At 43.0% G+C, this 123,031-nt stretch overlaps 14 protein-coding genes and 2 non-coding genes across 20 annotated transcripts; 8 read left to right on the top strand and 8 right to left on the bottom strand.

Annotated features, from left to right (window-relative positions):
* Positions 3,278 to 4,794, bottom strand: LOC8054408. The gene has a single exon (XM_021454497.1). The coding sequence runs from the start codon at positions 4,766 to 4,768 to the stop codon at positions 3,416 to 3,418; it is 1,353 nt and encodes a 450-aa protein (XP_021310172.1). The 5' UTR covers positions 4,769 to 4,794; the 3' UTR covers positions 3,278 to 3,415.
* On the bottom strand, positions 7,583 to 11,471 carry LOC110432901 (protein transport protein SEC13 homolog B-like). Its single transcript, XM_021454054.1, has 2 exons — positions 11,223 to 11,471; positions 7,583 to 8,751 (listed from the first exon to the last, which is right to left on the bottom strand). Exon 2 carries the CDS (start codon positions 8,710 to 8,712, stop codon positions 7,813 to 7,815), a length of 900 nt encoding a protein of 299 aa, XP_021309729.1. The 5' UTR covers positions 8,713 to 8,751; positions 11,223 to 11,471; the 3' UTR covers positions 7,583 to 7,812.
* On the top strand, positions 13,263 to 14,963 carry LOC110432601. The gene is made up of 5 exons (XM_021453361.1): positions 13,263 to 13,342; positions 13,439 to 13,507; positions 13,655 to 14,147; positions 14,660 to 14,759; positions 14,850 to 14,963. The coding sequence occupies exons 1-5, from the start codon at positions 13,288 to 13,290 to the stop codon at positions 14,961 to 14,963; spliced, it is 831 nt and encodes a 276-aa protein (XP_021309036.1). The 5' UTR covers positions 13,263 to 13,287.
* Positions 21,207 to 26,445, bottom strand: LOC8081806. Of its 2 annotated transcripts, none has more exons than XM_021454680.1 (6): positions 25,678 to 26,445; positions 24,689 to 24,903; positions 22,591 to 22,768; positions 22,427 to 22,512; positions 21,885 to 21,976; positions 21,207 to 21,762 (listed from the first exon to the last, which is right to left on the bottom strand). In XM_021454680.1, exons 1-6 carry the CDS (start codon positions 26,146 to 26,148, stop codon positions 21,503 to 21,505), a joined length of 1,302 nt encoding a protein of 433 aa, XP_021310355.1. In that variant the 5' UTR covers positions 26,149 to 26,445; the 3' UTR covers positions 21,207 to 21,502. The 2 variants fall into 2 exon arrangements, with proteins under 2 accessions (XP_021310355.1, XP_002461754.2); XM_002461709.2 differs by having other exon boundaries at positions 22,591 to 22,813; positions 25,678 to 26,441.
* Positions 36,200 to 38,219, bottom strand: LOC8081807 (9-beta-pimara-7,15-diene oxidase). Its single transcript, XM_002461710.2, has 2 exons — positions 37,223 to 38,219; positions 36,200 to 37,107 (listed from the first exon to the last, which is right to left on the bottom strand). Exons 1-2 carry the CDS (start codon positions 38,147 to 38,149, stop codon positions 36,451 to 36,453), a joined length of 1,584 nt encoding a protein of 527 aa, XP_002461755.1. The 5' UTR covers positions 38,150 to 38,219; the 3' UTR covers positions 36,200 to 36,450.
* Positions 61,075 to 62,271, top strand: LOC8054410 (pectinesterase inhibitor). Its single transcript, XM_002459570.2, has one exon. It carries the CDS (start codon positions 61,198 to 61,200, stop codon positions 61,963 to 61,965), a length of 768 nt encoding a protein of 255 aa, XP_002459615.1. The 5' UTR covers positions 61,075 to 61,197; the 3' UTR covers positions 61,966 to 62,271.
* Positions 65,726 to 67,182, top strand: LOC8054411 (nischarin). The gene has a single exon (XM_021453046.1). The coding sequence runs from the start codon at positions 65,799 to 65,801 to the stop codon at positions 66,744 to 66,746; it is 948 nt and encodes a 315-aa protein (XP_021308721.1). The 5' UTR covers positions 65,726 to 65,798; the 3' UTR covers positions 66,747 to 67,182.
* On the bottom strand, positions 69,243 to 71,078 carry LOC8054412 (isoflavone 3'-hydroxylase). Its single transcript, XM_002461713.2, has 2 exons — positions 70,095 to 71,078; positions 69,243 to 70,002 (listed from the first exon to the last, which is right to left on the bottom strand). Exons 1-2 carry the CDS (start codon positions 71,049 to 71,051, stop codon positions 69,361 to 69,363), a joined length of 1,599 nt encoding a protein of 532 aa, XP_002461758.1. The 5' UTR covers positions 71,052 to 71,078; the 3' UTR covers positions 69,243 to 69,360.
* Positions 71,149 to 72,794, top strand: LOC8081811 (epoxide hydrolase A). The gene is made up of 2 exons (XM_002459572.2): positions 71,149 to 72,299; positions 72,371 to 72,794. Exons 1-2 carry the CDS (start codon positions 71,569 to 71,571, stop codon positions 72,615 to 72,617), a joined length of 978 nt encoding a protein of 325 aa, XP_002459617.1. The 5' UTR covers positions 71,149 to 71,568; the 3' UTR covers positions 72,618 to 72,794.
* LOC8054413 (putative S-adenosyl-L-methionine-dependent methyltransferase MSMEG_1480/MSMEI_1444) lies at positions 78,948 to 83,403 on the top strand. 2 transcript variants are annotated; one of them, XM_002459573.2, is made up of 7 exons: positions 78,953 to 79,313; positions 80,292 to 80,467; positions 80,542 to 80,662; positions 81,209 to 81,333; positions 81,560 to 81,688; positions 81,772 to 81,942; positions 82,931 to 83,403. In XM_002459573.2, exons 1-7 carry the CDS (start codon positions 79,046 to 79,048, stop codon positions 83,000 to 83,002), a joined length of 1,062 nt encoding a protein of 353 aa, XP_002459618.1. In that variant the 5' UTR covers positions 78,953 to 79,045; the 3' UTR covers positions 83,003 to 83,403. The 2 variants fall into 2 exon arrangements, with proteins under 2 accessions (XP_021308044.1, XP_002459618.1); XM_021452369.1 differs by lacking the exon at positions 81,560 to 81,688 and having other exon boundaries at positions 78,948 to 79,313.
* TRNAE-CUC lies at positions 83,443 to 83,515 on the bottom strand. Its single transcript has one exon. It is a non-coding gene; the product is annotated as a tRNA-Glu (tRNA).
* On the top strand, positions 86,826 to 99,413 carry LOC8054414 (MLO-like protein 1). Its single transcript, XM_021453362.1, has 14 exons — positions 86,826 to 86,978; positions 87,233 to 87,290; positions 87,403 to 87,617; positions 92,700 to 92,816; positions 92,895 to 92,946; positions 93,050 to 93,141; positions 93,244 to 93,318; positions 93,422 to 93,510; positions 93,611 to 93,660; positions 93,859 to 93,899; positions 94,095 to 94,304; positions 95,484 to 95,551; positions 95,672 to 95,702; positions 99,243 to 99,413. The coding sequence occupies exons 1-14, from the start codon at positions 86,826 to 86,828 to the stop codon at positions 99,411 to 99,413; spliced, it is 1,422 nt and encodes a 473-aa protein (XP_021309037.1).
* LOC110432414 lies at positions 88,471 to 91,354 on the bottom strand. 3 transcript variants are annotated; one of them, XR_002449869.1, is made up of 5 exons: positions 90,840 to 91,354; positions 90,440 to 90,478; positions 89,778 to 89,861; positions 89,456 to 89,499; positions 88,484 to 88,838 (listed from the first exon to the last, which is right to left on the bottom strand). XR_002449869.1 is itself a non-coding variant. In XM_021452795.1 (4 exons), the coding sequence occupies exons 1-4, from the start codon at positions 91,221 to 91,223 to the stop codon at positions 88,817 to 88,819; spliced, it is 489 nt and encodes a 162-aa protein (XP_021308470.1). In that variant the 5' UTR covers positions 91,224 to 91,354; the 3' UTR covers positions 88,471 to 88,816. The 3 variants fall into 3 exon arrangements, 1 of the variants encoding a protein (XP_021308470.1); XR_002449868.1 differs by having other exon boundaries at positions 90,440 to 90,528; XM_021452795.1 differs by lacking the exon at positions 89,778 to 89,861 and having other exon boundaries at positions 88,471 to 88,838.
* Positions 108,558 to 110,946, top strand: LOC8054415 (protein NRT1/ PTR FAMILY 7.3; the record flags this gene model as incomplete). Its single annotated transcript, XM_002459575.2, has 4 exons — positions 108,558 to 108,654; positions 108,781 to 108,998; positions 109,119 to 109,696; positions 109,797 to 110,946. Coding segments are annotated over 4 exons (1,791 nt in total), but the record flags the coding sequence as incomplete, so codon positions are not given.
* Positions 114,932 to 115,004, top strand: TRNAE-CUC. Its single transcript has one exon. It is a non-coding gene; the product is annotated as a tRNA-Glu (tRNA).
* On the bottom strand, positions 117,011 to 120,310 carry LOC8054416 (pentatricopeptide repeat-containing protein At3g06920). The gene has a single exon (XM_021454659.1). The coding sequence runs from the start codon at positions 120,217 to 120,219 to the stop codon at positions 117,562 to 117,564; it is 2,658 nt and encodes an 885-aa protein (XP_021310334.1). The 5' UTR covers positions 120,220 to 120,310; the 3' UTR covers positions 117,011 to 117,561.

A 123,031-nucleotide genomic window follows, 5' to 3' on the forward strand; every position in this document is an offset into this window, starting at 1 on the left:
GTAGCACTTTCGTTTTTATTTGACAATTATTATCTAATCATGGACTAACCAGACTCAAAATATTTGTCTCGTAAATTACAGGTGAACTGTGCAATTAGTTATCTTTTTTATCTATATTTAGTGCTCCATGTATTTGCCGCAAGATTTGATGTGACGAAGAATCTTGAAAAATTTTGAAAACTAAACAAGGCCTTAGTCCATGATTGGACAATAATTAACAAATAAAAATGAAAATGCTAGTGAAAATCCAAAAATTTTAGAAACTAAACAAAGCCTTTTCTTAACGAACGGAGAATTATTAGTGATAATATTAATAAAGAAAGGCTCAGACTACCAAACGATGATCTCAAAAACAAGTTACAGGTGCAAACAACAACATGACGACTAAAACAACTTTGCAACAAGAGCACACACTAACAAAGTTACGATAGCACCAACCCCAACAAAGTGAAGCCAACCTCTAACGAAAAATCCCCGTCAACAGGTCCTAGAAAGCACGGCCTTTTAAACCCAAGGTTTAAGAAGGTCTATTAGGGCCTTGTTTAGTTCCCAGAAAATTTTACAAAATTTTTCACATTCTCCATCACATCGAATCTTTAGACGCATGCATGAAGTATTAGATATAGACGAAAATAAAAACTAATTGCACAGTTTAGTCGGAATTGACGAGACGAATCTTTTGAGTCTAGTTAGTCTATAATTGAACAATATTTGTCAAATACAAACGAAAGTGTTACAGTGTCCATTTTCCAAAATTTTTGGAACTAAACAAGGCCTAGTAACAATTCTCGTAGATGGTCTGTATAGTCAAACGTGGTTTTTTTTTCTGTTAAGGGCACATGCTACCATTCTCCTACCTATTAGATTTTTATTGAAAAGTGTGTAAACACACATCTCAATGCAGTTTCGTATTAAGATGTGTGTTTGCAAACTTTTCAATGAGAATCCAATGGATAGAAGAGTTAGAGCATATGCCCTCAAAGGCAAAAAAAACTTTACCCTGCGTAGTCTTGAATTGCTCTTTTGTTGAACTTCTCGTCCTTTCTAACAACACCCAAATCTTTAGACCACTCGGTCGAGCAAAGACGGGCATCACCTTTGATGAAGTAACGATGTGTCATAGGACTTATGCCTAAATCTTAGATAGCTTCCTTCTCATTAGATGTGTCCTCCACCAGAACATTCTTAATGAACATGACTGCCTAGGACTTATGCCTAAATCTTAGATAGCTTCCTTCTCATTAGATGTGTCCTCCACCAGAACATCCTTGATGAACATGACTGCCTATTGGACCATCTGATCCGTTAACTGAACAAAGGTGGTCTTTGAAGGCATTTTGATGATATGCTCTATGACCATCTTTTGGTGGATACCTGTGTCGCACATCTTTGTAGCCACCTCACGAAAAATAGAATCATTCTTTGTATTAATTTGTATCTTCTTGTTACCTAGCCACCTTGTCTGATGCTTCCTACTAGAACCCATTGCAGCCACCCGAGGAGAATCCTCCCCCTGTTGCTCCTAGGTAAGCACCACCCACTCCTTTAGTAGGAGCTTGCCATATCTATGGTCATTTGTCCCGACATCGTGCACCAGTCTTCCCCGCCTTGAGCTGCTTTGTTAAGTCCTCAATCGTGAGCTCCTCTATACCGAGCAGAGTCGAGGGCAATCTGTGCATACTTGGACGACACTGCACATATATAGATTCTTGGCTCCTTGATTGTGTCGCCAAGAGCGACGAGTTGGGATATTAGCAATTCATACACAACACGAAGTCCACAATCACCGCAACATCTCATGGAATGTGATGGACTTGCACTCCCGCTTGTCGCGCCTTCGCCCTACACATGAGGTTGGAGTCGACCCACATGGTGCTAAGGCTATCTGAAGCCAGCTTCGCGGTATCCTTGCTTTTCAGGTCCAGACGTATATACTCGGATAAAGAATAGCCTCCATCACGTGCCGATTCAAAACCTTGTATATGGTGCCGGTTTCCACCACGCGCTATGTGCCTTGAGCTTGGAAGATCACCTTTAGGAGCACCACCCACTCACTATAGTTTGTGTGTCTGAGCATTTTGGTATGACATATATGTTCCCAACCTCCCTTGTCATCCTCTACACCATGATTGATTGGCGCATATCTTGCTTCTAAAAAAGTCAAACATTTTTAAGTTTAAATAGTAATATTGAAAATAGTATCAATATTGTATCTCTAAATAAGTTTATTATAAAAAATAAATTCTATGCTCAATCTAATGATTAAGAGCGGGCGCATGATAGAGGTGGAAGGAGGGATTTGTAAAAGTGTGATTAAGAGCGGGCGGTTAAGTGCAAAATTACCCAATCTCTCCGCGCCTCTTAGATCAACATCCTGTGGTCCAGATTAGAGTTTTCACAGTTTGCACTAGATCCGTTGCCCATTATGAATACTAACACTAATACATAGTTATATTATATGTTTTGATCAAACTTTTAAAAATTAACTCTCCAAAAAGTGAGACATACATTACTTTGTGAAAGAGAGAGTATGAGAAAGGGATATGTTTTACAATGAAAAAAAGGTCAAAAACATCAAGGACAAATAATTCAAAAATAAATTAAAAGAACAGACGCTCCATTAGAGCATCTCCAACCATTATACATTTGAAGTTATGCATTTTAGGCAAATTGTAAACCCCCAAATAAAAATGGCAAGACTAAAATCGGGTGATCTCCAACCGTTATGCAAAATGCCAAGTCCATCATCTTTTTTTTTTCTTGGAAATTTTGTTTCGCGGCACTCCTTCCCGCGCGGCCAATCGATCCCGCGCCAAACAGCCCGCCGTCGTCTCCCGTTCACCAATTCCCACGCCAAACAGCCGCGTAGTACCGATAGTGAGCTGCGCTGTTCGTCGTACCGATCGCAGTACCGATCTCCCGTTCAGTCGTTCACCGTACCAGTTCGTCGTTTGTTGGTCATCAGTTCGTCGTCGTATAGGTTCGCCCCTTGGCTCCAGTAACGATCTCCATCAGGTCCAGAAACGCGCGCGTGAAGCTGGCGAAGGAGGACGCGCGATGCTTCTCCTATCGCGTGAAGTGGTGGCGGCGTGAAGGGAAACCGCGCGAAGAGAAGAAAAAAGCCCGCGAGGTGGAACCGAGAATCCCGTGATCTCTATTTGCATAGCGGGACTCCTTTGGCATATATGCCAAGTTTCCCCCTCCAAATGCATAGCTATGTAAAATGCATAGTCCAAATGCATAACGATTGGAGGGGTTTTTTTTGGAGTTTTATGCATTTTGGTAAATGCCAAGTCCATTTGCATAATGGTTGGAGTTGCTCTTATTTATAGAAAAGATTGCACACTCTCTGACGTACGTGTGAACCGCAATCGCAAGAGACACCATCATCTGTCCGTAACCTGCAACTCTCAAATCAAACGCTTGAGTAGGGATGAAGATAACATCGGGTGATTTGTCTGTCCAACACTTTCTTGAACTGCATCGTCGTCGTCGACTCGATGTCGCTCATGAAGACACCATCATCTGTCCATACAAAGATGGCATTGCTCTCCTCGTCGAACCCGCTTATCCCTAGTGGTAATGGCAGTGGCAGCAGCATCGTCGTCTGCGCATGCTCCTCCAACTTCACTGGAAGAACCTTCTCCAGCTGAACTGTCCTGCACAGCACCCATTTCTTCGCAGCAGCAGCATCGTCGTCGTCGTCGTCGTCGTCGCTAAGCTCTGCCTCCCTCTCCCAGAACTCGATGCTACGCCGAGACAAAACGGCCAGACAAAAGCGGCGGCCATGGCCATCGCCGTCGCCAGCTGCCGGCAGGATCCAAGACCTGAAATCCAGATTGATCCACGGCACCTGCACGTCTGGTCGGCCTGGAGGCACGTCCGGCGGACGCGGCCGTTGCTCGATCATGGAGAGCCTCCGTCTTCCCAGATCGAAGCGGACGATCTCGCCGTCGAAGAGAAACCAGTAGATGGCGTTGCCGACAAGGCTGCTAGGTTGAAGCAGCGGGATCACAGGAGACGGAGGAACCACGGCGGCGTCGGAATCGGAACTGGCCCAGGCGCCTGACTCCGACGAGTAAACGGAGGCGGTCAGTCTAGTCTCGTAGTCATGGGCGAGCAGCGCGACGACGAGGAACGCGCGGCGGTCGGCGCCGCCGCCCGCGACAGAGACCACCGTCGAGGCGACGAGGTACGCTCCCTCGTGCTGTAGGATGCCGACGCGGCGGCGGCTCCGGTGCCCGGTGGTCACGGGGTCGACCACTATGAACTCGCTGGCGAACTCCTCCTCGCCGCCTCGGCAGCAGAGGACGAGCCCGTGGCGGCAGCAGTGTACTCCCCAGTGGTATTGGAAGTCGGGCTCGCCGCACCACCGGTCCCGCCAGAAGCGGGAGGGCGGGAGCCGGTCCGGCGGCTCCTGGGTAGGGAAGAAGAGGCCGCTGCGCATGATGAAGCCGTGGAGCGGAGGCGTCCGGCGGTGGAACGCGCGGAATCGGCGGACGAACCGCGGGTCGGTGACGAGGCGGCGCCAGCGCTTGCACACGAGGCCCACGCGCGGGAGCGTCGAGGGCTGCGGTGGGAGACGGAGGAGGAACTCCGCCAGAAGGTCGTCGTCCTCCAGCGCCGGCGCCGGCGACGCCGAGGTGGGCTGGAGCTGGAGGCGTTTCATCGAGTGGGATTGGGATTTGGGCCGCCCGCGTGGGCCAATAAATACAAGTTCGCTCCTCCGTGTTTGTATGAAGCTTCCACAGCAAGCTAATCCAGCCATTTTTCATCGTGCAGCTTCCACGGCAAGCTAATCAGAAAACACAAACTAGACGACGGCTACGACCTTCCCCCGAGCATCGTTTTTAATATCTCTAGGCCTTGTTTAGTTTACCCCGAAAAGCAAAAACTTTTCAAGATTCTCCGTCATATCAAATCTTGCAACACATGCATGAAGCATTAGATATAGATAAAAATAAAAACTAATTGCACAGTTTGCCTGTAAATCACGAGATGAATCTTTTGAGCCTATTTAATCCATAATTGAATAATATTTGTCAAATAAAAACGAAAATGCTACGGTGCTAAAATCCGAAAAAATTTCGGAACTAAACAAGGCCCTACTATAATTCACCAATTAAAACTATATTAGGGCCTTGTTTAGTTCACACCGAAAACTAAAAAGTTTTCAAGATTTCCTGTCACATCGAATCTTTCAACACATGCGTGAAACATTAAATATAGACGAAAATAAAAACTAATTATACAGTTTACCTGTAAATCACGAGATGAATCTTTTGATTCTAGTTAGTCCATAATTGGACAATATTTGCCACAAACAAACGAAAGTGCTATATACCGAAATTCAAAAACTTTTCGAAACTAAACAAGGCCTAGAGATACATTTAAGATTGAGACAGCTCAACCATTATGCACCAAAGAACCAAAGAAATTGTAGCCATAATTTTGACACCATTAAAATCAATGGTTGGTGATGCTCTCTCAAAGTCTTCAACTTTAATCTAAAGGTCAGGGTTATTTGGATCATGTCAGGCTTCAACGCACACAGCACTGCCCCGCATGCCCCTCAATCCCTCGCACGTCGCACCCCATCTGCGGCCACGGATCGAATCCCAGCGCCTCGCAATAAAACAATTTATAACTGAGGCCTTGTTTACTTCTTTAAAAATTTTGCAAAATTTTTCAGTTTCTCCGTCACATCGAATCTTTAGACGTATGCATGGAGTATTAAATATAGATGAAAATAAAGACTAATTACACAGTTTGGTCGGAATTGACGAGACGAATCTTTTGAATCTAGTTAGTCCATAATTGAACAATATTTATCAAATACAAACGAAAGTGCTACTATTCCTATTTTGCAAAATTTTTTGAAACTAAACAAGGCCTGAGTATATACTACGCCCCAAAACAAAGAAAAAAAAACAAAAACAAAAAACGCCACCACCACGAGTCCACGACCATGAACCACGCGCTCCCTACTGACGAAAACGCTGGCTCCATCTTCCCAGTGGCCAAGCCCGTGTTTAGTTTCCAAATAATTTAAAGATTCTTCATCACATCGAATCTTACGGTTCATGCATAGAGTATTAAGGCCTTGTTCAGTTTGGAAAATTTTTTGGTTTTCGCTACTGTAGCACTTTCGTTTGTTTGTGACAAATATTGTCCAATCATAGACTAACTAGACTCAAAAGATTCATCTTGCGAATTACAGGTAAACTGTGTAATTAGTATTTGTTTTTGTCTACATTTAATATTTCATACATGTGTTACAAGATTCGATGTGACGGTGAATCTTGAAATTTTTTGGAAACTAAACAAGGCCTAAATATAGATAAAAATAAAAACTAATTGCACAGTTTGTCGTAAATCACGAGATGAATCTTTTAAACTTAATTAATCCATAATTAGATAATATTTATAAAATAAAAATGAAAATGCTGCCGTACCAGAAAAACCCCAAAATTTTAGGAACTGAACAAGGCCCAAGTGTTCGGAGATGCAAACAGGAAGCGCACTTGCTAACACAAGTCATCGTCCAATGAGCGCATTTGCTAACACAAGTCATCGTCCAAAGGGGGACCGTGGCACCGGCCACACCAGAAAACCCCTACGGTCCCCAGTTTACAGCTATGAACCTGATGAACACACTTAGGCCTTGTTTAGATCCAAAAACTTTTTGGATTTTGATACTGTAGCATTTTCGTTTTTATTTTACAAATATTGTCTAATCATGGAGCAAGTAGGCTTAAAAGATTCGTCTCGTGATTTACAGAGAAACTGTGCAATTAGTTATCTTTTTTTATCTCTATTTAATGTTCCATGCATATGCCGCAAGATTCGATGTGATGGAGAATCTTGTAAAGTTTTGGGTGCATCTAAACAAGGTCTAAGGCCTTGTTTAGTTCACCCCGAAATCCAAAAAGTTTTCAAGATTTCCCGTCACATCGAATCTTGCGACACATGCATGAAGCATTAAATATAAACAAAAACAAAAACTAATTACACAGTTTGTCTGTAAATCGTGAGACGAATCTTTTGATCCTAGTTAGTTTATAATTGGACAATATTTGTCAAATAAAAACGAAAATGCTACAGTAGCGAATTCTGAAATTTTTTTCGGAACTAAACAAGGCCTAAAACTCACCAAGATTCAGGTGCAACTATACAATAACCGCAGCACAAAGCCACAAACGGCATAAAAATTGCTACAATGCTTTAACAGAAAGCATTGCTTGTAGCAGCTCTGACATTCCACCTGTAGCAAAAAGGAAGTTGAGTGTACATACAGAACTGACCAGGTAAACCAATTGTTTACTTCCACTCAAAAACCCAAAAATTTTCAAGATTCCCCGTCACATCGAATCTTTAGACACATACATGAAGTAATATTAAACATAGACAAAAATAAAAACTAATTGCACAGTTTGGTTGAAATTTACGAGACAAATCTTTTGAGTCTAGTTAATCTATAGCTAGACAATAATTACCACAAACAAACGAAAGTGTTACAATGTCACGAAGTTTTTTCAACAAGAAACAAGGCCCAATCAGAAATTGTCATTCTAAAGCGCACTGGGTCCATCCAACAGTAATTGCTTATCAGAAAGTACTAGAATAAGTGAATTCAGTGTTTATCAGAACACAATGGTAAACTTTGTCTTTATCAAAACATTGATCTGCAGGAAGCACTAGTAAAACACACTGGCAAATTGTCTTTATCGAGACACTAGTAAAACACAATGGCAAACTTTATCTTTATCGGAACATGGATCTACAAGAAACTCAGAAACCTTGACCAGCAACCTATGGTTCAACCTTCATCACCTCCTCCCATTGCCCATCTGACCCTTCCTTCCAGAGGGTTATGTTGTTCTCACCAGCGGCTATGGACAATATGTTCCCAGTCAAGGACCAGGACACCCTCCAGACAGGGGCACCAAAGTCACGCATGAGCTTTCCCTCCCACTTGTCTCCATCCTTTGCCTTGGTCCAGATGACAACCTTCCCGTCTTGTGAACCGCTGGCAATGGTAGACTTGGCCAATCCCAAAACTGGTGCCCACGCGACATCCCTCACACAATCCGTGTGCATGTCAGAGATAAGAGCACCCTCCAGCTTCCAGCTACCATCGTTGAATCCCCAGACCTTAACGACAGAGTCAAACCCTCCTGAGACGAGCTTGTAAACAAGCTCCCCTGCACCAGCTAGTGAAGCTGTTGCAGGAGCCCAGGATATGGCAGTCGCACCAACAGGATGTGCTCGCTCAATGGTTGAAGTATCCCAACCCCCGTCGGCTCGCATCGTCAAGATGGATATTCTGCCACCAGAAGATGCACATGCAAGGCACAGGCCAACCTCATATGGAGCCCAAGCAATGGAGTTGACAGATGCCTTTTGGTCACTGAACACATGGGCTTGAGACCAATTGCCCCGTGCATCCTCCTTCCAAATAATGACACGACCATCATAACTGCAGGATGCAAGGATAGCACCATACTTTGGATGGGCCCAAGCAACACGCCACACAGGACCACAGTGGCCACTAAGCGTTGCAAGGACCTGGGATGGGGCATTTGCTGCACCAATGTTGACGATCTTCACGGTAGAGTCTGAGGAAGCAGTGGCAAGGCGCTTGCCATAGTAGTCAATGGCAGAATCATGGACAATGTCCTTGTGATCCAACTCTATCTTCTTTGATGACATGTTTCTAAACTGAACTATGCTGCTGCCTTGTTCACAAGTCTGCATGCAATTAAATTAAATCATCAGTATAAATTCAAAAGCATAACTTGTTAAACTGACAATTGGACAAATTAAATCACAATTGCATGAAGGATAGGGAGCTTGGTGCTAACATCAGTAACAAATTTCTAGTCTAGTTTAAATAAATAAGCAAGCTTAGCATCAACTCTGAAAACCAGCAAATACTGCTATCAGGAAAAAAAAATGTTCATGAACCATGACCTAATAACATAAACCTTGAGTGAAATAAATAATTTATCAGATATAGAAAGATCCTGTGAAAATGCAATTCACATGAAAAAAGGGGTTCTGAAGCTGCTTTTGTCAATACAAATAAACAGGTTTTTTGGAATAATCTACCATAAGCTAGCCTCGTACACAATATGTAGAGATAGCATGGGATCAAGAAGTGGCACCATGATGAGCTAAAATAAGACTAAGAGACCTTGCACAGTTGAACATCAAAATATCAAATGTAAGCATGTTCAGGGCAACACAACAAACACAAAACAATTGGATAGGTTGGAGTGACAGAAGTAGCTTCCTTTCACAACTGTAGCAACATTACGTTAAAAAAAACAACTGTAACAACATCAAAACAACAAATTAATGATTGCATATTTAGCACTTTCCTCTTTTTGTTTCATACCTCACTAGATCCTACAGCAGGGCAAAGCAGAGCGGGGACATTGCTTGTGTTAAACAGAAACATGAACAGTATGATTGGATCCTTATGAAGTCTAAAGTTGAAACATTCAATAGCAAGGTGAGGCGTTTTGAAGAACCAATACAAATTATCATGCATGGAAAACAAGCTTTCGCACAGCCTATCCGCACAAGGTGGCCAGCAGGATCTAAACAAGCAATCATGGTTGCTATCAACCAGACTGTTCGGCTATGGCTCAACACCCAATGAGTTGTTACTGATCACATATATGAGGCTATTAATGTTTGCCATGTTCCATGCAACAAACTTTTGGTCCCCCATAATTCCTTGAAGAGGTAGATTCTATTGTCTAACATGAAGTTGGGGTTAGGATTACTGGGGATTGGGGAATAACTAAAAACTACAAATAGGCTGTAGAGCTCATACTGCAGTTCAATATTTTCATGTTATTAGGTGTAACCAACAGATCACCTTGTTCCTTCCTAATCCTACATAACCCCTATTGTCGGGTCTCCTTTACCCAGGTAACCAAGCATGGTAAACTGAAACCCCAAGCAGAAGCAATGACAAAACAAACATGTCGCTATTTCATGATCATTGTCCAGCTTACTTAGAGCAAATTTACAAAAATAAAATCACAAGTATAATTGTCCTAATCTTGACTGTAAGGGATATACATCTCAGACACATACTGTCAAGTTCACAAATTGTACTGCATATGCTGAATCAGGTAAGTTTACAATTGCATGCAACATTCAAGATGCACCTGTGTCGTTGCTTTTTTTGTCTAACGTTTTTAAAATGTACAAAACTCCAACTGAATAATGTACTATGAACTAGCAAGTACCTACACGAGGAGAGATATATGATTTTCAAGCTTTGCTATTTTATACAACCACTAAACAATCAATCCTGTCATATAGTTAGAAACATTTACCACTAAACCATTAATGATGTGGCCTGTACATCAGGACCTGATCAGTACCCTCAAGAACTCATGTAGGAGTAGATGAGATGAACTCTTGAAAAAACTTGATAGAGTACTAGTAGCACCTAACAAGGAATAGTCATGGATGGACTTGTAAATGGGTGAATCTTCAGTTATCCATAAAGTTGACTACTACTACTCACACATCGAAGTTTTTTTCCGCTGCGCTTCACAATTCCTCTTTCCCCCAAACTGATTTATGCTTCACAATTCGGGACTATAGTTGCTTTGATGTGCAAGTAACTATAATTGAGAGTGGGTGGACTTTGGTATATTTTCCTCTTCATTCAGAAATTCATGTTTCTTCAGGAACCAATAACTCGTGTTTATAATCTCGCTGGTTCCAGGTGCTAGGGCCTCCTTACCTTGTATAGGAGGATGCTGATGCTGAGGGACAGCAGCAGCACCGAGGATGAGGGAGAGCGTCGCCGGTATGGGAGATGGACAGAGAGAGGGCCAAGGCCGCCCGCCGAGATCCAGATGCGGTCGCCTCTTCTGCCGCTGTCCCTCCGTGACTCCGATCCAAATACCGTGCCGTCAACCGAACGCACGCTAAGGCCACTGACAACCAGATGGCGGACTCAACGTGACGAACAAGGGTTTCAACCCCCCACAAATCATCATGAAAACTAAACCCACACCAGCGCAAACAGAACTAATCCACACAAGCGCAAACAGAGTGCTGAAGATCAGATCAGATCAGATCCTCCCCACCACAGTACGATTCCTCTATCTAGGGTTCTGCAGCCGCAAGGAGAAGATCCCACAGAAGGAAACGAACAAGCAGTCAGTCACGGAAGGGTAGCGATTCCATACCAGCAGAGGGAAGGAGACGAGGTCAGAACGGCGGATCTCCGCCGCTCGCCGACACGGAGGGAGGACGCCAGAGGGTGCCTGCCTGAGACGAGGTGGAAAGCTCCCTCCCCGCCGCTCGCCGGCACGGAGGGACGAGGACGCCGGTGGGCGTTGGCGTGAGATGCGAGAGAGGTGGGGGAGCGGTGGCCGGATCGGGGAGATCAACGCGGAGGAGGGGGTGCGGCGTGCGGGCCGAGAGCCTGCGTACAAAGGATGAGGACGGCGGGCTCGATCGGCCGACTACTCAACTGGGTTGGGCTGAGCCGGATGTACCATGGGCCAGGGCCAGGGATGGATTGGAATTTGGAAATATCCTCACCGTACAAATACAAGCACATTTTCTAAATATAAAAACTACAAGCCTCACAAAACTTATACTTGATCAATCAATTTTAGAAGCACCATGTGTCATCGTAAAATGAAATATAAGAATCGCAAAGATAAACAACTATAATACCGGATAGTAGACACGAACACTAATACTCTCTTTGTCTCTAAAAGAATAGATTCCTACCGTTCTCTTAAGTCAATAATTTTAAACTTTGACTAAATTTTTAGAAAATTAAAGTTAAGATTTATATATCAAATTAGTATTATTAGATTTATCATAGAATATTTTTTATAAGGTACTCATTTTATGACATAGATGATGTTATTCTTTTTATTAAAGTTAGTCAAACTCTAAAAAAATGACTGACATGAATTATAGAAATTGATTTATTTGGAGACAGAGGGAGTATATTGCGTTCTTCCTAAAAATAATATAATACGGTGATAGGCACAATGTTTGTAACTTCATACTAACAATAGTACATTGCCTTTCAAAATGGGTGGAAAACGCTATGTTCCTACAGTATCTACACACCCTAAAATTAAAAGCACAACAACACAGAAAAATGGCTTATCCTAGGAGCTCTCAATTTATAGAGATAGGGGGAAAATGACCTCAACCTTAGCACTTGAGCCTTTTGGGTTGGGATCATCAAATTTCCAATTCTCCCTATCTCTCGACATAGTGATATGTATTCCTCCTTAATCATTGATCTCATCCTTTATCTTGCTTTGTATACAATCTCTCCTTTGTCATCTGCTAAACAAAAAGGCATATACAGATAGAGTTGTTTGCAACAAAGATATTCATTGTGAGGAGTATATTACCACTGATTCACATATGAGACATGATATATGATGTTTTGAATCGAGTTCAAACTCCCCCTTTGTCATCCATTTCCATGATTTTATCATGATGTTGATGGATTGTATTTTTTGTGTTCATATGTAGATGTATGGTGTCCCCATGGAGTGTCCATGTTATTGCCTAGTGATGGCTGATGATGTGATATGGGATGTCACCTGATGAGGCTCTATCCTGATCTAGGATCCTTGTAGCACACGGCAAGTCAACATGTCTCTGAGTCTTAGACTAGTTTAAATTGGTATTAGGTGACATTGCTATGGTTTTTGCTATGTGGTGGCATGGCCTGCATGTCATCTCATTCGTATGATATCCTTGTGTTCATCTTTCGTCCAATAGGAGCATATCTAATATTGATGCCTAGGTATTTTTTAGAACAACTTCAACAAAACAATATGTATATATTAGATACTCCCTCCATATACAAAAAGAAGGTCGTTTAGAACATGATTTAGCATACCAAGGAGTGATTAATTATGGTGAAGTTTTTTCTGTTTGCCCCTAATAAATACAGATTCACGTGCATCCTTTTCGAAAAAGTTTCACAGACCAACTGGCTAGCACCTTGAGGTGGGAAGCTGGCGAGCAACGTTCGACTCCCCTGGACACTTTTCGCTGTGGAGCCTGAGCGCGTATATTTACGTTGTTGGCGCCTTTTTTCGGCTGTAGGAGGTTCTGGCGCTTTTTTTTCTTTTTTTTCGGCTGGCGGTGCAGAAGTTTGGGCTACCAAAGGAGTATTTATGCGCTTGCATACTGCTCCCGTCCGTGCATTTGCTTCTTGCATGCTGACCTTGCTGCTTTTCTTCTAATCCTTCCACTCCGCTAAACACAATGGCAACGGCGGCGTTTGATCTCAACGAAGAACCTCCGTTGGAGCATGACAACGGTATTGCTATCTGTTCTTTTCTTGTCCATTTATTTGCTATACGGTGCTATCTCTTTCTCTCAATCGTTTCTCATATCAGAAGGACTATTGTCACAGGATTTGATTTAAACCTGCCGTTAGATGAATTTGGTGCAGTCGACTTTGATTATCTACAAAACCATGCTGGTATGTAGCCGTTATTTATTCCATGTCTGTTTGTTTATCCATGATATTTCTTCTATATTATTTAATTTTTTCCATGTATTTTGCTATATATAGAACATGCCTTGAGTAATAGAAGATTTATGTTTGTTTTTTTTTCACTATAAATAGATCCTGCTCCCGTGCAACCAAACCAACGAAGGAAAGACATGTCCGAAGAAGTCAGAAAGCAAGTTTATCAAACTTTGTTGTTAAGAAGCAAGAATGGGAAGCTAGGCAAGTCAGATACAAAAGTTGTGGCTGCTCAGTTTGGTGTACATCTTCGTCAAGTTCAGCGCCTGTGGAAGCAAGGTAAAACAGCACTTGCAAATAACATTCCGGTTGATGTTGGTAGTCGTAAGAAGGGAACAGTTGGCCGTAAGCCATCTATGTCTACTGCTGATTTGGAAGTTTTGCGTAGCATTCCTTACAAAGAAAGAATGACCATTGAAGATGTGTGTGCTAAACTTAACATGAGCAAATGGGCTATTCAAAGGTATTTGAAAAAAGGATTTCTTAGGCGCCACTCTAGTAGCATCAAACCGTATCTCACGCAAGCTAACAAGAAGGCTAGATTAAAGTGGTGTGTTGAAATGGTGAAGAGGGATTTGCTAGCCGACCCAAGGTTCAAAGATTTGTATGGCTTTGTGTTCATTGATGAAAAGTGGTTCTATCTCTATCAAAAATCTGAAAAATATTATTTACTACCCGATGAAGATGAGCCCCATCGGACTTGTAAGAACAAGAACTACATCCCTAGGCTTATGTTCTTGTGTGTTGTTGCTCGGCCAAGGTTTAGGAATGGGAATTGTACATTTGATGGTAGGATTGGTTGTTTTCCACTTGTTCGGTATGAACCGACTATGAGAGGTAATGGGTGAACCGGACGTGTCCGTGGAGACTTGGTTATGAAGCCCATAACTTCGATCACAAGAGATGTGATTAGAGATTTCATGATCAACAAAGTGTTACCTGCCATCCGAGCCAAATGGCCAAGAGAAGATGTGAGCAAACCAATCTTCATTCAACAAGATAATGCACCTACGCATTTGAAATTGGATGACCCGGATTTTTGTGAGGCCGCTAAGCAAGAAGGATTTGATATTCGCCTAATTTGTCAACCACCAAATTCTCCAGATTTCAACATCTTGACTTGGGTTTTTTTCGAGCTATTCAAGCAATTCAATACAAGAAGAATGAAAAATCAATAGAAGCTCTAGTCCCAACGGTACAACAGGTAATTTGATCAAATCGTTCACACATGTTTCATTGTCTCATCAACTACAAAAGTGCTCGTTCATTCATTTGTTCCACATTTGTTTTGTAGGCATTCATAGAGTACTCGGCACACAAAACTAATCGAATATTTGTAACACTGCAAAGTGTTTACATTGAAGCTATGAAGGTGAAAGGATGCAACAAGTTCAAAATTCCTCACTGAAAGCCCTAGTTTGGTTTTGGATAATTGATGAAACCCTAGTACTAACCTCTATGCTAAGTGTGTGTAGACTTAATGAGGTTGGTACATGCCAAGTGATGGAGCAAGTGATGATCATGGTGATGATGGTGATGACCACAAGATGATCAAGTGCTCAACTTTGAAAAGAAGAAAGAGAAAAACAAAACCCTATGGAGATCAAGGCAAAGGTATTACTTAGGGTTTTGGCTTTGGTGATCAAGACACCATAGAGGGTGTGATCACATTTAGGATAGATAGTCGTACTATAAAGAGGGGAATTCTTTGGCTAAGCGGTTATCAAGTGCCACTAGGTGTCATTGTTCATGTGCATGCATTTAGAACCTAGTGAGCTAACTTAACTCCTTCAAAGAAAATGATTGTGAAAATGCTAACACACGTGCACTTGTTGGTACACACGTTGTGGTGTTGGCACACTTTGAGAAGGAGGTGGAGTTTGAAGGGTAAAGAGAGGATTCGGCGCTTTTCGAGAAAATGAAGTGCATATTTTCTATTGCGCCGGTGGGAAAATTGGAGGAGTCGCGGGAGTGTTTCTCGCTAAGAAACACTCACCGGACGCTGGCTTCTGGAGCACCGGACGCTGCGTCTGAGCGTCCGGTGCAGACAGTGCCTGGCCCAGCTAGGGTAAGGCACCGGACGACAGGCACCGGACGCAGGCCTGTGCGTCCGGTGGTTAGCGTCCGGTGTGCGGGCGTTTTGCGACCCTCTCTGCGCATGGGTCCGGTGAGCACCGGACGCTACCGGTGCTTAGCGTCCGGTGACCCGCAGGTTTGCGGATCTCTCTGCGCATGAGTCCGGTGTGCATTGCTCAGCGTCCGGTGCACTGCAGATGACCGTTAGATTCTGACACGAGAGTTTCAAAAGGCGACACGTGGCTGACGTTGGAGCACCGGACGCAGGTGTTGAGCATCCGGTGCCCCTTTAAGAGCGTCCGGTGACCCCGAGTTTTGCCCAGTAAAAGAGCCAACGGCTCTATTTGTTTGAGGAGCTATATATACATGTTTGGCCAGCTTAGGGCTCACTCTCTTGGCATTCTAACATACTTGACATCCTTGTGAGCCTAAGCAAACACCTCTCACTCATCTCCTTCATAGATTATACATCTTTGTGAGATTGGGAGTGATTCCAAGTGCATTTGCTTGAGTGATTGCATCTAGTGGCACTTGGGGATCGATTTGGCTACGGTTTTCTTGTTACTCTTGGTGGTTGCCGCCACCTAGACGGCTTGGAGCAGCGGAGGAGCTTTGGCACGAGTTGGTGATTGTTCGTGGCCATCTTCCGGTGATTGTGAGAGGTCTTGTACCTTCCCCGGCGGAGAGCCAAAAGGTAACTCTAGTAAAGTGCTCGTGTCATTGAGCTACCTCACTTGTGGGTAGGTTCTTGTGGTGTCCTAGTGTGGACGAGGTTTGTGCTACACCTCTTAGCCACCGAACCACCAAGTGTTGGTCGACACAACGGGGACGTAGCGTGCCGGCAAGCACGTGAACCTCGGGAGAAAAATTGTGTGTCTCCATTGTGATTGTTCATTGGATTTCTCCCGGTGATTGGACTTCATATTATTGATTGGTTCATCCCCTCTACGCGGCGGTATAAAGTTTAAACCTTCTCTTTTACATTCCCGCAAACTAGAGTAGCTTACTTACTTGTATAGAAACTTTAGGTAGCTTTCTAGTGTAAGTAGTAACATAGCTCTTGTGTGCCTAGTGATTATATCAACTAGAATTGTTGGATAGGTGGCTTGCAAACACCCCATTAGAGCTAGAGCAAAAAGCTTCGCTTTGTTATTTACTAACCTCTTGCTCTAGTGTTTTTGTAGAATTTTTAAGTAGGCTATTCACCCCCCCCTCTAGCCATATTAGGACCTTTCACTCACATGGGTAAAAATACACTAGAAAGAGAAGACCGACTGCCAGATTCTCTCCCTTGTGAACCATCTTCGCTTCATGAAGCCAAAGCTACTCTTGCTGCACCAAATAATTAGAGTAATGCTAGTTAGCTTAATTAGTAGAGATATCCTTGTAAAAGTTAATGAGAACTCAAGCTTTTTATCTTACTGTTGGTTTGGCGTCGTCCTCTTTCGCGATGGCTGCGGCTTTGGCGTCGTCCTCCTTCACGGCTGCTGCAGCTTTGGCGTCGGCCTTCGCAGTTGCTAGCTCGTTGAGCATGTTGATCACGTGTTCAGGTAACACGATAGAATTTCCACGCACCACGAGATTGTTCAGATCGGGAATGAAAAGCTCGCAGTCGAACTCGTCTTGGTCGTACAGCCAGGCACCGATTCTATACTCTCTGTGGACGAGACCGCAGCGAGAACATGGCCAAAACAGCGAGTGCGCACGATCCCATGATTCGCGGTTCTCATGAACGCGATGACAGCGAGGGCATAGAAAAGCTCCCGGCGGCAAGGTTTCCGGCACCATCTCAGAGTCCGTCGCGACGAAGTCCGGCACCATCTCCGAGTCCAGCACGATGGAGTCCGGCACCTCTTGCGATGTGATGGAGTCTGGCACAGACTCGAACAGTGAATCTGGGGCGATCTCCCTGGCCGGCGAGCGGCGCGGCGAGCATGAGCACGAGCGGCTCGAGCGAGATGAAGCCATGCACGCGACGGACCGGCGAGCGCGAGTGGCGGCGCGGCGAGCACGCCGGCGAGCACGCTAGGTTGGAGCCTGGCGAGTTAGCGGCGAGTACTATCGATCGAGAGCGAGGACTGTCGAGTGGAGCTGTGATGCGAGCAGCGCTTCGAGTCCTTTTAACAAAGCGAACAGGCAACGACTGGGCAAGTGGGCGGCGTAGATGACAATCGAGGCGAGTAATTAACTGGCATGCGATAATCGAAGAGGCCGGGGCAAAGAAGTCCAAATCACCAGCTATGGCTCCACGACGTCGTTTTTTCCGCAAACTGCCGAAGTGGCTAGTAAGTATACATTATATGTTAGGTGTGCTTTGTTTTATTCATTTTTTGTCATTCACTTATCAAAACCCATAGCACACCACACTCCATCAGGCCTCATGCATTTAAGTTGTCATTCACCCATCGCCTAATAGAAACTCAAGGCTTCATGTACATCCATAGCTCCTCCTTCGCCCTTGGTCCTCTCCTCTTTCGAATCTCAATTCCCAACAAGGGCATAGCCACATAAAACTTAGACGCCACCACACCAGATGGCAGGCATGCAACCGATAGTCAAAAAAATCATGGCTCAAGAGGATTTGTCATGTCCTACACAAGGGTGCCCATGCGCTAGGTGAGGCTGGGCCGCTAGGGTGCACCAACCACAATGCATCTCATTGCTCGATTCTACTCGGTGCCTCACCTGTCCCATTAGACATCATGTTTGACGTTCGAGCACCACTTTGCCCGTGAAGACATAACCTATTATATGACTCACCTGTCATGACTCAACATAACCTGTCATAGGACTCTATGAGGTCAGAACGGCGGATCTCCGCCGCTCGCCGACACGGAGGGAGGACGCCAGAGGGTGCCTTCCTGAGACGAGGTGGAAAGCTCCCTCCCCGCCGCTCGCCGGCACGAAGGGACGAGGACGCCGGTGGGCGTTGGCGTGAGATGCGAGAGAGGTGGGGGAGCGGTGGCCGGATCGGGGAGATCAACGCGGGGGAGGGGGTGCGGCGTGCGGGCCGAGAGCGGAGAGCCTACGTACAAAGGATGAGGACGGCGGGCTCGATCGGCCGACTACTCAACTGGGTTGGGCTGAGCCGGATGTACCATGGGCCAGGGCCAGGGATGGATTGGAAATATCCTCACCGTACAAATACAAGCACACATTTATTTCTAGATGAAAACTACAAGCCTCACAAAACTTATACTTGATCAATCAATTTTAGAAGCACCATGTGTCATCATAAAATGAAATATACGAATCGCAAAGATAAACAACTATAATACCGGATAGTAGACGCGAACACTAATACTCCCTTTGTCTCTAAAAAAAAATTAGATTCCTACCATTGTCTTATGTCAAAATTTTTAAACTTTGACTAAATTTTTAGAAAATCAAAATTAAGATTTATAGTATCAAATTAGTATTATTAGATTTACCATAGAATATTTTTTCATAAGGTGCTCATTTTATGACATAGATGTTATTCGTTTTTATTAAAGTTAGTCAAACTTTAAAAAAAATGACCGACATGAATTATAGAAATTGATTTATTTAGAGACAGAGGGAGTATATTGTGTTCTTCCTAAAAATAATATAATATGGTGATAGGCATAATGTCTGTAACTTCATACCTTTCAAAATGGGTGGAAAACACTATGTTCCTACAATATCTACACACCCTAAAATTAAAGCACAACGACACAGAAAAATGGCCTATCCTAGGAGTTTTCAATTTATAGAGATAGGGGGAAAATGACCTCAACCTTAGCACTTGAGCCTTTTGGTTTTGATTGTGCTCCCCCTATGTCCATGGAATCATCAAATTTCCAATTCTCCCTATCTCTGGACATAGTGATATGTATTCCTCCTTAATCATGATCTCATCCTCTATCTTGCTTTGTATACAATCTCTCCTTTGTCATCTGCTAATCAAAAAGGCATATACAAAGAGAGTTGTTTGCAACAAAGATATTCATTCTGAGGAGTATATTACCACTAATTCACATATGAGACATGATATAGGATGTTTTGAATTGAGTTCAAACTCCCCCTTTGTCATCCATTTCCATGATTTTATCATGATGTTGATGGATTGTATTTTTTGTGTTCATATGTAGATGTATGGTGTCCCCATGGAGTGTCCATGTTTTTTTTTTGAAACTAGTGATGGCTGATGATGTGATATGGGATGTCACCTGATGAGGCTCTATCCTGATCTAGGATCCTTGTAGCACACGACAAGTCAACATGTCTTTGAGTCATATCTCATCTTTATCAATTAGGTTATGCCCATCTTTATCAATCAGGTTATGCCTTTCTTGGTGATATATAGGGTCTATATCTTTAGCAGGCTTATGCCAAAACATTTTGAAAACTAGGTAGAACCTAAGCAAAGGAGCGGGTGGAGGGGCCATATCAAAACATGACTATCGTATCTCAGTTACCAATTTTGGCCCCTTAGACTAGTTTAAATTGGTATTAGGTGACATTGTTATGGTTTTTGCTATGAGGTGGCATGGCCTGCATGTCATCTCATTCGTATGATATCCTTTTGTTCATCTTTCGTCCAATAGGGGCAGATCTAATATTGATGCCTAGGTATTTTTTAGAACAACTTCAACAAAACAATATGTAGTATATATTAGATAAGTATACATTATATGTTAGATGTGCTTTGTTTTATTTATTTTTTGTCATTCACTTATCGAAACCCATAGCACACCACACTCCATCAGGCCTCATGCATTTAAGTTGTCATTCACCCATCGCCTAATAGAAACTCAAGGCTTCATATACATCCATAGCTCCTCCTTTGCCCTTGGTCCTCTCCTCTTTCGAATCTCCATTCCCAACAAGGGCATAGCCACATAAAACTTAGACGCCACCACACCAGATGGCAGGCATGCAACCGATAGTAAAAAATCATGGCTCAAGAGGATTCGTCATGTCCTACACAAGGGTGCCCATGCGCTAGGTGAGGCTGGGCCGCTAGGGTGCACCAACCACAATGCAGCTCATTGCTCGATTCTACTCGGTGCCTCACCTGTCCCATTAGACATCATGTTCGACGTTCGAGCACCACTTTGCCCGTGAAGACATAACCTATTATATGACTCACCTGTCATGACTCAACATAACCTTGTCATAGGACTCTATGAGGGTGCCAACCCCCAGCTTGGTTTCACCTTAGATGGCACCAGAACATGCTGGTTTCACCTTAGATGGGATCAGAACCAAATGGATTTGATAGTCGGCACCAATTTTAGACAGTATGGATTTGATAGCCGGCACCAATTTTAGACAGTATCCAAATGTTTGAGTAAATTACGCAAGAGTTGGGAGAGAGTACTCACTCCTTGCTTCCACTTTCCAAGATACGAGCTTTGGAAATGGAGGGTGCCCACACGATTTAACGTAAAATGACATCTATAACCACCGTAAAAATCTTCATTTTTGTCGCTAGATTTTGCAAGAGCCTCAGAGGTCACCTTTCGAGGAACAGAAATACAGAAACTAATCATCGCTCTAATAGCACCAAATATTCTGGGTCTTAGATGAAAACATTTAACACAAGGTGAAATTGAATGATGAGCAATGTGTTCTCAGGTCTATAAGTTTAAAAAATTTATAACCATCAGTTTCTGTTTTACAGATCTCCATAATGTTTACTCTCAAAAGTTTACCTACATCAAAAGAATTATTGCAGAAGTTACAAATTAGCTGTCTGGCTTGAACTACTGAACCATACCAAAAAAGTTCAGAGAAGCGCTATGTTACGCGATCAACAACATAGTGTTACAGGTAGCCCGGCTCAGCCAACAACATATAACATACTAATAATAAAGACAATTTACAGCGAGATGCAGCCATCTCGTGTCATCTCAATGCTGTGTTGTAGTGGGTGAGAAAGAATCGGAAGTCTGGATGGTACACTTGGCGATGGCGTAGCCAGTCATCTGCTGTCTGCATCAACGAAGCTGCAAGCTGCTGCTCCTCAGGCCTATTTGAGGACCAAATAGAGCTCTTCAATTTGTATGATGCCAGTCCAAAGACGGGCAATGTTAGTTTACCAGCGGCGTTCATACAGCAATTAAGGCCCCCAAAACTGGGGCATGCTGGTGTGCTGGGATCCGTATCTGTGAAAAAGGAATCTAGCTATCAAATGAACTGAAGAATGGAAGCTCATACAGCAACAAAGAATGAGGGGAGTTTATCTGGTGCAAGAAAAGACTAGATACCAGCAAAAGATGGAACATACCCTTGGAAGGTGTTGATAAGTAATGAAATGTCAAGAAACATGCATCCAAATCCTTGAGTGTTGGTCCAGTTGGGATTCTATAGATAGGGTACCTGCAATTGTGTAGAGTCATAGCAAAACTTCAGTTACAGTACTGCTCTAAAACTTTTACAAAAGTTATTTAACTGAAATTTAGCAAGTACCCCTTTGTAATCAGTCAATATGAAGTGCACCCTCTATTTGAACCACAGTACAAGGATGACAATTCTTGTTATATAGAAACTTATAAGCACTAGTAACTAATAACAAGCACAACAACTGTGACATGAGGTCTCACAAAACTGTTGGCAGTGCAATGAACACAAATTAATTTGGTATCATAAAGTTGAGAATTAGTTATGTAAACACTTAAAATGGTAAAGTTGGAAGTTTGCCCTATAAGAAATGGAATAGTCAAAAGATTAGACATCAACCAAAAAGGAGCAGCACACTTCAGAGATGCTACCACTCAAAAGATTGCACTGTAAATGATGTCAGAGAATCCAAGAGCATTATAGACATACCATGCAACAGACATCCAACTGGTTGGCAGGAGGTCACAACTTCTGAATGTCTTCAAATCTGGAAATTTACTTGCAAGAACTGATACCTGAATTGAAATTTAGAGTAAAGTGTCAACAAATAACGTGTCTAGTCATTTCATTTGACATATGAAATAAAGGCTTGCCTTGTCTGTTAAAGGCTCTCTACCAAATGGTGGATCCGTCTCAAGATATTCAAAAATTGGACGAGTTGATGGTGAGTGCATTTCATCACCATCCCTTTGAAAGCCACCGTCCAATCGACATGTTGCTTCCCCGGTTGAGCTTCTTAATCGGTCAGCATCAGTTTCACTGCTACCTTCACTGCTAGTATCCATAGATTCCCCATCACTTTCCTCCCAAGGATGCCTTAATTAAGCGAGAAAATTAACTAAGACAGTGTTACGAGCTATGAAAACTGCAGAACCAAGAAAAGAACAACCATAATGGGAAAAAAAGCCTTTAGACAATCCATGCTGATTTCTTTGAGTTTTGATGCTTATTTTGATGTCCTTATGTAGAACTAGGTTCCACGCAATGAACAATACACAGCTAAAAGACTTGCAAATCCTAGTGACCTGTGGGTTGTAAGGCTACAACAAAACACACAGCTACAAATCATACAGGTAAAATAAACTAGATTTCTCAAAGTTCTAGAAAAGGTGCTGTTTGCATTATTAGGAAATATCAAGAGTCAGCAAAAGGACTAAGTTACATCCCCTCTTTCTGCTCTAGGCTCCAATAATGTGATAATTCAATCAACTCATGTACAATGGATGAGTGACTGTCAAATCCAATGACAACTTACCTCTTTAGAAAAAGTGTCATCTATCCTGATGGTAGTTTCTATAAGTACACTTTCATCCCCACTGAAGTAATAAGACATTAAGACATATCCTAAAGAACACATTTATTCATGGGCAATCTAAAGCTAACCCAATAAACGGAACAACAAAATGCCTAAGTGGTTTTGGGTAGAAGAGGAGGTTCCTTGCTCCCATTGCATTGTTCTTACAATGATTTTAGTCCTAGAATCATGTTGGACAACCAAGTTAAACATGATATGATCAATCGAGTTCAAGAAAAGTAAGATCAGATGAGCAACAGATCAATCAACCACAACTGAATTAATCCAAGGAACTCCTCAATACAAGAAGGGTCTCATGAGTCAAGGAAGAATAATATCAAAACCAGATTCACGACCACATACAGAAAGTGAATAGATGAGTTGCATCTCAGTATTCAATTTCCATTGGCAATTTAACCAGATGAAAGACTCTTATACTGAGCAGTCGAATTTCATGGAGCGTCACACACATGAATAACAAACAAAAAGATGTATTGGCAACTATGAAATAACCTGACTACAAAATCACTTGGGAGACAAACCAGGGAAAAGCTGTACACATTCTTTTTAGATCAAATATTTACTCCCTCAAGTGCTCAATAGACAATATGCAGTTTTATATTACATTACATGGAATCAGAAAAACAAAGCTTAGTTAGTGTCATTCATCAACAGGATTTTCTAGACTCAATCAGAAAGGAAAGGATTTTCTAAACTGAAACCATTTTTTATTGTTCAATAAGTATAAGGGCCTGTTTGGATCCGCTGCTCTAAACTTTAGAGCTGAAGTCCCAAACAAGTGATCTAAAGCTAGCTCTAAACTTTAGCCCACCTCACATTAGAGCTTTAGAGTTCAAAACTGAGCTAAAGTGCTCTAACATTTTTAGATCTCCATTTAAAATCCAATAGGCCAATCGATCTGCTGCCTACCAGAAGGCCCTATCCTGTCACATCAGAATACCTTTTTAATAGCTGAAATGCGAACAGTAGAAGAAAATAAAATTTTACCAACCCTCTGATATTAAACTCTAGTCACAAAAAAACTGAAGCATTCAAATTTCCTGGACTTTCTTAAGCAAGTTAATCCTTTGTATGATGCAAAATTTTGAGATGTAAATGAATCTAAACAGAATGGAATATTTTGGTTGTCAAGATGGTCAAAAGGTAACAGCACAATGCATACAAGCCATAAGAAAATGCAGTCTCCTCGCTACAGAATACAGATAAAAAAGCAATGCATGAAGGTTCAAGTTCATAACTAATTTCAAGGATTCAGAAGCCATGAGATTATTTCCTTCCGTTTCACATTTATAAAGAAGGCTATTGAAGAACAGAAAATTGTATCTGACAAAAAATAAAGAACATAAAACAAATGTTGATCTTATACACTATCTTACCTGGTCCTTGATGAAAGCTTTGAAGGGTCCACATACAGCTGTATACCAGAAAGGTACGGCACATAATACTGAATCACAGATTCACTTCCACTTAAGACAAGGGGGACACCAGCCCCGTAAAAGCTCCACTCCTTGAAAGCCTCCCAGAGATCTCCAAGGCAGAAATATGGTCGAGAATTCGTAACATCAGCAATCCTCCATCCCCTCATGCTGGTCTGGATAAATGCATCATCATTTATCATAAAACAAATCAAACCGAGGAAAAAAGAACTCAAAAGCAACATATTCAATAAATCTCACAAAAAAACTCCGTTTTCTATGATGAATATAAATTGTCCCTCTCCTGGAAGCAGGACTGCTGGCCTGACCATAAAATAAGGCTACTGATTATATTCTTTTTGGCACTAAGTGCTTCCCAACTGGCTTGCCCAGGGAAAGAACCTAGGTTGGCTGACTCACATGACTGCAACATCAACATTGGGAACTCATCCCAACCTTTGAGCTAACAGTTCTTTGTTTGAAGAAAAGGGTTTCTACATCAGTGCAGTTGATATTGATCGCTCTAGCAACACTTTCCAATTGTGTACTAGGTAAAAAACTTTTTAAAAAAATCACCAACAGTAACACACTCATGCAGCACAGATATATAAAACAAGTTGGCATAAATATATGAAAAAATGGAATATTCTCTAATCTAATTCTCCAATCGTTGATGTGTAACTTGGCACTAGAGAAAAGCAAAGTTTCTTCACAGCTACGGGTCCCAAACTTTCCCCAATCACAATGATTGACAGCAGCAATACGAATTTGGCACCACCAGTCGAAAATCTAACAATCAGCAGCAGTTTTCGCCGCAATGATTCTAGCAGCCATAGACGTTTCGTCGCAGTCAAACCAAGCACCGACGCGCAACGCAACCGGTGCAAGGAAAGCCAGGCACGCAACTTAAAATTCCACCGAAAGAGGAACAAGAATCTGCGGAGCCAGACCTTGGGCAAGTAGTGCACGGGCACAGATGGCGTGGTGGAGCTGAGGAACCTGTCGAGATTCCCCGCCTCATCCAGCGCCGCCGCGGGGGGAGCGGCGGTGACCGCATCCGCCGCCTTGGCGGTGGAGGCCGGCGGCGGCGCGGACACGGGCCGCGGCTTGGAGGGCGCGTCGGCGGCCCGCCTCTCGGGCTCGTTGACCGGGGCGGGCGTGGGCGTCTCGGCCGGTGGCGTCTTCTGCTGCCTGGCGGCGGCGGCGGCGGCGGCCCTGGGCGTGAGCGTCCCCGCCGCTGTTGACGGGGACGACGGACGCTGCTGCCCCTGCCCCTGGGCCAGGCCCTTGAGCCGCTGCAGCTGCTCCTCCTGCTGCTGGCGGCGCACGTGGGGCGGGCTGTAGAACCGGTCGACGACGCCACCACCGACGCCGCGCGAGGAGGAGGAGGAGGAGGAGGAGGCGCCGGATGGGCCGGCCATGGCGGAGGGGCGGCGGAGGTGGGGCTAGGGTTTATTGCTCCCGTGGCGCGGGGGCCGGGGGCGGAGACCGCGAGGAGAGGGGACGGGAGGGGAGGGGCGGGCACGGGCAGGCGGGGTAGGGTTTTGGTGGGCGCTATTTTGGGGGGGGCGGCGGGAAGATCTGGAAGTGGAGGAGGCGCCGTCGTGGCGGGCGACAGCAGCAGCGAACCAAGGAGAGGGAGGAGCCGAGAGAGAGAGAGAGAGAGAGAGAGAGAGAGAGGTTTCCGTTCCGTTTGCCGGTTGGGTTTCCACTTCGCGTCGCGTCTCCTCTCTCTCCTGCTACTCCCGTTCCGTTCCGTTGCAGTTCTCTGGTCTGGTTGGTTGATTCCCTCCGTGCAGTGCACACCGGTCTGCCCGTGTGTGTGTGTCTATTGTCTTGTCTCCGGATCTCAGCTTTCGGCTCTGCTGCTACGGGCACCCAGCAAAGTTGCATCTACGGGCACTCGGTTTTTGATAAAGTGTCACCGATTTTATTTTTCTTAAGGCCTGTTTAGATTGGGAACGAAAATTTTTTTGGTTGTCACATCGGATGTGTCGGAAGGATGTCGGGAGGGGTTTTTAGAAACTAATAAAAAAACAAATTACATAACTCGTCAGGAAACTGCAAGACAAATTTATTAAGCATAATTAATCTGTCATTAGCATATGTGGGTTACTGTAGCACTTAAGGCTAATCATGGAGTAACTAGGCTTAAAAGATTCGTCTCGCGATTCTTAACTAAACTGTGTAATTAGTTTATTTTTTTATCTACATTTAATGTTCCATGCATGTGTCCAAAGATTCGATGGGATGGATGAAAAAATTTTGGGTAGGGAACTGAACAGGGCCTAGGCCTTGGTTAGTAAAATTTTCGCGACACTGTAGCACTTTTGTTTTTTTGGTAATTATTGTCTAACTATGGACTAACTAGGCTTAAAAGATTCGTCTCGGCAATTTTGACCAAACTGTGTAATTAATTTTTATTTTCGTTTATATTTTAATACTCCATGCATGCGTCTAAAGATTCGATGTGACAGGGAATCTTGAAAATTTTTGAGTTTTTGGGTGAAACTAAACAAGGCCTCGAAACCCATGTAAAGTAAAAGAAAACTAAAAATTGAGACTATCAAATGTTTAGTTTGAGAAATCTAATCATTCTAGATGAGATGATGCATCATGAATCCATTACTCAAATTTAGTCGAATAACTTTATTCTCTATACTACTACTAACTATTACTTATCTTTTAAGAAATGAGATGATGACATATCAACTTATTCTGTTCCACGACTTAGAGAGAAAGATGGTAGACCAGCTCATTCTGCAAACAAACACCCTATAAGTTTCCGGTAAAGTAACTTTTTCCTTTCTCAAGCAACCGAGCATGCGAAAAGCAGTGTAACATTCACTACTAACTTTTACCAAGTTAACAAATTAAGCTGTGAGCTCAATATATACTTTGATGCTCTTCTATGCTGGATTCTAATAAACATAAAAATAAAATAGGGCTATTTTTAAACGACCTAGTGCGTATTTCTTGATAAGCATCCTCATCCTAATTATCACATCATAAAACCTTATTTGCAGAACTAAATGTTGAGAGTTGCAAGGTTCGGCATTGGATTCAGGGTTTATTTGATCTATTTTCGTAGCTAACCACGCTAAGCAGTGGCGTGCCGCAAGTGAGGTGGACAAATTGTCCGCCACACTTTTGGCGAACTACAAAGCAAACATCAACTACAACATTGCAGCACTTTGGAAGTTAGCGTGGCGAGTTTTGAATACGATCCAAATGTGCCCTTAATGATTCCATGATTCTAAAATGGTACTCCCTCCGTTCCAAAAATATAGGGAGAAATATAAAGATTTATGTCATAAAATAGGTACACTATGAAAATATAACTAACAAAGAATCTAATGATACTTGGTTGGTACCAAAAATGTTATTATTTTGCTATATAAATTTGGTCAAACTTGAAAAACTTTGACTCTCCAAGATTCTTGGAATGACTTATAATTTGGGACGGAGGGAGTACCATTTTTTTCATGCTAGTAGTGATAATATAAATAAATAGCACATCGTGATTTCATGAGTAGTTTAATTTAGCCAAGATTTCACGAGTAGTTTTTTAGAGATTGGCCGTTTTACATATCTCAATTATTTATTTTAGTTTATTTCACGGTATTTAAGACTATCTTCAACAACTCAAACCAAAACTTGCCATGTCCAACAACCAACGCAAAAAAGAATAGCCCTCGATTTTGGCCTGCATCGATGCTGAGCCAAGCTCTGCCAACCGCTACTTACCGCACCGGCGGTGCGCGTGTCCTCTCCCCAACGTCGGTGTGGTCCCCTTGCCCACTAGCTCCATGCGTCCTCCTTCCCAGCTACTCATCCTTCACCGGTGCTCGCGGTGCCCTCTTCTCTTATAGTCATGTGCGGGCGGGTCCGGTTGATTGGGCGTGGCGGCAACCCTTTCCCACGCGGGTTCGGCCATGACGTCCGCTCGTCTCCCCTGTCAGAGCCAGCTACGTCGCCTCTCCTATCCTCTCCAGCTACCGCATCGATGTGAATTCTCTCATGGTCTGGCGATCGTGCGATTCGCCCAACGAGAATGACCTCCACGACGGCGACATTGACCCGAGCGCACAACCAACACGATCGCGCTCGTTCATCATGAGGTTGTGATCCGGCACCCGTCGCATCTCAGGTGGGTAGGCCTTCTCCTCCACGACGCTTGAGATTTGGGTCTAGAAGAGAGAGACGACGCTTCCTTTGTGTTCTCTCTTTCCTTCAACGCAAAATAGGTTCTTTGTATTGCCTACTCTCTTTGACATGTTTTTTTTTTTCTATGAACCACATATTTTGGGTATGGGTAGCATGATGCCTAGCTTGTTAGAGACACTCTAATTCTGGTACTTGGAACTTGAGACCACAACATTCAGTTTCAATCACTTTGTTTTCCGGCTTAAACATTTTGTTGGTTTCATTATTGGTTATCGGATAATTATATTGACCTGTATCGGTCAAAGAACAATTGAGCAGGTGTTGACATGTAATACGAATATAAATAAATTGTCAGATCGGGGCCGAGTACTGCCAACACTTGGAAGGAAAAATGATGAAATTGCTGGGAGTAGATAGAGGATAAGGTCTCCAGCCGGGCGATAACCCATAGCAGGCCATAGTGGCTGGAGAGCCTTTTTTTTTTTCTCCTCCGATCTCCAAGGCAAAGCGAGTAAAGATTATCTCATAATCTGGCATGACCCATCCACGCGACGTGGCCGTCCACGCTGTCTGCTCCTGATCCTGATCGAACGGCGCTGAGGGCCGCCCCCTCCCTCGCGTGCGGAATTTTTCTACTGGGGCGTGGCGGATATTCACCGGGGCAGCGGCCGGCAACTGCTTTGTGCGGTTGTGTGCCGGTGCCCTCGCTCCCAAGTCCCAACCGAAGTTGGTCCTCACTGAAAAGTGGATCCCATGCTATGGGTGCACCGTGCACGCCATGCAGTTTGGACGGTGTGGACCTCCCGCGTGACGCACGCACGTGCCGCCGGCGACAGTCAGACAGCCACCCGTACGGACCCCCCCGGCCGGTCGCGGTGAAATGTTCCATCCAGGTCCGCGCGGGCGACTGGTAAGTGGGCCCCACCGGACAGGAACAGATTGGATCTGGGTCAACTGAGCTGCTGACCGGACCCGTTCCGCGTCGACAGTCAACGATGAGGAGTTTGGGCTGTTTAGGGCCCCCAGCTTCCGATTGACTGGGCTCAGAGGAAACACACGGCCCACAAAGCTAAAAGTACGTGCCCATTAGTATTTAGCACGTATGTCATTGCCGTATAAAAATAAAAAATATTTATTCCTAAAAAATCCGTTTTAAAGTAGCGCTACATACTATGCTGTAGTAAGTATCATCACCGAGGCAAAAAAATTTCGCGACACTTTAGTACTTTTATTTGTTTGTGATAATTATTATTTAACTATAGACTAACTAGACTCAAAAGATTCGTCTCGTAAATTCCGACCAAATTGTGTAATTAGTTTTTATTTTTATTTATATATTTATATATAATACTCTATGCATGCGTCTAAAGATTCGATGTGACGGGGAGTTTTAAAAAATTTTATGTTTTTGGAATGGAAATAAATAAGGGCCTCGTTTAGTTCACCCAAAAACCAAAAAGTTTTCAAAATTTCCCATCACATCGAATTTTTCGGCACATGCATAAAGCATTAAATATAGACAAAAATAAAAACTAATTGCACAATTTACCTGTAAATCGCGAGACGAATCTTTTGATCCTAGTTAGTTCATAATTGGAAAATATTTGCCACAAACAAACGAAAGTGCTAAACTAGCGAAATCCAAACTCTTTTCGTATCTAAACAAGACCAAGCCCATCATCATCAAACAAAACAACAACAACAGCAGCAGCAACAAAAAATGTTCAAAAACAGGCCTACAGTAAGCTGATAAGCTGAAGCAAAAACCATTAGGCATCTACTGCTCGACATCTTGGCTATCGGATGGCCGCTTGTTAAGGGAACAAAGACAAATAAACGCTAAGATCAGCTCCAGTGTTGGCCATAAGCCCATAATCGAACCGTGGGAAAAAAAAAATGCGAGCCAAGCAAGGCCATGTTTAGTTGCCAAAAAATTTTACAAAATATTTCAGCCCGTCACATCGAATCTTTAGACGTATGCATGGAGTATTAAATATAAATAAAAATAAAAACTAATTACACAATTTGGTCGAAATTGACGGGACGAATCTTTTGAGCCTAGTTAGTCCATAATTAAACAATATTTATCAAATACAAACGAAAATGCTACCGTGTTGATTTTCCAAAACTTTTTGGAACTAAACAAGGCCCAAAGGTAAAATTGCACTGTGTAGATGGTTCGTACCAGAGGAAGAAAATAAATATTTCCTTTGATGAAGAAAATAAACTCGTGAAAATTATCAGTTTAAACCCTAGATAATATGTTTTCATATTTTCCTTTGAGTCTAAAGTTCTAATAAAATTTGACGTTATCGACCGTCAACATGTATCATGAGCAGACCCTTCCCAGCCAGCTAAGACATAAGTGAATTTGAGATCAAAGTCCACAACAATCATGACATTCTGTGTGGGCTCCTTTTTCCTACCCCTGAAAGCTTGCTGCATGTTCCTAGTAACTCTAGCAAGCACATGAGTGCTATCAATGGCACCAATGCAGTCCTATAAACTATACCAGTGAGATACAAGTGCATCCAATGAATATTAACAAATAATGAACCCAAGGTAAATAATTACCTTTAAATATGGATTCCATCTAGGGCTCCCAAGGATCTTTGGAGGAGTGGCTGTGCTAGGTGGCCTAATCACCTCTTTCCAAAGCTAACCAATAGCATTCAACACCACATAAAAATGCTTGTGCACTGTCTCTATGGATCTCCTAAAAGAGTGCCTTACCACCCTAAACCTTTGGTTGTGACCAACCACATGGAGGAACATGGCTACTTGTTCCTTAACAGACACCCCCTCCCTATCTGTCACCAACGACCTCTACCTAAGCACATCACAGAGAGTAAAAAAGGTGCTCTTCTCATCCTAAGCCAAGGGGTTAAGGGGTCAGGTCAGTATCAGATTCTGAACTTTTCCTTTTAAGCCTAGTGCTTACAAAAAACACCATCACAATTGTCATATCAGCAGCCTGCCTACGCATCATGTCACGACGCAAAGAGGGATTCATCTACATGAATGACAGATAAGAACAGTTTAGCTAATCATACCCTGCTATGCATCAACATGCTTGCAACATGAATCAAGAACAATATGAAATGTACATGGCTACAAAATAAAGGCCTCCCAGTGCACACTAAAGACTACATCATCGACCATAGATTGCAACTGACAAATCAACCAAACAGATCACAACTCACACATAGCATCTCACACACCTAAAAAAATAGCAGCTCACATATCTACCCTAAATAGAGCAGATACACAAGTAAAAAATCGACTTGAAAGCAAACCCTCGCAGATTGAACATCATACAATATAACACAAAAGATATCAGATTTCACCTTCGCCTCGGGGTCCTTTCACCAGAGAGGAAGAAGATTTGGAAGTAGAGGTTGCAGATCGGACCAGAGAGGAAGTAGAGATTGCAGATCAGATGGAGAGGAAGAAGAACGTGACGAAGAGGAAGAAGACCACCACCTCAGAGTACCCGCAGCAGCACACCAGCACACACAACCAACGGCAAAGGAGCTCACCACCGGCCGCCGGAGGACACCACCAACACCACGCAGAAACCCGCCGCCACCGGTCACTCACGAGAAAGAAGTGGATTGAGCTAGGAGAGGAGAAGGAACGGATTAAGATCATGGTGGGTCTTCGGTATAGAGGAGGGAAATAGGGAGAGTGTGAAATAGCGCTAGGACGTTTCACCTTCCCACGTGAGCCCGCCGCGGCCACCCCGAGCCCCGCCATCCGCGCTCAAAATCGCCAACCGAGCCCCGCGCGCAGCCGACCTCTAGGGAAACAAAATCTAGTGGCGTCGCTCGGAAGCCAGGCGGAGAGAGGATTTTAGTCCCTCCAAGCCTGGCTGCACACTGGGCTAAGTGCGCAAACACACGCACTTGCAGTCTACGGGCGCAAAGCCCAGCCGAGCCACCCTCACAAACACGCCCCTTGCATGTGCAGCGCGCCCTACGTAGCACCACAGGGTGTGCACATAGTACATGCGCCTATCCCTCTAGGGATGAACATCAGCTTCTTTGGGTGTCATGCCACTTGCCGTACTTCTCGGCCATGCCGCATGGCCTGCCCCTGGCTCACTCGTTTGCACGCCGCTTGGCTCATGCATTGCCTCACCCCGCCACCTTGCCAACGTGCTGCCACAATCGGACCCACCCCGAAGCCGTGGACTCGTCAGAAGCCTAACTTGGGTTCTCAATTTCTGATGCGGGTGGGGTGAGCAGGAAAGAGATAAGGATAAGGGACAATCTTGTCTTTTCTCCTCCTTTTCCATGGGGTTTTCTTTTTTGAAAATAATGTTTATTTCACCCTTAACTAAAGGACACCAAGACCTTGTTTAGTTCCGAAAAGTGAAAAGATTTCGGTACCGTAGCACTTTCGTTTGTTTGTGACAAATATTATCCAATCATAGACTAACTAGGATCAAAAGATTCGTCTCGTGATTTACAGCTAAACTGTGTAATTAGTTTTTATTTTCGTCTATATTTAATGTTTCATGCATATGACACAAGATTTGATGTGACGGGGAATCTTGAAATTTTTTTGGTTTTCAGAGTGAACTAAACAAGGCCCAAAACCAGGGGAAACAAAGGTTTCATTTCAAAATTGCAAGAACAAAATATTAAATTGCTAGACAAGGACAATAATATTGTTCTTCCTAATAAGTTTATTTATAGTGAAAATTACATCAACAAATTAGTGGTGTAAATATTTATCTGTTAGATTAGAAAAGGATCAATGCTTTAGAAAACCATAATAAAATAATTATTATTTACTTTTTTTTGGTTACAAGAAAAAAATGGAAGGTACTCCATTTCCTTTTATATATAAGAGATAAAAGAAAAAAAGTCCGATAGAAAAAACGGATGCAGGCAAAAAAAATGCCGAAGCTTTTATGTTTAAAAGAAAAAAATAAATGAAGATATTTGTTTCGTTCTTGCTCAAAAGGGGTCATTTTAACAAAAAGACACTTTACTAAATCAGAATTGCGGTGGAGATGCCAATTGTTGTTTTTGCAACAAGGAAACAATCCAACACTTTTTTTTATTATTGTCATGTGTTCAAGTTACATTTGGTTTACAATTACCAACTAATATTTCTGATTTTTAGGAGGCATGGTTGCAACAAGTAGACAATAACAGTCTCAAGATTGTGTGGGAGAAAGTACAATTTTTTTGGTCAATTTGGCTGTGCAAAAATGACATGATCTTTGACAACAAAAGATTACATACTTACTAGTAGGTTATTTTGATGAGCACTCATTGGATGCGCTTATGGGCCATTCCTCAGAAAATGTGCGACGTACCGACTTTGAGATGTGCATGTCGAATATTAGAGACGGTGGCAATGGAGATTTTTGGCAAAGAATGGATGGTTATCTTCTAATAGACTTCATGTTTAGTTGGCGGCTATTGTTTTCTATGTCGCTCTTTGAGAGCATGTTGTTTTTAGTCTATGTAAGTATTTTTAATAATGAATGATCGTGTGCATAAGGTTTTCGAAAGAAATGACAATGTGATACTAAAATAAATTCTATTTTTTCCAAAAAAAAAAGCTCCACGAGCCGATGCGTAGGTTAGTGGCAGCGAACTCTATTCTTTTTTGGCTTTCTTTAAATCATATGGTTCGATGTGATATTGGAGCTGCCCTAAGATAATCTCTAACATTGAAGATATAATAATTGCAGTCTACTATAATGCTCTATATGTCAGGCCATCCGCGGGAGACGAAGGTCTTGTTTAAATCCAGGGTAGTCCGGTAGAAACCACAATTTCCATAAAAACCTACGCAAACTATGGTAAAAATATTATCTAAATTTATCAAAAAAATCACACATGTAGATGATATAGATGATACACAATATTATAAAATATCTTATCTAAACTCGAGTTCTTTTGTGAGATATAAAAATAATAAATTTCTAACAAATTTTATGGACAACTTTCTGGCTTGAAATTTGTTATTTTTGTATCTCACAAACAATTCGAGTTTAGACAAGACATTTTACAAGGTTGTGTATCATCATATCATCTACATGTGTGATTTTTTTTTATGAATTTAGACGACTTTTTTCCGTGGTTTGCACGGGTTTCCAGGAAAGTTGTGGTTTCCACCAGATATATAAAATATTGAGTGTCACATCGGCTGTAACATCAAGGCGTCACATGGAAATATTCAAATAGTAAAAATAAAACAAATTACAGAAGTCCTCAGTACTTCACGAGACAAATTTATTAAGCCTAATTAATCTATTATTAGAACATGTTTACTATAGTTTTACTGTAGCACCACATTGTAAAATCATGGACTGATTAGGTTTAAAAGATTCGTCTCGTAAAATAGTTATAATATGTGTAATAAGTTATTTTTTTAATCTATATTTAATACCCTATGCATGTATCAGAGGGCAGAACTAAATAAGGCTGGTTTCGGCAGCTAACCTCATGTCTTGGTTATTATATAATAATTGTCAAACATATGTTCAGTTCAACCATGGTTGTAATTTTATGAGTGAGCATCAACTGCACAATTTTCATTCCGAAATAATTTTCCATCAAGTTCGGAAGTGCAACTCGGGCCAGTTGCATCTAGTAGAGCATGCATGTATCTACCAATCCAGTACCGAAACTGTACTTCGTGACGGTCGGGCAACATCACGACCGCCCGACTCCCACACCTGCACTCGACCCCGTGCTTCCCGGTGACCCTGTGCCCACGACGAGCTCCTCCCTCTCTCCCCTCTGGTGGCGGCGGTGCTGGCAAGGTAGGCCTCTTTCTCCTCCTCCCGGATCTGTGAGCATTGAAGACGAATACAACAATGACGATGGCTAGGTCGCCAGAGAAGGAGAAGAAACCAACTCTAGTGGCTATAGAAGGGCCCGACCAGGGAAGGCATGTAGGCTAGACGGTGGTGGAAAAGAGGTCGAGCGGTTTAGGGGCCCTGGCGGCATGGTACTGGTGGTCGGGCCAGGGAGGGGCGCGGGCGCCATAGCCATAGCTGGAGCTCGGTGTTGCGGGCGAGCATGACCATGGCAGAGCTCTGGTGAGAGAGGGGAGGGGAAGAAGGCGGGTTCCATGGCTGGGGGTGACGACGAGGAGGAGGAAGGCGAGGTCGAGGACGACGCGGGATGTTCGAGGCAGGGCGGTGGGGGTGAGAACGAGACGTAGGAAGCAACCGATGCGGGGAGGAAGCGCGTGACCCGTCACAACTTAACTTCCTCCAATTTAGTGTATATAGTTATGTGTCTATAAAACATAGGGAACAAACAGAGCTGAAGTGTAGTGTCGACTCTTTTTTATTTAATTTAACAAACAAACATTACCATTTTGTTTACACCAGCAAATTATGTTACAATGCCATTCCCACATAGAGAGACATCCAAACGAAAAGAGAACACGTGCATGCATCATCTCCTGTCATTTTTCACACAACTGCAACGCCAACATATGTGACAATGCACTTCGCACTGAAACCTTTGAATGCTTTGTTTCCCACAACACATGCATGAAACGGACAAGACCACTGTTGAATTTTAGACGGGAACGACGACATCACGCGGAGTCGCCACAAGGTGCAGCTGGTTGCGTCTCTTGGCCGTCGCTCCAAATACCGTCTCCATGTCGAGCTCCTCCGGCGGCATCATCGTCTTCCCCCCCGGCAGGCTCCAGTCGAAGTAGTAGAGTAGCCTCGCCACGACGAGCTCCAGCGTGGCCATCCCGAAGGCGGAGCCAGGGCACATCCTCCTCCCGCTGCCGAACGGCAGGTACTGGAACTCCTCGGTGCCCTTGTAGTCGGCGGCGGCGGCGGCGACGCTGCTGGTCTCGAACCTCGTCGGCCTGAACTCCTCGGCGTCGTCGCCCCAGTACTCGGGGCTTCTCGCCATCGCCCACGCGTTGATCACCACCCTGCAGCCTTGGGCGACCTCGAAGCCGCCGATGTCGCAGGTGTTCCGGCAGATGCGGGGCAGGAGGAGGGGAACGGATGGGTGAAGCCTCAGTGTCTCCTTGATCACCAGCCTCGTGTAGTGTAGCCCGTCCATGTGAGACTCGTGATGCTGTGGGATGATGTTGTTGAAGGCTGTCTGAACCTCAGCTTGTGCCTTCGCCATGGCCTCTGGATGTCTGATTAGCTCCGACATGACCCACTCGGCAGCGGACGAAATTGTCTCTGTCCCTGCTATGAATAAATCCTACACATGCACAATTTGATAGAAAAACAAACAGCCATCAAAATGATATATATATAGATCAGGTACCCCCTATGTTTGCTGCTTGGAGAAAAAACCGAGCAGGACTTAGACTTACCACTATGATGGCCTTGATGTTTGCGTTGCCGAAGGGGAAGGCCAACTCGTGGTTGTCCCGGACCCTCAGCATGATGCTCAGAAGGTTATCTCCTGCAGCTGCCGACTCGTCCTTCCGCTTCCACCTCGCCTCGCACTCGTCGATGATCTTGTCGAACAGCTCATCGAGCTGCCGGTGCGCCCTCCACAGCCGGCGTCTCGTCCCGGTGAGGACGTCGACGAACCCCAGCGACGGGAAGAGGTCCGAGACGCAGAAACCCAAGCTGTGGCTCAGCGCCACGGCGACCGCCGACAGGAACTGCTCCTTGCGCTCGGCGCTGCAGCCGTCGCCGAAGGTCGCCAGCCCCGTGATGGAGTTGGTGCACGACACGAGCATCCCGCCGAGGTTCCCAGCAGCTTCCTTGTCGCCGGCGTTGGCGGCGGCGCGGATCTGCGCGACCAGGGACATGGTCTCGCCGTCCCTGACGGGGGCCAGCTGCCTGACCTTGCGCGCGCTGAGGAGCTCCACCACGCAGAGCTTGCGCAGCTCGCGCCAGTAGTCGCCGTAGGGCGCGAAGGCGAGGTCCAGGTTGCCGTAGCAGAAGATCTCCGAGGACACGAGGCTCGGCCGCGACGCGAAGCTGAGGTCGTTGCGCTGGAGAACCTCCTGCGCCGCGGCCGGCGAGGAGACCACCACGGTGTCCACCTGCCCCAGCCGCAGGAGCATCACCGGCCCGTGCCTCGCGGCGAGGTCACGGAGCGCGGCCTGTGGCTGCGAGGTGGCCATGTGGTGGATGCTGCCCACCAAGGGGAACGACCATGGACCCGGCGGCCGCCTCTTCTTGGAGCTGGAGTTGCTTCTCAGGGTCAGGGATGATAACAGGATCAGCAGTAGTGGAACGAGGAACAGCAAGACGGTCAGGGCGGAGGTTCCGCTGATCTGCTCCATGATTGCTGAATAGGAGGATCACACAAACTGTGGCGTTTCTTGGAGAAGAACAATAAAACGGCCAAGTCGTCACAAGGGCAGGTAGCATATATCTCCGATCATCTCGTAGCCGTCCTAGTTGACACTCGTATAAACAAAGTCACAGACGCAGAACTATACTGAAATAATACTAGATGCGTACTCCTCCACTGTGTGATTAAAAAAAAAGAGAGTTGGCTTCCTCTAACCTACGTATCGGGCTTGTGGGAGTTCAATTTTTTAAGAAAAAAAAGTAATTTCATTAGTCTTTGCGTAAGTTATGCACTCAGTGTCTCAGTCATTCATTATTAAAGAAAAGCACATCGAGACTAAAAACAACTTGCTCTCAAAGAGCGACATTAAAAAAAATAGCCACTAACTAAACATCCAAGTCTATTAAGTACTCCTTTCATTTCAGCGGCGAAGGCATGAATATTTTGTAGGTGTAGCGGATTTATAAAGGTTAAAAAAAAACATGTATATATAACTATCAATTATGAAAGGATAGAATTTTAGTTTCTGAAAGATAGTGTTTATAGAATTCTAATTTCTGATTTTTAAAAATACATTTCTATCACATGTCTCTTCTTTTTGGTTGCCATCTACAGTTGAAGTAGTTGTAGACCTGCAGCCTGCAGGCTGTATGGCTTATGGTGCTACCACTGGCGTGGCAGAGTGGCCGCGTCGAACTCGTGAGTTGCGCCGCCGTCTGCCGACCACCGCCTTGAGTTCTCGGCTTCTCGCTGGCGCCACCGTCGGCACGCCACGCGTTGATCGATGAGATCAGAATAGAGAATACTCCTCCGTCCACGAAAGAGTCAATTTCTAGAGTTTTCCTAAGTCAAACTTTTTAAACTTTGACCAAATTTCTAGAAAAAAATGTTAAGATTTATGGTATCAAATTAGTATCATTAGATTCATCATAAAATATATTTTTATATAATATGCATTTTATATTATATATGTTGTTATTCTTTTCTATAAAATTAGTTAAATTTTAAAAAATTTGACTAACACGAATCATAGGAATTGATTCTTGGACAGAGGTAAAGGAGTACGAAGAGAAGAGACGACGCGAGGAGGCTTCAAATTTGAACCGCCTTCCCTTGGTGCCTTCTGCTAAATTGGTAATCGACGCCACGAGGCCGGAGGCCCAACTCATCATCAAGCGGAGGCGAAGCCCATCAGGCCTATTAGCTTCCCTCCGTAGTGTATGTGTATGTGTATGTATGACGCCGGCCTATTTTCTTTCCTCCGTAGTGTATGTATGACCATATATACACGTATGTATTTCAAATAACATATACTAGTGTATATATATATATATATATATATATATATATATATATATATTCAGTTTTCTTAGGTATATGGCGGCCTTGCCTAGCCACATACTTGCCTCCGCCACTGTCTGTCCTATAAAAGAAAACGTTATGAGATCCATGCAAGTTAAACTTTTAACTTTAACTAATTTTGTAGCAAACACATGTAATATTTATATCTTTAATAAGTTTACTATAAAATTATATTTAACTTTTATCTAATTATACTAATTATATAATATAACTATTAATATTTTTAGTATATATAAGTTTTTAAAAAATGATTTCTTGCGAGAATGATTTCTATTTTAGGACAGAAGAAGTAGTAAAGAATATTTTTTTTGACAATATAAATAGGGCTATTGTCATATTTGGGGAGCTTGAGAAAAACAGAGGAGGAGCTCTGTTCGTTCCCTCTGTTTTACTCAATAGTGGCAGTTTATGGCTACTTGGTGTCTAGGACTCGGGAGGCTTCAAAAATTTGGAGAAACCCATCTGCCCTAGGTGCTTCAAGGTTAGTATATTGATCTTCACTTCATTTTAATTAGGTTTAGTTCCATTCCATGGCGACTAATCTTGAAGGAGACAATTTACAAATGAGTGTAATTTCCTTGTTGCAGACATATATGAAAATTGATTACATCAAGATCTAGCACATATATCATCTTCATTTCATTTATATGGTGTAGTGATTAGAGAACACAACTTGCTGGAGAGTGCTGGACTATCCAGTGCTCAAAGGAGACAAGAAGTGGGGTTCCGGTGACACCGACTACTTCTTGAGATGTACATGCTATATGGTCTGATGCTTATAAATGTTTTCATGCCAGATCATCCTATGAGTACAATCAAATTGAGTTGTTGGAGAAACAACTTGTTTGAGTGGCCGAGGCTATATACTCCATTGGTTGGATTTTTCAAGGCAATTAACACTTTACATGGCATAGAAGGCACCCAAGAGGTAAAAGTGAATACCAATGCAATTAGCACAAGATTAAGGAGTGATTAGTGCTAGTTTAGGGGAGATGTAGGGAGAGAGAGAGAGAGAGTTTCTATGTGATTAGCTGAGACAAGGATCAAGGAGTGATCCAACCATGTACTCAGTAATCTTGGTGCTTACTAGTACCTTGGTCGCACTTTCTTATGAACTATCCAATTCAATGTGGATTGTAGCCTAACTAGAGATAACCTTATGCGCTCGCGACTGCTCATAGGACTCGAAAGTCTTTAGTAGCCCAGCGCCACTACCGCTTGTCCTTCTTTCTCCTCTGCCTCACCGTCCTTGCTGGCAGCAAGAAGAGGCAGACCCGGTCCTCCACATAGTCCCCATATTTGTTTTATCAGAGGCGGTTATATTGCCACAACTGTCCTTGAAGAAAACATCTTTAAGAACCATTGAATTGTAGCAACCACCCCTGCTAATAAATTTTTAGGGATAGTTCATGTATTGTGACCGCCCCTGAAAAAGTATTTTTAAAGGCGGTTATTGTAATGGAACCGCCCCTAAAAAGTCATTTTCAGAGATGGTTTGCCTACCTCAACTGCCCCTGAAAATGCATTATCAAAGGCAGTTCTCCTAAGGCAACCGCCTCTGAACATAGCATTATTAGAGATGTTTCTCCTAATGGAACTGCTCCTAAAATGTATTTTCAGGAGCAGTAAGAAGCTCGAGATGCCAATCTTCACTGTCAGTGGCATTGCAGCGGCTATTCTAACCGCCTTGAAAACCTGTTTTAGCTGTCACTAAAGAAGATTCCTGTAGTATGTAAGTTTTAGTTTTTTCCATTAGTTATAGCTATTTTAAGTTTTAATTTGTTTCCCTCTAGTTATAGCTGTATGGTGGTGTCTCCTTGTTGAACATCATCGCTGCTCTAGGCACCGCTTGCGTCATCTTTAACCTGAACTGGTCGTCCTCAACGACAATGATGATAAGGGCTTCAATAAATTGAATGGGTAACAACTTGTTCTAGAAAAATTGGTTTAGACCGGTTTTGTCTAAAATGTGCTATAACGGTTAGTTTTTATGGCAGAGCTATTTATGCCCTCTCCCACAACCCTTGGAGGGTTGCTGATGCTTCCCAAACTTCTCTAACATTAGAAAAGCATTATGAGAGCTCCTAATTCACCCTTTTTGAATTTTGAGTGTTATTTGTCGTATCCATTGAATTGAAGAGCTATATTTGAGCTTTTTTGTGAGCTTGTGTGAGCAATAGAGAGCTGAGCAAAGTCTTGAGCACATTGTGATAGTGTCAAATTCTTGGAGAATCGCTCATAGATGGATAGGCATTGCCGACGAGTAGCCAAGTTTTTGGAGTGCCACAACAAGTTTGTGCGGACTGTGATCTTGCCCCCGAAGAGAAAAGATCATCTAGTGGAGCACACAAAGAGGTTGAAAGAAATCCAGATAGAGTTGAAAGAAATCCGGACATGTTATGTTTTAGGTACATAAAAGGAAGCATCACCATATACATTTGACTCTTCATTTATAGAGCATGGATTACAACATAAACAAAAAATGTAGAAATTGAATGCATACACTCTATGAACCACAAAGTGGTTTAAACCAATGCTAGTCCACATACAACTAGTGACAATAGTACAATCCTCCTAAACATAACAGTTTGATTAAAGCTATTACATATATATATCCATATGTTTGCTTGTAGCTTGTAACTGAGATATATGTGAAAATAAAACTTGTTGTGTGATCACCTAGATCATTTAGGACTTGGAGATTTATTCAACATTGTCAGCTGTTCTCGTATGTTTGGATCGAGGTTCACTTGACATATCTTGAAATCAGAATTTATATAAGCTATGGACATCCGTTCCTTAGACTCATATATAAGTATGAGCCATGAACTTGGACCATATAGAGAACATAGAGTATTATGAAAGGGGTATTGCGGGGCACAAAATAAAGATGGATAGAGAAAATCCTTTTCTTCTCTTTCACGCACGTGCACGACTGCACTGCTGGGGCCATTGGGAAACTTTTGATTTGTGTAGTTACCCTATGCTTCATAAAAGGATGCATCATGAGTTTATCCTATGAATTTTTGGTGAAATCAACTCATTTGCTATATATATATATACTAATTACTGCATTAGCTTATGCGAGGAATAAAGTGGTGATGGATCAACTTATTTCATTCCACAAATCAAATTCAAAAAGAAAGGAGTGAAACATCGATGGATCACCTTTTTTCTTGAAATCAAACACACCATGGCAAGTTAAAAATAGGGGAAATTGATAGAAAGATGTGCCAAGATGTCGGTGTCGAGTCAAAGCCTGAAGCTTCTTGTAGCTAAATGTGGCTGGCGGCCTAGGGAGTTTTTTTTACAACAAACAAATTTATTGATTAGCAACAACGTGCTGCGAGTATAGTTACATCATTTAGGTCTACAGATTGCAGAGCTTGAACAACAGAGCATTGTGAGAAACAATGTTCAAAAGAGCAAAGAGTCTCTAAGTGGGAGGCTTGAGAGTTTAGTGCTTGGCTCGCTAGCACGTTTGCCGTTGTATTATGGTTCCTGCTTATCTTGAATACTTGAGATGACATAGTTCTGGTGTGGCTGAGAAAGGTTTGAGTGAATGGCTTAATCCTCCAGTCGGGTGGTGTGGAACAATCTACTTTGGTGAGGAACTACACTAGTTGTTCACAATCTGATAGGAAGCTATAGCCATTGATATTCAATCTGTGTATGACTATGACTGCAAGTGCAAGGCTTGCCGCCTCAGCCATAAGCACAGAGGTGCATGTCACCATTCTAGATTTGATGTAGATAGTCTGAACATGTTGTGCCTGGGGATTTAGAATGAAAATGCCAAGTCCAGCCATCCTTGGCTGTGGATCAGATTGATCTGGTGTAATAGATGCATCAAAATAGCATCTAGTGCCTTGTAAAAGAGCTGGTATGGCAATGTTGTACCTATTCCTCATGTGTATCTGAATGAAGGAAAAAGTCATACCTGATGGAGCATGCACTGGATGTAGTGGATGTTGAGAGTGTTGAGAATTCATTTGGATAGTGTCTCTATGCTGGGAAGTATCTACTTCCTGATTTGATGTCCCTGCATTTGATCTTTGCAAACCTTGGCTTGTAAGGGTGAGACTAGTTGCAGCAGCCCTGTTCGACATGGTTGAAGCCTATGGTAGAATTGCTTGGATGTGAGTATTTATATGAGCAGCTACTGCATTATGTACCTGCATCGGGGTTAAAATTTTGTGGTGAAAAAGTCTATCATTTCTAGCCTTCCAGATGTACCAGAAGGTTACTAAAGTTCTGCAAAAAAGGTTACCAGAAGTTTAAGTGGAAATGAGACTTTGTATGATTAACTGGATACCATCTTGTTGTTGAGGGAGATTATCAGTTGGTATTGGAGGAGAGAAGGAGGACCATACCACTCGTGGGAGGTGACAATGAAAGAAAAGGTGGGCATCATCTTCAATAGCACCACAAGCACAACAATGTTCATCAATGTGATTGGAATACCTAGCAGTTCTATCAGCAGTGGATATAGCTCAACGAATGAGTCGCTAGGTGAAGGCTTTAATAAGTGATGGAAATTCCTTGGTTTTCCAAGCACGCCTCAGGATATGATTGGTATGTGGGAGGATGCTCCTAGAACCTTGTTGGGGTAGTTGGATGTAGTTTTGAGTACCTAGATGCCTATAGATTTCCTTCGTGGTGCAGATGCCATTCTTGGCAGGAGTCCAATGAAGGGTATCTTGCTGAGGGGAAGGAACAGGTCGAACTGAGGTGATGGCCTGTACTACTTCATTATCAAAGGTATTGGTCAAAAGATGTAGATTCCAAGTTTGAGAATTGGGGAACTAGAGGTCAGAGATAGTGGTTGACGGAGGATTAGTCGTGACTGGTAGAAAGAGATGATCATGGATGAATTCCCAAATTAGGCACCATGGAGTGGACCAGATTGAGTTACCTGCATGTATCTGAAAAATGATGGTGTTGCATAGTTCTTTCTTGACCTGCATGATAGAAGACCAGAAAATGGACCTTGGTCCAGAAGTGTTAGTTGTCCAAAAGGAGGAGTTGTGAAAGTATTTAGCTTTGAGAATAGCACTAAGAAGAGGATTCTTGTTATTAGCAATGTCATAGGTTGTATGAATAATAAGACTCCTGTTCACTGTGTAGAGGTCCATGTTTCCTAAACCTCCATTGTCTTTGCTTTGGCAGATATCCTCCCATGCATTGTCTTTGCTTTGGCAGATATCCTCCCATGATCTAAATGCAATAGGGGAGGTAGGGTTGTCCTCCTATACTCCTGTCCACTGGAACCTTCTGATTATCGCTGTTATCTGCTCTACAAAAGTCTTAGAGAAAAGGACCATGGACATGTAGTAAACAGGAATAAAGGACAGGACAGATTGAATGTAAGTGAGTCTCCCTACATGGTTAAGTTTGTTGGCCTTTACAAAAGTTAGCTATGCGTTGAATTTATTAATGATAAATTCATAAGCTTTGTTCCTATCATTATGGTTGAAAATGATAGGGGGACCAAGGTGCATGGTGTTGTTAAGAGATCAAGAACATGGAAAATGTTTTTAACAGAGTTTCTCACATTTGTAGGGACATTCCTGCTAAAAGTAATAGTTGATTTATGTAAATTAGGTACCTGACTTGATCTATTGTAGAAATTGTTGAGGATGGTATTGATGGTAGTAGCTTCCTGTTTCGTTACTTGTCCACATAGGATGAGATTGTCTGCAAAAAGAAGTGAGTATAGAGGAGGGTAACCAGGCCCCAAAGTATCCCCGGTTAAGTTAGAGTTATGTAACTCATGTTGGAGGGAGATGGATAGTTCATTGGTAGCAACCACAAAAAGGTAAGGCGATAAGGGGCATCCTTGGCGAACACCACAGTTAGGGAAGAGACTTTCAGAGGCCTCACCATTGACAAGGATGGAGAAGGTCGGTGTAGAGATGCAAGCATGGATTAGACGAATGAAGTGGTTGTGGAGCCCAAGACGGCGGAGAGTAGAAGCTATGAAATTCCACTCGAGTCGATCAAATGCTTTGGCTAAATCAAGTTTGAGAAGAAAAGCCTGTTGTTGCCAATTCTTTAGAGTGAAAGAGTGAATGATTTCCAGCGTGACAACGATGTTAGAAGAGATATGTCTGATTTTAATAAAAGCTGCCTGAGAATGATCAATGAAATGAGGAAGGTGAGGTTTGAGCCTGTCAGCAAGGGATTTTGAGATAATTTTGTAAACTACATTGTATAGACTAATAGGCCTAAAGTCCTAAGGAGTAATGGGCTGCATTTTTTTTGGTATTAACGTGATAAAAGTTTGGTTAATCTCTGGTTGCATGAAGGCTATGGTATAGAAATCAGTTACCAGAGCATGGACGTCTTTGGAAATCTATGGCCAAACATTTTTATAGAATGCTGTGTTGAGGCCATCAGGTCCTGAGGAGGCATTTCTTCTCATGTTCTTGACAATATTGTGGAGTTCTTGTACTGACAGTAGTGATGTAGTGTAGAGGATTGTTTCTTGTCTTGCCGATACTTGTTGTATATCAATATGATTTTCTGGGGGGGGGTCGAGCTGAGGTATCATCATCTAGGTACCTGCAAGAGGTTGTTGGGAGGAAGTAGCATTAACATTAGTGAGATTAGGAGTGTGAGAAGAGAAGATATTTTGGAAATAAGCTAATAGGGTAGCCATTAATTGTTCCTAGGTGGTTGAGTCGGTGCCATCTGAATTTTAGAGGTAGGTGATCCTATTCTTTCTTGTTCTCTTGGCTATTGCTTGGTGGAAGTAGGAGGTGTTACGATCCCCATGTACAACCTAGATCTTTTTTGCCCTCTGTTGGTGGTATTCCTCATCTTTGGCAGTAGTTAATGGTGTTGCTCAGTGAGTTGCACTTGGAGATTGAAGTCCTGGTACTGAGGAGGTTTGGTTTGCTCTTGTAGTAGTTGATCCTCTACAGTAGCTAATTGATTAGTGAGCCTTGGCTTTGTCCTGCGACATTTTCGCAGATCAGAAGCTAGATATTTGGTTTTTTGATAGAACGGTCTACTTATAGATCGCTGCCAGCTGTTCTTTGCCACTAGTTCATATTCTTGTTCGATGAGCCACCAATTTTCAAAACAACAAGGTTTGTTAGTTTGTTGCCTAGTAGAATTGAGAATTGTGAGAATGGGTGCATGGTCGCTGTGAAGCATCAACAAAGATACACCGTCGTCCAAGGATAGGTAGTGCACCACTCGGCATTGGCCAGGCTACTATCGAGGTGCTGGAAGGTTGGCTCGATAGTGAAACGCTTGTTGGTCCTAGTGTATGCCGAGCCACTGTAGCCAAAATCAATGAAACCACACTGCTTGACCTAATCACAAAAAGCATTAATACGCCTAAGATCAGGCCTACCAGGACCTAATTTTTCATTAGCATTCATTATATCATTCATGTCTCCCATACAAAATATAGGCAAGCTTCCTTTAGTAACAACGAAATCAAGCACTTGCGACCAAATGGTAGATGTGTTGTGGTGATGAGGATCACCATAGATATAAACTAGTCCAAACTGGTTGTCAAGATTATTATTACACAAGGCAAAAATATAGTTAGGAGACTGGTCAACTATGTTAGTATTAACATCTTGTTTCCCAATTAACCAAAGGCCTCTAGACTGGCCTTGTGCCGGAATAACAGTAGCATCAACAACATTAAATTGAGTAATGAAAGAAGTATGAGAAATGGATGAGTTTCGTGTTTCAGAGATGAAGCAAACCTGGGCTTTGGTGGATGTGAGTAGGCGGGTGAGGTGCGCCATTTTAGAGTTGCGTAGGGATCCACCCGATCCCCGACAGTTCCAGGCAAGGAATGTCATGGTGCCTGTGACGCCCTTGCAGCTATCGTCAAAGCCTGTTGTAGTTCGTAGTCATGCAATTAGTGAGGAAGGCTGCGGGGCAGTGTCCCAACTCCACCATCGTCGCCACCCTGCCTTGGATTTGGAACGTGGTTCGCAGATCCGCCGGCGCTACATTGTGAGGCGGAAGCAAACCAATTGCTAACCAGGGAACGGAGGAGCAATGACAAATCCAGCCAAAGAAGAGAAGACCAACTCTAAGGAGGAAGAGTATGGGTTGGATTTGGAGCTGGATGCAAGCAAGTTGGTAGATCAAGTTGATTTAGCGGAAGGAACTGATACCGCGTAGATCAAATGCAGATTGGTACACGGGACATGGATCAGAAGGATTGGGATAGATTATAGTGAGGGGAATCGAGGATTTGGGAGGATTGAGTGATCATAGAGAGATAACTTATGACATATCGCCCAGTACTACTCAAAGCTTCCACCGAACGACGTCCGCGACCTAGGGAGTTGGGGCTGTGCTGTCCACGACACGTGTGGGTGTCTGATCGATCTGATCCATCCACCCACAGGCCACAGTCTCCTTTAGGCCTTGTTTAGTTCTCAAAGGGTGTGTTTGGTTGGGTCTCCTAGGCTAGCTTTCGGTTTAGCTGGGCCAACATTGGATTGTTTGGTTGGCTGGCCAGCCTACTTAGCCAGGCTCTAGGAAGCCAAAAGTGCACCCCTTGCCAGGCCCAGATTGAATCACCAGGTTGATGTTTCTTTTGGAGCCAGGCTACGCTCAGCCTTCTTCGTGTGTCTCCTCACCGCCCCAACTCCGCCCTACTCGGCCTCTCCATCCTATCCCTCCTCCTCCACCGCCGCTCTCCTCCACGCGTGCCCCTTTTCCCCCATCGTCGCACATGACGCAGGCAGAGTCCGAGCAGGAGGTGGCGCTGTCGCCCCCAAACTCCCCCCAACTTCGCCTTCTCCTCCCCCACATCCCATGGTGCCCGCCGCGACCGTCACCGGTGCCGAGGACTCTAACCGTTTCGCATCACATGCCATCCACCCACAGAAGCTGCAGGAGCTCGCAGCGCTCCGCTCCTCCTCGAGAGGCGGCGATGGCGGTGGCCGCCCCTTCTTTGTGGCCTTCTGCGTCGTTGTCATGCCGCTCTTCGCCGTGGCACGCCGGTCCACTAGATCCAACCATGTTGCTCGCTTCCCATCCCGGTGACTGGACGAGGATGACGAGGAGGATGTGGCAGTGATGGTGGTGGCGGAGGCCCTAGATGTTCTCTCCCTCACTCTCCCCACCGTCAAGCCCAATAGGGGGCGCCCGCGCCACATGGAAGGTGGCGGAGGCCCTAGATCTCCCATTCACCGCCTCCTGCCTCCGCTCCGCTGGCGCTCCCACCGCCGCCGCAAGCGTGCTGCATGGTCAGCCACACCACTGTCGGTGTCCCCGCCCTTACCGCACGCGCCGTCGCACCACCACGTGCTGGCACCGGTGCGCAGCAGCCCCAAGCCCCCAACCACTATCCTACTTCGTGACAGTGAGGAGGAGGAAAACTAGGTGACCTCCATGCTCACCTTGCTCGAGGAAATATCTGAAAGAGGGTAATCCTACCAATTAAGAGAAGAGGTAACTCTATCTCAAGAAATTAGGCAACCAAACATACTCTAAGGCTAGCCAGACTGATATAGTACATGCAACCAAACAAGTTGGCTAGCTAGGGACAGGCTTGTACTAGCCAGACTTAGTTTGGCTAGCCAGGCTTATCTAGGAAATGAACCAAACACACCCAAAAGGTTTTGCTAAAATTTTAGATTCTTCATCATATCGAATCTTGCGGCACATACATAGAGTATCAAATATAGAAAAAAATAAAAACTAATTATACAGTTTATCTATAATTTGTGAGACGAATCTTTTGAGCCTAGTTATTCCATAATTGGATAATATTTATCAAATACAAACGAAAGCGCTACAGTATTCAAAATCCTAAAATTTGGACAACTGAACAAGGCCTAGTTGGAGAGTGAAAAAATTTGGGTGTCACATTGGATGTTTCATAAGATGTTGGAAGGAGTATTTGAATACTAATAAAAAAATAAATTACATAGCTCATATGGAACCTGTGAGATGAATTTATTAAGCCTAATTAATCCGTCATTAGCAGTTATGGCTAATTATAGACTAATTAGACTCAAGAGATGACAATTACTGTGTACTACTAGCTAGTTTTCTAGTATGAATTTAGGTAAAGATGGCAATGGGTACTTAATACCTGAATCCGATGGATTTTTCTGTATTAGGGTAAGTGTAGGGTCGAGATGGCGAACTAGAGGGGGGGTGAATAGTCCTTTCTAAAAAACTTAACACGCCGGCTAACCGAAACAAATGCGGAATCGAAACTATCGGTCTAGCCAAGACTACACCCCTCTATCTAAGTTCTCTAGCACCTTGTAAAAGATCCTAAACAAGCAAACAAGGTGCTACCTTAGCAAGAGCTCGCCTAACCAATTCTAGGAGCAAGGTCACACAAACCTATGCCACTAGTACTTTGCAAAACGGGGAGCTCCTACACAACTAGTAAGCAAAAGCACAAAGCTCCTAAGCTCACTAGCAATGCTCAATAACAAGGCAACCAATGCCAAATTAGAGAGCGCAAATTACTTAGCTACACAAACTAAGCAATGTGACTAACAAGGTTACACAAACCAAATTAGTCACGCAAGGAGAACTACTTCTAGCTACACAAGCTAACTAATTACAAGAGCAACTACACAAGCACAAGTATATGAATGTAAAAACAAGCTTGTGTTAGGGACTTGCAAACCAACGGGAAGAACAATGTTGACACGATGATTTTCTCCCGAGGTTCACTTGGTTGCCACCAAGCTACGTCCCCGTTGAGACAAGCTCCAAGGTTGCCGCCGGTCCTCTTGCTAGTGGTGACCCGCAAGTCACACTCTCCCACTTGGAGTGCTTGCCACAAGCTCTAGCACTTGACCCGGCCGGACCACTTGTCGCCCTTCGCGTCTCGCTCTACTAGAGTTGCTCTTCGCGATCCCCGCGGGGTGAGCACCATACCCCTCACAAATCCTCCTCCGGAGCACCGCACAATCTTCTCGCGTGCTTCAAACGGAGTCACAATCCACCAAACCGTCTAGGTGATGGCAATCACCAAGAGTAACAAGAAATCTCCAATCATAAAGATTTCCTAGTGCCACCAAATGCAAATCACGAATGCACACACTAGGCTCTTACTCCCTCACTCAAAATAGCACCAAGCATGAGAGGGAGAGGAAAGGGAAAAGGTGGATCTTCAACCTCTCATCCACACCCACAAAGGGCTCTCAATCTCTCTAAGAAATTTCAGCTCAAATCCATGGGAGAGAGAGAGGAGAGGAGGAACCCTAACTTGCTTGCCCTCCTAAAGTGAGAAAATGGGGAGAGAAGTGAGGAGGAAGAGGGCAGCAGCAGCCCCAAATACCTCAGCTCGCGCTCCCAACGGTCAGATTCAGCCTCGCAAGAAATTCCAGTGCGGGTAGGAAATAATTCCAGGCAAACACACATTTGACCGTTGGCGCGGGTGAACTCCAGTTTTGAAAAAATTTCCAGTGCGGGGCAGCTAAAATTCCAACCGACCCCTCTCTGTTGCAAGCACAAATATTAGAATATCCAGATAGGGCAGTGAATAAAAACGATCGACCCCTTGCTGTTTGGGCATGACTACTAGCTCGGTTTTCCATCTCAAAACCCCTTTTTAAGTTGCTAACTTTCCCACGAAGTACCAAAAACAATTGAGCACTTAAGTTAGCATTTTCACAAATAATTTTTAGGGCTTTCTCAAGTATTCTCACCACGTCACTAAGCGCAATGTAAATGCAAAAGAGACTCACACTTAGTGGCACTAGATAACCATTGTAATTAAAGATTTCCCCTCTTTATAGTACGGTTATCTATCCTAAATCTGGTCAATCACTTCTCTACTCAACTTAGACCGGTGAAATGAAATGCCCTATAGGTTATACCTTTGCCTTGCGTATTTCATTCCATCTCCTTCGATGTTGATGCAACACATGCACCAACCAATCACAAATGATATGATCCACTTCATATCATCACATGACCGTATTGGTTCATCGATCTTGACCTCACTTGCTCTTCACCATTGCCTTGGTCCATCGGCGCCAAGTCTTGCTCAAGCTTCACCGTCACACGCGGTCCCTCGCTTCAAAGCCTCTAACTTGCCCTTCACACTTGCAACTAGTCCATCGAGCCAAGCCTCATCTTGATCTTCTCCACCTTGGTCACATGACTCCATGTCATGTCTCATATGCAATGAGTTCCTTTATCATCACATATCCACCTATGGACTAATCTCATGTATATCTCACATAAAAACTATTAGTCCACCTAAGTTGTCACTCAATTACCAAAACCAAACAAGGACCTTTCAGTAAGGATATAGGTCAATTTCGTTACCCGTAAGTTTGTTAGTGGGGTAAACGCTAGACCCAACAGGTTTATAAGCATGGGTCTGAATGTGTAGTACCCAAACCTACAAACTCATGGATTTTTTAAACCCAGTTCACCATATCATCATATAATAAAATTAGAGTACACGAAATATGAAATGCAAGAAAAAATAAACAAAACAAAGAACATGTATGCTCTATACGTTTCTTTAGCAGAAGCTCCTTATATGAAAGATACAGTTAACTAATGGGCCTTAGTGCATGTATTCAGTCTATCCGGACTCAAGGATATGACGGGTGTTAGCACTAAGCATTAGCAGGTTATGACCGAGTGCATACTAGAGCTTAGTGTTTCTGTTACAACTCTCAAACGTCTATTGCAAAAGCACAATAACACACAACATGAATCCTACCTCGCCAAGTGATTCACTTTAAGTATTTTGATACGCTATAAAGTAGACGTGCTCACTTGACTAGATGACCATCTTGTGGTGTGCCGTGATGGGCACGGGCAACCCGTTAATTACCCGTGACCCGATAAGTATAGATTTAAGCATAAAATTAAACCCGTGACAGGTCATGAGTTTTTTACTGGGCATATTTATGTTCATGGGCATGGGTTTAGAAAAACCCAATGGGTTTTTACACGTTGCCATCTTTAAATTCAGGTTTTGTTTAGTTCCTATTTTTTTTATTTTGGGTACCGTAGCACTTTTGCTTTTATTTGGTAATTGTTGTCTAATTATGGACTAACTAGACTCAAAAGATTTATCTCGTGATTTACAGACAAACTATGTAATTAGTTTTATTTTTTAAATATTTAATGCTCTATACATGTGTTACAAAATTCGATGTAACGGAAAATTTTAAAAAAAAATTGGTTTTTAGGTGAACTATAAACAAGGCTTGAAACTAGAGAAAGTTTCGTCCGCTGCGATGATGAAATTGTTGCAATACAGGAGCTAGGCCTTATCCAGTTGATAATTTTTTTTATTTGCGCTAATTATTGTCTAATTATAGACTAATAACTAGGTTCAAAAGATTTATCTCATAGTTTATAGATAAACTATATAATAAATTATTTTTATATTTATATTTAATATTTTATACATAATTCAATAACAAAGAATATTAAAAAGTTTTAGAAGGCCTTAGGTCTTGTTTAGTTCACCCCAAAAACCAAAAAAACTTTTTAAGATTTTCTAATACATCGAATCTTACGGCACATGTATAGAGTATTAAATATAAATGAAAACAAAAACTAATTACACGGTTTGTCTGTAAATCACGACATGAATCTTTTAAAGCTAGTTACTCTATAATTAAATAATATTTGTCAAATAAAAACAAAATTACTACGATATTAAAATCTAAAATTTTTTTGATCTAAACTAGCATGCCCACTGACCCTACATGGCCTTTACGCAATGAACGGGGCAGATCCGATATTTGGCCCGCAGATCGAGGCCACCGTCGTCGTAGCTAGCGCGCATGTGGGACACGCTCTCCCATGCCGCATCACGCAGACCTCGCCACGCATATAGCTAGCAGCAGGCATCCGGACGTGCTACTAGCTGACTACCACCCCACCCCCGGCCAGGCCAGAGCGAGCCCATCGAGCTAGCACTAGCAGGTACAGCCAGCATCTCTCCACGCTCTCATGTCGCCCCCACCGCACGCGCTCCTGCTCCTCCTCCTCCTGCTGCTCGCCTCGCCGCTGCCGCGCCTGGCCGCGGGGGACGACCGCCCCATCGTGCAGCAGTTCTACTACTACTCCCCTCCACCGCCGTCCACTCCTCCCGGTGGCGGCGGCGGCGGCTACGGCGCCTACCCGCCGCCGCCGCCGGCGTCGACGACGACGACGACGACCGGGCCGCCGCCGGGGAAGAACAACAACAGCGCGCCGGGGGGGCGCGGCCCGTACGCGTTCCTGTCCGGCTCCGAGGCGCCCCGACGAGTAGCGCCGCTCCAGCTGCCGCCGCTTGTCGTCTGCGCCGCCGTAGCCGCCGCGCTGGCTCTTGCATACTAGCTTCTAGCCGCTTGACCTTCTGCGAGAGCTAGCATCGCTGGTTGTTGTCATATTATTATGTGTAAGCTGCTCTCAATTTGTGCTGATGGAGTCATATGTTTATTTATGTGGATGCGTTTTATTTTATATATGCACATTTTATATAAAGTAGAAAAGAAATTTGGGGATGCATATTTATATATGAGCTTTGTATACTTCCAGCTGAAAAGGTTTTATCAACTCATTTTTGTTTCATACACAAAATTTTCGAGTTTCCATATCTCTCTCCTGCTCTGTTACACTCTCTGCCCCTATTTAGAACACGAAAACTTTTAACCCAAGTTTTCCAAACTAAGGCCGATGTTTACCAGTTGTGTGTGATTTGGCATTTTCATTAAAACATTCTTTTATTAAAATCTCAAAAGCTATACATCAAGTTGGTATAAAGCCCTTTAGCGCTATACCTAACAAGAGCTTCACTTCACATATTACTTCATGTGAATGTGACTTTTTTTTAAATTTATTTTGGAAGAAGCGTCCGCAAGTCACAAGATTCTTCATGTGAATAGGTGCATGTGCGGCTGCCGAGATCAAGCTCATAACCTTAGCACCTCACATATTGCTTTTTTTTTTGAAACTCACATATTGCTAAGGCTATCTCCAACAGAGCTGACCCAAATACAAGACGTATCTCATCGTTTGGGTCACGCGCAGTGGAAGAAGAAGATAGCCAAAATCGTCGAACTCCAACAGCAGACGCAAAAGGGTCCCCAGCGTTGTCGTTCCTCCCCACCAAGCCCCGCCCGCTCCCTCCCTCGCCGAGCGCCGCACGCCTCCCTCCCCACCGAGTGCCATCACCCACCTCCCTCCCTCGCAGCGCGCCGCCTGCCTCCTTCCCCACCGAGCACCATTGCCCCCCACCCTCGCCGTCGTCGTCCACGAGCAGATCTGGCAGCGCCGCCCTCTCCCTCCCTCGCCGAGCGCTGCACGCCTCCCTCCCCATAGAGCGCCATCACCGACCTCCCTCCCTTGCCGAGCGTCGCCTGCCTTCTTCCCCACCGAGCACCATTGCCCGCCTCCCTCGCCGTCGTCGTCCACGAGCAGATCTGGCAGCGTCGTCCGCCTCCCTCCCTGCCTCGCCGTCGTCAGGCCCGCGGCCCGCCTGCCTTGACGTTGTTGTCCGCGGCCGCAAAACTCCTGCTAGCAGAGTACAGGTAGGAGAAGAGAAGGGAGATGGAGGAGGACCTCGGCGCTGGAGATATGCGTCGTGCACGGAGGCGACTCAAAATTGCCTTCTGCTTCGCTGGGTACGCAAAATGGGGGCTGCGTTTGCATCTTCTGTTGGAGGCATGTTTCTTACAGGCAAACCACTGTGTAGGACGCATTTTGCGTTTGCGTCGCGTTTTGCCCACTCTGTTGGAGACAGTCTTACTGATAAAGATACACGCCTACTATGATATATAAAAATTTATCTAATCTATCACGGTACATAATAACAAGAGCAATTTTTCTAGAATTTTTGTAACAATATCCACAAATAATACAGCTAAGATAATTTCTTTCTAATAAAATACACCAGTGCTTGCTCAACCAAAAAAAGCTAATAACCCTTGCAATAATATAGCTAGCAATATTAGGTGACAAGTGAACAGGTGCTGTTCACTTCTACAGCCAAATAGCAGATCAGTATTCAGATCTCTCAACAATGGTAACTAACGTATATTTAGGCCCTTTTTGTTTAACCGTGGTAAAGTTTGACTCCAGTCATATTGAATATTTGGATATATTTATGAAGTACTAAATATAGGTTATTTACAAAACTAAAAACACAGAAAGAAAGTAATTTACGAGACAAATCTTTTAAGTTTAATTAGTATATGATTATATACTAATTACCAAATAAGACGAAAATACTATAGTATCTGTTAAACTTTAACACCCAACTAATTAAACACCCCTTTAATCAACCAGCAAAGCACAGCACGACCTCATGTATTCATCATGTTCAATCGGCCAAACATTAGATCAACGTTGGAATAACACAAATAATCCTAATCATTTTATTGACCAAACAATTAGATCTGGATTCGGCTTAATGGACACAATCCAAAACCTACATAACTTCTTTCAACGGTAGCCACGATGAACCATAAGATGAAGATTTTTATAGAAATCCTGGATGCACCCAAGATGAAACACAACCACAATTTACTAATTGTCTCCTAGTGCTTTGACTAATGATAGTATTTTTGTCGGGTACCATAAACCGGAATATCCGGATTAGGAGGGAAAAACGACAAAAGAAGATCTTAAGGTTAACACAACCCATCCCCTCTTGGTCCAGTGGGAAAGTCGGGTGGAGCACAATCCACGACTCGCCCGAGCTCCAGCCTCGAGCGCAACCAGCGACTCGCCCGAGCCTTGGTCTCGGGCGCAACCAGCGCCTCGCCCGAGCCTAGGCCTCGAGCGCAGTCAGCGCCTCGCTGGAGCCCCGATCTCGAGCGTAATCAACGCCTCGCCCGAGCCCCTGTCTCGGCGCTAGGCTTCCTACGCACGACGACTGTACTGCGGACACGACGTGGACCATGCCTTCGCCCATGCTGCGGCAAAGAATAACCTCTTCTATTCTAATAACTCTTGCCCCTGTTACGCCTTACCTCCGTCACCGTGAGTGCGGTAGGACGAAGGATAGGATAAGGAGATATTAAATCACGACACTATTGCCACAACCCAACAATCACCTATCCAACGTGCAGGACAAGGGATGAGGCCTCGGGAAAAGCTGCCACGACCCAGCCCAGCAAGGCGTTACAGGGCAGAACATGGAGATCTACAGTACGACGGACGACCCCCACGATCAACAGGGACGACCATACCACTGCCATTACTCCGAGGACGCGATGACAAGTAACTACAGTCTGGACGCTGTAATCTCACTATGCACTGGAGTAGGAACTCAGACTTACCTCTGTAAAAATCTGCTTCCCCTTGAGGCTATAAAAGGAGAGGCAGGGCACCGTCTAAAGGCAGGTCGAACACACTCAACATAACAACCAACCCACAAACCACAACACTCCAAAGAACTCACACGAGGACTCTGTCACCTACAAAGCCGAGACCTGGGATTCCCTCACTCTCTCGCAACTAGCTTGTATCCCCTACTATAAGCACTTCAGATGCAAGATAATACAGGATCCAACCCTCTCACTGGACGTAGGGCATCGATTGGCCCGAACAAGTATAAATCCCTTGTGTTCTTCTTGCATCACCATGTGAGTTTGGGGACACGCAGACTCGTTACTCGTCAGTATCTGCATCACGTGTCCTGACACCGACAATTTTATACTAATACTTAAAAATATTATGAGAATTCCACGATTTTGGATCGCGCTCAATCCTCAATCTGAACGGATTGGCAGGGCATGAGAGGAGACGTCCAACCATGACTCCAGGACTAGACACGACGAGTCCGACCAGCACACACGTGACCACACCGGAACGAAACTTTTTTTTTTAATTTAACATGCTAGCTAGCTACTACTTTAGCCAAAAGGAAATATTAAAATAATATATGCAGCAACATTGCTAATCGCCTTGCTAATCAATTAACCAAATAATAAAATTCAGTATTCAGATTGGGCGGCCCTTTATTTCCACGTGCATGGTCTCCGTATTGACATATTTCCTTGGCTGCCCTTTTCTTCTCTTTTCCAAGCAATAAAGCACCTCTAAAAAATATATTTGATGATAGGCCAGCGCTAGTAAATTTCTCCATATTTTTACCATATTTCTCGTCAAAATAAATAGCTCCAAATTGAAGACATGATGATATTAAAGAATTACCGGCTGCTATATTTAAATTATCGCTAGACATGTCCCCATAAACATCTTGAGGAGTTATGGGCTCATCACTTACGTACTATTGTGCAGTAGAATCACTTGTTATTGAATGGATGTATTCACATTATTGAATATTGTAATACCAAAATTTGTATTTTGAACAGTAAATCAAAGTCTGAAAACTTAGAAACAGAATTTCTGGATGACTACAAAGCCGAGTACCACAGCTTTATTAGTTTAGGTCATTTCTCAATATTATTTTTAAAAAGATATATATTTAATTTTAAATTATGATTTTTTAAAAAATTCTTTAAATAGTTTTAAATGAAAAAAATCATCAACTAAAAAGTTGTAGGCCCCATTAAATATAATTTTGATATAAGATCTATCTTCACCCAACTTAATTTGAAAAATTTATAATTTTTACTATCCTCCACCTATTTTTAGTGGTGAACCAATACTAAGAGATGGCTAGAATAAATATATTTCTATAAGCGTCTGGAAAGTCTAGCTACCTCTAAAAATATCAGGATTAGCTTGCTAAACGTCTTTAAAAATAGCATGTATTTCTAGAGGTGGTTGGAACTAAAACTTTATTTGCTATGGAGCCATATTTAGAGGTGGATTTTGCTTATAAATGGCCAAACAGGTCTGCCGTGATAGGTTGGCATGGGCCTATTCCGAAAAAGCATGACATGGCCTTGACACGAACATTAAGCCCATGTTAGGGCCGGTATGGGCAGGACACAAATTTTCGGCCGATATGAATGGCCCAATCCTTTCTATGAATGGGCTCAAGGAATTTAGGACTATTGGATATAGTTAAGAGAATATATAGAGTGTGTTTGGTTCCCTGACTTAGGGGCTAGCCAGGCTTGCATAATGCAACTTGGACCTGTTTGGTTGCCTGTATGGCCTGCTAGCCAGGCTTGGACAAGCCCATTTCGTACGGATTACTTGGCTTCCTAGAAACGGCCAGATCGGTCGTTCTAGCGGAGCCAGGCTCCGTCTCGCGCTGGCCTCTGCTCCTCTCACCTCCGGTGCCCTTGCGTTGCCTTGCCCGCCCACATCTCCGCATCTCGGCGCCCTCACCGCCCCCAGCCCAATCCCGGCAACCTTGCCTTGCCTTGCCTTGCCCGCATCTCCCGTCGCGGTGGCCTAGCCTTGCCCGCATCTCCCCTCGAGCGCCTGTCCCTCGCGGTGGCATGCAGGCGGGCGGCTACGGTGGGCAGTTGCGGCGGCGGCTCCGCCCACCGGCGAGCGGCTGCGCACACGACGCACCCCTAGGCGAAGGCACGACGCACCCCCTACGCTATCCGCCCTTCACCGCCCCCGTCGCGGAAGCGCAGCAGACCACACCGACGGCGCGGGGCCAGGCCGAGGACGCCACCGCCGGGTTGGCCGGGAACGAGATGGCGGTGCTCCTCGATCTACTATTCGGTGGCCAAGGCACGGCGCACCCCTAGGCGAAGGCACGCCACACCCCTTGCGCCATCCGCCCTTCACCGCCCCCGCCGCGGAGGCGCCGCGGACCGCACCGGCGGTGCGGGGCCAGGCCGAGGCCGCCGCCGGGTGGGCCGGGAATGAGACGATGGTGCTCCTTGATCTGCTATTCGGTCGCCTCTCTTTGCCTCCCCATAGCTCCTCGGGCGGTGGCGGCTCTTGCATGTCCTCCAGCAATGGCGCCCGCGTGCCGAATCGGTCTGGAGAACGCCGCCGAATCGGACACCTCCGTCGCCTAGAGAAGATGAAGGTAAGCTCACCATGGCAAAGAAGAGGTCACTGCACTAGAACTAGTTGGCAACCAAACAAGATCTAGCCAGACCAGGCTTGTTTAGACACAACAACCAAACAAGTGCTGGTTGCATAACTAATACTGGCTACAGCTAGCCTGGCCTAATTTTGCTAGCCAGACTTGGTAGAGAAATGAACCAAACACACACATAAAATATCCCAAAATCTTATTACTCTCTTCGTCCAAAAAAGAGTTATTTTTATTTCCCAAAAAGTCAACAACTTTTAACTTTAATTAAATATATTTAAAAAATATAAATATTTATGGTACATATTAATATCATTATGTAGATCATCAAATATATATACTTTCATATAACAAACTTATCTGAAGATATAAATATTGTATGTATTTTTTATAAATCTAATTATGTTGAGAAAGTTTGGTCAGCGCGATTTCCATAGCGACTTTTTTAGGGGTGGAGGAAGCAGCTCCCAAACATTAGCTCCCTGTCCGGCCATCTCATCCCATAATCCCGCTAGACACGTGCTCCTGATCCTGTGTAAAGTTGAGCATGCAGCCCGCGGGCCAAAGGCACGGCCCAAAGCACGGTCACTTGGCCCGGCCCGAGCACGGCACGGCCCGATCCTAACTGGGCCCGGGCCGGTCCGAAGCACGTTGCGGGCCGTGCTTGGGCCGACCCCTCGGCCCGCTGGGCGGCACGGCACGGTGTCGGCACGGTATCAGGAAATTTGTGAAACTTGAAATATCAGGTTCTATGACTTGTCAAACTTGTGACTTTTGGCAATTAAAATATGATTAAAGAGTATATTGTGTTATGTGAATTGTGAAGTATTAATGTATGTGACTTGAATGTAATGTATTTATGCTTTGTTAAATTCTGTATTAAATTTGGTGTTTTTCATATATCGGACCATGGGCCGGCCCGAAGGACTATTGGGCCTCGTGCCTTTCGGGCCGGTCCGGCACGAAAATCGGCCCAGGGGCCGTGCCTGGGCTGTCAGGCAGGCACGATGGCATGTGGAGACACGGCTCGGTGGCACGCGGGCCATACGGGCCCGTGCCGGGCCGTGCAGGGCCGGCCCATTGCTCATCCTTAATCCTGTGTGGGTGTGGCGGTGCGACGGCCTCAACACGGGAGGTGCGAGGCACTGCATGAACTTGGACCGGCACGGTGGCAGGGGCGAAGCCACGTTCACTTTGCCTAGTGCCGCGGCACCAATGTAAGGAAAAAATATTACCACTAACTAGATAAAATAAAATTTTACCATGTACTACTACCAAATTATATATATATATTTTCTAAGTGCATCACCATAAATTTAGAGATGGTTTTACCTCTGGGCACGGGTTCGATGGACCGCCGTGTCCATGGCTTGGCACGTTACGACACCGTTAATTATACTACATATAGAGCCTGTGGTTTATCTTCTTTTCTTGAGCTAGCCTTGACAAGTGTAAAACCCTGGCTTACCAATTTTTAGCCACTGATCTATGCAACCCAAGGAAACGGAGACACCCTTGCGGATCGGAAGGCTCACCATCTGTCCCGGCACGGCAGGGACATGATTCTTCATCTCTCCCCTAGAGCAGCGGCAAGCCATGCATGCATTGGCCATGGAGAAAACCATCGATCGCTTGCAAAGAGCACACGAAGAAGGTTAGATATATAGCATGTATATAAAGCCCGTGCAGGTGGCAGCCTTCCCCTCACCACCGTCGCCAACGCCAAGAACCACAACACAGACCACACAGGGAGGACGACGAAGGCGACCGCGCCGGCGCGACGCGCCATGGCCATGGCTCGCTCCGTGGCGCACCTCTTCTTTCTCCTCCTCCTCGTCTCCACCGCGCCCGCCGTGCGTACCATCCCCGACGCCGCCGCCGCCGCCGCCGGCGGAAACAACAATAACATCCAGGAGGCGTGCAGCAGGACGCTGTTCCCCAAGGTGTGCGTGCAGGCGCTCAAGGACAACCCGGAGTGCCAGGGCGGCGGCCCCGCCGTCACGCCGCGCCGCCTCGCGGAGCTGCTGGTGTACGTCTCCGCCGAGGTGGGCATGACGGTGGCGGCGTTCGCGCACCACGAGCTCAACGGCATCAAGGACGACGTGCTGTACAAGTGCCTCGACACCTGCTCCGAGGACATCGAGGAGGCCGTGGCGCACCTCAGCGCGCTCTCCCGCGACTTCTCCGACGCCAAGTTCCTCGAGGTCAAGTCCTGGCTGTCCTCCACGCTCGGGGGCACCTCCACCTGCGAGGACGCCTGCAAGGACGCCCCCGTCAGCGACATCAAGAACGCCTGCGTCACCAAGAGCTTCGAGTTCGAGAAGCTCCTGCGCGTCACGCTCGACCTCATCACCGAGGCTTCCGGCTCCATGTCCGCCGCTGAGGTCGCCCTGCCGCCCTCCGGCGGCGGCGCCAGCGCGCCGTCGTCGTACGACGCGGCGGCGCCGTCGTCCGGAGGTTACGGCCCGTCCGCTGGTGGCGCCCCCGCCAGCGGATCACCGGCACCGGCCCCGGGGAAGAGTACTGCTTCCGACGACGCGGACGCGACTGCATGATCGAACGACGCACACGCACGCCTTATGTGACAAGGATTTTGTTCTTTCCATCCCACAAATTTCCATAAGTATGCCAGTTTAGAATTAGAGTTATTTGGAGGGTCGAGCTGCATATAATTGTTAATTGATGCAAATATAATGAGGCCAGAAAATGGCACATAGGCCTTAGCTGAGTGTGTTTTGTTATTATTATTACTACTTTTTGATGGGATGGGTTGAAGGATTCGATGTAGCATTGATGTTTTCTTTTGCGAAAAATGTAACATTCATGTTAGCTATGTTACTTTGACATGTTGCAGCAGTAAAGCCATCATCTATTTTTTTTTTCTTCTAAAAACATATAATGCACTTCCATTCCAAATTAAAACATTAACTGTTACTTAGATTGTGTAGTTTATTGTTTGGAAAAACATAAGGTGATAATTGGAAAAATAATATCAAACAATTAAGTGTACTTTCATCATCAAACTACTTTTATTCAGACAACAGCTACTGGTCGAAGATTCCAATTAGATTTAGGCCGTGTTTGGCACGTCTTCACTTTGAAGCTATTTTTTGAGGCTTCAGCTCCATAAACAGCTCTATCGGTGGAGTTGGAGCCATTTTGGTAAACGGTTTAGCAAAACAGCTCTTTTCTTAAAATGTGCTCTCATAGAATGTCAGGTAGGATGAGGTGAAGCCGGAAGAAGCCATTATTTTTGGCTTCTTCACACCCAAAGCTCTCTAAGAGCACGTTTTTAAGGGCTTCATTGGTGGAGCCATTCTATTTTACCCTGTTTGGTACAAAATGGCTCCAAACAGCTTCTGAAGCCGTTGGAGAAGCCATGCCAAACGGAGCCTTAAAATGTGTGCATATCATTAGAAAAAGAAATGTACCACAAAAAAAAGGATCAGAGGGTGTGTTCGTTTTTTTAAAAAAAAGCTAGAGGAGTCGGGGGCCCTACAACGAATATATGAAAAAAAGTGAAAATAAGAAGTAGACAACAAATAACACCAGATTTTGTATCCATTGACCAAAAATAACAACTAAACTTTTTCTTTTAAGGGAAGAAATAATTATATTAAAGCTTTAACATAGTACTTAATCCATTCCAAATTGTAAGTCGTTTGACTTTTTTAATATCATGTTTGACCACTCGTCTTATTCAAAGTTTTGTACAAAATATCACTTTTTTGTTGTGTATTGGTTTATTAATAAAAGTTTCTTCAAAAATGACTTAAATTTGACTATATTTGCACAATTTTTTTGAATAAGACGAGTGGTCAAACTTAGGGTAAAAAAGTCAAACGACTTACAATTTGGGATGGAGGGAGTATATCCCAAGTTACACATGAAAAAAAAACTGAAATAAAAAATATACAATACTTTATCTAAATCTTTTCGTCGTCTTCTTTTATAGTGGCTTGCTTCGATGCAGTCAATGTACTAGATGGACAGAGCCTTGTTGAACATGTACAAAGTATGCTTCTTATGCCGAATTCAACAATCAACCTGAAAGCATTGGACATATCGTAAGATCCAATGTTCCGAAACCAGTCTAAAACATATCTAAATCGATAAAAGAATATCGACAGTATAAACGAACATCGGTAATTGCATCGTTGGGTACAACTTAGGATGCAGATATGTCACCTCAATTCTTGATTTTTATTTTTGTGCCCATTGACAATGAGATCAATGACCCAAGTAATTTTCCTCATTGGGAGTGCCCAGAATCACCAATCCCCATATAGATAACGGCCATAAATTGGTCACCTATTGATGAAATTGATGCCTGCAGTGGCGATCCTGTCGTGGCAATCACCAAAGTCATTGCAGGTAATAAGAACCCAACCAATACGACAAAAGAGAGATGGATTCCCTCTTCTTCTTTCCATTGTCAAGCTCATCGAAGAGGGGCCTAGACAACAACAATGGCGACAAGGAGCAAAGTATGGTTTCCTATTAGCGCAATGGCAGCTTTCCAAATATAACCTAATGTTTGCAAAATCTCTAAACTTATGCCAAGCCATGTTGTTTGTCCCACGACAAGCTAGGTAAGCGGGGCGCCTTATGCAAGCCTAGGTCAGTTGCCCTTCAAGGGATTGGCCAGGCTCGACTGATTTGAGCTTACCAAAGTCGGCGTTACCTAACCAAGAGGTCATGGCGACATCCCGCACAAAAACAGACACTAAATGGAACCCAAAAGCCCTGGCTTGGCCAAGCGAACAATCCAGAATAGGGAAGATCTCTCACCGCCATCTTGAGGATCGCTTGGTAGGGTCCGGGTCTCATGGGATCTTGTTAAGTACATAATAGAGGTTTACCTAATCACCTATATTAGCACCATAACAGTACAATTAACCTCCTTACTGATTCTCAACCAGCCAAGGGCTCAAGAACTATACCGGTGACACACACTTGGAACACACCATCTTGAATAGTGTAGGGCCTTAGTGAGGAGCTACATGCAAGGCAAGCACAACCATGCCTCCCTGCATGAGGGCTTGAGAGCACTCTTGACCTTGGGTGGCCTCAATTGACCTGCGAATGCGTGGAACCACGACCTCCCAAAAGCGCCATCCCAAGCAACTGTTCACTCGAGGCAACTGAATTAGGGAATCTCGCTCCAGGTCCTGAAAGGGGCTAAGAGATTGACACGCGGGCAAAGCTGCAGGGCATCAGAGCTTGCCAGAAACACTCTCGCACAACTCAGGGTCACGTCCAGTTGGTGACACAACATGACAAAGACACTCCTAATATGATGCACACCTTAGGAGGTGACTGGAACCACATTGTGCCCTACTGTAGCTCCCTTTGACTCTATCAACCTCTGTCCGCACTCTCTCGTAGGACTTCCAAGTCTAACCTTGGTCCATGCCCTCATTAGAAGCCCACTGAAGCACAATCAGCGTATACTTAAGCTTTATGGTGTATGTCTTACTGCATACCATCGAGGGAAAGCCCTTCATTGCCATTGTGTGCTTGAACCCTCAATGTAGATTCAAATGGGAATCCATAACCTCTCGTCATCACCCTTTTGTCGTGATGCTTCGCTCAACAATGGGAAGTCCCGTGTGATCGGAGCACATGACGAAGGTGGCAAGTTGCAATTCACATTTTGGTCAGTGGCGGGAGGGGCAGTGCGAGCAACATCTCCTCGCCGTATGCGCGATGTTTGGCGGCGGCCTCATAAAATCTGATAGATAAATGTATAGATGAGGTACCCATGCATAGCAAAGTACATTGTTGTTTATCTTCTTAAATTCAGTACTTTTTTTAAAAAAGTTCTGGGCAAAGCGAGAAGTAGGGAGAAACGTTCTTAATTCAGTAATTTATTGGGATAAGAAATATATTTAGTATATCTGCTGGAGAAATATAATCATGGGATAAGAAAATGTGCAAGGGCAAGCAATTCCTATATATGGAGTATCTACTCCTTCATTGTCTCTCTGAGACTCTATAGTATACGTGGCACAAATTTGGCTATGTCGATCGATGTAAATAAATAAAGAAGAGAAAAAAAACTGATGAAACAAGAATTTGAGCCACGCATAACCACCCAAGAAACCGGGGACACTTGTCGTAGACGGGGGCACATGGAAGGCTCAGCATGTGTTTCGGATGGCACACGCGTTCCACTTGTCGTCTCTTCACCTAAGCCCTAAAACGGCGGTATGCCAGACACGCAATGGCGTCGTGTGGCCCCTCGACGCCTTGAGCTCACAATGCGCACACACATATATATAGCCATGCACTCACCACCACCCTCTCAATCAATTTGTGACCAGTCACACCACCACCACCACCACCTTTACCACCGGGAGAGAAACGCGAGCAACCAGCGATCGCCATGGCTCGCTCTGTCTCCGTCGTCGTCGTCCTCCTCCTCTCCGTCCTCGTCTCCGCCGCGTCCGCCGCACGGACCGTGGGCGACACCGTGCAGGACGCGTGCAGCAAGACGCAGTTCCCCAAGATCTGCGTCGACAGCCTCGCGGCGAAGCCGGAGAGCCAGAAGGCGACCCCGCGGAAGCTGGCGGAGCTGTTCGTGAACATCGCCGCCGAGAAAGGGTCCGGGATGGCCACGTTCGTGCACGGCAAGTACAACAACGACGCCAAGGACAGCGCCCTGTTCAAGTGCTACGACAGCTGCTCCGACGACGTGGAGGAGGCGGTGGCGCACCTCAACGGGCTCGTCCGGGAGCCCACCGACGCCAAGTTCCTGGAGCTCAAGTCGTGGCTCTCCTCCACGCTCGGCGGCACCTCCACCTGCGAGGACGCCTGCAAGGACGCGCCCAAGAGCGGCGACAAGGACGCCGTCGTCAACTTCAGCCTCGACTTCGAGAAGCTGCAGCGCGTCACGCTGGACCTCATCACCGAGGCGTCCGGCTCCATGTCCGCCGGCATCGCACTGCCGCCGTCCGACGCCGGGGCGCCCAGCTCCTACGACGCGGCCGCGCCGTCGTCGTCCGGAGGAGGCTCAGCGGACGCCCCCGCCGGCGCTGATGCCGGCGCCGGCGCCGGCTCCGAGGGCCCTGCTGCCGCCAGCGGCCCGTCGTCTGGTGGTGACGCGCCGGCGGACGGCGGCAGTGCCGCCAGCGGGCCGGCCGCTGCTGATGCTCCGGCGGCGGCGGGGGCGGCGTCATCATCCGACGGGCCCTCTGGCGCACCAGCGCCATCGTCGTCTGATTCGGCCTCTGGCGCACCAGGACCGTCGTCTGATGGTGGGTCGTCCAGCGCTCCGGCGCCAGCGGGCGGCGACGACGACGACGATGCCGATTCCGACGACGGGTCAGCTTGAGCGTACGTGAGCGATGATGACGCGCGGGTTTGCTTGGATCATTAGGTGCCTACTCCAAGACGATCGACGATCCCCTTCTTCCCATTGCATTTTTTTTTGCCGTCCGGCCGTTTTCCTCTTGACAATGTATAATGATAATAACAGTGGATGATCGATCCTACGTACTTACGTACGTATTTATAGCTAGATGAAGGTGTCTGTGTAGTGACCCATCCATAGACGATGATGCTGACAGATCGCACGCAGTCTCCTTAGTCGGCTGATCCATTATAACATTAATGATATCAAGTCTTTCATGTTTTTTTATTACATTTATTTATGGCAATCAAACTAATGATCGATGCCCTGTCTTCTATCTTGTGATATGTATATATGTGTCCTTATAAAAAAAATTGTAATATAAACATATGTTATGTATTCGTTGCAACAAGTACAATGAGACTCTCAAAGATTTATTCAACAATCGCGTCAAAGAAACAGTACCGGTATCTCTATGCTGGGTATACAATCCTAAACGCAAGCTGTAATTGTGCAGCTCCACCAGGTTCGTGCACACGGCAACATCCTTCCTTCTCCGTCCTATCATCCAACCATTTTTAGACCGAAGACCCAAACAGAGTCAGTCTAGCAACCATCACAAACCAGATCGAGCAACTCCAACAGTTTGCTAAAACTTACTTGACAAATCTATAGTTTTGCCAAATCTCAAAATCAAATGCCAAGTGAAAAAAGAAACATTCTCCAACAGTTTGCTATTTGGGTTTGGTAAAAGAATTTGGCATCCTACGATTTTTGTCAAAACCACAAAATTGAGCCTCCAACAAGTTGGCAAAACTAGTTGGCAAATTGTGATACACGTAATGCCAAGCGATGGAGGACTTGGCATATTTGCCAAGTGAAGAGGAAATTTTGCCAAGCTCACGAAATTGACAAGTAGTTTTGCCAACTTGTTGGAGGCCGTTTTTTGTGGTTTTGGCAAAAATTCTAGGATGCCAAGTACTTTTAGCAAACTGTTGGAGTTGCTCTTATAAGTTTGGTGTTACACGAGCCATACTTGATGGCAATTTTTTTTTCTCATTACATGATTTCTCCTTGTTAAGAATTCCTCAATTAGAGTATTAATGGGCTCATATCGTATATGTCTTAGAGGCTATCATATATATATATATATATATATATATATATATATATATATATATATATATATATATATATATATATATATATATATATATATATCCTGAGAGCTACATCTACATAAAGAGACTATATGTATACCTATAATGACTAACGAAGAGATGACTCCCTCACACACTTGTCTTGCTCCTTTGAATTCTTGTACCATGTTCTTGAGGATTGGGTAAGGGAAACAAGATCTCATCTATAACTTCTATATACGACTCTTTCTTAAAATCAGGGACGAGGAAACAGATCTGGCAATCCGTAAATAGGTCGATTCTCAACACTCTTATATGTTTCCCTGATCCTTTGTCACCTTTCCTAAATAACACCCTTGTTTTATTGTTATCAATGTCAGAGCAACTCCAAAAGACTATAATATCCTTTCTAGTTGCTAGAAATAAAGATTTTGGTAAAAAAAAAATCCTCTAACCATTTCTTTACTTGCTTATCTAATACAGCCATCTTCTATTATTGATTCCTAATTTTTTGGTAGCCAAAGATACAAAATGAGAATGACTCTATAGTGTACACACAAGATATAGAAAAACTGTTGAACAGCGAAATATATATAGATAGCGGTTTTATGAATATGGCTCTTTAAATAATGATTCAGAGAGTGAATTTTATTTTAGAAAAACTCTTGGAGATGCTCTCAACTTTAAGTATGAAGGACCAATGGCAGGAAGATGCTTTTAGGGCTTTATTCAGTAAGTTTTATAAGGAGACATAAAACTTTGTACAATTTATATACATGCTATAGTTGGGAGTATTAAGGTCACCTTCACAATTATTTATCGTACTTAGAGCATCTCCAAAGGCTTTGGCAAATTGAAGAGGAAATATATAGTACATATATCCAGTATTTTTATTTTTTTTAGATATGGTGGCCGTCAAGGCTCGCAGATACTTGGCTCCGCCCTGAGCTGAGGATTGAAGGTATCCAGTTTCACAATTTTCTACTAAAACCAAGTGCAGCAGCTGGCACTTCCAGGACCAGGAGGTAGTGCCAACTTATATAGTGTTAAAAAGGCTTTGAGATGTCTAGCTTGATATATAGAGTCGCTCCCTAGTGTTCAATCCTGGGTTTGTCTGATGTTTGTTCCAGTTTCACATGTTTGCCGACTAAAAAATCATAGCTAAAAATACTGTTAGTTGATTTATTAAGAGAGAAAAATAGTGTTGAATAGCTGTCATTCGGCAGATAAGCTTAAGCGAATAGAGGACGCGGGCACGGTGCCCACGGATACCACTTTGGATTAATTAGCCTTAATAAATTTGTCTTGCAGTTTTTAGACGAGTTATGTAGTTATTTTTTATTAGTATCCGAATACCACTTCCAATATCCTAAACATTCGATATGACACTTAAAATTTTTTCACTGCAAAATAAACAAGGCCTATGTACTGCAACTAGGAGTCGAAAAGGTGTTGGATCATAGGTCCTGCAGGACACCAAGCATGGCGCGTCGCGGCCTGCACATGGCCTCAAGAGGAGCCGCCCTCGGCAGCATGAGCCCGGCAGCCCCTTCGGCCATGTCAACCTGGTCGTCGCCGACCCTGTCCCAGTCGAAGCACTGGACGAGGGTCCCCAGAACCAAGCCCAGCGTCCGCAGCGCGAGCGTCTCGCCGGGGCACTTGCGCCTTCCCAACCCGAACGGGATCATGAGCGCCTCTGCCGCCGCCGCCGGCGTCGCAGCTCCGCCTCCGCCGCCCTCGAACCGCTCCGGCCTGAACGCGGCCGGGTCTGCCCACGCCGCCGGGTCCCTATGGATGGCGTAGGCGTTCACGAGCAGCATCGTCCCTCGCGGGACGTGGTGGCCGCCGACCGAGCAGTCTACGGTGGACTCGTGCGGCACCAGCAGCGGCACGGCGGGGTACAGCCGGAGCGCCTCGGTGACGACGCACTGCAGGTACCCGAGGCGCGGCACGTCGGCGGCGCTGAGCAGCCGGGAGCTCCCCACGGAGGCGTCTATCTCCGCCTGCGCTTTCCTCAGGATCTCCGGGTGGTTCAGCAGCAGCGACATGGCCCATTCCGCCGCCGTCGCTGTCGTCTCCGTTCCGGCACTGAACATGCTCTGCAAACCAGCGTGGCAGAGGTCAGAGGATGACTTGATCGACGCTCATGTCGAACAAACGGCAATGACAAGAAGACGGAAGCCGCACTGACCGAGCACAGAGACATGATCACGGTGTCGGTGTATATCTCCGGCTCTGACTTCTGCAACGAGAGCAGCACGGCGATCATGCTCTCCTCCTCGCGGAGGCCGTCGTCGTCAAGCTCAAGCCTCCGCCGCTCGGCGTCGACGAGCCTCTGCAGGAACGCGTCTCTTCTCCTCACCGCGGCCATGATCTTTCTCTTCACCCCGAAGACATCGAACCGCCGCAGCAACGGGAAATAGTCCCACGTGTTGGCCGCGCCGACCAACGACGCCATGACGTCGAGCGTCTGCTTGAACTCGTTGGCCTCCGGCGTCATGTCCGCGTCCGCGTCGTCGTCCTCGTCGCGCGTCGACGTCCTGTTGTTGGTCGTCCCCGCGATGGTCTCCATCAGGGCGCCGAGGATGAGGCCGAACAGCCTCCGCTTGAGCTCCACTCTGGCGGCGCCACCGGGGGCGGGGGCCGCGGCGGCGGCACGGTGCAACCTGCGCACCGCCGCGCGCACCTCGGCGGCGATGGCGCCGGACATGATACGGCCGACGCGGCGCGCGGACAGGAGGTGCACCGTGGCCACGCGCCGGAGGTCGCGCCAGTAGGCGCCGTACGCGCACGTCGGGAGCGTGGTGCCGCCGAAGGTGACGAGGTCCAGCGCGGCGAACCGCGGGCGGGTCGCGAAGCACAGGTCGCGCTCGGTGAAGCACTCCCTGGCGCGCGCCGCGGAGGTGACCACCACGGCGTCTCGAGAGCCCAGGCGGAGCGAGAGCACCTCCGGGCCGTGGCGCGCGGCGAGGCGCGCCAGCGCGGCGTGGACCGGCTTCCGGAGGAGGTGGAGGTGGCCGAGGACCGGGATGGAAGGAGGGCTCGGCGGTTTATGCTCGCCATTCATCTTGCTGCTGCGACGGCGACCAAGGAGGATGTAGAGCGACGCGGCGACGAGGAAGGAGAGGACGGCGACGTAGACTTCCATGAAATCAGATTATCAGTCAGAAAAAAAGTAAACTGGAAATTAACAATTTGTCTCTCTTGCTATTCCTTTGCCGCGTTTGTTGTACAGTGTAGTCATCAGTAGGTAGTTTGTCAGCTGATGAGAGGAATCTGAGCTGAAAAGATGCTTATTTGGATCCAGACAGGGCATCCACATAGATACACTCATCATATACCAACAGCAAGTGAGGACAGGCGCTGGTTATCGAGTATCAAAGATGCCCTTGTAGCATCCTCCGCAACCAGCCAAAGCAGAGCCTATTCTGCAGTCACAAGGATGCAAGAAATGAGCACAGTAAAAACCAAAAAAAATACAGTGTTGTTTACAGAGCCATTGTTGGCGCTGTTGAGCTTCATGTATAATCATACTGACAGAGACTAAGTATAAGTACTCAATCAGAGACTGACAGGCAGACAAGAACTCAAACACAGAGAGGCACTGAAGCTGAAGCAGCAGTGCCCAAAAGACTGAGAGAAGACATCGATCGAGGATTCGAGAGATGGCCGCCGCGACGGCGTTGGAGGGCGTGAGCGTGACCCACCGGACGCTGGACGTGAACGGCATCAAGATCCACGTCGCCGAGGCCGGCTCCGGCACCGGCACGGCCGTGCTGTTCCTGCACGGCTTCCTGGAGCTGTGGCACTCGTGGCACCACCAGCTGCGGTCCCTGTCCGCGCTTGGCTACCGCTGCCTAGCCCCCGACCTCCGCGGCTACGGCGACTCCACGGCGCCGCCGTCGCCGTCCTCCTACACGGCGTTCCACCTCGTGGGCGACGTGGTGGCGCTCCTCGACGCGCTCGCCCTGCCGCGGGCGTACGTCGTCGGCCAGGGCTGGGGCGCGCTCCTGGCGTGGCACCTCGCCACGTTCCGCCCCGACAGGGTGCGCGCGCTCGTCACCATGAGCGTCGCCTTCATGCCCCGCAACCCGGCCGTGCGGCCGCTGGAGCTGTTCCGCCGCCTCTACGGCGACGGCTACTACTTGCTCCGGCTGCAGGAGCCTGGCGCCATGGAGGCCGAGTTCGCGAGGATGGACACCCGGTTCATCTTCAGGAAGATCCTCACCACCCGCGACACCGGCGCCATCTCGCTGTCGCCGGAGTGGTGGGGGCCGCAGGACCAGGACATCCCGCTGCCGCCGTGGCTCACCGAGGAGTACGTCGACCGACTCGCCGCCAAGTTCGACGAGACCGGGTTCGCCGGCGCCATGAACTTCTACCGCTGCCTCGACCTGTAAGAACAAATCCCTTTCACTGACGATTAACAATCTTAGACAAAGTGTGCTAATCTGTCGTGTGGTGTAGGAATTGGGAGCTGACGGCGCCATGGACAGGGGCGAAGGTGGCCGTGCCGACCAAGTACATCGCCGGCGAGCATGCCATGTCGTACAACTACACGGGGGTGCAGGAGTACATACACAAGGGCGGGCTCAAGGGCGACGTGCCGGGGCTGGAGGAGGTGGCCGTCATCGCGGGCGCCGCGCACTTCATCCACCTCGAGAAGCCCGAGGAGGTCACCGAGCACATCTACCAATTCATCAAAAAGTTCTGAGAGTGTGGCTGTTTGTTCATCAGGAACTCGTTCCGGAAGATATCATTTTAGGCCTTGTTTAGTTCCAAAAAATTTTGTAAAATTTTTCAGATTTCCCGTCACATCGAATCTTTAGACGCATGCATGGAGTATTAAATATAGATGAAAATAAAAACTAATTGCACAGTTTGGTCAGAATTGACGAGATGAATCTTTTAAGCCTAGTTAGTCCATGATTAAACAATATTTGTCAAATACAAACAAAAATGCTACAGTGTCGATTTCTCAAAAATTTCGGAAATAAACAAGGCCTAGCATAGCAGCCCTGCGAATCATGCGTTTGTGAAATTTGAATTTTAGGTTTTGGGAATTTCCGTGGCCGATGTTCGGTGACTTCTCTTCACGTGAACTGCAAAGAGAAAGAGGAGACATATAATAAGTTAAATGCTAGAAAATCTTCAATTAATCACCCTTCAACATTGGATCACCTAAAGTGTATGATCTTTTTTAAATCTCTGGAACATTCAAACATATATCTCGATAATAATTTAACACTAAAAAGCCTAAGATTGTATCATCTACCAGGTAAAGCTCTTCACCTCACTCATCCCGTCATCGCTTCTGTAAGACCTTGTTTGAATGTACATGTATCAACATCAATCTACAACCTTGTTTGAATGTACATGTATCAACATCAATCTGCAACCTTGTTTGAATGTACATGTATCAACATCAATCTGCAGCTCCGTGGTTGTTCGCTGGTCTGAAAAGTCATGGCTGAAATGTTGACTGATTTATTGTGTGAGGAAAACACTCCTGGCTGGCAGAAAAAGTACAACCGATAAGACAACTACTACTCTACCGTCCACCTGTATAACACTCCAAAATTTTTAATTTTGGATTGTTATTAGAAAATACTAAATTAAATAAGGATTTAAAATTTTTCTAAAATATTCCAAGATTTATTTAATTATTGAATTCCAAAAAGAGAGAAAATGTGGAATTTTTAAATTTTTATAAAGATAAGTGGAGGGTGTTTTGTTTTGTTTTTGTGTGCTCTGTGCCCTAGCTTTATTTGGTTTGTGTGAAAAAAAAATATGAATTATAAAATTTCTAGTGAGCCTCGTTTAGGTCCTTTCGGTTTTCGAAAAAAATAAAACAAAACTCCAAAAGTCATATTTGAAAATTAATTTATATTTGAGTGGAAAAATAATTTAAAAATATGTTATTAAGAAAATATGCTTTGTTTCTAAAAGTAGTAAAGAAAATAATTCTTAAAATAACCTAAGTTAATAAATCAAAATTTTGGTTTTTAAAGGTGGTGAAGAATTTGGTTCAAAGTCTTTTTGGAATAAAAAGAAAAAAATGGTTTTCTTCCTTTGTGGGCCGGCTCCTCTCTCTCTCGGCCCACCTCCTCCCTCCTCTCTCTCCTGCGTGGGCCGCGCTAGCCCAGCCCAGCAGCGCCGCGCCCCCTCCCCCCTGCCGCCTGAGTCGCTGATCGGCCGGGCCCGCGTGTCAGCCGCAGCGGCCTTTCCCCGCGCGCTGCCCTCTCCCACCTGCTGCCGCTGACGGGTGGGCCCCGCGAGTGGGACCCACCTGTCATCCCCGACCTCCGGCCGTTTCGGAGTCGACCGCAACAACCGGCCCCGACGTCCGCGCCGCGCGCGAATCGAGGATCGCCGAGCCACCCCAGCCTATAAAACAGACGCCGCAGCCGCCCGCGCCCCCTCCTAGAACCCTAGTTTCCTTCCCGCGTCGCGAAACCCTAGGAACCAAGCACCGCCGCCATTGCCGCCGACTTGAAGCTTCGGCCGCCGTCGAATCTTCGTTTCCGCTGTGTCTCCGGCAACGAGGACCGCCCCCCGAGCTTCGCGTTGAGGTGAGGAATCCGCCGGTGCCCTTCCCGCTCGTTCTCTCTCTCTCAGTCACGTGCGCGACCTCGCCGGAGTGAGCCACCGCCGCCGAACCGCCTCGCCGCGTAGACCGCTCCCTTCCCGGCCCTCTCACGCGCAGCCGTCGCGCGCATCGGCCTCGCCGCGACCCGCGCTGCACGCCCGTGCCCTCGGCACGGCCCCTCGTGCCCCGTAGTGCAGCCATGGCGAGCTGGAGCACCGCGGCCATGGCGCCGCCGCCGCGGACCACGCCGCCGCCGTGCGCGAGCCCCGCCCGGCTCCCCGGTCCACGGTGGACCGGTGGACCCGCGCCCCCGCACGCGGTCCACGGCCCCCGCCCTGGACCGGCCCTATCCCGCAGCGCCACGTGGCCAGCAGGGCTGGCCACACCGCACTGCTCTGGCCGTTTTGCAAAAAGCCCCCTGTGGTTTTCAGTAATCAACCCGCGATCCACTATAGTTCAAAAATATTTCGAATTAGGTCCTGTTTTTAGCCGTTTAGCCCCTGGATCCATTGGTTTTTATAGATTAAGTCCAAAAGGCTTTTAAAAATCAGTTTAAATTATTTAAAATACGAAAAATGGTTTGGTTTATTCACAGTTTTGCCACTGACATAGTTTTGGCCATAGAATCCACGTTTTAACTCCGATTGAGTCCGTTCTTATCACGTTAGTTTCGTATCGTCGTAAACTACGCTTTGGCAGTAATAGTTACCTCGTTTGACCATTTAGATTTTCACCATAAATACAAAATAATTAATGACTAACTAAATGCCCTTTTAATCTACAAAGTACAATTTAGGTTTACACTTTGGTATATTCTTTTATAATCTAATATCAACTTTGTTAATGTTAACCTAAGTATTTATTAACTATGACTCTTTTAGTTAAACATAAATTATATAATTAATTTGTTTAATATTTATTTAATGAATTTTTGATTAAAAGCAACTTAGGTTTATAATTTGATCTTTTGTAAATAAATAAATGCCCATGTTATTAATATCAACCTTAATTTTTCTTTATTAATTATAACTTGATTAGTTTAAACATGATATATAATCACTTGATTAGTTGCTTTAATATATGCTATATTTCAAAAACTATAAATGCTTAATTGGCTTCAGTGGTGTATAGTTTTTTATAAATAAAATACGACCAGCGTGTAGTCGTCTTCTTCGTTACACTTCGAACCTCGAAAGTCGTGTCCGATTAACTATAGCTCCGTTCTCAATCGTTCTTGCGTTGTCTCGATCGTAGCATCAAGCCGTGTCGTTTAGTGCGCTCTTTCTAAGCTTTGCTTTTGATTGATGCTTGTTCTTAGTCGTGATTGTTTGTTTGTCTGTTTGTGTTGCTTGTTTGCTACGAGTAGAAGAAGCGTGGTTTGTCAACGGTGAAGACCAGGAGCTAAGGACCGACAGTCGAAGCAGAAGTTGGAGATCAGAAGAAAGAAGCCAAAGAATTCTGAGCAGATATACACTGGGAATAAAGGCAAGTGCAGGCACCCTTTGATCATATTGTACCTATGAACTTTAAATACATTTACTTTCCATTGCATGTGTCTTAATATTGCAAACCCTAAGGACATGACTAGTCTTCTACTATATTCCTTGTATGCCTGGGTTTATACATGGGTAGTATAGTGAACAGTAGATATGCTTAGTTGCTCTACTCATCTAATCTATATAATAATAAAAATAATGATCTTGCTTAATAAATTCTTCAATGATGATTAATGATTAAATGGTGAACAATGGTCACTTCGGTGATGGAGATGTTGCGGTGCTTGCGAGCATCGTGTTTTGGTTGAGGACAGGGGGAGCGGGTACTGTTGGTGGTCCGGTTTGCCGGGCGTACCCGTCTCTGCTCTCCGTAAGGACTTAGTCAGGGAGCGGTCCTCTGGGACTTACAGTGCAGCTCCAAGCTATATGGCTCTGGCTTGACTAATTATCAGAACCTCCGCTGGTAGGGTGTTACTTTCCGGGTAGGCGTAAGGAAGTAGCTTGGGTATTCATATTAAGAGGTCGGTCAGTTCGGGGTCCCATTGCTATGGGCACGGCTGCCGCGCGCCCCGGCAAAAACTTACGAGTGGCATCCTATTAGTTGGACCCTGTGAAAGGTCTCGTAGTGAAACCCTGCCTGCTCACCTTGGTAGTGTTTTGGGGAGTCGCGACTCCGGGCGAATGGGAATCACGACTTGGAGTGAACGTGCACACCTCTGCAGAGTGTAAAAATGATATATCAGCCGTGCTCACGGTCACGAGCGGCCCAGACCCTCACTTGATGAGCAAATTGGATTCACTGGATACTTGGAGATGGAACTTGGCGAGGTTGCTACCTCGTGTTTTGGCGGAATGGCTATTCCGCGTTGGCAGGATTGCTATCCTGTGTTAATAATTGGGGTTAATCCCTAGACTACTACAATTATTAGGATAGTCATTTAAAAGATGCTAATTACTACTTGCACTAATTAAGGGTTGGGTTTATGCTACTCATAATTAGTAATAGGTTGTTCTTATAATAGTCATAATTAAAAGTGATCAACTAAAATGCTACCGCAGTCAAACCAAGACAGCTTTACCTTGTTTTAAGCCTTGCATGTCATTACTTTCCGTCTATGCTTGCTGAGTTCGACATGAACTCACCCTTGCTATTTTCCCCCACACCTCAGTGTGTAGTAAAGTGCTGCTCAGAAGAAGGATAAAGATATCGTGAAGTTTTCTAGAAGTATATCAGAAGTGCTTGGCGTACGGAGCCCCCAGTCAACCGTCCCTGAGAAGATTGGAGCCTAAGAAGTTTAGCTACTGTTTCCGCGTACTCTGATGATTGTAAGTGTTAATATAAATATATTTTCCGCTATATATAACATTGTTTTTGATATTTCTATTCTTTGTTGTATGTGTGGACTTTCTGGGCACACATATGACGACTCTGGTCTTATTTTAAAAGCCAGGGTGTGACAATCTGCGTGTTATGTATGTATGGCGACGAGAAGAGGAACTCCTGGCAAGAATAGTTAGGAACGGAGGGTTCCAATAGGTAAGAAGAGAGATTTTTAGTTGAGATTGTGCCAGAGAGAGAACAATAGAGAAGGGATAGAAAGATTTAGAAATAGTTTGAGGTTTCTAATGCAAAATTCTTATTAATATTACAAAATATATAATAAATCTTATAAACCCCAAAAATACTCACCAACTCTGCCAATGCAAGACAACGATGTCATAGACATAAAAACCATAGCCAATCGCACAAGCATTGTATAAATCACCAAAGCAAGAGAGCCACAGAACCAACATAAGGAGATCCACTAATCACCATCATTGATGAAAAGCGATCAAAAGAAAAACTTTATTTGATAAAAACTAAACTACTAGATCTACTAGAGGGGTGGATTCCTGCTCTCTCTTCCTAGTACTAGCTTGAGGGAGGGGGTGTTAAAAAGCTCAAAATTTGTTTGAGGGATTCAACAGATGATGTGGGCCATTTTTTAAATCAAAATAACAGAGAGTATGATGTTTGACATATTTTCATTTGTTTGAACATCTTATATAGTTTTTTTAATGTTATACTCCACTCATTTCAAATTATAAGACATTTTGACATAACATATATCTAAGTACATACCTAAAGCAATGAATCTAAAAGAAAAAGGCCGAAACATAATATAATTTAAAATGGAGGTAGTACATTGTTATGTAGAAAGTATATACCCGCTTTGCTTGCTTTCTAGTACAACCAATCATATATAATATAATATACACATTATTACTTGTTTATTTAAAAAGGTACTCAACCAGTTAGTTTTGTTTTCAAGAGATTGGTTAACCCGCGTATCTGTATCTACATGATACAATACCATACATACTCAAACCGAGGGAAAGCACAGCACTAGAGCTATTGAGTATTTGTTATTAGACTAAAAATATAACTTTAAACTAGGTTGGATTCCTCAGAAGCACCTACGAGATTCCTTTCACGTGTTCCAAATCCACGTTTTTAAGAACATCTCCGGAAGTTTTCAAAATCCACTCTCAATCTTGATTTTTTGGCGAGATTGAAAAAACTATTCTCCAACAACTCTCTATATAACTCCCAAGAGAATCTATTCAATTGCGCAGAAATATACAAATCAATATGCTAATTTGAAGGTGAATGAGATGGAGAAGAAGTAGGACAAGTTTGGTTTCTGATATAAAATTGTTTTCTATTATTTAGAGCTAGTATTTAAAAATTAATAAAAACCAAATAAATATACTTACAGTTTTTTAGCCGTTTAAAAAACTCAATGATTTACCGATTGTTTTTTTAAAACTATTAGAGATGCTATTACTGTATTATACACAGAGAAAAACCCTATAAGAAAGAGATAATATTTTTTAATTACGTGTGGACGTAGGAGTACATGCTCCAGCCACCGAATAGTCAAAACACAAAACTGAATTCCTTTCCAAAAAAAAAAAAACACAAAATGCTGCTCCCATGGTTCGAGTGCTACTGGACCTGCCTCGCTGGAAACTGTCCAAGGCACGCCACTTCAGCACGTGACGTCGGCTCGGCACATGCCCGCGCTGCAGAGGCTCGCCGCGCCGCCGCCGCCGCCGGCGGCCCCGTCCGCACGACGCAGGTCGCTGACCCTGCCACCGCCGCCACGTCTCCCACACTGCTCCTCCTCCTGGAACAGCCGGAGGCGCTCGCCGCTGCGGCCCTCGGCTACCGACGCCGGAGCGCCCCGCGGAGGCCCGCTCCCGGAGCCAGAGGAAGTCGACCAGCTCCTCCTCACCGCCCTCCGCGCCGCTCGCATCCGCGACGAGGAGTCTCGCCGCTCAGGTATATACCTGGCGATTTTTGTCGTGTTGTTGCTTTGATTGACTTTACGATTTGGGGTAGTACTCCTGAACTGTTGCGCGCCACCTGTTCGACGAATCGTGGAGAAACTATAATTGCTCATCATGTGCTGCCTACAATCGTGATTCTCTTTCACTTCGACAGAGCGAAACATCGGTGGATTGCATGCTATTTTGACGGTCATTGTGAACTCATTTAAAAAGAGAAAAGAGAATGGAACAATGTGGTGGTCAGGTTTAATACTTGATAGGAACTCGGACTACATGTTTTGAGAGATTATCCAGTTATGCTCGCAGGTTGTATATGACCTGGCGGAAGTGGAAAACTTCTGAGTGTATTATTGTAATGTCACTGTGGATACTGGAATCCTAGATTTTTGTGATTCTTTTGGTTCAAACAAGGCGGCTTAGGGTTTACAGATTCCTATAAAAACATATGGCAGCTTAGCTTAAACAGAGAATATATAGGAACATGTCTATATTAGTACACAGTTGTCTTCTGTTGTTGTCCTGTTACTTATTTTCTAGTAGATCGATATTTGTGTTTTGTTGTCAGACTGCCATTTTCACATTGTTTGCTGTTTCAGCAGAATGTGTTGGTTTATTGTGCTGCAAAATTTTAGGAACAGAAATTGTTCTTATGTTTTTTTAAGGTTGAGCATGTTTTAATAACAGCTGAGGTACAAACTTGATTAGCAAAATATTTACCTGTGCAGATGGCTTAGTGCAACTTTTGTTATGTGCTTTGACTTCATTTTCTAGTCATGTATTCACATTGAAAGATGTTAAAATTTCTCATGAGTCATGAGGTAAATGTTGATGACATATCTGCTAATGTTTGAACCATGCCGTACTCTTTTCCTTGGAAAGCTTTGATAATAATCACTAAAAAGTAAGCTTCTTTTGCTTTAGATATTTTCTATGTTAGTTGCAATGTAATTTAACAAAGTTATGCTTGCAGATCCTCTTTTCATTGATCCATATGCTGCCGTTCTTCTTTCACATGATGTGGCACATCATGATATGGGTTATCTAGATTCACAGGCAGTGCCTTGGCAAGATCATTATAGGCTAACAACCAGATATATTGATGACAAAATACAGAATTTGATCAATAATTCAGAAGATATTAGACAGGTAAATTTAAGTAAATGTTGTGCTAAACTCTTTCCTTCCAACTGGTTGGGAATATGTTATCTCATTCCTTATAGATTGTTCTGTTGACAGATGGAATGGACACTCGTCCGTACAGGCTGAACTGGCCAAGGTTGTCTGTTATATATGATGTGTCACCAGGAAAAGTATTCACTGCAGCAACTCAGCAGCTCAGAGGTGTAGTAAAGACTTATCAGTCACAAGTTTCTTCTTTTTGTTTGTTTCGAAGAATAGATGATAGGGCTTCCTTACCATGTTTATGCTATAGTTCAACAAAACATATGTATTTTCCATTTACTTTCCACAATATGCCACCATTAGTGCCTGAACCTATCTAGTCTGGTCAGTTTCAGTTGAGGCACTACTAATAATTTGTTGGCTGGATTTTGAGCCCTCAAATATAAAATTTTTTCAAGCTCTTCTATCCTTCAAAAAATAAATGTAGTAATGAAAAAATATAGCTTTTCATCACAAATGTCAATTATTTAAAACAATTGTAGTAGTAACCAAAATGTAACAACCTCATTCCCTGTATACCCCTAATAATTTCTTGTGCTATGCCTCACTGACATATTGGGCTGTTTATTCGAAAACATATTGGGCTCATAATGAACCTATTCAGTGGCATATGAATGATTTTCTTACTTCTCTAAGGAAAACTTATAGAGCTTTAGTAATGATTGCCAAGAACTCATGTGCATTTATGTTTCTTATGGGTCACAGGAACTGGAGCGAAAGTGTCGCGAAATTGTGTCTTGCTTCATACTTCTTTGGAATCCCATGATTTACAGGCGGGGTTGAGCAAAAGTGGTTTCAATGGGAATAGGCTCAGCTTGTGGGTACTGCAGGTAACTAGCTTAACTTGTAAGCATGCTAAATTTTCAGTTTGTTTCCTTATCATCTTATTCAATTCTATCCAGAAAAAAACATATTTAAATAAGTGAATTTACAAATGTTTTCATTGGCCTTGAGCACAACAGCAGTTCAGTTATGGTATATATGAATGTTAGTGCAGTCAGTAACAACAGCTTGATAGTCTTCTTTTTCTAAAATGAAGTTGTATTGGCATTGCAGGGTTTACCTCTGTCCACAACCACAAGTTTGGAAAATCTCTTGTTTGTCATAAGCAATTTAGCAATGAAAGGAAGTATCTTCATAGGAGAACTGCCCCATTTTCCAGACTGTAAAGCACCAATGGACATGGTTGATTAAATATATATGTCAAAATCACATATGATCTTTTAAATGCGTTGTCAATAACTGTTTCCCTGTATGTTGTTTTGCAGGGCTTGGAACAGGACAATCTGGAAAAGCTTTTCTTTACTCATGGCTTTCGAATCAGCTTTGTGCAATATGACAATGTTGCAAAGGGTATTGGATTAGATCTAGCTACTCCATGGGAACAATGTGGCAGAATGCTTTTTGTTGCAGAACAGCTGCGGCTTTCAGATGCACAGGTGAGCCAATGAATAACTTCTGCTTGATATTTTTTTTTTCGCTACAGTAATTTTGAAGATGATCTGAGAAGATCTTGGGATCATTATCATGGCCATGATCTCAAATTCCTTTGTCAGAATATGTCTTGGTAGAGGGACTTCTTACTGATTTCTGGTAGACACCATGACATCTAAATCCAAATATTTCCTAAAATGTCAATCTGGCATGCGCCTAGAACTATCTGTAACTTTTTTGCCAAGAAGAGCCAGACAAAAAAGTGCAGGTTTTACACTTTTACCTTTAGATGACCTATGTTTAGTTATCACCGTCGAATCTGTATGAAATATATTACCGACAGTACATATAAGTACCCTTGCATAAGAAAACATGTACATGTAAATAAATCATTGAGGACCATTGTGTGTTGATTTGAAGCGATTTAGACTGTAAGAGGAAAAGGGACAGATACTAAAAGTTTTGTCAAAAACCCACTCCACTAATGTTAGTAGATCACTCACTGCTCTGTATGGTGAGAGCTCTGTAAAGAAATTTTATTATTAATCTGACCACCAGGGCCCAGCTGGAATTTCTGGTAGGCGGTCATTGCTAGCTAGTTCCAAGTGGCCTTTGAAATGTCAAAAAGGCTATCCAGTTGTAATCTTTTGTGTAGTTGGCAAGCCAAGAGATCAAATCCTTGCATCAAGTCTGTCCCTAGAAAAGAAAACACACATGTGAAACAAATTCATTAGTGAATCTCCAGTAGATTGCTAGCTCAGAAATAGCAACTGGTGCAACTTCTCGCCGTATCAATGTCCCAGAGACCCTGAAGGAAGATTTGGATTGCTGCTTCTCACCACCTGTAAACATCATTAGAACCTCACCAAGTATCTTTCCAACAAATCCTTCTAGCAATATCATCCTTAGGTTTGGAATAATGCAGGCCCCGTAACATTCTCTGGTGGCGCTTTGAAAATTCGTTTGAATATCATTTTTTCCTGTCATTGGTAGACGGAGAGCTTCCGGATTCATTTTGGAAGAATGGAGGAGGATGCTGACGAAGAAGGGTTTGAGGAACTCTAGTTAGTTCCGTGGCATTTGGATTGAACGATAAGCCTTGATTGCAGTTTGGGCTTGTGCAGAGACCGCCGGCATGGATTCTGAATAGAGCTGGTAAATGCAAGACCATGCTTGTACCTAATCCGTGCCAGCTTCCTTCTTGGAACGCAGAAGAATCAATGGAAGTGCCTATTGTTCATTTTTCATTTCACATGTTCTGTAACGCTTTTGTATTGTTGGAGTAAACGCGTGACTGAACTGAACCTTTTTATCGTTCTCTTCCCTGAATATTTCCAAGTGACCCCACCCCAGCTGTGGCGGCCTTGTGCATGATAGAGTATGGCTTTTGTATTTGGTGCAAAAAGAACAGAAAACATAGGCACGGCATGTGTCGGAGCATATTTATTGGAATATATATTTATGCATGATATCGAGCAAGCCACAACAAAGAAATAAAAAAAAAATTCCGTTGCCGGGACTCGAACCCGGGTCTCTCGGGTGAGAGCCGAGTATCCTAACCAGCTAGACTACAACGGACTGTTGCATTACATTTCCAAGAACCAAATCAATTTTTCAGTCCGTCTGCCATCCAAGATTGTGAGTGCGTTGCTTACCGTTTGTTTCAAGCCAAAGGTTTGGCAGCCAAAACAACTTTACTGTCTGTTTCGAGCCAAATATTTGATAGCCAAAATAACTTGTAATCTAACGGAGGAAAGGAAGTTGCTGAATTTTTTTTGTCAACAATCTTAGACCACCAAATTGTACAATTAAAGGGACAACTTATATGAATTAATTCATATTTTTTTCTAAATTCAAACAATAGTAAAATTACGCATTTCTTGAACAATAACAATACAAAAAAATCAAGCACCTAAAATATAGATAAGTGGGGTAATAAAGAGCTAATGTAGATGTTGCAAGAACATTATATTAAGAAAAAGCGAACAATAACATGGATATATATAGGTGTGTTACGTCACACAAGAAACATTAATAGTTAATATATATGTGAGCATAATTAGGGAGGGTTTGGATCAGAGAGTTAATTATTAACTCATGATTTTGGATACCAATTAGAAAGCCTAAATATGAGCTAATTACTGCTAAACTAGAGCCTAGAGGAATGCATGGCCAATCTCAGTCTTGAGTTGCTGACAGCTAGCCTAGCGCACCAACTTGCCCAAAGTACTAGGTAGGTTAAACTCAAGTGGCCATTACTGTTTTATTCTTTCATGATATGTCTGTGTATATATATCCCAGTCTAACACCAAGTGGTCAAGTTGATAAGGCTTGCAATTTTACAACCAGCTAGTGTGCATAACGAATCATTTCGTGCAGGTGTTACTGATGATCGAGTGCACCCTCACCAGGTAACACAGATTCATGACATGGCATGTGGGGTGGCTTGCATCCACATTGTCATGAGCTCACTATATAGCTTGTTTGACGCATGTTACGGATACACACACATGCGTTCACACATACATTGACATGGCTCCATCACTTGTTAATAATTTGGCTTTTTGTGCAAAGTCAAACCCATTATTACTTGGTTCAGTTAACTATCCCATAATATAGATCGAGCTCCTAATAAGAAGTAGCAAGCTGTATATATATCGTTCTGCGTCTGCATCTCGGATTCCGTCGACCTAGCTGACAGATCGAGCTCAATAAGCGACCATTTCTTATGGTTGACACAGCCATCTCATTGGGAGATATATATATATATATATACATGGGACGTAACTTTACAACGTAGCTAACTAAGATGCATATGTGAACACAGTTCTCTCTTGTCATTTCAGATGAGTTCGTTCGTAATGCATGCACTTCACTAGAAGTACCTGGGAAATGTGAAATTTTATTACTAACGATCGAGCTAATTAAGTGAGATTCTTCCGTTTTCAGGAGTGGATGATGTGAAACCATGTGGTATGACTCAAATACAGAGTCAACCCTATTTTGGATAGGAATTTTCTTGATATTTATTTAAGTCCAATTTTTTTTCCGGTGTTAATTTAGGCATCATCAATGACAGCAACAGCCTAGTGGAGTGGCCTTGAATTTCTGATTTTGCGTGTGCTAGCTTGGATTTTACTACTATAGGAAAACTTAACCATGACAGGCTTTTTGCATTTACCGTGACGGTTTTCGCAATCGTCTCTGTCATAAGGTCACGGTTAATCGTGGCTTAATTGAGGAGGATTAGTGATCACATCATTGTTTCATAAACACACATCATTCATATATTTGTAACCCTTTTTTCTTGTCGCTCCAGTTTTTGATCCCCTCGAACTTCGGATCTAGAGCTAACTCGCTTTCCTTGTTGAAGAATGTTCGACCTTTATGTTCGTCCTCGCACTGACAAACTTACAATCTTACATATGTCTGGTACTGTTTGTCTAAATTCTAGATCGACTTATCCCTTTTCCACCAACCTTGTGCTTTCTTGAGCTACCGCCAGCTAATGCTGTTACTGTTTTAGGTTATTAGTTCTTGGATTTTGAGTACTCTTTTCCACTCAGTGTAGACCCCTTTTGTGTTGTTGGGATTTCCATATACCGTCCACTCACCGGTACATGGAGCAGTTTTAGCTGTGGTTCTAAAAATAAATTCATAATATTTTCAAATGTTGTTACTGATTTTTAAAATGCTAATAAAAAGGACATCAAGGAGAAATTAAACATAAACCATCATTTATCAAATGGTTTTCTAAGAAGCAAAAATTACCTTCGAAGCCTTTTTTAAGAAACTAGATCTCCATCAAACCGGCCATGTTAACTACAGGGAATTGTTCAACTCTAATTAACACCAGAGGCAGACTATATGGACGGATCTCAACATTTCTGTCTCGCCAAGAGGTAAATACATTCTTGTATATATTGCATTGTTGATCATGAACGATCTCACCCAGATGGAAAACAAAGCAAAAAAAATCATCCAAAAAATATAGTAGATTTATCATTGGATCACAAACTACATTGATTTTTTTTCATGTGGTTATTTGGTGTATATACCCAATTTTATGTTAGAACTTGTCCGGATGAACGAAGTATATATATACCAAAATGAATTATTGCTTGCCTTTTTAAGTATTTGGTGTAATATTGAGCATATCCAAGAGTACCCAATATTTTCTTAATATAAACATAGAGTTTTGCAACTCCCAAAAAAGTATTGGGTTGAATAAAGAAGGTCATCTCCAAGAGTTTCTAATCCACTCTTAAAATATAGAAGATAATTTTACATCAGAAATCCTATGCTAAATTATCCTAACTACTTTTATATATTTTTCTCTCTTTTACATTTGCATCGAGAATCTTTTTTCACTCTTTATTCTTTTCCACGCCCTTCCACCTTTAGATTGGTTGACACATGAGCGGTGAAAGAAATATGTGCCACTTAGAGTATGTGGATCTTTACGTGCAAGAGGGATTTTTTTCCCCCCGTTCCTAAAAGATCGATCGGGAGATAAGTTTGAGAGATATTGGAGATGAATTTTTTTCATTCTTCCTACAATTCATGGATTAGGAAGAATTATTGGGTACTTAGAGACAAAAGGTTTGACGTTGGACTTAATCATCCTGCTGGCTAATGATATGCACCCGCGAACGTTTCTTGTTACATTTTGAGCTATGCATCGTCATTATTGTTTGATGGGTCCAACACAGCAATTCAGGTCAACGTATAGGGGCCAGGAGGCCATTATAAATAGACCAAGAAGATCCAACTTTGTTTACCACAACCCAAACCATTTTGACATCCCTCTCGAACAAGAATAAACGAACCGAGAGGGGCGGTAGAGCAGCACACAAACCATCCGAAGAAGTAGCTGGCCTGAATCGTCATGGCCGGAGGAGGAGGAGGAGACGCAGTCGGCGGTGGCGGCGCGACCGAGATAACACTGGAGTACACTCCCACATGGATCGTCGCCTCCGTTTGCTCCGTCATCGTCGCCATTTCCCTGCTCTTCGAACGGATGCTCCACCGCCTTGGCAAGGTGAAGCACCCATTTAGGCCTTGTTTGGATGTAGTCGGATTCGCATCAATCCACATATGTTGGAGTGGATTGGAGTGGAACTTAAATTAAATTCCACTCCAATTCACTCCAATACATATGGATTGAGGTGAATCCGACAACATCCAAACAAGGCCTTAGAGATTTGTGACAGTTCATCCCCTACAGCATATTGTGTACATAACTACATATATATATATATATATACCAAACCATTTTTATACATGCATGAACAGAGGCTACTGAGAAAAAGTAGGAAGACCCAGTACGAGGCCCTCCTAAAGATCCAGAAAGGTTAGACACCACCACACCACATGCTTCTCTCTCAATCTCGATCTCGACCTCAATCGATTCTGACAGTCCTGTTCGTGGCAATGATGAATGAAATATACAATGGACGATGCAGAGCTGATGCTACTGGGGTTCATATCGCTGATGCTCGGCGTGTTCCAGAGCGCCACGCAGAAGATATGCGTCAAGGAGAGCGTCATGCGCCACCTTCTCCCCTGCCGGCTGCCATCGTCGGTGAGTGCCGGCAGCGCCAAGTTCGCCGGCGCTCTGGGTGGCGCAAGGAGACTCCTGTCTGGAGGAGGTGCCGTCGATGACTACTGCCTGAGGAAGGTACGTTCTAGAGACCACAGACCAGACCTTGGATGACCATGCCGCAGGCTCCAAACTGTTCAGAGCACGGCCTAGAAGAGGGTGTGTGTGTCCCCTATGACCATGCCTCTAAGCAAGCTAGAGCATGCAAGATCACTAGATGGACTGATAATTAGATAGTACTCCATCTTCCAAATTATAAGGCGTTCTAACCTTTCTATAGCTATATATAATTTTGCACAATAATTCCAATATAGAAACCATCGAGCACGTTTTAATTAGATAAGTGATAGTAATAGATGGTAGGGGAGCCTCATACATACCGATGCATTTGCGCCAGTAATTAATTATAATTATGAGGTGAAGACCAGGAATAGTCAATGCGAGCAGTTAGATGTAGTAGTTGATTGGATGGAAAAGATGGACTTATGTAGACAATTAGTGTGTGCCAATGACTATCACTTATTTCTTAGTGAGTGCTATAGTGTTGGAAAAATTGCATGTTTAAAACAATTATCACTACACCACAACCTTTAAACAGCGATGGACAATCCGTTGTTATAAGGGGTGTACACCAATGGACAGTCCGTTGCTAAAGGCTATAGCGACGGACCGCTGCCGTTGCTATTAAAGCCGTCGTTGTATGTATACAGCGACGGACATCATATTTAGCGACGGACAGTTCGACAGTCCAACCTTTAGCAACAGACAACCTGTTAGAGCTTTTAGCAACGGGCAATCCATCGCAATAAGAACTTTTAGCAACGGACAGTCCATCGAGCTCAATTAAATAGGTAAAAAAATAAAAGCTGCTCTATACGTATAGCCGATGATCAAACATTAGCCATACCTTGGTTCACATACACAAAAGTGATGACATTCAAAAGTGATCAAATTATCCATACATTGATTCTTGTATCGACCCAGTACATTATATATGTAATGTCACTTAATATGGAACTAGTCAAAACATGATGAGTATGAATTTGCAGCAACAAGAGGCAAAGGTGATCTGCCAGGGTCTTATATACATGTCACTTGCTAATTATATACAATAGTCGCTTGCTAATTACCAATTTCATATTACATGTCCCGCCAACATACTCCAAGTAAACCTACTTGCTACCCGAACTAAGATAAGAAGCTCATGTAACTGGTTATCCAAAAGAGAGAGACTAGCACCTAAATCAGCTTCGAGTGGCAAATCATCCACCAACTTGCTAACTAGCACCATAGCAAACCCTGAAACCAAAACCAAACATGCAATTAGTAACATGTTTAGGCAAAGTTACTATGCTTCATTTTTTGTTAAATTAATTGGATCTTAAATAATGAGTTTTCCATATCTTTGAAGCTTACTTATGTGTTGAGCAAGTCAATTCATGTAGTAAATAGATGCTCCATAGAAACCTAGTCAATTAACACTTGTGCTACCCGAGCTAATGTTGCGGTACAGACATATACAAATTAGATCTCATTGTATCTCTTGTTTTGACTTGTTTACACTATGGTTCAACGAGATAGTTTAGATGAATCAAAAATGAAAAAAAAAATTATCACAGCTATCTCAAGGTCAAGTCATTTTTTGCCTACTAACTGTACATGTGCCACCAGCTCCTATCTCAAGTTTCCAGGAAGCTTTTTCTCACTGAAAATATGCAAATGCAGCCCATGTAAAGGAAAATAAACTATGATTTATTGCAACAGTGTGTATCACATAGTCTATGTATCACAAAATAGTTTATATATCACAGATCTACATAAGATTGTTGAATTGAATATTGAACTGCATAAATCAATCTTTTATGTGCTAGCAATTGACAAAAACCTGACTACAACTTTAGAGCAATGCAACTCACCACAAATAGGTACTGTGAGCTCCGTGGTTGCCTCTGCTAGCTCCCTACATATTGGACAAAAACAATCTGAGCACAAATAGGTAAATTCATATAAGCTCATGTTGAAATAATAAGTATTTATTTTTAACTTTGCATAAATAGATGGTCTCTTGTGCAAGGACTTGTTAAGTATTGCTAGTGCTATTCTTAATTTGTAAAACTAAACATGTTACACGTTTCTCTGTGAAACCTGAAATTCCTTGAGGCAAGTGATCAGCATATTTATTTCCTACTAAAATCTGAAATGAAGGGCACTGTGTTGGGTTCAAGAGGCATCACTCACTCATAATCACTCAATCGCAGCCCCTGCTGTGAACTTTCTGTAATCAGTTTAAACACATTTGACTCTTTCTACCTTACTCCATCACTGAAAATCATTTAAATGCAAATAGAAAAAGATATGGACTGAATTAATCACAGAAACAAATATAAACAGTTTCAGTTAGCAGTGCTATCACAGTCAAACAGTAGATGCATTTGAAACTTGATCTGTGGCTATGTTACACTCTAAAAACTTTAAACATCTAACATGTTGAAACTGTGAGACATTGAGGGCTCCCTATCCTAGCCTAGCCTATTTTCTTGTTGCATGCCGCAGTGGAAACAACGCTTCCTATCCTAGCCTGTGCACTTATTCCAACATTGAGAGAAGCACTGCTATCAACATGGTAAACAAAGGAACAAAAGACTGTACATAAATCTCTATCTACCCGTCGATCCCTCCTACTCATATATGCCAATTCATGATTCACGAAGAAAAAATGGGGGAAAACACAAAGGGTAAGCAGACAAGTTTTCTTCTATAGATATGTTAATTACCCACACATATAGAAGCAGCAGTAGCATTAGAACTGCACAGACATTAGACAACCATGATCAAAACTACAACTGGTTAAGTGATAAACTATGTTTATTGGATTTTCTTAGACTTCGGAACATGCTCACCTCACAAACACAATGCAGAAGCAGCCTCTGGAATCGGTCCTGGACCAGCATTAGCACTTCATTTCAGCATATATGTTCAAGGCACTAGCCTCCTCGGAGCCAAATTTATATTCCTACATGACCACAAAATGAATTATGTTACAGAATAGCCTGAGATACAGCTGTAAAGTAATTTAAATCATAGCGAGATGGTCAAAGTAAATGCTGCTGAATAATTCTAATCACAAAAGCCCACTAAATTATAAGGCAATTATCGACTGAAAAATTGAAGACTGCAATTATGATTTTGCTAAATTATGCATCTACTCTGATGAGGTAACTGTACACTGTCAGAATCCATGAAACAGAGTAACAACTAAGAAGAGGTACTGAAGATATACATTCGGAATTAGTGTTAAACCTGCACGGAGATCTCCTCAGCTGCGAACTGCTTGCCGATCGCACGCCACCCGCAGCGGGCGCCACCGGCGGCCGCGGCCGCCGTAGACCGCGGCGGAGATGGAGGGCTGGCTCCGGCGGGGGCCCTGGTTGTGCGCCGCGAAGAATGGGATCGAGTTGGGGAAGGTCGTGGTCGCCATGCCCGACAACGGTGCGAGGAGAGGTCGGTCGTCTGAACAAGTCGGAGTTCGCGAAACCCTAAGGAGGGAGATGGATGAAGAAGGGTGGATTGGAGTGTGCAGGGTCCCCCGACCTTGCATCTCGAGGGGGAGGGAGCGCGAAGGATGGGCATGGAGGAGGAGGGCACCCGCAGCCACGCGCCTGCTCGCATCGGCCGTCGCGGCATCGGGACAGAGACTGAGAGGGAGAGATCGATGGGGAGGAGGCGAGCGGCGGCTGGGCGTGGGGGGGGAGAAAGAAGGCTGCGTGTGTTTTTTTTTTGACCGGCCCGATTGAGAGTTAGGGTTAGAATCTTTGCCGATGGCCACGTGAGAGAAGGGATCGGGATAGAGAGAGAGCCGAGGGAGGGAGGCTTCGTGAGAAAGACGTCGGATGGAAAAACACGTACATCTTGTCCTTATTTTTTTTACTTTCTTTTTTATTTTCTTTTTTATCATTTTTTCTTCTTTTCCTTTTTAATGGTATACAAACTGTGATATCAATATACTATATGGCACTTTTTTAGTGGTAAACCATGAATATCAATGTCCAAGACTTATCTAAGGTTTATCTTAATTAATTTAAGCCACTGCTTGGAATTTGATCATACACATAAATTAAATCCATAATTTGTGACACTATTTAATCATTCATCACAAATTATTATCAGTTAAGGTACAAAATGTCACAGAATAGAGCTTTTTCGATTGTTTCTTATAGCGTCACTTAGGGTATTCCTGCGGTAACTTTGGGTTTACAGGTCGTTTTGGGCCAAATTTTTTGAGGGAGTAGCCCAAAAACATTGCATAAATGCATAATTTGTTTAGCAACGGACATTCTGACTCTGTTATTGATATATAGCGACTGATCGTTCAATGCAAAATCAAAATATGTTTAGCAACGGACCATCCATCGTTGTATTCGATTTTAGCGACGGACAATCTATGGATAATCTTTAGCAACAGACCATTCAATGCTAATTTTTATCTTTAGCAACAGACATCAGTTGTTGTTTTAGTGTTGTGGTGTAGTGTATGGACCTTAATACTATATATATGTTCATGCTTTAATCTTTCTAATCGGTTCCGCTCTCAAGTTACACTCTGACAACCATCCAATTGTCTTGTATTACGTTGTTTACAACTATAAAATTACATTAATGGAAGAGTATGTTAAGTTATAAATCTAAAAATATCCATTTTTGTATTATTAAATTTATAAATCACTAATCAAATTATTGACTATAGAGTTTAGATATAGATATACATGCACGTATTATAAGCTGGGATGATGGAGGAGGTAATTTCTTATACCATCAAAATATGGTACAAACCAACCATTTTTACATTGACCAACAATACCTTAGAATGAAATATGGTTGGACTTGTTGGTTGACTTTATGTTTAATTTCATTGTCTCCAGATGTGTATATGTTGTCCAAAGCATCAGAGATTTATTTCTAGTGGTGTTATTATTAGAAAACCAAAATAGAAATTTTAGCTAATTTAGAACTATTTCACTAGGTTAAACAAAGCATACCATTCTAGATGTACGTTACTCATTTGCAGTAACATACATATTATTTCACGTTCCCTTACTATATTATTTAAGGTCCTTGCAGCCATCTTGTTATTGTACGACTTAAGTATGCTCATTTGAACAGGGCAAAGTTCCAATTCTTTCACTTGAAGCATTGCATCAATTGGACATATTTATCTTCAACTTAGCAGTTACACATGTGGTTCTCAGTGTTCTTACTTTTGTCGTTGGAGTTGCACAGGTACTGAAACTTGAAGTTTGTATCTATAAACGACCTTATATTACTTTTCCTTAAATATTGGATGCTATTGTCATGTAGACAAAAAACTGGAGGCATTGGGAAGGAAAGATCCAACAGAATGATGATAGTGGTAAGCTAAACACATACTTTCAAGTTTTTGAGGTTTAACACAACTTCATGGTTTCACTTATATAAATTCTTCAATTGCCACACGTTTTGGCAAACCATTTTAGGTACTCAAACAATCAAACATGTTCAAGAATTCAAGTTTGTCCGAGATCACTTTAAAGGGCAAGGAATACGTTGGAAGATTTTTGGCTGGATGGTATATTATAATCAACTTGCATTTTTAAATGTTAAATAAAAAAGTTTCATTGATTCTTTTGTCACATCAATTGTATTAAAACTAGTTCATCTTTCATTTCAGAGGTCTTTCTTCAAGCAATTCTATGGGTCACTCACTGAGGAGGACTACATAGCCATGCGACTTGGCTTCATTGAGGTAGATAGCACATACTTTTATCAACCAAACACTTAACCTATTCTCTAGTATTATCATATTATGAAAAAATATACAAATATAGTTAGTGATCACTTTTTGGTAGAAACACTGCAGGGGAAACCCAAAATTCAATTTCTACAACTACATGATTAGAGCATTTGAGGCAGATTACAAGAAAGTCGTTGGTATAAGGTACTAAAATATTATTGTCAAAACTCACATGTTCATACAATAAATTTGTATTTATAGTGTTCCCATTGATTAGTTAATGCCAATTTTTTTTCTTATGCAGTTGGTACCTTTGGGCTTTGCTAATGGTATTCTTGCTGCTGAATGTTCATGGTATAATTTCTAGGACAATAAAGAATATTGTTTAAATTTTTTAAGCTCAATAATAGAATGTTGCATCTATTTGTATATTGGCCGCATTGCTATATATTTTGGAATCATAGCTGCAATTTTATTTATTTAGCACAATTGTATTTATATACTCTGGATGCAAAAATTAATAATGCTACTCTTTTGTTGATATTATTATAGGATGGTATGTCTACACATGGTTATCATTGGTCCCTTTCATTGTAAGTAAACAACATTCATTATTAAAGTAAAGATTTACATATATCCACATCTTTCCAGAATCCATAATATTATATAATTGTAAAAATATAAATTTCCATAGGTTTCATAGTGTTTTTACAACAATGAACTATAGTATATAGATTACCATTAAAAGCTAAAATTATTGCCTATTTATTTTATATTATTATTTGCAGCTGCTACTTGTGATTGGATGTAAGATGGAGCATGTTATTACTGAGATGGCTGTTGAGGTTGCACAGAAACATACAGCAATAGAAGGGGACGTGGTCGTTGCTCCATCAGATGATTTTTTTTGGTTCCATAGGCCTAAAGTGGTCCTCTATTTGATCCACTTCATTCTATTTCAGATAGCGTTTGAGATTGCATTTTTCTTCTGGTTGTTGGTAAGAACACAAAGCTAGTACCTCACCATGCACCGTGAAACATATATTGTTTGTAACAATGTTACATCGAGATAGATTTGAACATATGGGACCACACACTTATGATTACAACTGACAATGATGGGAAGGACTCCTAAAACATATACGTAGACTATAGGATGCTTTGTCTTGTATCTAGTGTACAGCGACACACAATTTTACAATCCCAAACTAGCTAGTTTGTCTTTTAATCACATGAATAAAAAATTGTCTCATTTTACTCCCTAGAACAATTTAAATTGGTCCAATTGACCACTAATTGATTTTTCCCTTTTGTTTTTCTATGCACAAGTTAAATTTAAAATTAAAAGTTTTTGGGTGGCAGAGAAGATCACATGTTATGTTAGGAAATACTTAAAAAAATTTCATGCATTATTGTATTTTTTAAAGTAGTACCATATGATCCTAGCCAAGTAATTATGAAGTTACTAGAAAGTGTATACAAGGTAAAAAAATAATATTTGGCTGTTTATTAGGTTAGTTTGAATAGTTTATTTGGGTAACAAAAGAAGATAACATTTATAATGGGGCTCACACTAAAAAAATAATTGTTTGGCTAGTAAATAGACTTTATCGTCTTTTTCTTTGTCAGAAAAACTAGGTGAGTTCATAAAAGAAGAAAAAACAAGGTGAGTTTCCCACAAAATGCTTTGATAAGGTAAGAAAGAAAAGAGTCTATACAAAGAGGCCACATAGAAGAAGACTAAAAATTATTAGCCCATAACATGGTTTGATAAGAAAATAAAAGGCAAAGTTTGTACAAAGAGGCCACAAGAAGACTAAAAATAACTTACCTAACAGAGACTAGCACAAGGCAAAAACAGAAAACTAGGACTAAAAGACTATTTAGGAACAATTACAATTTTAAGACATATGGCACACAATCAAACAATCACATCTGGTTATCTCTAGTTTTTTTATTTACTTTAAGACATACTCCCTCTGTTTTGGCTTTCTAGGTATACAACATTTGTTATGCTCCTAGGTACTATGATATGTCTAGATATGTAACAAAAGCTTTGTACCTAAAAAAGCCAAAACAACTCATAATTTGGAATAGAGAGAGTATATACTTGTTTAGCCTAACCAAATGGTAAGTAAAAACTACAACTAACGCCTAACATTCGACAACTCTTGCAGGTAGCATACGGGTATGAATCATGCATTATGGGAAAGCACGCACATGCTATTACTCGACTTGTATTAAGGTATGGATTAATCTCCTATTAGCAACAATATTACATGAGAATACAATATAGGGAACAAGGAACTCATTTTATATATTTATCTGCTTTCAGTATTGCCAGTCGAATCTTATGTGGTTACAGCACCCTACCTCTCTATGTGATTGTCTCCCATGTAAGTCCATTAACTTTAGGAAACAAAACACATTATTTTCACTCATTTTATTGATATACTATGAGTTGTCCCTAGAAGTTACACCAAGAGTTCTTAAACATTGCATAAAATGGTTCAGTAATGTTAGCATGCATGGTTAGAAAATATGACGCAATAAATCAATATTCCTAGGTAACCTAATTTTTTAATATTGTTCAAGAATATATGTGCCACCTATGAGTTAAGGAGATTGACATTAAAATCATGTTGACTTATATGTATATATACATCTTTTGTTTAACCAACCATACTTGTGTTTACAACAACATTTACTAATATATGTGTTGTATTATCACATATCAACATTATAGGAACAACCATACTTATTGCTAGAATTGTGATTCATTATTTCTAGGTTCGCCTATTTCAAATAACCTTGGTACCTCTTGGTTTTATGATGGAGTGGGGATTCCTCCCTATTTAGGGTTTATTTGTGAATAGAACTAAAGTATAAGTGATAGGGATAATAAACATATTATATTGCATGCCCGTAGAAGCTATAAGTGTCAAACAAGATCACAATATTAATAAGGAACTTAGACAATACTATTATGAAAAAGAGGTAGGATATGAAATTTTGAATTGCCCATCCAAACCAAGTTGCCTTCTTTTAGATGTGACTTGAACTATACTATAACACACATCTTGTTGATCCTCATATGGCCTCCAACTCTAGCTTATAGCATGCAAGAACCATCTGCAAAACTCAAATACACATATATGACTCTAAAGTGAGAACTACCATAATGGATATAGATGATGCTATTTGCACAAAAACACGTCACACATGCCCCACACAAGACATATTGCATGGGAGGTCTCATGGTGAGCGTGATTTGCAAGATACATTACCGAGATTTCTTTAAGCCCAACTGCCCACACAACCATGAGAGACTTGTCAGATTGAGCAATAGCAATGGGCTACCCTAGGCTAGCCTGATTGCCCCTAGGACTTTGTGTTCATTGTCATAATGAAGTAGATGGCAATGAAGAATAAGAAGCACAATACTAGGATAGATAAAAAATAGTAGATGCAAATAATATAGTAGATTGATTAGTTCGATTGAATATTGTTAATTGGCCATCATCCTCTCATATTTATAGGGGCTAGTTTTTCCCAAGTAACTAGAAAATCTGAATTCCAAACTAGACATAACTCAACTTTTCTATAAAAGATACTTCTTTCCTTCCTTCCCAATCATGGTTGCATGGACAGAGATGCCAACGTACAATTCAAACTCCATATTCTCTCCTTCCTGTGATACATCAACTCATGCCATATTGATATTCTAAAGTTCACATGTCCTCAGTGTGTGGCATATTTCTCTGTTAACCCCAGATAATATTTTACCTGAGCATAAAAAGTTTCTTGTGATCTCTAGAAGGTGTAGACAATCCTATTAGTACCTTCAAACATGTTTGATGTCACTTGCAACTTCATGTCTCTTGACCACCCTATTGCACTTGCCAATTGATTTGACCATCTCATTATACTATTGATTGCTCTGACAGCCTTATTGTATTGTTGATTGATCCAACCGCATGAATTTCTCACTGAGTGGTTCGAGTGCATTGCACATTGGCCTGGATATATTCGTACCAGCTGTGGGTGACTAACCCAAGTAAAATTTTTGACTTGCCTGAGTACATCTTTGTCATCAACAAGTATACATTTAGCCCTCTGACTGAGCTAGCACATGTTCTCAGCTAACCATGCCAAGTATGCCTTTAGCCAAACAAGTTGAATGAACAAATGAACTTGTCCAACTAAGTTAGTTTCTAGTAAAAAGTACTTGGCCAACCAAATCGAGTAAATTTATGCACTCAACCAACCAATCCCTTTAGATAGATAGTGCAAGTGTGGGTGCATACTACCCATACTTGTCAACCCATGGGTATTATATACCCATACGAAAGGGCATGACTCACAAGTTTGCACTTTCTTATATATCTTCTCTCTAGCTCTATTGACAACCTGAGATCTAGAGATGGGGGGCACCTTGGCTCATCCTCCTCCAATCTCCCACCATGAGTAGTAGTGCCATGTGAGGCTTCTCTCATCTAGATTTGCTCCCATCCTGATGCTCATGTTGTCCTCATACTTGGTGAAGAAGCAAGTGAACTCTTGCTCAATCATAGATCATGAGGGATTAGACATCTGGGCTACTTTGGATGGCAGCCAATAGCCCCTTTTGTACTTGTGATTTGCTTATTTATTACTTCAGTTTGTGAAAGCTTTGATCTATGTTGATTTACTATTGCTAGTAGCTACTAGATATCAAATTGTTATTGCTACAAATAAAATAGTTACTTGTTGTGATGTTTGTGACTACTGGTTCTGCTCTAGATATTAGTGGATGTCCTATTGGGTGCGGCTTACCCATCAAGTATAGTTACCCATGTGGGTGTAGTTATGTGTAAATTTCTGTACATGTGTGCATATTTGGGTATTTTAGTAGGTAGGATTACTTCTGATGGGGTGAACGTATGGAATAGCACTATGTACCCATCACCATCATCAACATCAACAACAACAACAACCTTATGGAGTATTATTGCACTACACTAACAACAACACATCAACAGAGAATGCACAAGCAACAACAATGATATACATTAACAATAATAAAGTGAAATTTTATTATTTACAAAACCAATATAACTCAAACCAACCATAACCATAAACATAAACTCCAAAACAAGGGCAAAATGGAAAGATCTAGAAAAGACCATCATGGACAGCAAGGGGAAACATTAAATTGATGGCAAAACTGATAGAAGAGATGGGGCCTAACCAGTTTTGGGAAGAACATGCACGGTGATAATAGATGCAAGTCCTAATTCCTATTCTCCTACTTCCTTATTATGTTTCTTTCTCCTATTCAAGTATAGAGAGAATGGGTTGTGCCTAGGGCAACAACTAGCATGGGAGGGAGATACATAGAGAGAAAATAAAAATAGAAAAAAACTTAACAACAATTATGATTTGATAGTGGGGATTGCTGAACTGCAGATTAACAATGCTTGACACTGCACCATGATGGGAGCCTTAACGTATTCTCAATTAAAGAGGGATCTACTAAGCACACTACCTTCTTTCGCCTCCCCTTTTGTTCTCTTATGATTTCCATTATTGTTCAATTGATTTGGGTACACTAGCCACTAGCAACCTAGACAACACACTAGCATGAATTGGAAGCCCTACCAAAATTTGTATTATGCAATTCTATTTGCATGTCGCAGATGTTAGGGTTAGCTTTGAATATGGTAACTATTTAAGGAATAAGTAGCCTAATAAAATTTGTAATTTTTGTCATGTTATTTGTTGCACAAACCCAGAAATGAAATCTATTGAGGAATGAAGGAAAAGTATTCTTTTTTGTCATTGATGTGTTCAACTATTAAAGCCATCATCAATCTCAAAAGTTTTTTCTCTCTCTACGTTTGTTTTAGAATATGCTACTAATGAATGTTATTTTTGTTTGTTCCCTACTAATAAAGATGGGAAGTTCATTCAACAAAGCAATATTTGATGATAATGTATCTGAAGACCTTGCCAACTGGGCTCAAAGTGCTAGAAGGCGTAACAAAAGGAACAAAACAAATGTTGATGCAGCCAACTCGTCTATTGATGAGAGACATGGTGGTGTGGTTCAAATGACAAATGCATGAAATTAGTTGAATCTTTGCTTCACAAGTACATTTTCTTTTTGGTGACCTCTTTGGTGATCTAGAGGTCAAATTTAGAGTTGTAATTATATATACTTTGTTTCTCTTTAAGTGATTTTACTTTGTTTCGTGTGCTAGAATCGTGTTGAGATCTCTCAACAAGATGGTATGTGCAAACTAATTATCTTTCAAGTGTGCTAGTTTCCATGTTTGGTAATATTTTATCACGTTTCAAATGGTTAACTCTTTTGTTGATTTTAGTAGTATTTTACACGAGTTTAGCCAAAACCCAATTAGTTTCATGCAATTTAGAGTGTTTCAGCATGATTTTAGAAAGGAAGCTCTATGAATGTCTTGTTTGTGAAGTTCTAGGTAGGATTGGGATGACTTGGCATCTTTATGAACCTAATGAGGAGATAGTACCTATATGTACCACAAGTGCACATGTAAACCAATGTGTCATACCACATGGAAAAAGCAGCCAACTTTAAAAGTGGTTTCGCACTCATATGCTCTAAACCATGCACTACCCACAAAGTCAATACAAACCAGATCACAAGAGATTTTTCAGCCCACATAAAAAATAAGCCAAAATATGGAGATCATAAAATACCCACAAAAAATATGCCAAAATATGGAGTCATAGACATAGGTATTGGTAGTAGCGTCAAACTCTCTCTCTCTCTCTCTCTCTCTTTGGATGCAAATCAACCATCTATTTCCATGTGATTTATGTTTGGCAGTGGTTGGTTAGGGTGATTATGACATTGTCTGCATGCATTCTTAAGTTCATCTCTAAGGTCGTTGATGTCAGAGTTGTGAAGTTGCCACTAGAGACATGGATCTAATTTTCAAAGATCATGATAACATTAGAGAAATAGTTGATAAGTTGGTGAGTGTGTAGGGAAGCATATCCGTCGACTTATCATATTTATATAACAAGTAATCGATCACTCCATCCTTATAGTCCAAAGATATGCCACACTTTCATATCTTAGTCCAAAAGCTATATTGCATGCATGACTCATTCTGCTACCTAACAACAATGAAGAGGTCTACCACCACATTTACTAGCAATAAGTTGAACCAAAATGATTTGAACCAAAAATTAGGATGGTGCCTTTTATTTTATTTATTTGAATGTTCATTGCAAATTGTCATTTTATCTCTGAGTGCCTATCTTTAACCAGATCTTAGATGAAAAGGACAATAGACCCATTGTGGGTTTTGGTGAAATGGTTAAAACCCCACCATAATAGTCTAATATGAAGTTTGGTTGAGCCTTGAGTATGAATTATAGACTAATTCATAGACAAATTCATATAAGAAAGAGAGAAGATCTCTAGACCTAGATATAAATATGTGGAATAATATTTGTGCTAGCCTTACATAAGTTTTGGCATAGATAGTTGCCTCTTCTCTACCAGCATTTTCCTAAAATAAAACATCATTAGTTTGGTTCGTCGATCCTAAAAAAAGATAAAAAGCAAAGTTTTCCCTTTGAGTTTGAGCAAAAAAATAAAAATGCAAGAAAAATTTGCAACCCCTACCTACACGCCTTTATCAACATTGTTTTTTTAACTGGAAGAACTAGAGCTAACTATGAGACTTTGGCCTATCCGAACACATACTTCGAGAAAAGATTTATGCATGTTTGTTGTTGGGTGCAACAAGATCTAGTTGGTAAGGATAAAATATCCTTTCATTCATATTTATATGGTTTTCTTGAATTGATGATAATAGAAGAGTCCTCTTCATCATTCTTTATGAATGGACTATTCTATTTGTATAGATATGATAGAGGGGCCTATCCAATCCCCTTTTATCCACTACTTCAAGGTCTAGCATTTGAGGTTGTAACTAGGCCCAAAAGGCATCATAGATTTATGCTACATATATATAGCCGCATAGGTCATTCACATAAAAGAAAATTTATTACAATCCAAAAAATACTTTATCCATATATGCACCATTGCCAAATAAAGCCAACAGAGAGATCAAAGACAACAAATCAACAAAGTCTCTTATGTCTTAGTTCACCAAAAAGGTCTCATCATATGTGACCATTATTGGTGCAACATAATATCTATAAGCGATGGCTAATCCTTGTTGGATGTGGATTTGGAAAGAAGTTAGGGAAGCTTTTTTATGTCAACAAAACTATCTCCAACTTTATATCGAGTTCACACCCAACAAGGGTAGCAATTGTAATAGTCTAAGAATGCATGCCAACATAAATATGCATTGTTTTAATTAATATAGACTAAGTAGTTTAGTTATTGAAGGTTGACCAGCTTTAAACAGAGGCCAAAATTTTGATGCTTTGATTTTTTGCTCAAATGGATAAACTGAGACTACCAATGTGTAGGGCTTGGTGAAACCTTACTATTTGACTACTCATGTGCTTTGGTTAGAGTTCGGATCATGAAGCTTTGGGTGTTAGGAAATAAATTTGTGGCTATTGATGGTGCAACATAAGCATGAGATAGAGTACATAGAGGATATTGGTGGCTTGCTTGTGTGGTTGTGCAATCTTCCTATAGGGGTGGCAACTGTTGACGGTAGTTAAAGTATACTATGAACCGTCAACCTTTCTCATATAAATAATGAATATGCTAGAGTAAGGAGGTTATTACTAATAGTTTCCACAAGTTTTAATGAATTTATATTTTTCACAAGGATATTTCAGAAAACATACAAAGAAGGATAAAAACATCAAAAAGGATTAAACTTCTGCGATGAAACATACATTAGAATACTCTAGAAGACAACACGTCGAAGCAGAGCCCAAGAGGAGGAGTCCTAGGGCCAACCGGCCCTAAGCTCTTGTCGGCCGGCCTAGGCCAGGACTCTTTCGCCTCCTTCTACAAGACTCTTCCACCTCCTTCTAAGATGCATCTTAGCCATCTTTTAAGGTCAGTTTGATCCAAGGGTTCATGGTAATTCTCCTGGGTTATATAATGAAGCCTGCATCCCCTAGAGTCAAGTCAGATCCTTAGAGCTGAAGAGACAAAAACCCTAATTCATATGTCAACCAGGATCTAGGCCAGCAATCAAGAAGATTAGTCCTCCATAGGATCTAGTCTTGTAAGTAGAGATAGAGAGATAGACTGAGAGAGTAGAGTTCTAGAGGAGTTCCAGCCTGTCGGTGCTTTATTCTAGGGACCAAGTTCCTCTTGGAGCTTTCTTTTGAGATTCTCTAGGAATCAACTTCTGATTTAAGTAAGTAATTGTTTATATCATTCTTCCAGTTTGCAACTCTACTTTAAGTACTTTGATCTTGGTAGCTCCTTGATTGAAGTAGTATATCATAGTGTAAGCATGGTGCTTAGACTAAGTTTACTTGTATTTGCCCCTATTTTCTGGATTATATTGTAGTTCACGAAGGTGACTTTATAGCTTCATTGTTCCTTTGTAGTCCACTTCCTATTAATAGGATTTGGTAGGCCTGTGATGCTTATATAGAAGAAACTCTGATTTTGTTCTTTATAAGACATTGTCCGCGATAGAACGATAGAAGGCAAGCTTACAGGGATTGGAATTAAATAGACCTTAGAGATCTCCTTTATTCTCCATGTTATCTGAACTTGGTTGTGAAGTTGGGTTAAGCATAGAACTTGAAATCATCATTACCTACTGTTCCTTTGGGTTCGATATTAAAACTAGATTAATCTTGGTGAAGTACTACAACGGTGTAATATCTGTGCGTTTGTGGATATCTGTATTTACATGTGTGCATTTAATTTATACCAACAACAACCAATGTTTGTTTGATTTATGAACTCTCCAAAAGATATATGATCAAATGAGTTTGTATGGATTGAATACAGGGCTGAAAACATATATAAAATATTATATTAGGAGAGCCATACTAATTTAACTGTAAACCTCTTCTTTAGATTCTCTTTTTATATAACATGAGGACACATCAATATATCTATAGCAAACCATCTATCTCTATCTCTAGTGGCAACAACATTTTTGTTGCAAATAAATAAATGTTGTAGTTGTTGGTTTGTGATTTTTTTCCAAGATATGGTTGTATGACTTGAATTCCATGCATGCTTGTAGTTATACTAGTTCTACTAATTAAAGCTCCATTTCCCTATAATATGTCTTTTAGTATCTTGTATCTTTTATTATCTTTGATGTGCGAGCTCTAGGGGAAAAACATCCATACATGGAAAGTTTATAGTGGTTTGTAGTCTACATTTTCTTAAAAATTACTTGTGTGTCATTCTAAGCAATAAATTTGGTAGAGAATAGGAAATTCAAATAATTTATGCTAATTTCCATGTTATTGTTGTGAAATGTAATGATGCTAACACCATACCACTGACTACATATTGTTGTCTACAAGATATACTAATAATTGTTCTTGTTGATTGAGCATAAAGACTACATATATTATATGAGAAGAATAGATATTCCTTCAAAATTATGACTATGTATTTGTAATGAGAGCATGTAATGTAAGGTATGTCAACTTTAGAAACATTTTGGAACATAGAGGTAGAATTTCTAACAAATTTACACCATAGCCTAGTCATGCAAAAGCAATGGTAGAAACACATCCTGATAAATGATGGCTAGATCGTGTCCCATTGCACGGACATCGCATGATCTAATCACATATGGTTAGTATCGTAGCTAATAAATTGTGTTACCACATCGAGGTGACCAAACTTGTTATTACAATATTGATAGGTAAAATGAAGCAGTTTCACATCCTTTGTGTTCAATACTCCATCTATCCCAAATTAAATCAATTTCTAAAGATGTACTAAGTTATTCTTAGTGGATAGTTTCATGGCCTTATTTCAAAGACTACCACATCATGTAAAATAAAATAAAACTTGGATAGAACATCCATTCTCAATGCATAGTTTTATTATATTTTTTTTACCGAAGTCAGCAAGGAAAACCTCAGCCTACTTTTTTTTATTTTTTTATAATGCAGACTTATTTAAATTCGCTCCCACAGGGAGTCGAACCCAGGTCTGCTGGTGCTACTTAGGTGCTCTAACCACTAGGCTAGAGGCCCTTTCACATAGTTTCATTATATTGCTTCATGGTATTTAACTTCATGACCCATATAGAGTTGGTAATCATACCAAGAGATGAAACTCATTTCTCTATCTTTTTGAAATTGCTTCAATGTCATAAAAAATGTCTACATGCAGCCTATTAAATGCAAATGAATCTCACCTGACGCTAGCACTGAGACTGGCCAAAGTTAAACTATTTAAATTTTGACTAAATTTATAGAAAAGAGTATAAATATTTATGCCACCAAAGCAATCACTATATACCTCAAGAATGCACTTATTTGGTGTCATAGATATTGTTATATTTTTCTATAAAGTTGTTCAAGATTAGTTTGACTTTAGGTGATTTTAGAAATTGATTTATTTTGGGACGAAGGAAGTACTCTTTCCGTTCTAAATTATATGTTGCTTTGACTTGTTTGGTATATAGATTTTGCTATGTATTTAGACATACGTACCAAAAAAGTCAAATGAACTTAGTCTTGTTTGCTTGTCTGAAAAGACATGGCTCAAAGTATTGTTCGTTGATTTATTGTGAGAAGAAAAAAAACATTGTTGAATGATTGATAGATTCAGAAGACAAGCTCAAGCAAACAAGCTATTATAATTTGGAACGGAGAGAGTAGATCATATTAGTACTATGCTCTCCTACCACCCTCTCTCTCCTCCACCCCTCCCAAAAAAATAAATTATATAAAAAATGTGTATGTGTTTCCAGATTTTTATATCAATAATTACCCAACAAACTATGTTTTATGAAATGGATATCATATCACCGAAATAGTTCTTAAATTATGGTTATATATGATTTTATTTGTTGGTACAAATATTACAGTTTGCAAGACAAAGAGTCAAAGTTTTAGTTATGTCGACAATGTATCTAGTTAAACACATGCGGTGAAGTTAGTTGATGGCACAACATCGGGGATGAAAACAGTATGGATATTTTCCGACCGTATTCAAGACCAAATTTGTTTAGAGGGGTTCAGATGTGTCCGTATCCGAGTCCAAATATTCAATATCTGATACCATATCCGTATCCGAATACTTAAATCATATATTTATGATGTCGACATTTAATTCAATCTCATCTGACATGGTTGACATTATTCGTATTCGAATCCGAATCCGACCAGAAATATGAAAATAAATATGATATTAGTGATATCCATCCATATCCGATCCGTTTTCATCCCTACACACTTACACACCATACCCATATGTAGTTGAGCTTGACCCTGCCATGGCCACACCGTGGTGACCTGCAGGCTGCAGGGTGCGGAACGTGTAGCCTTTGGCTTTGCTGCCTTTGTTTACACTGTTCCACCATGGTCGTTCTCGTTCAATGCAACTGCTACTCCTACGGTTGTGGAACCTGGAGGCCGTGGTGCATGGTACGGTTGTGGTGGTCAAGAGACAAATCATGGAAAGCCATACTATAATAAGCATGAGATAGAGTAGTGGATATTGCATTGGTGGCTTGCTTGCGCGGTTGTGCAATCTTGCTATAGGGGTCGCAATGAATGTATTTGTTTGATTTGTGAACTCTCTCCATAGATATGATCAAATGAATTTGCATACAGGGTTAAAACATATTAGGAGAGCCACCCACATTTAATTATAAACCTTTTTTTAGACTATCTTTTTGTATATAAGTTGAAGATATGTCAACACATCTATAGCGGACCATCATGTAGTAGTTGTTGGTTTATGATTTTCTTTTCCGAAGATATGGTTGTATGACTTAAATTCCATGCATGCTTGCAGGTATATACTAGCTCTACTAATTATAGCATTGTTTCTTATAATATGTCTTTTAGTATCTTGCGTCTCTTTGTTATCCTTGATGTGCAAGCTCCAGAAAACAAATCCATACATGGAGAGTTTATACTGATATCTAGTCTACATTTTCTTAAACATTACTTGTGTGTCGTTCAATTCTAAGCAATAGATTTGATAGGGAATAGGAATTCCAATAACTAATGATAGTTCCATGTAATTTTTTTGGTGAAATGATGCTATCACTACTGACTACATATTGTTGTCTACAAGATATACTAATAACTGTTCTTGTTGATTGAGCATAAAGACTATATATGTTTACATGAGGAGAACACATATTCCTACAAAACTATGAGGGCACTCACAATGCAGACTCTATCATAGAGTCTAAAGTTATTTATTACCTCGAACAATGTGGACTTGGAGTCTAAATAAGACTTGGAGTCTTATTTTTTCTACCTCTTTCTTCAATAAATATGCTGCCACATCAGCAAAATACCATAAATAATATGTAATTAATTGTCTTGGAATCTGTAATAGAGTCTTGCATTGTGAGTGTCCTGACTATATGCATCTGTAACGAGAACATGTAGTGTAAGGTATATGTCAACTTAAACATTTCAGAACATAGGGGTAGCATTTCTAACATATCTACACCCTAGCCTAGCTAGTCATGCAAAAGCGATGGTATAGAAGCACATCCTAAATGACGGCTCTGGATCGTGTCCCATTGCACGAACATCGCATGTTCCAATCACATAGGGTTAGTATCGTAGCTAATAAAATATGTTACCGCATTGAGGTGAGCAAACTTGTTATGACGACGACATTGGTAGGTAAAACAAAGCTGGTTTCAACCCGTTTGTATTTAATACTCCCTCGGTCTCAATGTAAATCAACTTCTAGAGTTGTGTTAGTTGATATAGTCTCGTGGCATTTGTTTCTAATATTACCACATCATGCAAAATAAAATGAAACTTGGATCAAATGTTCATTCTCAATACATAGTTCATTTTATTGCTTCATGTAGAGTTGGTAGTCGTGCCAAAAGAGTCTCATCTAGATAAAACTCACTTCTTTTGTCTCTTCTTAAAACCATTCCCATGTCATAAAAATAGTTATGCGGTAGCCTATTAAATGCATATAAAACTCACATAACACTCCCAACTGAGACTAGCCAAAGTCAAACTATATTTACTTTGACTAAATTTATAGAAAAAAGTAAAAAACAATATTTATGACACCAAAGTAGTAGCACTAGATATACATATCGCCATGAATGCAATTATATGGTGTTACAGATATTGTTACCCTTTCCTACCAAGTTGGTCAAACTTAAGATAATTTGAGTTTAGGTGATTCTTGAAATTGATTGCTAGCTTGTGGCGGCTGTGTGACTTGCATTGTGTCTGCAACCTGGCCTGCAGACGACGATGATATGATGATAAACTAAACTAAATTAAATTATAAATTAAATGTGCCACAACAGCTAACTATGGCCATGGTCATATGGTCAGACGAAGGATATCCAGAATGCTGCGATTGCAGGCCGAGGATACACTGAAACTGAAAACAATTAATTAAGCCGATGGCACCCTACAACGCTGCACTTGACGCGGCGCAGCCCTTGTACATGTATCCTTCTCCTCCCCCTATATATACATATATATATATATATATATATACCTGCTGGGCTGGCTCTTGCTGCATTGGTCGCCGCCGCTTCCTTTGGGTGCTGCCTGCTATATCTATCTATCTCTCCATCTATCTGTCTTACAAAGTCAGAAGAACAAGCAGCACCTGCCACCTACACAAACGACATTCTCTCGATCTGCAGGTCTCTGTTAGACTGCTACTGCATATATACACCTGCCATCCATCCGATCAGATTCCGGCCGAGGTCAGCTATCCAGAAAACAAACAAACATGGTGATCCATCCTCTGCTGACTCGGAGCAACCTCGTCCGTCGTCATCTCTGAACAAGAGAAGAGGCTGACGATTCATTCGCAATCATCCCAAGTTCAGTCCCGGGCCATTATCGATCGATCGACCTGCAGGCTCCTCCAAGAAAAGCCTGATTGCTGCATCGATCAGGGATGGCTGTAAGTGTCATATATATTCGCACGCGTTTCCATTCCATTATCGATTCGTTTACAATACCTACTCTATTCCCTCGATATGATATGCATGTAAATCGATGCGCAGGAGGGTAGCTGGACTCCGACTGCTGAGCTGCCTCTGCAACAGGGGACACCGGGTGGCGAGGTGGAGGAGCATGGCGGCGGCAGTGCTGCTGCTGCTGCAGCGACGACGGCGACGGCGGCGGCGACGACGGACGGGTCGGTGGGCTGGAACGGCAAGCCGTGCCGCAGAGACAGGTCAGGCGGATGGTTCGCCGGCTTCCTCATGCTCGGTAAGTCAACGCGTAACGGTAGATTAGCAGGTGTACTGCTTCATTAGTTATCTTTCACACAGTTTTAATTACTGAGACTGACAGTATGGTGATGGGAAACTGACGAACCCTCCTGTGTTGTGGCAGCCAACCAGGCGCTGGTGACGTTCGCGGTCAACTGCGTGGGGATCAACCTGGTGACGTTCATGTCGGTGGTGATGCGGCTGGACAACGCCAACGCCGCCAACAAGGCGTCCAACTGGAACGGCACCACCTACGTCTTCTCCATCATCGGCGCCATCGTCAGCGACTCCTACTGGGGCAGATACAAGGCCTGCACCATCTTCCAGCTCATCTTCGTCGCTGTACGTACCATACGTCGTCGTAGTAGTTTGCATTCTCTGCTACCTGTCATGTCATACACACATGCATGGATATGGCTGCTGCATGCTGACACTGTACACTACTGTACTGTACATCATCAGGGACTGGTGGAGCTGGCCGTGGCCTGCCACGTGTTCCTGGACAAGTCGTGCCACTTCGGCGACGGCGGGGGCCGGCAGGAGCACTGCAAGCCGCCGACGACGGTGCAGGCCGCCGTCTTCTACATCTCCATCTACCAGATCGCGCTGGGGAACGGGGCGTACCAGCCGGCGGTGACCACGTTCGGCGCCGACCAGTTCGACGAGACCGACGCCCGGGAGCGGAAATCCAAGTCCGCCTTCTTCGGCTACTTCTTCGTCGCCAACAACCTCGGCGGCATCCTCGCCGTCACCGCGCTGGCCTACATGGAGGACAAGGGCGAGTGGGTGCAGGCGTTCTGGATCGCCACCGCCGCCGCCCTGCTCGGGTACCTCCTCTTCGCCGTCGGGACGCTCAGGTACAGGCACTTCCTCGCCACCGGCAACGCCCTCGTCAGCGTCTGCCAGGTCGTTGTCGCCGCCGTAAGGAACAGGCGTGTCAGAGCTCCGGTGAGAGAGCAAGATCTGTACGACCCCGACGCTGCCGATGGAGGTCACGTCGAGACGGGGGTCAGGAAGATGGTGCACACACCAGAGTACAGGTACATACTATATATGACTGCAGATCAAGTTTATATATATATTTATATATATACATATATATATGTTTCATTCTTCTCTTGGTTTTCAATCATCGATCAGGTGTTTGGACAAGGCAGCGGTGATTAAAGATCCAGCATCTGGCCTCCAACTCCAAGTGCGACCAGCAGATCATGAGCCCAATCCATGGAGGCTCTGCACAATAAAGCAAGTGGAAGAACTCAAGTGCATCCTGCGGCTAGTCCCAATCTGGCTCTGCAGCATCCTCTTCTCCACGTCCTACTCGCAGATGACGTCGGTGTTCATCGAGCAGGCGCAGGCCATGGACGACTCCCTGTGGAAGCTCACCATCCCTCCCGCCGGCATGGACGTCTTCGAGATACTGGGCGTCACGGCCTTCGTCTTCATCTACCGCTTCTGCATCGTCAAGGTCATGACCAAGGTATCGCACGAGCCGACGGAGCTCCAGAGGATGGGGACGGGGCTCGTCATCTCCACCGCCGCCATGATCACCTCCGGCGTGGTGGAGCAGCAGAGGCTGATGCGCGCCACGGGAGGCGTCGGCGTCGGCGTCGACGCGTCCAGCACTCTCAGCATCCTCTGGCAGATCCCGCAGTACCTGCTGATCGGAGCCTCCGAGGTGTTCATGTATGTCACCATGACGGAGTTCTTCAACGACCAGCTCCCGGAAGGCCTGAGGAGCCTCGGCAGCGCCATGAGCGTCGCCTCCATGTCGGCCGGGAGCTTCGCGAGCAGCCTTCTTGTCACTCTGGTGATGACCATCACCTGTAGAGGTGGCCGGCCTGGATGGATACCTCAGGATCTCAACAAGGGTCATGTGGACTGGTTCTTCTACCTCATAGCAGCGCTTAATGCCGTGGATCTCTTGGCGTTCGTGGTGTTTGCCAAGAGGTATAGGCCGGCTCCGGTGGTCATACATGGAGCAGATGAAAATGGAAATGGTGTCGAGAAGGGCCAAGATGGGGAGGAATGCATTTGAATATGTTTATGTCAAGGGAGTCAGGTTATTAGTTAATTAAATTAGGCCTTGTTTGGATGCACTCTAATCCACCCTAATTCTCGCAAACCACTGTGGAATTGTGGATTGGACTGCATTCAAACGAGACCTTAGTTAGATGTCATTTGGCTTTCGTTTTTCTTGCAGGGTTGCAGTTGTTATAGCCCACTCTTCTAGCTAGCATGCATGGTTGCTTGTACCAGAGTCATGTAGTCCTGCATGGATGGTCCTATTTAATTGTTAAAACTGTTGACAAGAATAATTTGCTTGCACAAACACATGCACTGCTACTATAAAGGCATGGTGACCAAAGATATCTCGACAATGCTTGAGGTCTTCGTGACCTTCCAATGAAGGCATGGTGGCCTTCCAGATGGCGACCATCAGTTCGCGGTGTGGAGTGGCATCGTATTAGTGTGTGGGGAATGAGGAGACCCCCCCCCCCCCCTCCCTTATGTGGAGAAACTCCATTGTATACAGAGTCCAAGTGTGATCGAAAGAGCCAGGTGACGGTAGTGAAACTTCGTGACTCATGGCACTTTGTCTTTGGTTGGTGGATGACTTGTTTGGTGAATCCAACACCATGATCGGGAGAGACTTAGTGACAGGGAGCATACCTCTGTGGAGCTTCAATGTTGACTAGGGTTGCTATTTGACAATCGAGATATGGGATATATCATCGTCAAGAGTTTGCCCTCTCTACCTTAAGATCCTTACTTACCATGTTTATTGCTTTTGCTTTGCTTGTATGACCTCTACCATACTAGATTAGCTATAGGCAAGTTGATAGGATTGTCTCGAAGTTGCAAAACGCTTTTGGGTTGAGCACAAGTTAGAGCACACTAGAAGTGCATATCTTGGTAGAATAGTTTATGGTTTTTGCTAGCGGTGGTATAAATTGAGCCCTAGGATTTAAGTTTGAAATTAGTCACCGAATTCAAATCCCCTCCCTCTTGGGTTCTCACGGGACCTTTCACTCCTTTGTGATACTTGGCTCAAGAAAGGTCAATAGCTTTCAATTCAGGTCCTCAACTGCCTTGCGTTCAAAATTGGGGTCGCATTCCTCTTGTGCATTGCAACCTAGCTTCCAAGTTTTTTCATCAAAACAATCCTTTTTAGACTAGCATCAAGTTTCTTTCGTCCTTATGCCCTATGCTTTGATGTGAAATTGCAGAAGCCGCAACATTATCCTTATGCTCTTACTAACTATAGTGGGGTCTCAAGTGGTTTGTAACTGATCTAAGGAGATAGGTTTTGTTTGAATTATACATAGCTTCCAATCCAGTGCTTAGCTAGCTAGCTAGCTAATTGTGAAACAGTAGCAGTCCGGCTACAAACCGACTGACTTATTATATTACATCCTTCAAGCCATAATGTGTAGGCCTAACCTAAGCCAGACATGACCAATTAACGGGCATGCAGCTTGGGTTGCAGACTCATCCAAGCCTCCAAGAGTCCAAGGCCATAGAATTGCATTGGGTCCAATCCATGAAATGGAATCTACAATGTTTGGTTTGTGCTCAACTTAGCAGCATGGGAGGCAATATAAGCCTGATATAGCTACAAGGGTAAGGTTTATTTTGCCCTTGAGAGCATGTGCCCTGTTTTAAGAAGTGTGCAAACACACATCTTAATGGAAAACTGCTTTGAGATGTGTGTTTGCACATTTCTCAAAGCAAATCCAATAGGTAGGAGAGTGAGGGCATGTGCCCCTAAGGGCAAAAAAACCCTTCTCATCATCATTAGTTCATTTGTGGCCACCCAACACCGATGAAGCATATGGAGAGCCGAGATTTTGTGTGCTCGTGCAGGAAAGTCCTATAGGGTGGGATCAAGAGGACGATGCTTGCCCCCCTGCACACCGAAGAAGAGTGACATGATGCTTTGTACGAGTGACCTTGAGGGTGGGGGTGGCTACATTATTGTGTGCACATGTGCGTGTGCATAGAAAGAGCAAGAGGTGTGCTGAGGAAGAGAATCAATGGCTTTGGATGATAAATAAAATAAAAATAAAAATAAAAGGTTTTAGTATTACACTTGAGCGTTGAAAATTAAACCACATGAAAAATAGTTTGTCTGTTCACTCTGTACCCAAAAACCATGCACTCGAACACTAGACGACATGCCAATCGGAAGGCTCACATCGATCTTATATTAGCTTATGGTTCTTGTCTATATTTGTTCGTCTGGATTCCCGCATATATCCTGATTCCATTCTCATTCATGGCTATCCTAATCCTGTTCCTTTTTTTTTTAGATAAAGGATAGTTATATCCGGCTTCATCTATCGACAGATAGAATCAGGCCAATTATTATAAAGTTTTGCCCACAGGCCAACACACCACTAAAGAAAGGTATAACTTAAAGCAAAAAAAAACCCAGAATAAAGCTGGTTAAGAAGAGGTAATAAATCTAGTTGAGAGCCATCCACTCGAACTGAAGAATTTTAAGGCTGACGTCTCAAGATACTGCCCCGTTGAAACCAGCTCATTCCGTAAAGCTTCACATCGCTGCAACTGTGCCCACTGTCGAAACCAGTGAGTTCCCCTGAAAAGTACCTGCAAAAAAGATTTTGGTCTACTTTTATCAAAAATCACCTCGTTTCTCGTTAACCACACCGTCCACGTAAGTGCTGCAGCTGCTATCAATAACAATGCATTTAGATTTTTATTACCTCTTTTGGACCATGTATTGAAAAGGTCATATAAACTTAAGGGGGGTGATATGCCAAACAACATATGTACCGCCCGCCACAAAAACTTGGCATAAAAACAGTCCAAAAAAAGGTGTTGAATGGTTTCTAGGGAGTGACAGAAGGCGCACGTCTAACAATGTTATCTTTAGTTAATAACACACCTTTTTTCAGGTACCACAAAAAAATTATTTTTGTGGGAACTTTAATTTGCCAAATATCTTGTGAGACTGTGATGCCATTGTTAATTAACGCAGCATACATGGATTTTATAGAGAAGCTTCTAGATGAATGTAACGCCCAGACAAAAATATCCCTTTCTTCATGTAAGTTCAGGTCCTGTAAAGAATTAACAATTCTCAGCCAATCCCTTAGGTTTGCACCCACCAAATTTCGGCGAAAAGAAATATTTAGTGGGGATGAACTAAGTACTTGTGCCACAGAATCTTGTTTTCTTCTTACAATATTGAACAACGCTGGGAATCTATCTTTTAGAGGTTTGTTTCCCACCCAAGTATCAAACCAAAATCGGGTTTGTGACCCGTCTTTCACCTTGAATGAGCCAAACCCCATAAAGATGTCTTTAACATTCATTAGACTTTTCCAAAAGTGTGAGTGTGTAGGTTTTTTAACACAGCTTCCTAGGGTCTTATCTTTTATATATTTATTCCTCAAAAGTTGATCAATCAAATAAAAAAAAGAGACGGTTAACGGGTTTTATTGGTCGCTTTCTTCTCTACGCCCAAGTAAGTTCGTGTTGGGCGTGGTCTAGGCACATATCGACATATATAGATGTCCACAGGCAGCCACAACTAATGTCTGGCACAATCGTAGTTGTGGTTGTTTGCTAAACATTTGGCGTGTGTTGGTAACTGAATCATCAGGGAGATGTCCCCTAATCTTTATTTCCTTTTTTTCTGGCGCAAAGTGTCGCTAAGAGTATCTCCAAGAGATCTTCATATTTCTTCCTCAAAATATGGTGTTTGTCAACTTCTAAATTAGTATGAGGAGGAAAAAAACTATCTCCAAGAGTTTTCTATATTTTTATCAAGTTTTTTCTCAGCACTTTTTCCTATGGCTCAGTCTCATGTTTTGTATCTGGAACCTTAAATTTATTTCTCAACACATTTAAACCCTTCCACCGGATCTTTCTCTCTTTTATTTTTCTCACCTAGGATCCTATCCTTCTCCCTTTTTACTAGACAAGCCAGGAAACTCCGAATACACACTCCTATGCAGCATTCGGAGGCTATGCTCGGATGAACTTTTGCGAGGTTGAAAAAGATGGAGAGGAAAGATGCTAAACTATTGGAGAGGGTTTTTTTAACTTTACCAAAAAAATTAAGGATGGAAAATCGAATGGGAAATTGTTTAAGATGCTCTATGTTTGGGAACTAAACGTACTTTAGACGCCGGACTGGGAAAGCAGCAGAACGGAGAAATCAAAAAGACAATGAACTAAACGCACGGAACACGTAGTACAAGCGGCAAGGTCTAGTAGAGTAAGACAGATACGTAGCACAAGAATCCGTTGTAGTCTAGCTGGTTAGGATACTCGGCTCTCACCCGAGAGACCCGGGTTCGAGTCCCGGCAACGGAAATTTTTTTGCTTTTCTGATTGCTTTTTTGTTTCAGCTAATAAAAAGATGTCTAACATACTCCTACGAATCAATGAAGTCCTGACAAGCAATCCCAGATTCAAAAGCATTATGTTTCTTTTTTATATAATCAGCAGAAACGCTATTCCATATTAGGTTTCTTTTCCGAACTTAAAATAGCTGTAATTTGTCCAAGCTACGAATTCTGCAATCGCCATATGCAAAATGTTTTTGTTACCAGAAAAGCTATTTCCATTTTATGTTTCGTCATCGAACTTGAAATATAGAGATTTACACTGCGAAACACAGCTATGGCGTCCTCATACAAACCTTCATCTTGGAGGGAACCATTCCAAAGAGCATTTGACTCAAGCACATTATTCAGAGCTCCTCTGCAGCCAAGGCTTCCAAGCAGCAGAGATTTTTGTTTCTACACTGCCTACTGGGATATCTAGCGGATAATCAAAATCAATCATACACGAAGTTTGATGTCCTGCCGTTTCTTGAAATGATAACAAGACGTTCCCCACATTTTTCCTTGGAAGAGTGAACGCATTAACTTCTAAGAAAGAATTGCATCATTCGGAGCAATAGATTTTTTTTGTAGCAATTGTATATTTGATATGGGTATTGAAAAGGGCAACATATCGTTACGCTTTAATGTTAAATCACAGATCCCTTGTCAAAAAAAAAAAGTTAAATCACAGATCAAAGTGGTCATGTGATTAATCGAGTCACACATAATCATCTACCTGACTCAACTCAAAATATTGGTGAAGACCCTCTAAAAGATAAAGAATGAAAAAGAAAACACAACGAACATGACACATTTACTCTCCATTTAATTTAGCATTTATAATATGCCGTAAGTTTCTAGAACAATAACACTTCATTATTAAAACATATCAGCACTTCAAATACATAAGCAATTAAAAAGAACATCTCTAATTTCTTTCCAAAAAATCATAAATAAGTTAATTACTCAAACCAGAAGTGATAGAATAATTGAACACCTCCCCCCAACCTGAAAGAGTTACTCATATTCCAAAAGGAGTGTAAACATTGCATTCGAGTAGTCAAACAATCTCAAATTTAACCAAACATATCAAAAAATGAAACAAATATTTATTATTATGCATGTTAATAATCATTAGATCAATTGTGTACTATATTTTCATAATAACCATATTTGGAGATATAAATGTTGATACTATTTTTTATAAAACCTAGTCAAACTTGAGTTTGATTGACTCCTTAAAAAGAGAGGTTTACATTCTTTTAGGAATGGAGGGAGTAATAACTGGACTGCTAAAGAAACTATGGTTTCCAAAGTTGAAACCCAAATGGCAGACAATGGTGGCAGAAACATGCCACCTGATCAAACAAAAGAAGAAACATGCCACCTGATCAAACAAAAGAAGAAACATGCCACCTGATCAATCAAAACAAGAAACATGCCACCTGATCAAACAAAAGACATGCACAAACAAATTGTGGAAAGAAGCAACAAAACAAAGTAACAAACTATAGCTGCAATCTTGCATATTTGGTTATCAGCAACATTTATCTCAACTCCAGGATATTTTCTGGTCAGCAAGTTACCAATCTCAATTTTTATCATCACATACTGATGCAAACTTCAACTCCAGTCATCTCATCTTGTGCTTGGGAAAGAAGAAAATTTCACCAAGTGCACAGATTAAAATGACACCAGGAGGAGCACATCATTATACGATTTGGCTAACTTTCATCATTCCAGTTTGAAAATAAACTTAAAAAAGAAAAATTGGACAGGGTAACATAAAAAAAATGACACATTCTTCCTTCAGAAGGAAAAAAAAAGGCATCATTCTTGATGGCCAAAGATAAAGGCACTCACTAACATAACAGGGATAATATCTGAACAGAAAAAAGGAACTTAGTTTCTACAGTAACTCTATGACCGAGATAAAAGAATTAGAAATATCAGGACGAACCAATTCTTGTTATCTTCATAACAAGTTAAATGTAGGAAAATTGAGGGCTCACAATTATTGGAACTTGGAAGTTAATAAATTTTCAGATTGAGGCCTAGCCAATTACAGTTTTTTTTCCAACACACAGGTGTATCATTATATTAAGAAGAGAAGCTAACTACACAGTTACCTGTCTTGATGTTTCATTTAAATTTTTGAATCAGCATGCTGAACCAGGGGTTTTTTGACATATCTGGAGAACAATCCTCCAGTTGGCAAATATGAAGGTACCAAGTAGCATTGGAGCAAGACACTGATTGACTGATATTATTTCACTAGTTGCCCAGCTGATAATAGGAGATCCAGACCTTCTGTCCATTGGAAGAAATGCCTGACAGTGTTCTCACCAAATCCTAGAGCACTATCTCAATACTGAATCACAATAATGTCAAAACTTCTTATTCTCAACCAGTCAAACAGTACAAACTATACAAGCCAGATCAATTTGGCTGACGGTGTGGTAAGTCCTGTGCTAACCCAAGCATCATATCATACAAATAAATAATGCCAATACTGTCAAAATAGCACCCAGTGAAGCTAGATTTTATAACGATCTAGAAGCATGCTGGGACTTAGCAATCTCTCTCAAAACTGCACCTACAACAGCAGCCTGTTCAAGACATTCAGCTTTGTTCAAAGCATCTAGAAGACTGATGCATGCCTTTACATTAATTCTACATCCTTTTAATCGAGTTTCTTCAAATACATGATATGCCTCAATTGCTCTATTTGCATGGCTCATTCCTTCTATAAGAGCATTGAAGCTTGCAGCATCAGGGGTTCCACCATTGGCCTTAAACCTCTCAAAGAGACTGCAAGCATCTGTTATGTTCCCTACCTTTGCAAGCCCAGCAATCATTGTTGTGTAAGTCACAACATTAGGGACCAATCCCTGTTTTTGCATTTCTTGCCAGAACACAAAAGCCTTATTGTACTTCTGTACGCGGCAAAGGCCATTTATAAGAATACTGTATGTGTAAGTGTTTGGGGAACATTTCATTTCCTTCATTGACTGGAAACAAATAAGTGCTTCATTGATTTCTTCAGCTTTCACTAAAGCATCCATAAGGCTGTTCCATGTGTAAACATTTGGTGTCAAACCCTTCTTCATCATCTCTTCTAGTATTAAATAAGCTTCATCTATCCTACCAACCTTTCCAAACCCATCGATGAGAGAGCTATACACAATAACATTCAATTCTATTCCTTTTGATTTTGCTTCCTCAAAAAGCATGTAAGCTTCATCTAACCTATCAATCTTAGCTAAACCATCAATAATTGATCCATATGTGGCAACTGTAGGAGGTACACGTTTTACCTTCATCTCCTCAAGAACTTCATAAGCCTTGTCCAACTTTCCAGATTTGCAGAACCCATCAACAACAGCATTATAAGCCCGAGCATCAAGAGCAAAACCTTGCTGCTTCATGGCATGGAAAATGCTGGAAGTTTCCCTAGCCTGGCCAGCTTTTGTGAGACCATGAATCAAAATGGAATAACTTCGGACATCAGGAAGAAAGCCATAACCCTTGATATCCTCAAATATCGCCCTTCCCTTTTCAACATCACCAGCCTTGAAAACACAATCCATGTATGTATTCAGTAGGGTAAGATCAGGCTGGCATCCTCGACGATTCATCTCTTTGAAGATTTTGTGCCCATCTTCTTTCCTCCCATGCATGAAGAAATTCCTTATCAAGGATGTATAAACCACAGGATTAGCATTATGGCCTGTATCTAGCATGTTCTCAAATAACCTATAAGCGTCATCAACATTTCCTTTCTTTCCTAATCCGTCAATAAGAGAACAATAAGTCACAGAATTAGGATTGCAACCTCTCTGACTTGCAGTTTCAAACATCTCATAGGCCGGCTCAAACTTCTTTGCCTTGCAGAGCCTATCAACCATTATATTCACTGTCAACAAGTTAGGGAACAAACCAGCATGTTCCATCTCATCCCGTATCATATAGGCCTCCTCAACCTTTCCAGCCATGCAAAGCATATCAATGATGATGTTATATGTCGAGGAATTTGGCTCTGCATCCTTCTTCATGGCCTCAAACAAGGTCAGTGCCTCATCAACTTTCCTCTTCTTCCCAAGGCAAGTGAGAATCGAATTAAATGACACAACGGATGGAATACAACCCCTCTCCTTTAACTGATCAAGAAGCTTATAGGCATTCTCAAACTGGCCTGCAGACCCATAACCCATGATCATTGTATTATACGCATACGCACAAGGCACAGCTCTTTCTGTCTCCATCTGACCAAACAGCTCCTCAGCCTCACTCAGCCTCCCTGCCTTGCACAACACCCAGATCATGCTCGTATACGATACATCATCTGGCTTCAGCCCTTGCGACTTCAACTCATGGAAGAACTTCCAGGCCATGTCCACATTCCCAGCCTTTCCGAAACAATCAATGCACACATTGTACAGCACAATGTCAGGCTCGAGGCAGCTCCCCTTCACCTCGTCGACCAGTGCCAGGGCTCCCTCGACGCGCCCCTCACGGGCCAAAGCCCGCACCAGTGTCGTGAACAGCGGCACGCCCACCTCGTACCCGACCTCCTGCATCTGCCGCAGCAGCTCCAGCGCGCGTTCAGGCTGCCTGGCTTCCGCCATTGCGCCGATCAGCACAGTGTAAGCCGAGAACGCTGGGCGGAACTTGAGCCGCCTCATGGCGGCAATCACGCGCTCGGCGTCGTCGAGGCGGCGGGTGCGGACGAGCGCCGAGACAAGGTCCGCGCAGGCGGGGTTGGGAACGCCGTACCCAAGGACGCTCATCTCCTCGAGGACTTTCTCCATGGCTGCGAGGTCGTGGGAGAGGAACGGGAGGACGGCGTTGTAGGCGTCGGCGGGGAGCGGGTGCGGGGAGGCGGCGGAGGAGGCGAGGAAGAAGGGAGCGGCGAGGGAGGGGTTCCTGAGGGTCCGTAGGACGGGTATGACGGCGTCGGCGGCGGAGGCGGAGGCAGCGGAGAGGGAGGAGGAGACGGCGCCGGCAAGGTCCGGCGTCCAGGATGGTGCGGCGGAGAGGAGGCGGAGGAGCTCGGTGGCGAGAGTGTTGGGGTGGTGCGGTGGTGGTGGGGGTGAGGGTGGTGATGTTGAGGAGAGGTAACGCCCGATGCGGAGAACGGTGGAGGCGACGAGGAGCGGGCGGCGAACCGCCGGTGTCCGCAGCGCCGCCGCCGCCGCCATGGAGAGGGGTTTGGTAAAACCCTAGCTGGGATACAAGGCGGGCTTGCCCATTTGGGCCCTTGCGGGGCTGCGGAGGAAATGGCCGGTTTGTTCGGAATTCAGATGGACCTTGTCTCTTTCCCGTTGAGCCGTTGGTCAGATGGACTTAAATATTGGGATTTTTTAGATTCTCGCCATTACAATTTTCCAACTTTTGAAAAACGTCATTACAATTCATCTTATTGGAGATTTACCATTACTATTCTGCTCCTCCCTCATCCTTGCCCTTTTCTACGTTTGGAGCATAGTTAGGCCCACCTGCAGGTTATGTATTTGTGTATTGCCCTGTATTACCCCTGTACGAGAGGATAAGGCATCGCAACCTCGTTCTTTTTCTTCGCTCCCGTTCTTCTTCCGCACGCCCGCAGCACCGGCCGCCCTCGTCCTTTCCTTGTTCTTCCTCCTCTATCGCACGCTCGTCGCCGACGCACGCGCCACTGCAGATGAGTGGAAGTCAGGTTAGGGGAGCAGCAGCGCCTGGCTCCAGCTCGACGGATTGGGGGATCCAGAGCCCGTTGCTGCACCCACTGGTAGAGTGCCCAGATTGCCGAGTCCAGTTGGTTCGAATCAGAAGCAAACAACGGGACACTTATGGCCAGACCTTCATCAAGTGCCCAAACAACATCAAAGTAAGTCAATTTGTGTTCAATTTCTAGTTTCTTGGGTTTTTCTTCATGCAGCTAGGGCTTTGTGGGATGCAGGGTGACCCAACAACATGTGGCATCATCATGTCCGAGGCACAGTATGATGCATTCTTGCTCAACCTAGAGCAGCAGCAGAATCGGTCGAAGAAGGTGAGCCATTTGAGTTCAGGAGAAGGTGGGCATGGGTCTGTCGATCTAATTTTGGGCCTGAAGCAAGAACTCAATGAAATGAAGCAGAAACTTGACAGTGTTGTGACTGATCTTTGGGTGGTGAAGACGCAAGTTCAGAAGATCAAAACTGACTATGTTGTTATAGCAGCAGTCTGTGTAGGTGTAGCTATTGGTTGTCTTATGAGTAAACTTTGAAAGTAGCGAATTGTATGCAATGTAGCATCTGTTGGTCTTAGTTGTTGTAAATTTTCATTATCTCTTGAATGTACCAGTGCCTGAAGATGATGAATGGAATATGAAAGTGTTCCCAAAAAATTTGTGTGAAAATTCAGATTATTTCCTTAAATTCATGTGCAATGTACCATACTGGATGACTCACGGCAAATTGATCAAGTGCCCATTATGGAATTTGGCATCACCTGCAATGTACCTAGTTCAAAGTACATTTCAGCTTGTTCAAGTACTCTGCATTACAGGCATGTAACTCGGCATCCAGTTCAAAGGCCATGAAAGGCATCCATCTAAACTATGCATTACAGGCATCCAGAAATTCATCAATTCAGCTTGTTCTAGTTTTCAAGCATTACAACCAACTAAACATTAACAAAAGCATTTCACAAAATAGCTCCACATTCACCATCTGGTTCACTGTCCATCTTCAACAAATAGCTCCTTGAGGCTTCTAACAACCTTTGGTGGAGGAGCAGCTGCATCCTTCTTCTGCTTCTTCTTCAAGGGTGTTTTTTTCTTCTTAGGAGTTTTCTTCTTCTTTGCTGCCTTCTTTTTGTTCCCCTTAGATGGTCCAGCATCATCATCTATCTTCTTCCTGTATATATAATTTTTTCAGTAAATAACAGTAAATAATTCAACTAAGCATAATTGAACTAAAATGCATATAAATAGTAAACCTTTTATTTGTTGTAGCAGTTTCACCATCCTCTCCAACCATCTCAAGCTTGCATGTCTTTTCAAAGTGTCCAAAACCTCCACACCGTTTGCATCTCACTTTCTTTTTATTAGCATTTTTTTCTAGACAACCCCTTTGCCTTTGCACCTTTGGCCGACCTGGTGGTCTTCCCAGCAAAGGTGGGTAAACCTTGAACCCAAGATTAACCTCTGGCCACTAGGACCTATCTGTCATTGGTTCAACTCTGCCTTCATATGCAGCTCTAAACCGTGCAACTGAGTAATACTCATGCACAAAGTCAGCTATCTGCATACCTCTGTTAGAAAGTATCCATGCCAAGGCATGCTTGCATGGCTTCCCAGTTATCTGCCACTCCTTGCATGAGCACTTATGGTTTTTCAGATCCACTGTGTTCCTTTTCTGCTTGTTCCATTCATCAAGCAAGGTTACTTCTGCAAAGTCCTCATCACTGACTGACACCTTGATCACGTTCAGATTTTTGCTTATAAGATTCAGTTCCTTCAAAACACTTGGTAAGATTCCATCTCCCCATTGTTGTGCAATCTTCTTTCTGATGTACCTTTTCTCCATTATGAGCTCCCTTATCCTATCAACTAGCTCATGGATATGAAGGCCTTTCAAGTGCTTGATCTGAGAATTGAAACTCTCAGACACATTATTAGTTAAATAGTCACATTTACTTTCCTCAGAGAAGCCACTTCTGTACCATATCCTACTATGATGCTCTTCAAGGTAGTCAATTGCCTGTGGAGCAAACTCAAAAATTCTCTTCATATGCCACCTAAACATATACTCAGTGTAGCTTTTGGCTGCAGGATACAGGTGGTCAGTGAATACATCCCCGGAGTAGTGTTTCATGAAGTTGCTGTACATGTGCCTCATGCACTCCCTATTTTCAGCTTGTGGAAAAACAGCCCCTACTGCTTTCTCTAATCCTTTACAGGCATCTGAACATAAGACTAGTCCTGGTGGGTCTCCTATGACTTTGTGCAAATTCTCAAGGAACCACTTCCAGTTATCCTCAGTCTCT

Source organism: Sorghum bicolor, chromosome 2 (assembly GCF_000003195.3).
Source record: "Sorghum bicolor cultivar BTx623 chromosome 2, Sorghum_bicolor_NCBIv3, whole genome shotgun sequence".
NCBI lineage: Eukaryota > Viridiplantae > Streptophyta > Magnoliopsida > Poales > Poaceae > Sorghum > Sorghum bicolor.

What these genes read in the sequence shown, in the direction of transcription:
- LOC8054408 (XM_021454497.1), bottom strand. Translation starts at nt 4,768, where the DNA reads ATGGCTGGATTAGCTTGCTGTGGAAGCTTCATACAAACACGGAGGAGC.
- LOC110432901 (XM_021454054.1), bottom strand. Translation starts at nt 8,712, where the DNA reads ATGTCATCAAAGAAGATAGAGTTGGATCACAAGGACATTGTCCATGAT.
- LOC110432601 (XM_021453361.1), top strand. Translation starts at nt 13,288, where the DNA reads ATGGCAACGGCGGCGTTTGATCTCAACGAAGAACCTCCGTTGGAGCAT. An exon ending in TCCGTTGGAGCATGACAACG is followed by an intron (nt 13,343 to 13,438) that starts GTATTGCTATCT and finishes CTATTGTCACAG; the next exon opens with GATTTGATTTAAACCTGCCG. An exon ending in TAGTCCCAACGGTACAACAG is followed by an intron (nt 14,760 to 14,849) that starts GTAATTTGATCA and finishes TTTGTTTTGTAG; the next exon opens with GCATTCATAGAGTACTCGGC.
- LOC8081806 (XM_002461709.2), bottom strand. Translation starts at nt 26,148, where the DNA reads ATGGCCGGCCCATCCGGCGCCTCCTCCTCCTCCTCCTCCTCCTCGCGC. An exon ending in GAGAGCCTTTAACAGACAAG is followed by an intron (nt 22,513 to 22,590) that starts GCAAGCCTTTAT and finishes ATTTCAATTCAG; the next exon opens with GTATCAGTTCTTGCAAGTAA. An exon ending in AGTTGGATGTCTGTTGCATG is followed by an intron (nt 21,977 to 22,426) that starts GTATGTCTATAA and finishes ACACAATTGCAG; the next exon opens with GTACCCTATCTATAGAATCC.
- LOC8081807 (XM_002461710.2), bottom strand. Translation starts at nt 38,149, where the DNA reads ATGGAGCAGATCAGCGGAACCTCCGCCCTGACCGTCTTGCTGTTCCTC. An exon ending in ACATCAAGGCCATCATAGTG is followed by an intron (nt 37,108 to 37,222) that starts GTAAGTCTAAGT and finishes GTGCATGTGTAG; the next exon opens with GATTTATTCATAGCAGGGAC.
- LOC8054410 (XM_002459570.2), top strand. Translation starts at nt 61,198, where the DNA reads ATGGCCATGGCTCGCTCCGTGGCGCACCTCTTCTTTCTCCTCCTCCTC.
- LOC8054411 (XM_021453046.1), top strand. Translation starts at nt 65,799, where the DNA reads ATGGCTCGCTCTGTCTCCGTCGTCGTCGTCCTCCTCCTCTCCGTCCTC.
- LOC8054412 (XM_002461713.2), bottom strand. Translation starts at nt 71,051, where the DNA reads ATGGAAGTCTACGTCGCCGTCCTCTCCTTCCTCGTCGCCGCGTCGCTC. An exon ending in TGATCATGTCTCTGTGCTCG is followed by an intron (nt 70,003 to 70,094) that starts GTCAGTGCGGCT and finishes GCTGGTTTGCAG; the next exon opens with AGCATGTTCAGTGCCGGAAC.
- LOC8081811 (XM_002459572.2), top strand. Translation starts at nt 71,569, where the DNA reads ATGGCCGCCGCGACGGCGTTGGAGGGCGTGAGCGTGACCCACCGGACG. An exon ending in TTCTACCGCTGCCTCGACCT is followed by an intron (nt 72,300 to 72,370) that starts GTAAGAACAAAT and finishes CGTGTGGTGTAG; the next exon opens with GAATTGGGAGCTGACGGCGC.
- LOC8054413 (XM_002459573.2), top strand. Translation starts at nt 79,046, where the DNA reads ATGCCCGCGCTGCAGAGGCTCGCCGCGCCGCCGCCGCCGCCGGCGGCC. An exon ending in ATTCAGAAGATATTAGACAG is followed by an intron (nt 80,468 to 80,541) that starts GTAAATTTAAGT and finishes CATTCCTTATAG; the next exon opens with ATTGTTCTGTTGACAGATGG. An exon ending in AGCAACTCAGCAGCTCAGAG is followed by an intron (nt 80,663 to 81,208) that starts GTGTAGTAAAGA and finishes TATGGGTCACAG; the next exon opens with GAACTGGAGCGAAAGTGTCG.
- LOC8054414 (XM_021453362.1), top strand. Translation starts at nt 86,826, where the DNA reads ATGGCCGGAGGAGGAGGAGGAGACGCAGTCGGCGGTGGCGGCGCGACC. An exon ending in CCTCCTAAAGATCCAGAAAG is followed by an intron (nt 87,291 to 87,402) that starts GTTAGACACCAC and finishes TGGACGATGCAG; the next exon opens with AGCTGATGCTACTGGGGTTC. An exon ending in CTTGCTGCTGAATGTTCATG is followed by an intron (nt 93,661 to 93,858) that starts GTATAATTTCTA and finishes ATATTATTATAG; the next exon opens with GATGGTATGTCTACACATGG.
- LOC110432414 (XM_021452795.1), bottom strand. Translation starts at nt 91,223, where the DNA reads ATGCCGCGACGGCCGATGCGAGCAGGCGCGTGGCTGCGGGTGCCCTCC. An exon ending in CTGAGGAGATCTCCGTGCAG is followed by an intron (nt 90,479 to 90,839) that starts GTTTAACACTAA and finishes ATGCTGGTCCAG; the next exon opens with GACCGATTCCAGAGGCTGCT. An exon ending in GCTCACAGTACCTATTTGTG is followed by an intron (nt 88,839 to 89,455) that starts GTGAGTTGCATT and finishes TTTTGGTTTCAG; the next exon opens with GGTTTGCTATGGTGCTAGTT.
- LOC8054416 (XM_021454659.1), bottom strand. Translation starts at nt 120,219, where the DNA reads ATGGCGGCGGCGGCGGCGCTGCGGACACCGGCGGTTCGCCGCCCGCTC.